Source organism: Diprion similis, chromosome 4 (assembly GCF_021155765.1).
Source record: "Diprion similis isolate iyDipSimi1 chromosome 4, iyDipSimi1.1, whole genome shotgun sequence".
NCBI classification, from domain to species: Eukaryota; Metazoa; Arthropoda; class Insecta; order Hymenoptera; family Diprionidae; genus Diprion; species Diprion similis.
The window spans coordinates 4,542,998-4,687,176 of NC_060108.1; positions in this window are offsets into that span (position 1 = coordinate 4,542,998).

Genomic DNA, 144,179 nt, shown 5'->3' on the forward strand with positions numbered 1-144,179 from the left:
CGTCTTTGTTTTGATATTGCTCGAAACACGAAGTCAAATTTCGTTCGGTTGTTTTGTGGATATCGGTGAGTAACTTTTTTTCTATACATGCTAGCGACCTAAAACTTGTTTTATCGCATTCAGCGCGTCAAATTACGCCGGAAACGGCCGTCTTTGTTTTGATATTGCTCGATAGACGGAGTCGAAGTCCGTTTGTTTGTTTTTGAGATATCGGTTGGTAACTTTTTTTCTATACATGCTAGCGACCTAAAACTTGTTTTATCGCATTCAGCGCGTCAAATTACGCCGGAAACGGTCGTCTTTGTTTTGATATTGCTCAAAACACGAAGTCGAAGTCCGTTTGTTTGTTTTTCAGATATCGGTTGGTAACTTTCTTTCTTTACATGCTAGCAACCTAAAACTTGTTTTATCGCATTCAGCGCGTCAAATTACGCCGGAAACGGCCGTCTTTGTTTTGATATTGCTCGATAGACGGAGTCGAAGTCCGTTTGTTTGTTTTTAAGATATCGGTTGGTAACTCTTTTTCTATACATGCTAGCGATCTAAAACTTGTTTTATCGCATTCAGCGCGTCAAATTACGCCGGAAACGGCCGTCTTTGTTTTGATATTGCTCGATAGACGGAGTCGAAGTCCGTTTGTTTGTTTTTCAGATATCGGTTGGTAACTTTTTTTCTATACATGCTAGCGACCTAAAACTTGTTTTATCGCATTCAGCGCGTCAAATTACGCCGGAAACGGTCGTCTTTGTTTTGATATTGCTCAAAACACGAAGTCGAAGTCCGTTTGTTTGTTTTTCAGATATCGGTTGGTAACTTTCTTTCTTTACATGCTAGCAACCTAAAACTTGTTTTATCGCATTCAGCGCGTCAAATTACGCCGGAAACGGTCGTCTTTGTTTTGATATTGCTCAAAACACGAAGTCGAAGTCCGTTTGTTTGTTTTTCAGATATCGGTTGGTAACTTTCTTACTTTACATGCGAGCGACCTAAAACTTGTTTTATCGCATTCAGCGCGTCGAATTACGCCGGAAACGGCCGTCTTTGTTTTGATATTGCTCGATAGACGGAGTCGAAGTCCGTTTGTTTGTTTTTAAGATATCGGTTGGTAACTTTTTTTCTATACATGCTAGCGACCTAAAACTTGTTTTATCGCATTCAGCGCGTCAAATTACGCCGGAAACGGTCGTCTTTGTTTTGATATTGCTCAAAACACGAAGTCGAAGTCCGTTTGTTTGTTTTTCAGATATCGGTTGGTAACTTTCTTACTTTACATGCGAGCGACCTAAAACTTGTTTTATCGCATTCAGCGCGTCGAATTACGCCGGAAACGGCCGTCTTTGTTTTGATATTGCTCGATAGACGGAGTCGAAGTCCGTTTGTTTGTTTTTAAGATATCGGTTGGTAACTTTTTTTCTATACATGCTAGCGACCTAAAACTTGTTTTATCGCATTCAGCGCGTCAAATTACGCCGGAAACGGTCGTCTTTGTTTTGATATTGCTCAAAACACGAAGTCGAAGTCCGTTTGTTTGTTTTTCAGATATCGGTTGGTAACTTTCTTTCTTTACATGCTAGCAACCTAAAACTTGTTTTATCGCATTCAGCGCGTCAAATTACGCCGGAAACGGCCGTCTTTGTTTTGATATTGCTCGATAGACGGAGTCGAAGTCCGTTTGTTTGTTTTTAAGATATCGGTTGGTAACTTTTTTTCTATACATGCTAGCGACCTGAAACTTGTTTTATCGCATTCAGCGCGTCAAATTACGCCGGAAACGGTCGTCTTTGTTTTGATATTGCTCGAAACACGAAGTCAAATTTCGTTCGTTTGTTTTGTGGATATCGGTGAGTAACTTTTTTTCTATACATGCTAGCGACCTAAAACTTGTTTTATCGCATTCAGCGCGTCAAATTACGCCGGAAACGGTCGTCTTTGTTTTGATATTGCTCGAAACACGAAGTCAAATTTCGTTCGGTTGTTTTGTGGATATCGGTGAGTAACTTTTTTTCTATACATGCTAGCGACCTAAAACTTGTTTTATCGCATTCAGCGCGTCAAATTACGCCGGAAACGGCCGTCTTTGTTTTGATATTGCTCGATAGACGGAGTCGAAGTCCGTTTGTTTGTTTTTGAGATATCGGTTGGTAACTTTTTTTCTATACATGCTAGCGACCTAAAACTTGTTTTATCGCATTCAGCGCGTCAAATTACGCCGGAAACGGTCGTCTTTGTTTTGATATTGCTCAAAACACGAAGTCGAAGTCCGTTTGTTTGTTTTTCAGATATCGGTTGGTAACTTTCTTTCTTTACATGCTAGCAACCTAAAACTTGTTTTATCGCATTCAGCGCGTCAAATTACGCCGGAAACGGCCGTCTTTGTTTTGATATTGCTCGATAGACGGAGTCGAAGTCCGTTTGTTTGTTTTTAAGATATCGGTTGGTAACTTTTTTTCTATACATGCTAGCGACCTAAAACTTGTTTTATCGCATTCAGCGCGTCAAATTACGCCGGAAACGGTCGTCTTTGTTTTGATATTGCTCGAAACACGAAGTCAAATTTCGTTCGTTTGTTTTGTGGATATCGGTGAGTAACTTTTTTTCTATACATGCTAGCGACCTAAAACTTGTTTTATCGCATTCAGCGCGTCAAATTACGCCGGAAACGGTCGTCTTTGTTTTGATATTGCTCGAAACACGAAGTCAAATTTCGTTCGGTTGTTTTGTGGATATCGGTGAGTAACTTTTTTTCTATACATGCTAGCGACCTAAAACTTGTTTTATCGCATTCAGCGCGTCAAATTACGCCGGAAACGGCCGTCTTTGTTTTGATATTGCTCGATAGACGGAGTCGAAGTCCGTTTGTTTGTTTTTGAGATATCGGTTGGTAACTTTTTTTCTATACATGCTAGCGACCTAAAACTTGTTTTATCGCATTCAGCGCGTCAAATTACGCCGGAAACGGTCGTCTTTGTTTTGATATTGCTCAAAACACGGAGTCGAACTCCGTTTGTTTGTTTTTCAGATATCGGTTGGTAACTTTTTTTCTATACATGCTAGCGACCTAAAACTTGTTTTATCGCATTCAGCGCGTCAAATTACGCCGGAAACGGTCGTCTTTGTTTTGATATTGCTCAAAACACGAAGTCGAAGTCCGTTTGTTTGTTTTTCAGATATCGGTTGGTAACTTTCTTTCTATACATGCTAGCGACCTAAAACTTGTTTTATCGCATTCAGCGCGTCAAATTACGCCGGAAACGGTCGTCTTTGTTTTGATATTGCTCAAAACACGAAGTCGAAGTCCGTTTGTTTGTTTTTCAGATATCGGTTGGTAACTTTCTTACTTTACATGCTAGCGACCTAAAACTTGTTTTATCGCATTCAGCGCGTCAAATTACGCCGGAAACGGCCGTCTTTGTTTTGATATTGCATGATAGACGGAGTCGAAGTCCGTTTGTTTGTTTTTAAGATATCGGTTGGTAACTTTTTTTCTATACATGCTAGCGACCTAAAACTTGTTTTATCGCATTCAGCGCGTCAAATTACGCCGGAAACGGCCGTCTTTGTTTTGATATTGCTCGATAGACGGAGTCGAAGTCCGTTTGTTTGTTTTTAAGATATCGGTTGGTAACTTTTTTTCTATACATGCTAGCGACCTGAAACTTGTTTTATCGCATTCAGCGCGTCAAATTACGCCGGAAACGGTCGTCTTTGTTTTGATATTGCTCGAAACACGAAGTCAAATTTCGTTCGTTTGTTTTGTGGATATCGGTGAGTAACTTTTTTTCTATACATGCTAGCGACCTAAAACTTGTTTTATCGCATTCAGCGCGTCAAATTACGCCGGAAACGGTCGTCTTTGTTTTGATATTGCTCGAAACACGAAGTCAAATTTCGTTCGGTTGTTTTGTGGATATCGGTGAGTAACTTTTTTTCTATACATGCTAGCGACCTAAAACTTGTTTTATCGCATTCAGCGCGTCAAATTACGCCGGAAACGGCCGTCTTTGTTTTGATATTGCTCGATAGACGGAGTCGAAGTCCGTTTGTTTGTTTTTGAGATATCGGTTGGTAACTTTTTTTCTATACATGCTAGCGACCCAAAACTTGTTTTATCGCATTCAGCGCGTCAAATTACGCCGGAAACGGTCGTCTTTGTTTTGATATTGCTCAAAACACGGAGTCGAACTCCGTTTGTTTGTTTTTCAGATATCGGTTGGTAACTTTTTTTCTATACATGCTAGCGACCTACAACTTGTTCTATCGCATTCAGCGCGTCAAATTACGCCGGAAACGGTCGTCTTTGTTTTGATATTGCTCAAAACACGAAGTCGAAGTCCGTTTGTTTGTTTTTCAGATATCGGTTGGTAACTTTCTTTCTATACATGCTAGCGACCTAAAACTTGTTTTATCGCATTCAGCGCGTCAAATTACGCCGGAAACGGTCGTCTTTGTTTTGATATTGCTCAAAACACGAAGTCGAAGTCCGTTTGTTTGTTTTTCAGATATCGGTTGGTAACTTTCTTACTTTACATGCTAGCGACCTAAAACTTGTTTTATCGCATTCAGCGCGTCAAATTACGCCGGAAACGGCCGTCTTTGTTTTGATATTGCTCGATAGACGGAGTCGAAGTCCGTTTGTTTGTTTTTGAGATATCGGTTGGTAACTTTTTTTCTATACATGCTAGCGACCCAAAACTTGTTTTATCGCATTCAGCGCGTCAAATTACGCCGGAAACGGTCGTCTTTGTTTTGATATTGCTCAAAACACGGAGTCGAACTCCGTTTGTTTGTTTTTCAGATATCGGTTGGTAACTTTTTTTCTATACATGCTAGCGACCTACAACTTGTTTTATCGCATTCAGCGCGTCAAATTACGCCGGAAACGGTCGTCTTTGTTTTGATATTGCTCAAAACACGAAGTCGAAGTCCGTTTGTTTGTTTTTCAGATATCGGTTGGTAACTTTCTTTCTATACATGCTAGCGACCTAAAACTTGTTTTATCGCATTCAGCGCGTCAAATTACGCCGGAAACGGTCGTCTTTGTTTTGATATTGCTCAAAACACGAAGTCGAAGTCCGTTTGTTTGTTTTTCAGATATCGGTTGGTAACTTTCTTACTTTACATGCTAGCGACCTAAAACTTGTTTTATCGCATTCAGCGCGTCAAATTACGCCGAAAACGGTCGTCTTTGTTTTGATATTGCTCGAAACACGAAGTCAAATTTCGTTCGGTTGTTTTGTGGATATCGGTGTGTAACTTTTTTTCTATACATGCTAGCGACCTAAAACTTGTTTTATCGCATTCAGCGCGTCAAATTACGCCGGAAACGGCCGTCTTTGTTTTGATATTGCTCAAAACACGGAGTCGAACTCCGTTTGTTTGTTTTTCAGATATCGGTTGGTAACTTTTTTTCTATACATGCTAGCGACCTGAAACTTGTTTTATCGCATTCAGCGCGTCAAATTACGCCGGAAACGGTCGTCTTTGTTTTGATATTGCTCGAAACACGAAGTCGAATTTCGTTCGTTTGTTTTGTGGATATCGGTGAGTAACTTTTTTTCTATACATGCTAGCGACCTAAAACTTGTTTTATCGCATTCAGCGCGTCAAATTACGCCGGAAACGGCCGTCTTTGTTTTGATATTGCTCGATAGACGGAGTCGGAGTCCGTTTGTTTGTTTTTAAGATATCGGTTGGTAACTTTTTTTCTATACATGCTAGCGACCTAAAACTTGTTTTATCGCATTCAGCGCGTCAAATTACGCCGGAAACGGTCGTCTTTGTTTTGATATTGCTCAAAACACGAAGTCGAAGTCCGTTTGTTTGTTTTTCAGATATCGGTTGGTAACTTTCTTTCTTTACATGCTAGCAACCTAAAACTTGTTTTATCGCATTCAGCGCGTCAAATTACGCCGGAAACGGCCGTCTTTGTTTTAATATTGCTCGATAGACGGAGTCGAAGTCCGTTTGTTTGTTTTTAAGATATCGGTTGGTAACTTTTTTTCTATACATGCTAGCGACCTAAAACTTGTTTTATCGCATTCAGCGCGTCAAATTACGCCGGAAACGGTCGTCTTTGTTTTGATATTGCTCGAAACACGAAGTCAAATTTCGTTCGTTTGTTTTGTGGATATCGGTGAGTAACTTTTTTTCTATACATGCTAGCGACCTAAAACTTGTTTTATCGCATTCAGCGCGTCAAATTACGCCGGAAACGGTCGTCTTTGTTTTGATATTGCTCGAAACACGAAGTCAAATTTCGTTCGGTTGTTTTGTGGATATCGGTGAGTAACTTTTTTTCTATACATGCTAGCGACCTAAAACTTGTTTTATCGCATTCAGCGCGTCAAATTACGCCGGAAACGGCCGTCTTTGTTTTGATATTGCTCGAAACACGAAGTCGAATTTCGTTCGTTTGTTTTGTGGATATCGGTGAGTAACTTTTTTTCTATACATGCTAGCGACCTAAAACTTGTTTTATCGCATTCAGCGCGTCAAATTACGCCGGAAACGGTCGTCTTTGTTTTGATATTGCTCAAAACACGAAGTCGAAGTCCGTTTGTTTGTTTTTCAGATATCGGTTGGTAACTTTCTTTCTTTACATGCTAGCGACCTAAAACTTGTTTTATCGCATTCAGCGCGTCAAATTACGCCGGAAACGGCCGTCTTTGTTTTGATATTGCTCGATAGACGGAGTCGAAGTCCGTTTGTTTGTTTTTGAGATATCGGTTGGTAACTTTTTTTCTATACATGCTAGCGACCTAAAACTTGTTTTATCGCATTCAGCGCGTCAAATTACGCCGGAAACGGTCGTCTTTGTTTTGATATTGCTCAAAACACGAAGTCGAAGTCCGTTTGTTTGTTTTTCAGATATCGGTTGGTAACTTTCTTTCTTTACATGCTAGCGACCTAAAACTTGTTTTATCGCATTCAGCGCGTCAAATTACGCCGGAAACGGCCGTCTTTGTTTTGATATTGCTCGATAGACGGAGTCGAAGTCCGTTTGTTTGTTTTTGAGATATCGGTTAGTAACTTTTTTTCTATACATGCTAGCGACCTAAAACTTGTTTTATCGCATTCAGCGCGTCAAATTACGCCGGAAACGGTCGTCTTTGTTTTGATATTGCTCAAAACACGAAGTCGAAGTCCGTTTGTTTGTTTTTCAGATATCGGTTGGTAACTTTCTTTCTTTACATGCTAGCGACCTAAAACTTGTTTTATCGCATTCAGCGCGTCAAATTACGCCGGAAACGGCCGTCTTTGTTTTGATATTGCTCGATAGACGGAGTCGAAGTCCGTTTGTTTGTTTTTGAGATATCGGTTGGTAACTTTTTTTCTATACATGCTAGCGACCTAAAACTTGTTTTATCGCATTCAGCGCGTCAAATTACGCCGGAAACGGTCGTCTTTGTTTTGATATTGCTCGAAACACGAAGTCAAATTTCGTTCGGTTGTTTTGTGGATATCGGTGAGTAACTTTTTTTCTATACATGCTAGCGACCTAAAACTTGTTTTATCGCATTCAGCGCGTCAAATTACGCCGGAAACGGCCGTCTTTGTTTTGATATTGCTCGAAACACGAAGTCGAATTTCGTTCGTTTGTTTTGTGGATATCGGTGAGTAACTTTTTTTCTATACATGCTAGCGACCTAAAACTTGTTTTATCGCATTCAGCGCGTCAAATTACGCCGGAAACGGTCGTCTTTGTTTTGATATTGCTCAAAACACGAAGTCGAAGTCCGTTTGTTTGTTTTTCAGATATCGGTTGGTAACTTTCTTTCTTTACATGCTAGCGACCTAAAACTTGTTTTATCGCATTCAGCGCGTCAAATTACGCCGGAAACGGCCGTCTTTGTTTTGATATTGCTCGATAGACGGAGTCGAAGTCCGTTTGTTTGTTTTTGAGATATCGGTTGGTAACTTTTTTTCTATACATGCTAGCGACCTAAAACTTGTTTTATCGCATTCAGCGCGTCAAATTACGCCGGAAACGGTCGTCTTTGTTTTGATATTGCTCAAAACACGAAGTCGAAGTCCGTTTGTTTGTTTTTCAGATATCGGTTGGTAACTTTCTTTCTTTACATGCTAGCGACCTAAAACTTGTTTTATCGCATTCAGCGCGTCAAATTACGCCGGAAACGGCCGTCTTTGTTTTGATATTGCTCGATAGACGGAGTCGAAGTCCGTTTGTTTGTTTTTGAGATATCGGTTAGTAACTTTTTTTCTATACATGCTAGCGACCTAAAACTTGTTTTATCGCATTCAGCGCGTCAAATTACGCCGGAAACGGTCGTCTTTGTTTTGATATTGCTCAAAACACGAAGTCGAAGTCCGTTTGTTTGTTTTTCAGATATCGGTTGGTAACTTTCTTTCTTTACATGCTAGCGACCTAAAACTTGTTTTATCGCATTCAGCGCGTCAAATTACGCCGGAAACGGCCGTCTTTGTTTTGATATTGCTCGATAGACGGAGTCGAAGTCCGTTTGTTTGTTTTTGAGATATCGGTTGGTAACTTTTTTTCTATACATGCTAGCGACCTAAAACTTGTTTTATCGCATTCAGCGCGTCAAATTACGCCGGAAACGGTCGTCTTTGTTTTGATATTGCTCAAAACACGGAGTCGAACTCCGTTTGTTTGTTTTTCAGATATCGGTTGGTAACTTTTTTTCTATACATGCTAGCGACCTAAAACTTGTTTTATCGCATTCAATGCGTCAAATTACGCCGGAAACGGTCGTCTTTGTTTTGATATTGCTCAAAACACGAAGTCGAAGTCCGTTTGTTTGTTTTTCAGTTATCGGTTGGTAACTTTCTTTCTATACATGCTAGCGACCTAAAACTTGTTTTATCGCATTCAGCGCGTCAAATTACGCCGGAAACGGTCGTCTTCGTTTTGATATTGCTCGAAACACGAAGTCAAATTTCGTTCGGTTGTTTTGTGGATATCGGTGAGTAACTTTCTTACTTTACATGCTAGCGACCTAAAACTTGTTTTATCGCATTCAGCGCGTCAAATTACGCCGGAAACGGCCGTCTTTGTTTTGATATTGCTCGATAGACGGAGTCGAAGTCCGTTTGTTTGTTTTTAAGATATCGGTTGGTAACTTTTTTTCTATACATGCTAGCGACCTAAAACTTGTTTTATCGCATTCAGCGCGTCAAATTACGCCGGAAACGGCCGTCTTTGTTTTGATATTGCTCAAAACACGGAGTCGAACTCCGTTTGTTTGTTTTTCAGATATCGGTTGGTAACTTTTTTTCTATACATGCTAGCGACCTGAAACTTGTTTTATCGCGTTCAGCGCGTCAAATTACGCCGGAAACGGTCGTCTTTGTTTTGATATTGCTCGAAACACGAAGTCGAATTTCGTTCGTTTGTTTTGTGGATATCGGTGAGTAACTTTTTTTCTATACATGCTAGCGACCTAAAACTTGTTTTATCGCATTCAGCGCGTCAAATTACGCCGGAAACGGCCGTCTTTGTTTTGATATTGCTCGATAGACGGAGTCGGAGTCCGTTTGTTTGTTTTTAAGATATCGGTTGGTAACTTTTTTTCTATACATGCTAGCGACCTAAAACTTGTTTTATCGCATTCAGCGCGTCAAATTACGCCGGAAACGGTCGTCTTTGTTTTGATATTGCTCAAAACACGAAGTCGAAGTCCGTTTGTTTGTTTTTCAGATATCGGTTGGTAACTTTCTTTCTTTACATGCTAGCAACCTAAAACTTGTTTTATCGCATTCAGCGCGTCAAATTACGCCGGAAACGGCCGTCTTTGTTTTGATATTGCTCGATAGACGGAGTCGAAGTCCGTTTGTTTGTTTTTAAGATATCGGTTGGTAACTTTTTTTCTATACATGCTAGCGACCTGAAACTTGTTTTATCGCATTCAGCGCGTCAAATTACGCCGGAAACGGTCGTCTTTGTTTTGATATTGCTCGAAACACGAAGTCAAATTTCGTTCGTTTGTTTTGTGGATATCGGTGAGTAACTTTTTTTCTATACATGCTAGCGACCTAAAACTTGTTTTATCGCATTCAGCGCGTCAAATTACGCCGGAAACGGTCGTCTTTGTTTTGATATTGCTCGAAACACGAAGTCAAATTTCGTTCGGTTGTTTTGTGGATATCGGTGAGTAACTTTTTTTCTATACATGCTAGCGACCTAAAACTTGTTTTATCGCATTCAGCGCGTCAAATTACGCCGGAAACGGCCGTCTTTGTTTTGATATTGCTCGAAACACGAAGTCGAATTTCGTTCGTTTGTTTTGTGGATATCGGTGAGTAACTTTTTTTCTATACATGCTAGCGACCTAAAACTTGTTTTATCGCATTCAGCGCGTCAAATTACGCCGGAAACGGTCGTCTTTGTTTTGATATTGCTCAAAACACGAAGTCGAAGTCCGTTTGTTTGTTTTTCAGATATCGGTTGGTAACTTTCTTTCTTTACATGCTAGCGACCTAAAACTTGTTTTATCGCATTCAGCGCGTCAAATTACGCCGGAAACGGCCGTCTTTGTTTTGATATTGCTCGATAGACGGAGTCGAAGTCCGTTTGTTTGTTTTTGAGATATCGGTTGGTAACTTTTTTTCTATACATGCTAGCGACCTAAAACTTGTTTTATCGCATTCAGCGCGTCAAATTACGCCGGAAACGGTCGTCTTTGTTTTGATATTGCTCAAAACACGAAGTCGAAGTCCGTTTGTTTGTTTTTCAGATATCGGTTGGTAACTTTCTTTCTTTACATGCTAGCGACCTAAAACTTGTTTTATCGCATTCAGCGCGTCAAATTACGCCGGAAACGGCCGTCTTTGTTTTGATATTGCTCGATAGACGGAGTCGAAGTCCGTTTGTTTGTTTTTGAGATATCGGTTGGTAACTTTTTTTCTATACATGCTAGCGACCTAAAACTTGTTTTATCGCATTCAGCGCGTCAAATTACGCCGGAAACGGTCGTCTTTGTTTTGATATTGCTCAAAACACGAAGTCGAAGTCCGTTTGTTTGTTTTTCAGATATCGGTTGGTAACTTTCTTTCTTTACATGCTAGCGACCTAAAACTTGTTTTATCGCATTCAGCGCGTCAAATTACGCCGGAAACGGCCGTCTTTGTTTTGATATTGCTCGATAGACGGAGTCGAAGTCCGTTTGTTTGTTTTTGAGATATCGGTTGGTAACTTTTTTTCTATACATGCTAGCGACCTAAAACTTGTTTTATCGCATTCAGCGCGTCAAATTACGCCGGAAACGGTCGTCTTTGTTTTGATATTGCTCAAAACACGGAGTCGAACTCCGTTTGTTTGTTTTTCAGATATCGGTTGGTAACTTTTTTTCTATACATGCTAGCGACCTAAAACTTGTTTTATCGCATTCAATGCGTCAAATTACGCCGGAAACGGTCGTCTTTGTTTTGATATTGCTCAAAACACGAAGTCGAAGTCCGTTTGTTTGTTTTTCAGTTATCGGTTGGTAACTTTCTTTCTATACATGCTAGCGACCTAAAACTTGTTTTATCGCATTCAGCGCGTCAAATTACGCCGGAAACGGTCGTCTTCGTTTTGATATTGCTCGAAACACGAAGTCAAATTTCGTTCGGTTGTTTTGTGGATATCGGTGAGTAACTTTCTTACTTTACATGCTAGCAACCTAAAACTTGTTTTATCGCATTCAGCGCGTCAAATTACGCCGGAAACGGCCGTCTTTGTTTTGATATTGCTCGATAGACGGAGTCGAAGTCCGTTTGTTTGTTTTTAAGATATCGGTTGGTAACTTTTTTTCTATACATGCTAGCGACCTAAAACTTGTTTTATCGCATTCAGCGCGTCAAATTACGCCGGAAACGGCCGTCTTTGTTTTGATATTGCTCGATAGACGGAGTCGAAGTCCGTTTGTTTGTTTTTAAGATATCGGTTGGTAACTTTTTTTCTATACATGCTAGCGACCTAAAACTTGTTTTATCGCATTCGGCGCGTCAAATTACGCCGGAAACGGCCGTCTTTGTTTTGATATTGCTCGATAGACGGAGTCGAAGTCCGTTTGTTTGTTTTTAAGATATCGGTTGGTAACTTTTTTTCTATACATGCTAGCGACCTAAAACTTGTTTTATCGCATTCAGCGCGTCAAATTACGCCGGAAACGGTCGTCTTTGTTTTGATATTGCTCGAAACACGAAGTCAAATTTCGTTCGTTTGTTTTGTGGATATCGGTGAGTAACTTTTTTTCTATACATGCTAGCGACCTAAAACTTGTTTTATCGCATTCAGCGCGTCAAATTACGCCGGAAACGGTCGTCTTTGTTTTGATATTGCTCGAAACACGAAGTCGAATTTCGTTCGTTTGTTTTGTGGATATCGGTGAGTAACTTTTTTTCTATACATGCTAGCGACCTGAAACTTGTTTTATCGCATTCAGCGCGTCAAATTACGCCGGAAACGGTCGTCTTTGTTTTGATATTGCTCAAAACACGAAGTCGAAGTCCGTTTGTTTGTTTTTCAGATATCGGTTGGTAACTTTCTTTCTTTACATGCTAGCGACCTAAATCTTGTTTTATCGCATTCAGCGCGTCAAATTACGCCGGAAACGGCCGTCTTTGTTTTGATATTGCTCGATAGACGGAGTCGAAGTCCGTTTGTTTGTTTTTAAGATATCGGTTGGTAACTTTTTTTCTATACATGCTAGCGACCTAAAACTTGTTTTATCGCATCCAGCGCGTCAAATTACGCCGGAAACGGTCGTCTTTGTTTTGATATTGCTCGAAACACGAAGTCAAATTTCGTCCGTTTGTTTTGTGGATATCGGTGAGTAACTTTTTTTCTATACATGCTAGCGACCTAAAACTTGTTTTATCGCATTCAGCGCGTCAAATTACGCCGGAAACGGCCGTCTTTGTTTTGATATTGCTCGATAGACGGAGTCGAAGTCCGTTTGTTTGTTTTTAAGATATCGGTTGGTAACTTTTTTTCTATACATGCTAGCGACCTAAAACTTGTTTTATCGCATTCAGCGCGTCAAATTACGCCGGAAACGGCCGTCTTTGTTTTGATATTGCTCAAAACACGGAGTCGAACTCCGTTTGTTTGTTTTTCAGATATCGGTTGGTAACTTTTTTTCTATACATGCTAGCGACCTGAAACTTGTTTTATCGCATTCAGCGCGTCAAATTACGCCGGAAACGGTCGTCTTTGTTTTGATATTGCTCGAAACACGAAGTCGAATTTCGTTCGTTTGTTTTGTGGATATCGGTGAGTAACTTTTTTTCTATACATGCTAGCGACCTAAAACTTGTTTTATCGCATTCAGCGCGTCAAATTACGCCGGAAACGGCCGTCTTTGTTTTGATATTGCTCGATAGACGGAGTCGGAGTCCGTTTGTTTGTTTTTAAGATATCGGTTGGTAACTTTTTTTCTATACATGCTAGCGACCTAAAACTTGTTTTATCGCATTCAGCGCGTCAAATTACGCCGGAAACGGTCGTCTTTGTTTTGATATTGCTCAAAACACGAAGTCGAAGTCCGTTTGTTTGTTTTTCAGATATCGGTTGGTAACTTTCTTTCTTTACATGCTAGCAACCTAAAACTTGTTTTATCGCATTCAGCGCGTCAAATTACGCCGGAAACGGCCGTCTTTGTTTTGATATTGCTCGATAGACGGAGTCGAAGTCCGTTTGTTTGTTTTTAAGATATCGGTTGGTAACTTTTTTTCTATACATGCCAGCGACCTAAAACTTGTTTTATCGCATTCAGCGCGTCAAATTACGCCGGAAACGGTCGTCTTTGTTTTGATATTGCTCGAAACACGAAGTCAAATTTCGTTCGTTTGTTTTGTGGATATCGGTGAGTAACTTTTTTTCTATACATGCTAGCGACCTAAAACTTGTTTTATCGCATTCAGCGCGTCAAATTACGCCGGAAACGGTCGTCTTTGTTTTGATATTGCTCGAAACACGAAGTCAAATTTCGTTCGGTTGTTTTGTGGATATCGGTGAGTAACTTTTTTTCTATACATGCTAGCGACCTAAAACTTGTTTTATCGCATTCAGCGCGTCAAATTACGCCGGAAACGGCCGTCTTTGTTTTGATATTGCTCGAAACACGAAGTCGAATTTCGTTCGTTTGTTTTGTGGATATCGGTGAGTAACTTTTTTTCTATACATGCTAGCGACCTAAAACTTGTTTTATCGCATTCAGCGCGTCAAATTACGCCGGAAACGGTCGTCTTTGTTTTGATATTGCTCAAAACACGAAGTCGAAGTCCGTTTGTTTGTTTTTCAGATATCGGTTGGTAACTTTCTTTCTTTACATGCTAGCGACCTAAAACTTGTTTTATCGCATTCAGCGCGTCAAATTACGCCGGAAACGGCCGTCTTTGTTTTGATATTGCTCGATAGACGGAGTCGAAGTCCGTTTGTTTGTTTTTGAGATATCGGTTGGTAACTTTTTTTCTATACATGCTAGCGACCTAAAACTTGTTTTATCGCATTCAGCGCGTCAAATTACGCCGGAAACGGTCGTCTTTGTTTTGATATTGCTCAAAACACGAAGTCGAAGTCCGTTTGTTTGTTTTTCAGATATCGGTTGGTAACTTTCTTTCTTTACATGCTAGCGACCTAAAACTTGTTTTATCGCATTCAGCGCGTCAAATTACGCCGGAAACGGCCGTCTTTGTTTTGATATTGCTCGATAGACGGAGTCGAAGTCCGTTTGTTTGTTTTTGAGATATCGGTTGGTAACTTTTTTTCTATACATGCTAGCGACCTAAAACTTGTTTTATCGCATTCAGCGCGTCAAATTACGCCGGAAACGGTCGTCTTTGTTTTGATATTGCTCAAAACACGAAGTCGAAGTCCGTTTGTTTGTTTTTCAGATATCGGTTGGTAACTTTCTTTCTTTACATGCTAGCGACCTAAAACTTGTTTTATCGCATTCAGCGCGTCAAATTACGCCGGAAACGGCCGTCTTTGTTTTGATATTGCTCGATAGACGGAGTCGAAGTCCGTTTGTTTGTTTTTGAGATATCGGTTGGTAACTTTTTTTCTATACATGCTAGCGACCTAAAACTTGTTTTATCGCATTCAGCGCGTCAAATTACGCCGGAAACGGTCGTCTTTGTTTTGATATTGCTCAAAACACGGAGTCGAACTTCGTTTGTTTGTTTTTCAGATATCGGTTGGTAACTTTTTTTCTATACATGCTAGCGAACTAAAACTTGTTTTATCGCATTCAATGCGTCAAATTACGCCGGAAACGGTCGTCTTTGTTTTGATATTGCTCAAAACACGAAGTCGAAGTCCGTTTGTTTGTTTTTCAGTTATCGGTTGGTAACTTTCTTTCTATACATGCTAGCGACCTAAAACTTGTTTTATCGCATTCAGCGCGTCAAATTACGCCGGAAACGGTCGTCTTCGTTTTGATATTGCTCGAAACACGAAGTCAAATTTCGTTCGGTTGTTTTGTGGATATCGGTGAGTAACTTTCTTACTTTACATGCTAGCAACCTAAAACTTGTTTTATCGCATTCAGCGCGTCAAATTACGCCGGAAACGGCCGTCTTTGTTTTGATATTGCTCGATAGACGGAGTCGAAGTCCGTTTGTTTGTTTTTAAGATATCGGTTGGTAACTTTTTTTCTATACATGCTAGCGACCTAAAACTTGTTTTATCGCATTCAGCGCGTCAAATTACGCCGGAAACGGCCGTCTTTGTTTTGATATTGCTCGATAGACGGAGTCGAAGTCCGTTTGTTTGTTTTTAAGATATCGGTTGGTAACTTTTTTTCTATACATGCTAGCGACCTAAAACTTGTTTTATCGCATTCAGCGCGTCAAATTACGCCGGAAACGGCCGTCTTTGTTTTGATATTGCTCGATAGACGGAGTCGAAGTCCGTTTGTTTGTTTTTAAGATATCGGTTGGTAACTTTTTTTCTATACATGCTAGCGACCTAAAACTTGTTTTATCGCATTCAGCGCGTCAAATTACGCCGGAAACGGTCGTCTTTGTTTTGATATTGCTCGAAACACGAAGTCAAATTTCGTTCGTTTGTTTTGTGGATATCGGTGAGTAACTTTTTTTCTATACATGCTAGCGACCTAAAACTTGTTTTATCGCATTCAGCGCGTCAAATTACGCCGGAAACGGTCGTCTTTGTTTTGATATTGCTCGAAACACGAAGTCGAATTTCGTTCGTTTGTTTTGTGGATATCGGTGAGTAACTTTTTTTCTATACATGCTAGCGACCTGAAACTTGTTTTATCGCATTCAGCGCGTCAAATTACGCCGGAAACGGTCGTCTTTGTTTTGATATTGCTCAAAACACGAAGTCGAAGTCCGTTTGTTTGTTTTTCAGATATCGGTTGGTAACTTTCTTTCTTTACATGCTAGCGACCTAAATCTTGTTTTATCGCATTCAGCGCGTCAAATTACGCCGGAAACGGCCGTCTTTGTTTTGATATTGCTCGATAGACGGAGTCGAAGTCCGTTTGTTTGTTTTTAAGATATCGGTTGGTAACTTTTTTTCTATACATGCTAGCGACCTAAAACTTGTTTTATCGCATTCAGCGCGTCAAATTACGCCGGAAACGGTCGTCTTTGTTTTGATATTGCTCGAAACACGAAGTCAAATTTCGTTCGTTTGTTTTGTGGATATCGGTGAGTAACTTTTTTTCTATACATGCTAGCGACCTAAAACTTGTTTTATCGCATTCAGCGCGTCAAATTACGCCGGAAACGGTCGTCTTTGTTTTGATATTGCTCGAAACACGAAGTCGAATTTCGTTCGTTTGTTTTGTGGATATCGGTGAGTAACTTTTTTTCTATACATGCTAGCGACCTGAAACTTGTTTTATCGCATTCAGCGCGTCAAATTACGCCGGAAACGGTCGTCTTTGTTTTGATATTGCTCAAAACACGAAGTCGAAGTCCGTTTGTTTGTTTTTCAGATATCGGTTGGTAACTTTCTTTCTTTACATGCTAGCGACCTAAATCTTGTTTTATCGCATTCAGCGCGTCAAATTACGCCGGAAACGGCCGTCTTTGTTTTGATATTGCTCGATAGACGGAGTCGAAGTCCGTTTGTTTGTTTTTAAGATATCGGTTGGTAACTTTTTTTCTATACATGCTAGCGACCTAAAACTTGTTTTATCGCATCCAGCGCGTCAAATTACGCCGGAAACGGTCGTCTTTGTTTTGATATTGCTCGAAACACGAAGTCAAATTTCGTCCGTTTGTTTTGTGGATATCGGTGAGTAACTTTTTTTCTATACATGCTAGCGACCTAAAACTTGTTTTATCGCATTCAGCGCGTCAAATTACGCCGGAAACGGTCGTCTTTGTTTTGATATTGCTCGAAACACGAAGTCAAATTTCGTTCGGTTGTTTTGTGGATATCGGTGAGTAACTTTTTTTCTATACATGCTAGCGACCTAAAACTTGTTTTATCGCATTCAGCGCGTCAAATTACGCCGGAAACGGCCGTCTTTGTTTTGATATTGCTCGATAGACGGAGTCGAAGTCCGTTTGTTTGTTTTTGAGATATCGGTTGGTAACTTTTTTTCTATACATGCTAGCGACCTAAAACTTGTTTTATCGCATTCAGCGCGTCAAATTACGCCGGAAACGGTCGTCTTTGTTTTGATATTGCTCAAAACACGAAGTCGAAGTCCGTTTGTTTGTTTTTCAGATATCGGTTGGTAACTTTCTTTCTTTACATGCTAGCGACCTAAAACTTGTTTTATCGCATTCAGCGCGTCAAATTACGCCGGAAACGGCCGTCTTTGTTTTGATATTGCTCGATAGACGGAGTCGAAGTCCGTTTGTTTGTTTTTGAGATATCGGTTGGTAACTTTTTTTCTATACATGCTAGCGACCTAAAACTTGTTTTATCGCATTCAGCGCGTCAAATTACGCCGGAAACGGTCGTCTTTGTTTTGATATTGCTCAAAACACGAAGTCGAAGTCCGTTTGTTTGTTTTTCAGATATCGGTTGGTAACTTTCTTTCTTTACATGCTAGCGACCTAAAACTTGTTTTATCGCATTCAGCGCGTCAAATTACGCCGGAAACGGCCGTCTTTGTTTTGATATTGCTCGATAGACGGAGTCGAAGTCCGTTTGTTTGTTTTTGAGATATCGGTTGGTAACTTTTTTTCTATACATGCTAGCGACCTAAAACTTGTTTTATCGCATTCAGCGCGTCAAATTACGCCGGAAACGGTCGTCTTTGTTTTGATATTGCTCAAAACACGGAGTCGAACTCCGTTTGTTTGTTTTTCAGATATCGGTTGGTAACTTTTTTTCTATACATGCTAGCGAACTAAAACTTGTTTTATCGCATTCAATGCGTCAAATTACGCCGGAAACGGTCGTCTTTGTTTTGATATTGCTCAAAACACGAAGTCGAAGTCCGTTTGTTTGTTTTTCAGTTATCGGTTGGTAACTTTCTTTCTATACATGCTAGCGACCTAAAACTTGTTTTATCGCATTCAGCGCGTCAAATTACGCCGGAAACGGTCGTCTTCGTTTTGATATTGCTCGAAACACGAAGTCAAATTTCGTTCGGTTGTTTTGTGGATATCGGTGAGTAACTTTCTTACTTTACATGCTAGCAACCTAAAACTTGTTTTATCGCATTCAGCGCGTCAAATTACGCCGGAAACGGCCGTCTTTGTTTTGATATTGCTCGATAGACGGAGTCGAAGTCCGTTTGTTTGTTTTTAAGATATCGGTTGGTAACTTTTTTTCTATACATGCTAGCGACCTAAAACTTGTTTTATCGCATTCAGCGCGTCAAATTACGCCGGAAACGGCCGTCTTTGTTTTGATATTGCTCGATAGACGGAGTCGAAGTCCGTTTGTTTGTTTTTAAGATATCGGTTGGTAACTTTTTTTCTATACATGCTAGCGACCTAAAACTTGTTTTATCGCATTCAGCGCGTCAAATTACGCCGGAAACGGCCGTCTTTGTTTTGATATTGCTCGATAGACGGAGTCGAAGTCCGTTTGTTTGTTTTTAAGATATCGGTTGGTAACTTTTTTTCTATACATGCTAGCGACCTAAAACTTGTTTTATCGCATTCAGCGCGTCAAATTACGCCGGAAACGGTCGTCTTTGTTTTGATATTGCTCGAAACACGAAGTCAAATTTCGTTCGTTTGTTTTGTGGATATCGGTGAGTAACTTTTTTTCTATACATGCTAGCGACCTAAAACTTGTTTTATCGCATTCAGCGCGTCAAATTACGCCGGAAACGGTCGTCTTTGTTTTGATATTGCTCGAAACACGAAGTCGAATTTCGTTCGTTTGTTTTGTGGATATCGGTGAGTAACTTTTTTTCTATACATGCTAGCGACCTGAAACTTGTTTTATCGCATTCAGCGCGTCAAATTACGCCGGAAACGGTCGTCTTTGTTTTGATATTGCTCAAAACACGAAGTCGAAGTCCGTTTGTTTGTTTTTCAGATATCGGTTGGTAACTTTCTTTCTTTACATGCTAGCGACCTAAATCTTGTTTTATCGCATTCAGCGCGTCAAATTACGCCGGAAACGGCCGTCTTTGTTTTGATATTGCTCGATAGACGGAGTCGAAGTCCGTTTGTTTGTTTTTAAGATATCGGTTGGTAACTTTTTTTCTATACATGCTAGCGACCTCAAACTTGTTTTATCGCATTCAGCGCGTCAAATTACGCCGGAAACGGTCGTCTTTGTTTTGATATTGCTCGAAACACGAAGTCAAATTTCGTTCGTTTGTTTTGTGGATATCGGTGAGTAACTTTTTTTCTATACATGCTAGCGACCTAAAACTTGTTTTATCGCATTCAGCGCGTCAAATTACGCCGGAAACGGTCGTCTTTGTTTTGATATTGCTCGAAACACGAAGTCGAATTTCGTTCGTTTGTTTTGTGGATATCGGTGAGTAACTTTTTTTCTATACATGCTAGCGACCTGAAACTTGTTTTATCGCATTCAGCGCGTCAAATTACGCCGGAAACGGTCGTCTTTGTTTTGATATTGCTCAAAACACGAAGTCGAAGTCCGTTTGTTTGTTTTTCAGATATCGGTTGGTAACTTTCTTTCTTTACATGCTAGCGACCTAAATCTTGTTTTATCGCATTCAGCGCGTCAAATTACGCCGGAAACGGCCGTCTTTGTTTTGATATTGCTCGATAGACGGAGTCGAAGTCCGTTTGTTTGTTTTTAAGATATCGGTTGGTAACTTTTTTTCTATACATGCTAGCGACCTAAAACTTGTTTTATCGCATCCAGCGCGTCAAATTACGCCGGAAACGGTCGTCTTTGTTTTGATATTGCTCGAAACACGAAGTCAAATTTCGTCCGTTTGTTTTGTGGATATCGGTGAGTAACTTTTTTTCTATACATGCTAGCGACCTAAAACTTGTTTTATCGCATTCAGCGCGTCAAATTACGCCGGAAACGGTCGTCTTTGTTTTGATATTGCTCGAAACACGAAGTCAAATTTCGTTCGGTTGTTTTGTGGATATCGGTGAGTAACTTTTTTTCTATACATGCTAGCGACCTAAAACTTGTTTTATCGCATTCAGCGCGTCAAATTACGCCGGAAACGGCCGTCTTTGTTTTGATATTGCTCAAAACACGGAGTCGAACTCCGTTTGTTTGTTTTTCAGATATCGGTTGGTAACTTCTTTTCTATACATGCTAGCGACCTAAAACTTGTTTTATCGCATTCAGCGCGTCAAATTACGCCAGAAACGGTCGTCTTTGTTTTGATATTGCTCGAAACACGAAGTCGAATTTCGTTCGTTTGTTTTGTGGATATCGGTGAGTAACTTTTTTTCTATACATGCTAGCGACCTAAAACGTGTTTTATCGCATTCAGCGCGTCAAATTACGCCGGAAACGGTCGTCTTTGTTTTGATATTGCTCAAAACACGAAGTCGAAGTCCGTTTGTTCGTTTTTCAGATATCGGTTGGTAACTTTCTTTCTATACATGCTAGCGTCCTAAAACTTGTTTTATCGCATTCAGCGCGTCAAATTACGCCGGAAACGGTCGTCTTTGTTTTGATATTGCTCGAAACACGAAGTCGAATTTCGTTCGTTTGTTTTGTGGATATCGGTGAGTAACTTTTTTTCTATACATGCTAGCGACCTAAAACTTGTTTTATCGCATTCAGCGCGTCAAATTACGCCGGAAACGGTCGTCTTTGTTTTGATATTGCTCAAAACACGAAGTCGAAGTCCGTTTGTTTGTTTTTCAGATATCGGTTGGTAACTTTCTTTCTATACATGCTAGCGACCTAAAACTTGTTTCTTCGCATTTAGCGCGTCAAATTACGCCGGAAACGGCCGTCTTTGTTTTGATATTGCTCAAAACACGAAGTCGAACTCCGTTTGTTTGTTTTTCAGATATCGGTTGGTAACTTTTTTTCTTTACATGCTAGCGACCTAAAACTTGTTTTATCGCATTCAGCGCGTCAAATTACGCCGTAAACGGTCGTCTTTGTTTTGATATTGCTCAAAACACGAAGTCGAAGTCCGTTTGTTTGTTTTTCAGATATCGGTTGGTAACTTTCTTTCTATACATGCTAGCGACCTGAAACTTGTTTTATCGCATTCAGCGCGTCAAATTACGCCGGAAACGGCCGTCTTTATTTTGATATTGCTCGATAGACGAAGTCGGAGTCCGTTTGTTTGTTTTTCAGATATCGGTTCGTAACTTTTCTTCTATACATGCTAGCGACCTAAAACTTGTTTTATCGCATTCAGCGCGTCAAATTACGCCGGAAACGGTCGTCTTTGTTTTGATATTGCTCGAAACACGAAGTCGAATTTCGTTCGTTTGTTTTGTGGATATCGGTGAGTAACTTTTTTTCTATACATGCTAGCGACCTAAAACTTGTTTCATCGCATTCAGCGCGTCAAATTACGCCGGAAACGGTCGTCTTTGTTTTGATATTGCTCAAAACACGAAGTCGAAGTCCGTTTGTTTGTTTTTCAGATATCGGTTGGTAACTTTCTTTCTATACATGCTAGCGACCTAAAACTTGTTTTATCGCATTTAGCGCGTCAAATTACGCCGGAAACGGCCGTCTTTGTTTTGATATTGCTCAAAACACGAAGTCGAACTCCGTTTGTTTGTTTTTCAGATATCGGTTAGTAACTTTTTTTCTTTACATGCTAGCGACCTAAAACTTGTTTTATCGCATTCAGCGCGTCAAATTACGCCGAAAACGGTCGTCTTTGTTTTGATATTGCTCAAAACACGAAGTTGAAGTCCGTTTGTTTGTTTTTCAGATATCGGTTGGTAACTTCCTTTCTATACATGCTAGCGACCTAAAACTTGTTTTATCGCATTCAGCGCGTCAAATTACGCCGGAAACGGCCGTCTTTGTTTTGATATTGCTCGATAGACGGAGTCGAAGTCCGTTTGTTTGTTTTTCAGATATCGGTTGGTAACTTTTTTTCTATACATGCTAGCGACCTAAAACTTGTTTTATCGCATTCAGCGCGTCAAATTACGCCGGAAACGGCCGTCTTTGTATTGATATTGCTTGAAACACAAAGTCGAATTCCGTATGTTTGTTTTGTGGATTTCGGTGGGTAACTTTTTTTCTATACATGCTAGCGACCTGAAACTCATTTTATCGAATTCAGCGCGTCAAATTACGTCGGAAACGGCTGTCTCCGTTTTGATATTGCTCGAAACACGAAGTCGAAGTCCGTTTGTTTTCTTTCCAGATATCGGATGTTAACTTTTTTTCTATACATGCTAGCGACCTAAAACTTGTTTCATCGCGTTCAGCGCGTTGTAATACGCCGCAAACGGCCGTCTTTGTTTTGATATTGCTCGAAACCCGAAGTCGAAGTCCGTTTGTTCGTTTTTCAGATATCAAATGGTAACTTTTTTTCTATACATGCTAGCGACCTAAAACTTGTTTCATCGCATTCAGCGCGTAAAATCACGCCGAAAACGGCCGTCTTTGTTTTGATATTGCTCGATAGACGAAGTCGAAGTCCGTTTGTTCGTTTTTCAGATATCGGTTGGTAACTTTCTTTCTATACATGCTAGCGTCCTAAAACTTGTTTTATCGCATTCAGCGCGTCAAATTACGCCGGAAACGGCCGTCTTTGTTTTGATATTGCTCGAAACACGAAGTCGATTTCCGTTTGTTTGTTTCGTGGATATCGGTGAGTAACTTTTTTTCTATACATGCTAGCGACCTAAAACTTGTTTCATCGCATTCAGCGCGTGAAATCACGCCGAAAACGGCCGTCTTTGTTTTGATATTGCTCGATAGACGAAGTCGGAGTCCGTTTGTTTGTTCTTCAGATATCTGTTAGTAACTTTTTTTCTATACATGCTAGCGACCTGAAACTTGTTTTATCGCGTTCAGCGCGTTGTAATACGCCGCAAACGGCCGTCTTTGTTTTGATATTGCTCGAAACCCGAAGTCGAAGTCCGTTTGTTCGTTTTTCAGATATCGAATGGTAACTTTTTTTCTATACATGCTAGCGACCTAAGACTTGTTTCATCGCATTCAGCGCGTCAAATTACGCCGGAAACGGCCGTCTTTGTTTTGATATTGCTCGATAGACGAATTTGGAGTCCGTTTGTTTGTTTTTCAGATATCGGTTAGTAACTTTTTTTTTATACATGCTAGCGACCTAAAACTTGTTTTATCGCATTCAGCGCGTCAAATTACGCCGGAAACGGTCGTCTTTGTTTTGATATTGCTCGAAACACGAAGTCGAATTTCGTTCGTTTGTTTTGTGGATATCGGTGAGTAACTTTTTTTCTATACATGCTAGCGACCTAAAACTTGTTTTATCGCATTCAGCGCGTCAAATTACGCCGGAAACGGTCGTCTTTGTTTTGATATTGCTCAAAACACGAAGTCGAAGTCCGTTTGTTTGTTTTTCAGATATCGGTTGGTAACTTTCTTTCTATACATGCTAGCGACCTAAAACTTGTTTCTTCGCATTTAGCGCGTCAAATTACGCCGGAAACGGCCGTCTTTGTTTTGATATTGCTCAAAACACGAAGTCGAACTCCGTTTGTTTGTTTTTCAGATATCGGTTGGTAACTTTTTTTCTTTACATGCTAGCGACCTAAAACTTGTTTTATCGCATTCAGCGCGTCAAATTACGCCGTAAACGGTCGTCTTTGTTTTGATATTGCTCAAAACACGAAGTCGAAGTCCGTTTGTTTGTTTTTCAGATATCGGTTGGTAACTTTCTTTCTATACATGCTAGCGACCTGAAACTTGTTTTATCGCATTCAGCGCGTCAAATTACGCCGGAAACGGCCGTCTTTATTTTGATATTGCTCGATAGACGAAGTCGGAGTCCGTTTGTTTGTTTTTCAGATATCGGTTCGTAACTTTTCTTCTATACATGCTAGCGACCTAAAACTTGTTTTATCGCATTCAGCGCGTCAAATTACGCCGGAAACGGTCGTCTTTGTTTTGATATTGCTCGAAACACGGAGTCGAATTTCGTTCGTTTGTTTTGTGGATATCGGTGAGTAACTTTCTTTCTATACATGCTAGCGACCTAAGACTTGTTTTATCGCATTCAGCGCGTCAAATTACGCCGGAAACGGCCGTCTTTGTTTTGATATTGCTCGATAGACGGAGTCGAAGTCCGTTTGTTTTTTTTTCAGATATCGGTTGGTAACTTTTTTTCTATACATGCTAGCGACCTGAAACTTGTTTTATCGCATTCAGCGCGTCAAATTACGCCGGAAACGGCCGTCTCTGTTTTGATATTGCTCTAAACACGAAGTCGAATTCCGTTTGTTTGTTTCTTGGATATCGGTAAGTCACTTTTTTTCTATACATGCTAGCGACCTGAAACTCATTTATTCGAATTCAGCGCGTCAAATTACGTCGGAAACGGCTGTCTCCGTTTTGATATTGCTCGAAACACGAAGTCGAAGTCCGTTTGTTTTCTTTCCAGATATCGGATGTTAACTTTTTTTCTATACATGCTAGCGACCTAAAACTTGTTTCATCGCGTTCAGCGCGTTGTAATACGCCGCAAACGGCCGTCTTTGTTTTGATATTGCTCGAAACCCGAAGTCGAAGTCCGTTTGTTCGTTTTTCAGATATCGAATGGTAACTTTCTTTCTATACATGCTAGCGACCTAAAACTTGTTTCATCGCATTCAGCGCGTAAAATCACGCCGAAAACGGCCGTCTTTGTTTTGATATTGCTCGATAGACGAAGTCGAAGTCCGTTTGTTCGTTTTTCAGATATCGGTTGGTAACTTTCTTTCTATACATGCTAGCGTCCTAAAACTTGTTTTATCGCATTCAGCGCGTCAAATTACGCCGGAAACGGCCGTCTTTGTTTTGATATTGCTCGAAACACGAAGTCGATTTCCGTTTGTTTGTTTCGTGGATATCGTGAGTAACTTTTTTTCTATACATGCTAGCGACCTAAAACTTGTTTCATCGCATTCAGCGCGTGAAATCACGCCGAAAACGGCCGTCTTTGTTTTGATATTGCTCGATAGACGAAGTCGGAGTCCGTTTGTTTGTTCTTCAGATATCTGTTAGTAACTTTTTTTCTATACATGCTAGCGACCTGAAACTTGTTTTATCGCGTTCAGCGCGTTGTAATACGCCGCAAACGGCCGTCTTTGTTTTGATATTGCTCGAAACCCGAAGTCGAAGTCCGTTTGTTCGTTTTTCAGATATCGAATGGTAACTTTTTTTCTATACATTCTAGCAACCTAAGACTTGTTTCATCGCATTCAGCGCGTCAAATTACGCCGGAAACGGCCGTCTTTGTTTTGATATTGCTCGATAGACGAATTTGGAGTCCGTTTGTTTGTTTTTCAGATATCGGTTAGTAACTTTTTTTTTATACATGCTAGCGACCTAAAACTTGTTTTATCGCATTCAGCGCGTCAAATTACGCCGGAAACGGTCGTCTTTGTTTTGATATTGCTCGAAACACGAAGTCGAATTTCGTTCGTTTGTTTTGTGGATATCGGTGAGTAACTTTTTTTCTATACATGCTAGCGACCTAAAACTTGTTTTATCGCATTCAGCGCGTCAAATTACGCCGGAAACGGTCGTCTTTGTTTTGATATTGCTCAAAACACGAAGTCGAAGTCCGTTTGTTTGTTTTTCAGATATCGGTTGGTAACTTTCTTTCTATACATGCTAGCGACCTAAAACTTGTTTCTTCGCATTTAGCGCGTCAAATTACGCCGGAAACGGCCGTCTTTGTTTTGATATTGCTCAAAACACGAAGTCGAACTCCGTTTGTTTGTTTTTCAGATATCGGTTGGTAACTTTTTTTCTTTACATGCTAGCGACCTAAAACTTGTTTTATCGCATTCAGCGCGTCAAATTACGCCGTAAACGGTCGTCTTTGTTTTGATATTGCTCAAAACACGAAGTCGAAGTCCGTTTGTTTGTTTTTCAGATATCGGTTGGTAACTTTCTTTCTATACATGCTAGCGACCTAAGACTTGTTTCATCGCATTCAGCGCGTCAAATTACGCCGGAAACGGCCGTCTTTGTTTTGATATTGCTCGATAGACGAATTTGGAGTCCGTTTGTTTGTTTTTCAGATATCGGTTAGTAACTTTTTTTTTATACATGCTAGCGACCTAAAACTTGTTTTATCGCATTCAGCGCGTCAAATTACGCCGGAAACGGTCGTCTTTGTTTTGATATTGCTCGAAACACGAAGTCGAATTTCGTTCGTTTGTTTTGTGGATATCGGTGAGTAACTTTTTTTCTATACATGCTAGCGACCTAAAACTTGTTTTATCGCATTCAGCGCGTCAAATTACGCCGGAAACGGTCGTCTTTGTTTTGATATTGCTCAAAACACGAAGTCGAAGTCCGTTTGTTTGTTTTTCAGATATCGGTTGGTAACTTTCTTTCTATACATGCTAGCGACCTAAAACTTGTTTCTTCGCATTTAGCGCGTCAAATTACGCCGGAAACGGCCGTCTTTGTTTTGATATTGCTCAAAACACGAAGTCGAACTCCGTTTGTTTGTTTTTCAGATATCGGTTGATAACTTTTTTTCTTTACATGCTAGCGACCTAAAACTTGTTTTATCGCATTCAGCGCGTCAAATTACGCCGTAAACGGTCGTCTTTGTTTTGATATTGCTCAAAACACGAAGTCGAAGTCCGTTTGTTTGTTTTTCAGATATCGGTTGGTAACTTTCTTTCTATACATGCTAGCGACCTGAAACTCGTTTTATCGCATTCAGCGCGTCAAATTACGCCGGAAACGGCCGTCTTTATTTTGATATTGCTCGATAGACGAAGTCGGAGTCCGTTTGTTTGTTTTTCAGATATCGGTTCGTAACTTTTCTTCTATACATGCTAGCGACCTAAAACTTGTTTTATCGCATTCAGCGCGTCAAATTACGCCGGAAACGGTCGTCTTTGTTTTGATATTGCTCGAAACACGGAGTCGAATTTCGTTCGTTTGTTTTGTGGATATCGGTGAGTAACTTTCTTTCTATACATGCTAGCGACCTAAGACTTGTTTTATCGCATTCAGCGCGTCAAATTACGCCGGAAACGGCCGTCTTTGTTTTGATATTGCTCAAAACACGAAGTCGAACTCCGTTTGTTTGTTTTTCAGATATCGGTTGGTAACTTTTTTTCTATACATGCTAGCGACCTCAAACTTGTTTTATCGCATTCAGCGCGTCAAATTACGCCGGAAACGGCCGTCTTTGTATTGATATTGCTTGAAACACAAAGTCGAATTCCGTTTGTTTGTTTCGTGGATATCGGTGGGTAACTTTTTTTCTATACATGCTAGCGTCCTAAAACTTGTTTTATCGCATTCAGCGCGTCAAATTACGCCGGAAACGGTCGTCTTTGTTTTGATATTGCTCGAAACACGAAGTCGAATTTCGTTCGTTTGTTTTGTGGATATCGGTGAGTAACTTTTTTTCTATACATGCTAGCGACCTAAAACTTGTTTTATCGCATTCAGCGCGTCAAATTACGCCGGAAACGGTCGTCTTTGTTTTGATATTGCTCAAAACACGAAGTCGAAGTCCGTTTGTTTGTTTTTCAGATATCGGTTGGTAACTTTCTTTCTATACATGCTAGCGACCTGAAACTTGTTTTATCGCATTCAGCGCGTCAAATTACGCCGGAAACGGTCGTCTTTGTTTCGATATTGCTCGAAACACGAAGTCGAATTTCGTTCGTTTGTTTTGTGGATATCGGTGAGTAACTTTTTTTCTATACATGCTAGCGACCTAAAACTTGTTTTATCGCATTCAGCGCGTCAAATTACGCCGGAAACGGCCGTCTTTGTTTTGATATTGCTCAAAACACGAAGTCGAACTCCGTTTGTTTGTTTTTCAGATATCGGTTGGTAACTTTTTTTCTATACATGCTAGCGACCTAAAACTTGTTTTATCGCATTCAGCGCGTCAAATTACGCCGGAAACGGTCGTCTTTGTTTTGATATTGCTCAAAACACGAAGTCGAAGTCCGTTTGTTTGTTTTTCAGATATCGGTTGGTAACTTTCTTTCTATACATGCTAGCGACCTGAAACTTGTTTTATCGCATTCAGCGCGTCAAATTACGCCGGAAACGGCCGTCTTTGTTTTGAAATTGCTCGATAGACGGAGTCGAAGTCCGTTTGTTTGTTTTTCAGATATCGGTTGGTAACTTTTTTCCTATACATGCTAGCGACCTAAAACTTGTTTTATCGCATTCAGCGCGTCAAATTACGCCGGAAACGGCCGTCTTTGTTTTGATATTGCTCAAAACACGAAGTCGAACTCCGTTTGTTCGTTTTTCAGATATCGGTTGGTAACTTTTTTTCTATACATGCTAGCGACCTAAAACTTGTTTTATCGCATTCAGCGCGTCAAATTACGCCGGAAACGGCCGTCTTTGTTTTGATATTGCTCAAAACACGAAGTCGAAGTCCGTTTGTTTGTTTTTCAGATATCGGTTGGTAACTTTCTTTCTATACATGCTAGCGACCTGAAACTTGTTTTATCGCATTCAGCGCGTCAAATTACGCCGGAAACGGCCGTCTTTGTTTTGATATTGCTCGATAGACGGAGTCGAAGTCCGTTTGTTTGTTTTTCAGATATCGGTTGGTAACTTTTTTTCTATACATGCTAGCGACCTAAAACTTGTTTTTTCGCATTCAGCGCGTCAAATTACGCCGGAAACGGCCGTCTTTGTTTTGATATTGCTCAAAACACGAAGTCGAACTCCGTTTGTTTGTTTTTCAGATATCGGTTGGTAACTCTTTTTCTATACATGCTAGCGACCTAAAACTTGTTTGATCGCATTCAGCGCGTCAAAGTACGCCGGAAACGGTCGTCTTTGTTTTGATATTGCTCGAAACACGAAGTCAAATTTCGTTCGTTTGTTTTGTGGATATCGGTGAGTAACTTTTTTTCTATACATGCTAGCGACCTAAAACTTGTTTTATCGCATTCAGCGCGTCAAATTACGCCGGAAACGGCCGTCTTTGTTTTGATATTGCTCGATAGACGGAGTCGAAGTCCGTTTGTTTGTTTTTCAGATATCGGTTGGTAACTTTTTTTCTATACATGCTAGCGACCTAAAACTTGTTTTATCGCATTCAGCGCGTCAAATTACGCCGGAAACGGCCGTCTTTGTTTTGATATTGCTCAAAACACAAAGTCGAACTCCGTTTGTTTGTTTTTCAGATATCGGTTGGTAACTTTTTTTCTATACATGCTAGCGACCTAAAACTTGTTTTATCGCATTCAGCGCGTCAAATTACGCCGGAAACGGCCGTCTTTGTTTTGATATTGCTCAAAACACGAAGTCGAAGTCCGTTTGTTTGTTTTTCAGATATCGGTTGGTAACTTTCTTTCTATACATGCTAGCGACCTGAAACTTGTTTTATCGCATTCAGCGCGTCAAATTACGCCGGAAACGGCCGTCTTTGTTTTGAAATTGCTCGATAGACGGAGTCGAAGTCCGTTTGTTTGTTTTTCAGATATCGGTTGGTAACTTTTTTCCTATACATGCTAGCGACCTAAAACTTGTTTTATCGCATTCAGCGCGTCAAATTACGCCGGAAACGGCCGTCTTTGTTTTGATATTGCTCAAAACACGAAGTCGAACTCCGTTTGTTCGTTTTTCAGATATCGGTTGGTAACTTTTTTTCTATACATGCTAGCGACCTAAAACTTGTTTTATCGCATTCAGCGCGTCAAATTACGCCGGAAACGGCCGTCTTTGTTTTGATATTGCTCAAAACACGAAGTCGAAGTCCGTTTGTTTGTTTTTCAGATATCGGTTGGTAACTTTCTTTCTATACATGCTAGCGACCTGAAACTTGTTTTATCGCATTCAGCGCGTCAAATTACGCCGGAAACGGCCGTCTTTGTTTTGATATTGCTCGATAGACGGAGTCGAAGTCCGTTTGTTTGTTTTTCAGATATCGGTTGGTAACTTTTTTTCTATACATGCTAGCGACCTAAAACTTGTTTTTTCGCATTCAGCGCGTCAAATTACGCCGGAAACGGCCGTCTTTGTTTTGATATTGCTCAAAACACGAAGTCGAACTCCGTTTGTTTGTTTTTCAGATATCGGTTGGTAACTCTTTTTCTATACATGCTAGCGACCTAAAACTTGTTTGATCGCATTCAGCGCGTCAAAGTACGCCGGAAACGGTCGTCTTTGTTTTGATATTGCTCGAAACACGAAGTCAAATTTCGTTCGTTTGTTTTGTGGATATCGGTGAGTAACTTTTTTTCTATACATGCTAGCGACCTAAAACTTGTTTTATCGCATTCAGCGCGTCAAATTACGCCGGAAACGGCCGTCTTTGTTTTGATATTGCTCGATAGACGGAGTCGAAGTCCGTTTGTTTGTTTTTCAGATATCGGTTGGTAACTTTTTTTCTATACATGCTAGCGACCTAAAACTTGTTTTATCGCATTCAGCGCGTCAAATTACGCCGGAAACGGCCGTCTTTGTTTTGATATTGCTCAAAACACAAAGTCGAACTCCGTTTGTTTGTTTTTCAGATATCGGTTGGTAACTTTTTTTCTATACATGCTAGCGACCTAAAACTTGTTTTATCGCATTCAGCGCGTCAAATTACGCCGGAAACGGTCGTCTTTGTTTTGATATTGCTCAAAACACGAAGTCGAAGTCCGTTTGTTTGTTTTTCAGATATCGGTTGGTAACTTTCTTTTTATACATGCTAGCGACCTAAAACTTGTTTTATCGCATTCAGCGCGTCAAATTACGCCGGAAACGGCCGTCTTTGTTTTGATATTGCTCGATAGACGGAGTCGAAGTCCGTTTGTTTGTTTTTAAGATATCGGTTGGTAACTCTTTTTCTATACATGCTAGCGATCTAAAACTTGTTTTATCGCATTCAGCGCGTCAAATTACGCCGGAAACGGCCGTCTTTGTTTTGATATTGCTCGATAGACGGCGTCGAAGTCCGTTTGTTTGTTTTTCAGATATCGGTTGGTAACTTTTTTTCTATACATGCTAGCGACCTAAAACTTGTTTTATCGCATTCAGCGCGTCAAATTACGCCGGAAACGGCCGTCTTTGTTTTGATATTGCTCAAAACACGAAGTCGAACTCCGTTTGTTTGTTTTTCAGATATCGGTTGGTAACTTTTTTTCTATACATGCTAGCGACCTAAAACTTGTTTTATCGCATTCAGCGCGTCAAATTACGCCGGAAACGGTCGTCTTTGTTTTGATATTGCTCAAAACACGAAGTCGAAGTCCGTTTGTTTGTTTTTCAGATATCGGTTGGTAACTTTCTTTCTATACATGCTAGCGACCTAAAACTTGTTTTATCGCATTCAGCGCGTCAAATTACGCCGGAAACGGTCGTCTTTGTTTTGATATTGCTCAAAACACGAAGTCGAAGTCCGTTTGTTTGTTTTTCAGATATCGGTTGGTAACTTTCTTTCTATACATGCTAGCGACCTAAAACTTGTTTTATCGCATTCAGCGCGTCAAATTACGCCGGAAACGGCCGTCTTTGTTTTGATATTGCTCGATAGACGGAGTCGAAGTCCGTTTGTTTGTTTTTAAGATATCGGTTGGTAACTCTTTTTCTATACATGCTAGCGACCTAAAACTTGTTTGATCGCATTCAGCGCGTCGAATTACGCCGGAAACGGTCGTCTTTGTTTTGATATTGCTCGAAACACGAAGTCAAATTTCGTTCGTTTGTTTTGTGGATATCGGTGAGTAACTTTTTTTCTATACATGCTAGCGACCTAAAACTTGTTTTATCGCATTCAGCGCGTCAAATTACGCCGGAAACGGCCGTCTTTGTTTTGATATTGCTCGATAGACGGAGTCGAAGTCCGTTTGTTTGTTTTTCAGATATCGGTTGGTCACTTTTTTTCTATACATGCTAGCGACCTAAAACTTGTTTTATCGCATTCAGCGCGTCAAATTACGCCGGAAACGGCCGTCTTTGTTTTGATATTGCTCAAAACACGAAGTCGAACTCCGTTTGTTTGTTTTTCAGATATCGGTTGGTAACTTTTTTTCTATACATGCTAGCGACCTAAAACTTGTTTTATCGCATTCGGCGCGTCATATTACGCCGGAAACGGTCGTCTTTGTTTTGATATTGCTCAAAACACGAAGTCGAAGTCCGTTTGTTTGTTTTTCAGATATCGGTTGGTAACTTTCTTTTTATACATGCTAGCGACCTAAAACTTGTTTTATCGCATTCAGCGCGTCAAATTACGCCGGAAACGGTCGTCTTTGTTTTGATATTGCTCAAAACACGAAGTCGAAGTCCGTTTGTTTGTTTTTCAGATATCGGTTGGTAACTTTCTTTCTATACATGCTAGCGACCTAAAACTTGTTTTATCGCATTCAGCGCGTCAAATTACGCCGGAAACGGCCGTCTTTGTTTTGATATTGCTCGATAGACGGAGTCGAAGTCCGTTTGTTTGTTTTTAAGATATCGGTTGGTAACTCTTTTTCTATACATGCTAGCGACCTAAAACTTGTTTTATCGCATTCAGCGCGTCAAACTACGCCGGAAACGGTCGTCTTTGTTTTGATATTGCTCGAAACACGAAGTCAAATTTCGTTCGTTTGTTTTGTGGATATCGGTGAGTAACTTTTTTTCTATACATGCTAGCGACCTAAAACTTGTTTTATCGCATTCAGCGCGTCAAATTACGCCGGAAACGGCCGTCTTTGTTTTGATATTGCTCAAAACACGGAGTCGAACTCCGTTTGTTTGTTTTTCAGATATCGGTTGGTAACTTTTTTTCTATACATGCTAGCGACCTAAAACTTGTTTTATCGCATTCAGCGCGTCAAATTACGCCGGAAACGGTCGTCTTTGTTTTGATATTGCTCGAAACACGAAGTCGAATTTCGTTCGTTTGTTTTGTGGATATCGGTGAGTAACTTTTTTTCTATACATGCTAGCGACCTAAAACTTGTTTTATCGCATTCAGCGCGTCAAATTACGCCGGAAACGGTCGTCTTTGTTTTGATATTGCTCAAAACACGAAGTCGAAGTCCGTTTGTTCGTTTTTCAGATATCGGTTGGTAACTTTCTTTCTATACATGCTAGCGTCCTAATACTTGTTTTATCGCATTCAGCGCGTCAAATTACGCCGGAAACGGCCGTCTTTGTTTTGATATTGCTCGAAACACGAAGTCGATTTCCGTTTGTTTGTTTCGTGGATATCGGTGAGTAACTTTTTTTCTATACATGCTAGCGACCTTAAACTTGTTTCATCGCATTCAGCGCGTCAAATTACGCCGGAAACGGCCGTCTTTGTTTTGATATTGCTCAAAACACGAAGTCGAACTCCGTTTGTTTGTTTTTCAGATATCGGTTGGTAACTTTTTTTCTATACATGCTAGCGACCTAAAACTTGTTTTATCGCATTCAGCGCGTCAAATTACGCCGGAAACGGTCGTCTTTGTTTTGATATTGCTCAAAACACGAAGTCGAAGTCCGTTTGTTTGTTTTTCAGATATCGGTTGGTAACTTTCTTTTTATACATGCTAGCGACCTAAAACTCGTTTCATCGCATTCAGCGCGACAAATTACGCCGGAAACGGCCGTCTTTGTTCCGATATTGCTGGAAACACGAAGTCGAAGTCCGTTTGTTTGTTTCTTGGATATCGGTGAGTAACTTTTTTTCTATACATGCTAGCGACCTAAGACTTGTTTTATCGCATTCAGCGCGTCAAATTACGCCGGAGGCGGCCGTCTTTGTTTCGATATTGCTCGAAACACGAAGTCGAAGTCCGTTTGATCGTTTTTCAGATATCGGTTGGTAACTTTTTTTCTATACATGCTAGCGACCTGAAACTTGTTTTATCGCATTCAGCGCGTCAAATTACGCCGGGAACGGCCGTCTCTGTTTTGATATTGCTCGATAGACGAAGTCGGAGTCCGTTTGTTTGTTTTTCAGATATCGGTCAGTAACTTTTTTTCTATACATGCTAGCGACCTAAAACTTGTTTTATCGCATTCAGCGCGTCAAATTACGCCGGAAACGGTCGTCTTTGTTTTGATATTGCTCAAAACACGAAGTCGAAGTCCGTTTGTTCGTTTTTCAGATATCGGTTGGTAACTTTCTTTCTATACATGCTAGCGTCCTAAAACTTGTTTTATCGCATTCAGCGCGTCAAATTACGCCGGTAACGGCCGTCTTTGTTTTGATATTGCTCGAAACACGAAGTCGATTTCCGTTTGTTTGTTTCGTGGATATCGGTGAGTAACTTTTTTTCTATACATGCTAGCGACCTAAAACTTGTTTTATCGCATTCAGCGCGTGAAATCACGCCGAAAACGGCCGTCTTTGTTTTGATATTGCTCGATAGACGAAGTCGGAGTCCGTTTGTTTGTTCTTCAGATATCTGTTAGTAACTTTTTTTCTATACATGCTAGCGACCTGAATCTTGTTTTATCGCGTTCAGCGCGTTGTAATACGCCGCAAACGGCCGTCTTTGTTTTGATATTGCTCGAAACCCGAAGTCGAAGTCCGTTTGTTCGTTTTTCAGATATCGAATGGTAACTTTTTTTCTATACATGCTAGCGTCCTAAAACTTGTTTTATCGCATTCAGCGCGTCAAATTACGCCGGTAACGGCCGTCTTTGTTTTGATATTGCTCGAAACACGAAGTCGATTTCCGTTTGTTTGTTTCGTGGATATCGGTGAGTAACTTTTTTTCTATACATGCTAGCGACCTAAAACTTGTTTTATCGCATTCAGCGCGTGAAATCACGCCGAAAACGGCCGTCTTTGTTTTGATATTGCTCGATAGACGAAGTCGGAGTCCGTTTGTTTGTTCTTCAGATATCTGTTAGTAACTTTTTTTCTATACATGCTAGCGACCTGAAACTTGTTTTATCGCGTTCAGCGCGTTGTAATACGCCGCAAACGGCCGTCTTTGTTTTGATATTGCTCGAAACCCGAAGTCGAAGTCCGTTTGTTCGTTTTTCAGATATCGAATGGTAACTTTTTTTCTATACATGCTAGCGACCTAAGACTTGTTTCATCGCATTCAGCGCGTCAAATTACGCCGGAAACGGCCGTCTTTGTTTTGATATTGCTCGATAGACGAATTTGGAGTCCGTTTGTTTGTTTTTCAGATATCGGTTTGTAACTTTTTTTTTATACATGCTAGCGACCTAAAACTTGTTTTATCGCATTCAGCGCGTCAAATTACGCCGGAAACGGCCGTCTTCGTTCCGATATTGCTGGAAACACGAAGTCGAAGTCCGTTTGTTTGTTTCTTGGATATCGGTGAGTAACTTTTTTTCTATACATGCTAGCGACCTAAGACTTGTTTTATCGCATTCAGCGCTTCAAATTACGCCGGAGGCGGCCGTCTTTGTTTCGATATTGCTCGAAACACGAAGTCGAAGTCCGTTTGATCGTTTTTCAGATATCGGTTGGTAACTTTTTTTCTATACATGCTAGCGACCTGAAACTTGTTTTATCGCATTCAGCGCGTCAAATTACGCCGGGAACGGCCGTCTCTGTTTTGATATTGCTCGATAGACGAAGTCGGAGTCCGTTTGTTTGTTTTTCAGATATCGGTTAGTAACTTTTTTTCTATACATGCTAGCGACCTAAAACTTGTTTTATCGCATTCAGCGCGTCAAATTACGCCGGAAACGGTCGTCTTTGTTTTGATATTGCTCGAAACACGAAGTCGAATTTCGTTCGTTTGTTTTGTGGATATCGGTGTGTAACTTTTGTTCTATACATGCTAGCGACCTAAAACTTGTTTTATCGCATTCAGCGCGTCAAATTACGCCGGAAACGGCCGTCTTGGTTTCGATATTGCCCGAAACACGAAGTCGAAGTCCGTTTGTTTGTTTCTTGGATATCGGTTAGTAACTTTTTTTCTATACATGCTAGCGACCTGAAACTTGTTTTATCGCATTCAGCGCGTCAAATTACGCCGGAAGCGGCCGTCTCTGTTTTGATATTGCTCTAAACACGGAGTCGGAGTCCGTTTGTTTGTTTCTTGGATATCGGTAAGTAACTTTCTTTCTTTACATGCTAGCGACCTGAAACTTGTTTTATCGCATTCAGCGCGTCAAATCACGCCGGAAACGGCCGTCTCTGTTTTGATATTGCTCTAAACACGAAGTCGAAGTCCGTTTGTTTGTTTCTTGGATATCGGTTAGTAACTTTTTTTCTATACATGCTAGCGACCTAAAACTTGTTTTATCGCATTCAGCGCGTCAAATTACGCCGGAAACGGTCGTCTTTGTTTTGATATTGCTCAAAACACGAAGTCGAAGTCCGTTTGTTTGTTTTTCAGATATCGGTTGGTAACTTTCTTTCTATACATGCTAGCGACCTAAAACTTGTTTTATCGCATTCAGCGCGTCAAATCACGCCGGAAACGGCCGTCTCTGTTTTGATATTGCTCTAAACACGAAGTCGAATTCCGTTTGTTTGTTTCTTGGATATCGGTGAGTAACTTTTTTTCTATACATGCTAGCGACCTGAAACTTATTTTATCGAATTCAGCGCGTCAAATTACGTCGGAAACGGCCGTCTTTGTTCCGATATTGCTGGAAACACGAAGTCGAAGTCCGTTTGTTTGTTTCTTGGATATCGGTGAGTAACTTTTTTTCTATACATGCTAGCGACCTAAGACTTGTTTTATCGCATTCAGCGCGTCAAATGACGCCGGAAACGGCCGTCTTTGTTTCGATATTGCTCGAAACACGAAGTCGAAGTCCGTTTGTTTGTTTCTTGGATATCGGTTAGTAACTTTTTTTCTATACATGCTAGCGACCCAAAACTTGTTTTATTGCATTCAGCGCGTTAAATTACGCTAAAAACGGTCTTCTTCGTTTTGATATTGCTCGAAACACGAAGTCAAAGTCCGTCTGTTTGTTCCTTGGATATCGGTTAGTAACTTATTTTCTATACATGCTAGCGACCTAAAACTCGTTTCATCGCATTCAGCGCGACAAATTACGCCGGAAACGGCCGTCTTTGTTCCGATATTGCTGGAAACACGAAGTCGAAGTCCGTTTGTTTGTTTCTTGGATATCGGTGAGTAACTTTTTTTCTATACATGCTAGCGACCTAAGACTTGTTTTATCGCATTCAGCGCGTCAAATTACGCCGGAAACGGCCGTCTTTGTTTTGATATTGCTCGAAACACGAAGTCGAAGTCCGTTTGTTTGTTTCTTGGATATCGGTTAGTAACTTTTTTTCTATACATGCTAGCGACCTGAAACTTGTTTTATCGCATTCAGCGCGTCAAATTACGCCGGGAGCGGCCGTCTTTGTTTCGATATTGCTTGAAACACGAAGTCGAAGTCCGTTTGTTTGTTTCTTGGATATCGGTCAGTCACTTTTTTCTATACATGCTAGCGACCTAAAACTTGTTTTATCGCATTCAGCGCGTTAAATTACGCTGGAAACGGTCTTCTTTGTTTCGATATTGCTCGAAACACGAAGTCAAAGTCCGTTTGTTTGTTCCTTGGATATCGGTTAGTAACTTATTTTCTATACATGCTAGCGACCTAAAACTTGTTTCATCGCATTCAGCGCGACAAATTACGCCGGAAACGGCCGTCTTTGTTCCGATATTGCTGGAAACACGAAGTCGAAGTCCGTTTGTTTGTTTCTTGGATATCGGTGAGTAACTTTTTTTCTATACATGCTAGCGACCTAAGACTTGTTTAATCGCATTCAGCGCGTCAAATTACGCCGGAAGCGGCCGTCTTTGTTTCGATATTGCTCGAAACACGAAGTCGAAGTCCGTTTGATCGTTTTTCAGATATCGGTTGGTAACTTTTTTTCTATACATGCTAGCGACCTGAAACTTGTTTTATCGCATTCAGCGCGTCAAATTACGCCGGAAACGGCCGTCTCTGTTTTGATATTGCTCGATAGACGAAGTCGGAGTCCGTTTGTTCGTTTTTCAGATATCGGTTAGTAACTTTTTTTCTATACATGCTAGCGACCTAAAACTTGTTTTATCGCATTCAGCGCGTCAAATTACGCCGGAAACGGTCGTCTTTGTTTTGATATTGCTCGAAACACGAAGTCGAATTTCGTTCGTTTGTTTTGTGGATATCGGTGAGTAACTTTTGTTCTATACATGCTAGCGACCTAAAACTTGTTTCATCGCATTCAGCGCGTCAAATTACGCCGGAAACGGCCGTCATTGTTTTGATATTGCTCGATAGACGAAGTCGGAGTCCGTTTGTTTGTTTTTCAGATATCGGTTAGTCACTTTTTTTCTATACATGCTAGCGACCTAAAACTTGTTGTATCGCATTCAGCGCGTCAAATTACGCCGGAAACGGTCGTCTTTGTTTTGATATTGCTCAAAATACGAAGTCGAATTTCGTTCGTTTGTTTCGTGGATATCGGTAAGTAACTTTTGTTCCATACATGCTAGCGACCTAAAACTTGTTTCATCGCATTCAGCGCGACAAATTACGCCGGAAACGGCCGTCTTTGTTCCGATATTGCTGGAAACACGAAGTCGAAGTCCGTTTGTTTGTTTCTTGGATATCGGTGAGTAACTTTTTTTCTATACATGCTAGCGACCTAAGACTTGTTTAATCGCATTCAGCGCGTCAAATTACGCCGGAAGCGGCCGTCTTTGTTTCGATATTGCTCGAAACACGAAGTCGAAGTCCGTTTGATCGTTTTTCAGATATCGGTTGGTAACTTTTTTTCTATACATGCTAGCGACCTGAAACTTGTTTTATCGCATTCAGCGCGTCAAATTACGCCGGAAACGGCCGTCTCTGTTTTGATATTGCTCGATAGACGAAGTCGGAGTCCGTTTGTTCGTTTTTCAGATATCGGTTAGTAACTTTTTTTCTATACATGCTAGCGACCTAAAACTTGTTTTATCGCATTCAGCGCGTCAAATTACGCCGGAAACGGTCGTCTTTGTTTTGATATTGCTCGAAACACGAAGTCGAATTTCGTTCGTTTGTTTTGTGGATATCGGTGAGTAACTTTTGTTCTATACATGCTAGCGACCTAAAACTTGTTTCATCGCATTCAGCGCGTCAAATTACGCCGGAAACGGCCGTCATTGTTTTGATATTGCTCGATAGACGAAGTCGGAGTCCGTTTGTTTGTTTTTCAGATATCGGTTAGTCACTTTTTTTCTATACATGCTAGCGACCTAAAACTTGTTGTATCGCATTCAGCGCGTCAAATTACGCCGGAAACGGTCGTCTTTGTTTTGATATTGCTCAAAATACGAAGTCGAATTTCGTTCGTTTGTTTCGTGGATATCGGTAAGTAACTTTTTTTCCATACATGCTAGCGACCTAAAACTTGTTTCATCGCATTCAGCGCGTCAAATTACGCCGGAAACGGCCGTCTTTGTTTTGATATTGCTCGATAGACGAAGTCGGAGTCCGTTTGTTTTTTTTTTCAGATATCCGTTAGTTACATTTTTTCTATACATGCTAGCGACCTGAAACTTGTTTCATCGCATTCAGCGGGTCAAATTACGCCGGAAACGGTCGTCTTTGTTCTGATATTGCTCAAAACACGAAGTCGAATTTCGTTCGTTTGTTTCGTGGATATCGGTGAGTAACTTTTTTTCTATACATGCTAGCGACCTAAAACTTGTTTTATCGCATTCAGCGCGTCAAATTACGCCGGAAACGGTCGTCTTTGTTTTGATATTGCTCGAAACACGAAGTCGAATTTCGTTCGTTTGTTTTGTGGATATCGGTGAGTAACTTTTGTTCTATACATGCTAGCGACCTAAAACTTGTTTCATCGCATTCAGCGCGTCAAATTACGCCGGAAACGGCCGTCATTGTTTTGATATTGCTCGATAGACGAAGTCGGAGTCCGTTTGTTTGTTTTTCAGATATCGGTTAGTCACTTTTTTTCTATACATGCTAGCGACCTAAAACTTGTTGTATCGCATTCAGCGCGTCAAATTACGCCGGAAACGGTCGTCTTTGTTTTGATATTGCTCAAAATACGAAGTCGAATTTCGTTCGTTTGTTTCGTGGATATCGGTAAGTAACTTTTTTTCCATACATGCTAGCGACCTAAAACTTGTTTCATCGCATTCAGCGCGTCAAATTACGCCGGAAACGGCCGTCTTTGTTTTGATATTGCTCGATAGACGAAGTCGGAGTCCGTTTGTTTTTTTTTTCAGATATCCGTTAGTTACATTTTTTCTATACATGCTAGCGACCTGAAACTTGTTTCATCGCATTCAGCGGGTCAAATTACGCCGGAAACGGTCGTCTTTGTTCTGATATTGCTCAAAACACGAAGTCGAATTTCGTTCGTTTGTTTCGTGGATATCGGTGAGTAACTTTTTTTCTATACATGCTAGCGACCTAAAACTTGTTTTATCGCATTCAGCGCGTCAAATTACGCCGGAAACGGTCGTCTTTGTTTTGATATTGCTCAAAATACGAGGTCGAATTTCGTTCGTTTGTTTCGTGGATATCGGTAAGTAACTTTTTTTCTATACATGCTAGCGACCTGAAACTTGTTTTATCGCATTCAGCGCGTCAAATTACGCCGGAAACGGCCGTCTCTGTTCTGATATTGCTCGATAGACGAAGTCGGAGTCCGTTTGTTTGTTTTTCAGATATCGGTTAGTAACTTTTTTTCTATACATGCTAGCGACCTAAAACTTGTTTTATCGCATTCAGCGCGTTAAATTACGCTGAAAACGGTCTTCTTCGTTTTGATATTGCTCGAAACACGAAGTCAAAGTCCGTCTGTTTGTTCCTTGGATATCGGTTAGTAACTTATTTTCTATACATGCTAGCGACCTAAAACTCGTTTCATCGCATTCAGCGCGACAAATTACGCCGGAAACGGCCGTCTTTGTTCCGATATTGCTGGAAACACGAAGTCGAAGTCCGTTTGTTTGTTTCTTGGATATCGGTGAGTAACTTTTTTTCTATACATGCTAGCGACCTAAGACTTGTTTTATCGCATTCAGCGCGTCAAATTACGCCGGAAACGGCCGTCTTTGTTTTGATATTGCTCGAAACACGAAGTCGAAGTCCGTTTGTTTGTTTCTTGGATATCGGTTAGTAACTTTTTTTCTATACATGCTAGCGACCTGAAACTTGTTTTATCGCATTCAGCGCGTCAAATTACGCCGGAAGCGGCCGTCTTTGTTTCGATATTGCTTGAAACACGAAGTCGAAGTCCGTTTGTTTGTTTCTTGGATATCGGTCAGTCACTTTTTTCTATACATGCTAGCGACCTAAAACTTGTTTTATCGCATTCAGCGCGTTAAATTACGCTGGAAACGGTCTTCTTTGTTTCGATATTGCTCGAAACACGAAGTCAAAGTCCGTTTGTTTGTTCCTTGGATATCGGTTAGTAACTTATTTTCTATACATGCTAGCGACCTAAAACTTGTTTCATCGCATTCAGCGCGACAAATTACGCCGGAAACGGCCGTCTTTGTTCCGATATTGCTGGAAACACGAAGTCGAAGTCCGTTTGTTTGTTTCTTGGATATCGGTGAGTAACTTTTTTTCTATACATGCTAGCGACCTAAGACTTGTTTAATCGCATTCAGCGCGTCAAATTACGCCGGAAGCGGCCGTCTTTGTTTCGATATTGCTCGAAACACGAAGTCGAAGTCCGTTTGATCGTTTTTCAGATATCGGTTGGTAACTTTTTTTCTATACATGCTAGCGACCTGAAACTTGTTTTATCGCATTCAGCGCGTCAAATTACGCCGGAAACGGCCGTCTCTGTTTTGATATTGCTCGATAGACGAAGTCGGAGTCCGTTTGTTCGTTTTTCAGATATCGGTTAGTAACTTTTTTTCTATACATGCTAGCGACCTAAAACTTGTTTTATCGCATTCAGCGCGTCAAATTACGCCGGAAACGGTCGTCTTTGTTTTGATATTGCTCGAAACACGAAGTCGAATTTCGTTCGTTTGTTTTGTGGATATCGGTGAGTAACTTTTGTTCTATACATGCTAGCGACCTAAAACTTGTTTCATCGCATTCAGCGCGTCAAATTACGCCGGAAACGGCCGTCATTGTTTTGATATTGCTCGATAGACGAAGTCGGAGTCCGTTTGTTTGTTTTTCAGATATCGGTTAGTCACTTTTTTTCTATACATGCTAGCGACCTAAAACTTGTTGTATCGCATTCAGCGCGTCAAATTACGCCGGAAACGGTCGTCTTTGTTTTGATATTGCTCAAAATACGAAGTCGAATTTCGTTCGTTTGTTTCGTGGATATCGGTAAGTAACTTTTTTTCCATACATGCTAGCGACCTAAAACTTGTTTCATCGCATTCAGCGCGACAGATTACGCCGGAAACGGCCGTCTTTGTTCCGATATTGCTGGAAACACGAAGTCGAAGTCCGTTTGTTTGTTTCTTGGATATCGGTGAGTAACTTTTTTTCTATACATGCTAGCGACCTAAGACTTGTTTAATCGCATTCAGCGCGTCAAATTACGCCGGAAGCGGCCGTCTTTGTTTCGATATTGCTCGAAACACGAAGTCGAAGTCCGTTTGATCGTTTTTCAGATATCGGTTGGTAACTTTTTTTCTATACATGCTAGCGACCTGAAACTTGTTTTATCGCATTCAGCGCGTCAAATTACGCCGGAAACGGCCGTCTCTGTTTTGATATTGCTCGATAGACGAAGTCGGAGTCCGTTTGTTCGTTTTTCAGATATCGGTTAGTAACTTTTTTTCTATACATGCTAGCGACCTAAAACTTGTTTTATCGCATTCAGCGCGTCAAATTACGCCGGAAACGGTCGTCTCTGTTTTGATATTGCTCGAAACACGAAGTCGAATTTCGTTCGTTTGTTTTGTGGATATCGGTGAGTAACTTTTGTTCTATACATGCTAGCGACCTAAAACTTGTTTCATCGCATTCAGCGCGTCAAATTACGCCGGAAACGGCCGTCATTGTTTTGATATTGCTCGATAGACGAAGTCGGAGTCCGTTTGTTTGTTTTTCAGATATCGGTTAGTCACTTTTTTTCTATACATGCTAGCGACCTAAAACTTGTTGTATCGCATTCAGCGCGTCAAATTACGCCGGAAACGGTCGTCTTTGTTTTGATATTGCTCAAAATACGAAGTCGAATTTCGTTCGTTTGTTTCGTGGATATCGGTAAGTAACTTTTTTTCCATACATGCTAGCGACCTAAAACTTGTTTCATCGCATTCAGCGCGTCAAATTACGCCGGAAACGGCCGTCTTTGTTTTGATATTGCTCGATAGACGAAGTCGGAGTCCGTTTGTTTTTTTTTTCAGATATCCGTTAGTTACATTTTTTCTATACATGCTAGCGACCTGAAACTTGTTTCATCGCATTCAGCGGGTCAAATTACGCCGGAAACGGTCGTCTTTGTTCTGATATTGCTCAAAACACGAAGTCGAATTTCGTTCGTTTGTTTCGTGGATATCGGTGAGTAACTTTTTTTCTATACATGCTAGCGACCTAAAACTTGTTTTATCGCATTCAGCGCGTCAAATTACGCCGGAAACGGTCGTCTTTGTTTTGATATTGCTCGAAACACGAAGTCGAATTTCGTTCGTTTGTTTTGTGGATATCGGTGAGTAACTTTTGTTCTATACATGCTAGCGACCTAAAACTTGTTTCATCGCATTCAGCGCGTCAAATTACGCCGGAAACGGCCGTCATTGTTTTGATATTGCTCGATAGACGAAGTCGGAGTCCGTTTGTTTGTTTTTCAGATATCGGTTAGTCACTTTTTTTCTATACATGCTAGCGACCTGAAACTTGTTTCATCGCATTCAGCGGGTCAAATTACGCCGGAAACGGTCGTCTTTGTTCTGATATTGCTCAAAACACGAAGTCGAATTTCGTTCGTTTGTTTCGTGGATATCGGTGAGTAACTTTTTTTCTATACATGCTAGCGACCTAAAACTTGTTTTATCGCATTCAGCGCGTCAAATTACGCCGGAAACGGTCGTCTTTGTTTTGATATTGCTCAAAATACGAGGTCGAATTTCGTTCGTTTGTTTCGTGGATATCGGTAAGTAACTTTTTTTCTATACATGCTAGCGACCTGAAACTTGTTTTATCGCATTCAGCGCGTCAAATTACGCCGGAAACGGCCGTCTCTGTTTTGATATTGCTCGATAGACGAAGTCGGAGTCCGTTTGTTTGTTTTTCAGATATCGGTTAGTAACTTTTTTTCTATACATGCTAGCGACCTAAAACTTGTTTTATCGCATTCAGCGCGTCAAATTACGCCGGAAACGGTCGTCTTTGTTTTGATATTGCTCGAAACACGAAGTCGAATTTCGTTCGTTTGTTTTGTGGATATCGGTGAGTAACTTTTGTTCTATACATGCTAGCGACCTAAAACTTGTTTCATCGCATTCAGCGCGTCAAACTACGCCGGAAACGGCCGTCATTGTTTTGATATTGCTCGATAGACGAAGTCGAATTCCGTTTGTTTGTTTCGTGGATATCGGTGAGTAACTTTTTTTCTATACATGCTAGCGACCTAAAACTTGTTTCATCGCATTCAGCGCGTCAAATTACGCCGGAAGCGTCCGTCTTTGTTTTGATATTGCTCAAAACACGAAGTCGAATTTCGTTCGTTTGTTTTGTGGATATCGGTGAGTAACTTTTTTTCTATACATGCTAGCGACCTGAAACTTGTTTTATCGCATTCAGCGCGTCAAATTCCGCCGGAAACGGTCGTCTTTGTTTTGATATTGCTCAAAACACGAAGTCGAAGTCCGTTTGTTTGTTTTTCAGATATCGGTTGGTAACTTTCTTTCTATACATGCTAGCGACCTAAAACTTGTTTTATCGCATTTAGCGCGTCAAACTACGCCGGAAACGGCCGTCTTTGTTTTGATATTGCTCAAAACACGAAGTCGAACTCCGTTTGTTTGTTTTTCAGATATCGGTTGGTAACTTTTTTTCTTCACATGCTAGCGACCTAAAACTTGTTTTATCGCATTCAGCGCGTCAAATTACGCCGGAAACGGTCGTCTTTGTTTTGATATTGCTCAAAACACGAAGTCGAAGTCCGTTTGTTTGTTTTTCAGATATCGGTTGGTAACTTTCTTTCTATACATGCTAGCGACCTAAAACTTGTTTTATCGCATTCAGCGCGTCAAATTACGCCGGAAACGGCCGTCTTTGTTTTGATATTGCTCGATAGACGAATTTGGAGTCCGTTTGTTTGTTTTTCAGATATCGGTTAGTAACTTTTTTTTTATACATGCTAGCGACCTAAAACTTGTTTTATCGCATTCAGCGCGTCAAATTACGCCGGAAACGGCCGTCTTTGTTTCGATATTGCTCGAAACACGAAGTCGAAGTCCGTTTGTTTGTTTCTTGGATATCGGTTAGTAACTTTTTTTCTATACATGCTAGCGACCCAAAACTTGTTTTATTGCATTCAGCGCGTTAAATTACGCTGAAAACGGTCTTCTTCGTTTTGATATTGCTCGAAACACGAAGTCGAAGTCCGTTTGTTTGTTTTTTGGATATCGGTAAGTAACTTTTTTTCTATACATGCTAGCGACCTGAAACTTATTTTATCGAATTCAGCGCGTCAAATTACGTCGGAAACGGCTGTCTCCGTTTTGATATTGCTCGAAACACGAAGTCGAAGTCCGTTTGTTTGTTTCTTGGATATCGGTTAGTAACTTTTTTTCTATACATGCTAGCGACCTAAAACTTGTTTTATCGCATTCAGCGCGTCAAATCACGCCGGAAACGGCCGTCTCTGTTTTGATATTGCTCTAAACACGAAGTCGAATTCCGTTTGTTTGTTTCTTGGATATCGGTGAGTAACTTTTTTTCTATACATGCTAGCGACCTGAAACTTATTTTATCGAATTCAGCGCGTCAAATTACGTCGGAAACGGCCGTCTTTGTTCCGATATTGCTGGAAACACGAAGTCGAAGTCCGTTTGTTTGTTTCTTGGATATCGGTGAGTAACTTTTTTTCTATACATGCTAGCGACCTAAGACTTGTTTTATCGCATTCAGCGCGTCAAATGACGCCGGAAACGGCCGTCTTTGTTTCGATATTGCTCGAAACACGAAGTCGAAGTCCGTTTGTTTGTTTCTTGGATATCGGTTAGTAACTTTTTTTCTATACATGCTAGCGACCCAAAACTTGTTTTATTGCATTCAGCGCGTTAAATTACGCTGAAAACGGTCTTCTTCGTTTTGATATTGCTCGAAACACGAAGTCAAAGTCCGTCTGTTTGTTCCTTGGATATCGGTTAGTAACTTATTTTCTATACATGCTAGCGACCTAAAACTCGTTTCATCGCATTCAGCGCGACAAATTACGCCGGAAACGGCCGTCTTTGTTCCGATATTGCTGGAAACACGAAGTCGAAGTCCGTTTGTTTGTTTCTTGGATATCGGTGAGTAACTTTTTTTCTATACATGCTAGCGACCTAAGACTTGTTTTATCGCATTCAGCGCGTCAAATTACGCCGGAAACGGCCGTCTTTGTTTTGATATTGCTCGAAACACGAAGTCGAAGTCCGTTTGTTTGTTTCTTGGATATCGGTTAGTAACTTTTTTTCTATACATGCTAGCGACCTGAAACTTGTTTTATCGCATTCAGCGCGTCAAATTACGCCGGGAGCGGCCGTCTTTGTTTCGATATTGCTTGAAACACGAAGTCGAAGTCCGTTTGTTTGTTTCTTGGATATCGGTCAGTCACTTTTTTCTATACATGCTAGCGACCTAAAACTTGTTTTATCGCATTCAGCGCGTTAAATTACGCTGGAAACGGTCTTCTTTGTTTCGATATTGCTCGAAACACGAAGTCAAAGTCCGTTTGTTTGTTCCTTGGATATCGGTTAGTAACTTATTTTCTATACATGCTAGCGACCTAAAACTTGTTTCATCGCATTCAGCGCGACAAATTACGCCGGAAACGGCCGTCTTTGTTCCGATATTGCTGGAAACACGAAGTCGAAGTCCGTTTGTTTGTTTCTTGGATATCGGTGAGTAACTTTTTTTCTATACATGCTAGCGACCTAAGACTTGTTTAATCGCATTCAGCGCGTCAAATTACGCCGGAAGCGGCCGTCTTTGTTTCGATATTGCTCGAAACACGAAGTCGAAGTCCGTTTGATCGTTTTTGGATTTCGGTTGGTAACTTTTTTTCTATACATGCTAGCGACCTGAAACTTGTTTTATCGCATTCAGCGCGTCAAATTACGCCGGAAACGGCCGTCTCTGTTTTGATATTGCTCGATAGACGAAGTCGGAGTCCGTTTGTTTGTTTTTCAGATATCGGTTAGTAACTTTTTTTCTATACATGCTAGCGACCTAAAACTTGTTTTATCGCATTCAGCGCGTCAAATTACGCCGGAAACGGTCGTCTTTGTTTTGATATTGCTCGAAACACGAAGTCGAATTTCGTTCGTTTGTTTTGTGGATATCGGTGAGTAACTTTTGTTCTATACATGCTAGCGACCTAAAACTTGTTTTATCGCATTCAGCGCGTCAAATTACGCCGGAAACGGCCGTCATTGTTTTGATATTGCTCGATAGACGAAGTCGGAGTCCGTTTGTTTGTTTTTCAGATATCGGTCAGTAACTTTTTTCCTATACATGCTAGCGACCTAAAACTTGTTGTATCGCATTCAGCGCGTCAAATTACGCCGGAAACGGTCGTCTTTGTTTTGATATTGCTCAAAATACGAAGTCGAATTTCGTTCGTTTGTTTCGTGGATATCGGTAAGTAACTTTTTTTCCATACATGCTAGCGACCTAAAACTTGTTTCATCGCATTCAGCGCGTCAAATTACGCCGGAAACGGCCGTCTTTGTTTTGATATTGCTCGATAGACGAAGTCGGAGTCCGTTTGTTTTTTTTTCAGATATCCGTTAGTTACATTTTTTCTATACATGCTAGCGACCTGAAACTTGTTTCATCGCATTCAGCGGGTCAAATTACGTCGGAAACGGCCGTCTTTGTTCCGATATTGCTGGAAACACGAAGTCGAAGTCCGTTTGTTTGTTTCTTGGATATCGGTGAGTAAGTTTTTTTCTATACATGCTAGCGACCTAAGACTTGTTTTATCGCATTCAGCGCGTCAAATGACGCCGGAAACGGCCGTCTTTGTTTCGATATTGCTCGAAACACGAAGTCGAAGTCCGTTTGTTTGTTTCTTGGATATCGGTTAGTAACTTTTTTTCTATACATGCTAGCGACCCAAAACTTGTTTTATTGCATTCAGCGCGTTAAATTACGCTGAAAACGGTCTTCTTCGTTTTGATATTGCTCGAAACACGAAGTCAAAGTCCGTCTGTTTGTTCCTTGGATATCGGTTAGTAACTTATTTTCTATACATGCTAGCGACCTAAAACTCGTTTCATCGCATTCAGCGCGACAAATTACGCCGGAAACGGCCGTCTTTGTTCCGATATTGCTGGAAACACGAAGTCGAAGTCCGTTTGTTTGTTTCTTGGATATCGGTGAGTAACTTTTTTTCTATACATGCTAGCGACCTAAGACTTGTTTTATCGCATTCAGCGCGTCAAATTACGCCGGAAACGGCCGTCTTTGTTTTGATATTGCTCGAAACACGAAGTCGAAGTCCGTTTGTTTGTTTCTTGGATATCGGTTAGTAACTTTTTTTCTATACATGCTAGCGACCTGAAACTTGTTTTATCGCATTCAGCGCGTCAAATTACGCCGGAAGCGGCCGTCTTTGTTTCGATATTGCTTGAAACACGAAGTCGAAGTCCGTTTGTTTGTTTCTTGGATATCGGTCAGTCACTTTTTTCTATACATGCTAGCGACCTAAAACTTGTTTTATCGCATTCAGCGCGTTAAATTACGCTGGAAACGGTCTTCTTTGTTTCGATATTGCTCGAAACACGAAGTCAAAGTCCGTTTGTTTGTTCCTTGGATATCGGTTAGTAACTTATTTTCTATACATGCTAGCGACCTAAAACTTGTTTCATCGCATTCAGCGCGACAAATTACGCCGGAAACGGCCGTCTTTGTTCCGATATTGCTGGAAACACGAAGTCGAAGTCCGTTTGTTTGTTTCTTGGATATCGGTGAGTAACTTTTTTTCTATACATGCTAGCGACCTAAGACTTGTTTAATCGCATTCAGCGCGTCAAATTACGCCGGAAGCGGCCGTCTTTGTTTCGATATTGCTCGAAACACGAAGTCGAAGTCCGTTTGATCGTTTTTCAGATATCGGTTGGTAACTTTTTTTCTATACATGCTAGCGACCTGAAACTTGTTTTATCGCATTCAGCGCGTCAAATTACGCCGGAAACGGCCGTCTCTGTTTTGATATTGCTCGATAGACGAAGTCGGAGTCCGTTTGTTCGTTTTTCAGATATCGGTTAGTAACTTTTTTTCTATACATGCTAGCGACCTAAAACTTGTTTTATCGCATTCAGCGCGTCAAATTACGCCGGAAACGGTCGTCTTTGTTTTGATATTGCTCGAAACACGAAGTCGAATTTCGTTCGTTTGTTTTGTGGATATCGGTGAGTAACTTTTGTTTTATACATGCTAGCGACCTAAAACTTGTTTCATCGCATTCAGCGCGTCAAATTACGCCGAAAACGGCCGTCATTGTTTTGATATTGCTCGATAGACGAAGTCGGAGTCCGTTTGTTTGTTTTTCAGATATCGGTTAGTCACTTTTTTTCTATACATGCTAGCGACCTAAAACTTGTTGTATCGCATTCAGCGCGTCAAATTACGCCGGAAACGGTCGTCTTTGTTTTGATATTGCTCGATAGACGAAGTCGGAGTCCGTTTGTTCGTTTTTCAGATATCGGTTAGTAACTTTTCTTCTATACATGCTAGCGACCTAAAACTTGTTTTATCGCATTCAGCGCGTCAAATTACGCCGGAAACGGTCGTCTTTGTTTTGATATTGCTCGAAACACGAAGTCGAATTTCGTTCGTTTGTTTTGTGGATATCGGTGAGTAACTTTTGTTTTATACATGCTAGCGACCTAAAACTTGTTTCATCGCATTCAGCGCGTCAAATTACGCCGGAAACGGCCGTCATTGTTTTGATATTGCTCGATAGACGAAGTCGGAGTCCGTTTGTTTGTTTTTCAGATATCGGTTAGTCACTTTTTTTCTATACATGCTAGCGACCTAAAACTTGTTGTATCGCATTCAGCGCGTCAAATTACGCCGGAAACGGTCGTCTTTGTTTTGATATTGCTCAAAATACGAAGTCGAATTTCGTTCGTTTGTTTCGTGGATATCGGTAAGTAACTTTTTTTCCATACATGCTAGCGACCTAAAACTTGTTTCATCGCATTCAGCTCGTCAAATTACGCCGGAAACGGCCGTCTTTGTTTTGATATTGCTCGATAGACGAAGTCGGAGTCCGTTTGTTTTTTTTTTCAGATATCCGTTAGTTACATTTTTTCTATACATGCTAGCGACCTGAAACTTGTTTCATCGCATTCAGCGGGTCAAATTACGCCGGAAACGGTCGTCTTTGTTCTGATATTGCTCAAAACACGAAGTCGAATTTCGTTCGTTTGTTTCGTGGATATCGGTGAGTAACTTTTTTTCTATACATGCTAGCGACCTAAAACTTGTTTTATCGCATTCAGCGCGTCAAATTACGCCGGAAACGGTCGTCTTTGTTTTGATATTGCTCAAAATACGAGGTCGAATTTCGTTCGTTTGTTTCGTGGATATCGGTAAGTAACTTTTCTTCTATACATGCTAGCGACCTGAAACTTGTTTTATCGCATTCAGCGCGTCAAATTACGCCGGAAACGGCCGTCTCTGTTTTGATATTGCTCGATAGACGAAGTCGGAGTCCGTTTGTTTGTTTTTCAGATATCGGTTAGTAACTTTTTTTCTATACATGCTTGCGACCTAAAACTTGTTTTATCGCATTCAGCGCGTCAAATTACGCCGGAAACGGTCGTCTTTGTTTTGATATTGCTCGAAACACGAAGTCGAATTTCGTTCGTTTGTTTTGTGGATATCGGTGAGTAACTTTTGTTCTATACATGCTAGCGACCTAAAACTTGTTTCATCGCATTCAGCGCGTCAAATTACGCCGGAAACGGCCGTCATTGTTTTGATATTGCTCGATAGACGAAGTCGAATTCCGTTTGTTTGTTTCGTGGATATCGGTGAGTAACTTTTTTTCTATACATGCTAGCGACCTAAAACTTGTTTCATCGCATTCAGCGCGTCAAATTACGCCGGAAGCGTCCGTCTTTGTTTTGATATTGCTCAAAACACGAAGTCGAATTTCGTTCGTTTGTTTCGTGGATATCGGTGAGTAACTTTTTTTCTATACATGCTAGCGACCTAAAACTTGTTTCATCGCATTCAGCGCGTAAAATCACGCCGAAAACGGCCGTCTTTGTTTTGATATTGCTCGATAGACGAAGTCGGAGTCCGTTTGTTTGTTCTTCAGATATCTGTTGGTAACTTTTTTTCTATACATGCTAGCGACCTCAAACTTGTTTCATCGCATTCAGCGCGTCAAATTACGCCGGAAGCGTCCGTCTTTGTTTTGATATTGCTCGAAACACGAAGTCGAATTTCGTTCGTTTGTTTCGTGGATATCGGTGAGTAACTTTTTTTCTATACATGCTAGCGACCTGAAACTTGTTTCATCGCATTCAGCGCGACAAATTACGCCGGAAACGGCCGTCTTTGTTCCGATATTGCTGGAAACACGAAGTCGAAGTCCGTTTGTTTGTTTCTTGGATATCGGTGAGCAACTTTTTTTCTATACATGCTAGCGACCTAAGACTTGTTTAATCGCATTCAGCGCGTCAAATTACGCCGGAAGCGGCCGTCTTTGTTCCGATATTGCTCGAAACACGAAGTCGAAGTCCGTTTGATCGTTTTTCAGATATCGGTTGGTAACTTTTTTTCTATACATGCTAGCGACCTGAAACTTGTTTTATCGCATTCAGCGCGTCAAATTACGCCGGAAACGGCCGTCTCTGTTTTGATATTGCTCGATAGACGAAGTCGGAGTCCGTTCGTTTGTTTTTCAGATATCGGTTAGTAACTTTTTTTCTATACATGCTAGCGACCTAAAACTTGTTTTATCGCATTCAGCGCGTCAAATTACGCCGGAAACGGTCGTCTTTGTTTTGATATTGCTCGAAACACGAAGTCGAATTTCGTTCGTTTGTTTTGTGGATATCGGTGAGTAACTTTTGTTCTATACATGCTAGCGACCTAAAACTTGTTTCATCGCATTCAGCGCGTCAAATTACGCCGGAAACGGCCTTCATTGTTTTGATATTGCTCGATAGACGAAGTCGGAGTCCGTTTGTTTGTTTTTCAGATATCGGTTAGTAACTTTTTTTCTATACATGCTAGCGACCTAAAACTTGTTGTATCGCATTCAGCGCGTCAAATTACGCCGGAAACGGTCGTCTTTGTTTTGATATTGCTCAAAATACGAAGTCGAATTTCGTTCGTTTGTTTCGTGGATATCGGTAAGTAACTTTTTTTCCATACATGCTAGCGACCTAAAACTTGTTTCATCGCATTCAGCGCGTCAAATTACGCCGGAAACGGCCGTCTTTGTTTTGATATTGCTCGATAGACGAAGTCGGAGTCCGTTTGTTTTTTTTTCAGATATCCGTTAGTTACATTTTTTCTATACATGCTAGCGACCTGAAACTTGTTTCATCGCATTCAGCGGGTCAAATTACGCCGGAAACGGTCGTCTTTGTTCTGATATTGCTCAAAACACGAAGTCGAATTTCGTTCGTTTGTTTCGTGGATATCGGTGAGTAACTTTTTTTCTATACATGCTAGCGACCTAAAACTTGTTTTATCGCATTCAGCGCGTCAAATTACGCCGGAAACGGTCGTCTTTGTTTTGATATTGCTCAAAATACGAGGTCGAATTTCGTTCGTTTGTTTCGTGGATATCGGTAAGTAACTTTTTTTCTATACATGCTAGCGACCTGAAACTTGTTTTATCGCATTCAGCGCGTCAAATTACGCCGGAAATGGCCGTCTCTGTTTTGATATTGCTCGATAGACGAAGTCGGAGTCCGTTTGTTTGTTTTTCAGATATCGGTTAGTAACTTTTTTTCTATACATGCTAGCGACCTAAAACTTGTTTTATCGCATTCAGCGCGTCAAATTACGCCGGAAACGGTCGTCTTTGTTTTGATATTGCTCGAAACACGAAGTCGAATTTCGTTCGTTTGTTTTGTGGATATCGGTGAGTAACTTTTGTTCTATACATGCTAGCGACCTAAAACTTGTTTCATCGCATTCAGCGCGTCAAATTACGCCGGAAACGGCCGTCATTGTTTTGATATTGCTCGATAGACGAAGTCGAATTCCGTTTGTTCGTTTCGTGGATATCGGTGAGTAACTTTTTTTCTATACATGCTAGCGACCTAAAACTTGTTTCATCGCATTCAGCGCGTCAAATTACGCCGGAAGCGTCCGTCTTTGTTTTGATATTGCTCAAAACACGAAGTCGAATTTCGTTCGTTTGTTTTGTGGATATCGGTGAGTAACTTTTTTTCTATACATGCTAGCGACCTGAAACTTGTTTTATCGCATTCAGCGCGTCAAATTACGCCGGAAACGGTCGTCTTTGTTTTGATATTGCTCAAAACACGAAGTCGAAGTCCGTTTGTTTGTTTTTCAGATATCGGTTGGTAACTTTCTTTCTATACATGCTAGCGACCTAAAACTTGTTTTATCGCATTTAGCGCGTCAAACTACGCCGGAAACGGCCGTCTTTGTTTTGATATTGCTCAAAACACGAAGTCGAACTCCGTTTGTTTGTTTTTCAGATATCGGTTGGTAACTTTTTTTCTTCACATGCTAGCGACCTAAAACTTGTTTTATCGCATTCAGCGCGTCAAATTACGCCGGAAACGGTCGTCTTTGTTTTGATATTGCTCAAAACACGAAGTCGAAGTCCGTTTGTTTGTTTTTCAGATATCGGTTGGTAACTTTCTTTCTATACATGCTAGCGACCTAAAACTTGTTTTATCGCATTCAGCGCGTCAAATTACGCCGGAAACGGCCGTCTTTGTTTTGATATTGCTCGATAGACGAATTTGGAGTCCGTTTGTTTGTTTTTCAGATATCGGTTAGTAACTTTTTTTTTATACATGCTAGCGACCTAAAACTTGTTTTATCGCATTCAGCGCGTCAAATTACGCCGGAAACGGCCGTCTTTGTTTCGATATTGCTCGAAACACGAAGTCGAAGTCCGTTTGTTTGTTTCTTGGATATCGGTTAGTAACTTTTTTTCTATACATGCTAGCGACCCAAAACTTGTTTTATTGCATTCAGCGCGTTAAATTACGCTGAAAACGGTCTTCTTCGTTTTGATATTGCTCGAAACACGAAGTCAAAGTCCGTCTGTTTGTTCCTTGGATATCGGTTAGTAACTTATTTTCTATACATGCTAGCGACCTAAAACTCGTTTCATCGCATTCAGCGCGACAAATTACGCCGGAAACGGCCGTCTTTGTTCCGATATTGCTGGAAACACGAAGTCGAAGTCCGTTTGTTTGTTTCTTGTATATCGGTGAGTAACTTTTTTTCTATACATGCTAGCGACCTAAGACTTGTTTTATCGCATTCAGCGCGTCAAATTACGCCGGAAACGGCCGTCTTTGTTTTGATATTGCTCGAAACACAAAGTCGAAGTCCGTTTGTTTGTTTCTTGGATATCGGTTAGTAACTTTTTTTCTATACATGCTAGCGACCTGAAACTTGTTTTATCGCATTCAGCGCGTCAAATTACGCCGGAAGCGGCCGTCTTTGTTTTGATATTGCTTGAAACACGAAGTCGAAGTCCGTTTGTTTGTTTCTTGGATATCGGTCAGTCACTTTTTTCTATACATGCTAGCGACCTAAAACTTGTTTTATCGCATTCAGCGCGTTAAATTACGCTGGAAACGGTCTTCTTTGTTTCGATATTGCTCGAAACACGAAGTCAAAGTCCGTTTGTTTGTTCCTTGGATATCGGTTAGTAACTTATTTTCTATACATGCTAGCGACCTAAAACTCGTTTCATCGCATTCAGCGCGACAAATTACGCCGGAAACGGCCGTCTTTGTTCCGATATTGCTGGAAACACGAAGTCGAAGTCCGTTTGTTTGTTTCTTGGATATCGGTGAGTAACTTTTTTTCTATACATGCTAGCGACCTAAGACTTGTTTTATCGCATTCAGCGCGTCAAATTACGCCGGAGGCGGCCGTCTTTGTTTCGATATTGCTCGAAACACGAAGTCGAAGTCCGTTTGATCGTTTTTCAGATATCGGTTGGTAACTTTTTTTCTATACATGCTAGCGACCTGAAACTTGTTTTATCGCATTCAGCGCGTCAAATTACGCCGGGAACGGCCGTCTCTGTTTTGATATTGCTCGATAGACGAAGTCGGAGTCCGTTTGTTTGTTTTTCAGATATCGGTTAGTAACTTTTTTTCTATACATGCTAGCGACCTAAAACTTGTTTTATCGCATTCAGCGCGTCAAATTACGCCGGAAACGGTCGTCTTTGTTTTGATATTGCTCAAAACACGAAGTCGAAGTCCGTTTGTTTGTTTTTCAGATATCGGTTGGTAACTTTCTTTCTATACATGCTAGCGACCTAAAACTTGTTTTATCGCATTTAGCGCGTCAAACTACGCCGGAAACGGCCGTCTTTGTTTTGATATTGCTCAAAACACGAAGTCGAACTCCGTTTGTTTGTTTTTCAGATATCGGTTGGTAACTTTTTTTCTTCACATGCTAGCGACCTAAAACTTGTTTTATCGCATTCAGCGCGTCAAATTACGCCGGAAACGGTCGTCTTTGTTTTGATATTGCTCAAAACACGAAGTCGAAGTCCGTTTGTTTGTTTTTCAGATATCGGTTGGTAACTTTCTTTCTATACATGCTAGCGACCTAAAACTTGTTTTATCGCATTCAGCGCGTCAAATTACGCCGGAAACGGCCGTCTTTGTTTTGATATTGCTCGATAGACGGAGTCGAAGTCCGTTTGTTTGTTTTTCAGATATCGGTTGGTAACTTTTTTTCTATACATGCTAGCGACCTAAGACTTGTTTTATCGCATTCAGCGCGTCAAATTACGCCGGAAACGGCCGTCTTTGTTTCGATATTGCTCGAAACACGAAGTCGAAGTCCGTTTGTTTGTTTCTTGGATATCGGTTAGTAACTTTTTTTCTATACATGCTAGCGACCCAAAACTTGTTTTATTGCATTCAGCGCGTTAAATTACGCTGAAAACGGTCTTCTTCGTTTTGATATTGCTCGAAACACGAAGTCAAAGTCCGTCTGTTTGTTCCTTGGATATCGGTTAGTAACTTATTTTCTATACATGCTAGCGACCTAAAACTCGTTTCATCGCATTCAGCGCGACAAATTACGCCGGAAACGGCCGTCTTTGTTCCGATATTGCTGGAAACACGAAGTCGAAGTCCGTTTGTTTGTTTCTTGTATATCGGTGAGTAACTTTTTTTCTATACATGCTAGCGACCTAAGACTTGTTTTATCGCATTCAGCGCGTCAAATTACGCCGGAAACGGCCGTCTTTGTTTTGATATTGCTCGAAACACGAAGTCGAAGTCCGTTTGTTTGTTTCTTGGATATCGGTTAGTAACTTTTTTTCTATACATGCTAGCGACCTGAAACTTGTTTTATCGCATTCAGCGCGTCAAATTACGCCGGAAGCGGCCGTCTTTGTTTCGATATTGCTTGAAACACGAAGTCGAAGTCCGTTTGTTTGTTTCTTGGATATCGGTCAGTCACTTTTTTCTATACATGCTAGCGACCTAAAACTTGTTTTATCGCATTCAGCGCGTTAAATTACGCTGGAAACGGTCTTCTTTGTTTCGATATTGCTCGAAACACGAAGTCAAAGTCCGTTTGTTTGTTCCTTGGATATCGGTTAGTAACTTATTTTCTATACATGCTAGCGACCTAAAACCCGTTTCATCGCATTCAGCGCGTCAAATTACGCCGGAAACGGCCGTCTTGGTTTCGATATTGCTCGAAACACGAAGTCGAAGTCCGTTTGTTTGTTTCTTGGATATCGGTTAGTAACTTTTTTTCTATACATGCTAGCGACCTAAAACTTGTTTTATCGCATTCAGCGCGTCAAATTACGCCGGAAACGGCCGTCTTGGTTTCGATATTGCTCGAAACACGAAGTCAAAGTCCGTTTGTTTGTTTCTTGGATATCGGTTAGTAACTTTTTTTCTATACATGCTAGCGACCTAAAACTTGTTTTATCGCATTCAGCGCGTCAAATTACGCCGGAAGCGGCCGTCTCTGTTTTGATATTGCTCTAAACACGGAGTCGGAGTCCGTTTGTTCGTTTCTTGGATATCGGTAAGTAACTTTCTTTCTTTACATGCTAGCGACCTGAAACTTGTTTTATCGCATTCAGCGCGTCAAATCACGCCGGAAACGGCCGTCTCTGTTTTGAGATTGCTCTAAACACGAAGTCGAATTCCGTTTGTTTGTTTTTTGGATATCGGTAAGTAACTTTTTTTCTATACATGCTAGCGACCTGAAACTTATTTTATCGAATTCAGCGCGTCAAATTACGTCGGAAACGGCTGTCTCCGTTTCGATATTGCTCGAAACACGAAGTCGAAGTCCGTTTGTTTGTTTCTTGGATATCGGTTAGTAACTTTTTTTCTATACATGCTAGCGACCCAAAACTTGTTTTATTGCATTCAGCGCGTTAAATTACGCTGAAAACGGTCTTCTTCGTTTTGATATTGCTCGAAACACGAAGTCAAAGTCCGTCTGTTTGTTCCTTGGATATCGGTTAGTAACTTATTTTCTATACATGCTAGCGACCTAAAACTCGTTTCATCGCATTCAGCGCGACAAATTACGCCGGAAACGGCCGTCTTTGTTCCGATATTGCTGGAAACACGAAGTCGAAGTCCGTTTGTTTGTTTCTTGGATATCGGTGAGTAACTTTTTTTCTATACATGCTAGCGACCTAAGACTTGTTTTATCGCATTCAGCGCGTCAAATTACGCCGGAAACGGCCGTCTTTGTTTTGATATTGCTCGAAACACGAAGTCGAAGTCCGTTTGTTTGTTTCTTGGATATCGGTTAGTAACTTTTTTTCTATACATGCTAGCGACCTGAAACTTGTTTTATCGCATTCAGCGCGTCAAATTACGCCGGAAGCGGCCGTCTTTGTTTCGATATTGCTTGAAACACGAAGTCGAAGTCCGTTTGTTTGTTTCTTGGATATCGGTCAGTCACTTTTTTCTATACATGCTAGCGACCTAAAACTTGTTTTATCGCATTCAGCGCGTTAAATTACGCTGGAAACGGTCTTCTTTGTTTCGATATTGCTCGAAACACGAAGTCAAAGTCCGTTTGTTTGTTCCTTGGATATCGGTTAGTAACTTATTTTCTATACATGCTAGCGACCTAAAACTTGTTTCATCGCATTCAGCGCGACAAATTACGCCGGAAACGGCCGTCTTTGTTCCGATATTGCTCGAAACACGAAGTCGAAGTCCGTTTGTTTGTTTCTTGGATATCGGTTAGTAACTTTTTTTCTATACATGCTAGCGACCCAAAACTTGTTTTATTGCATTCAGCGCGTTAAATTACGCTGAAAACGGTCTTCTTCGTTTTGATATTGCTCGAAACACGAAGTCAAAGTCCGTCTGTTTGTTCCTTGGATATCGGTTAGTAACTTATTTTCTATACATGCTAGCGACCTAAAACTCGTTTCATCGCATTCAGCGCGACAAATTACGCCGGAAACGGCCGTCTTTGTTCCGATATTGCTGGAAACACGAAGTCGAAGTCCGTTTGTTTGTTTCTTGTATATCGGTGAGTAACTTTTTTTCTATACATGCTAGCGACCTAAGACTTGTTTTATCGCATTCAGCGCGTCAAATTACGCCGGAAACGGCCGTCTTTGTTTTGATATTGCTCGAAACACGAAGTCGAAGTCCGTTTGTTTGTTTCTTGGATATCGGTTAGTAACTTTTTTTCTATACATGCTAGCGACCTGAAACTTGTTTTATCGCATTCAGCGCGTCAAATTACGCCGGAAGCGGCCGTCTTTGTTTCGATATTGCTTGAAACACGAAGTCGAAGTCCGTTTGTTTGTTTCTTGGATATCGGTCAGTCACTTTTTTCTATACATGCTAGCGACCTAAAACTTGTTTTATCGCATTCAGCGCGTTAAATTACGCTGGAAACGGTCTTCTTTGTTTCGATATTGCTCGAAACACGAAGTCAAAGTCCGTTTGTTTGTTCCTTGGATATCGGTTAGTAACTTATTTTCTATACATGCTAGCGACCTAAAACCCGTTTCATCGCATTCAGCGCGTCAAATTACGCCGGAAACGGCCGTCTTGGTTTCGATATTGCTCGAAACACGAAGTCGAAGTCCGTTTGTTTGTTTCTTGGATATCGGTTAGTAACTTTTTTTCTATACATGCTAGCGACCTAAAACTTGTTTTATCGCATTCAGCGCGTCAAATTACGCCGGAAACGGCCGTCTTGGTTTCGATATTGCTCGAAACACGAAGTCAAAGTCCGTTTGTTTGTTTCTTGGATATCGGTTAGTAACTTTTTTTCTATACATGCTAGCGACCTAAAACTTGTTTTATCGCATTCAGCGCGTCAAATTACGCCGGAAGCGGCCGTCTCTGTTTTGATATTGCTCTAAACACGGAGTCGGAGTCCGTTTGTTCGTTTCTTGGATATCGGTAAGTAACTTTCTTTCTTTACATGCTAGCGACCTGAAACTTGTTTTATCGCATTCAGCGCGTCAAATCACGCCGGAAACGGCCGTCTCTGTTTTGAGATTGCTCTAAACACGAAGTCGAATTCCGTTTGTTTGTTTTTTGGATATCGGTAAGTAACTTTTTTTCTATACATGCTAGCGACCTGAAACTTATTTTATCGAATTCAGCGCGTCAAATTACGTCGGAAACGGCTGTCTCCGTTTCGATATTGCTCGAAACACGAAGTCGAAGTCCGTTTGTTTGTTTCTTGGATATCGGTTAGTAACTTTTTTTCTATACATGCTAGCGACCCAAAACTTGTTTTATTGCATTCAGCGCGTTAAATTACGCTGAAAACGGTCTTCTTCGTTTTGATATTGCTCGAAACACGAAGTCAAAGTCCGTCTGTTTGTTCCTTGGATATCGGTTAGTAACTTATTTTCTATACATGCTAGCGACCTAAAACTCGTTTCATCGCATTCAGCGCGACAAATTACGCCGGAAACGGCCGTCTTTGTTCCGATATTGCTGGAAACACGAAGTCGAAGTCCGTTTGTTTGTTTCTTGGATATCGGTGAGTAACTTTTTTTCTATACATGCTAGCGACCTAAGACTTGTTTTATCGCATTCAGCGCGTCAAATTACGCCGGAAACGGCCGTCTTTGTTTTGATATTGCTCGAAACACGAAGTCGAAGTCCGTTTGTTTGTTTCTTGGATATCGGTTAGTAACTTTTTTTCTATACATGCTAGCGACCTGAAACTTGTTTTATCGCATTCAGCGCGTCAAATTACGCCGGAAGCGGCCGTCTTTGTTTCGATATTGCTTGAAACACGAAGTCGAAGTCCGTTTGTTTGTTTCTTGGATATCGGTCAGTCACTTTTTTCTATACATGCTAGCGACCTAAAACTTGTTTTATCGCATTCAGCGCGTTAAATTACGCTGGAAACGGTCTTCTTTGTTTCGATATTGCTCGAAACACGAAGTCAAAGTCCGTTTGTTTGTTCCTTGGATATCGGTTAGTAACTTATTTTCTATACATGCTAGCGACCTAAAACTTGTTTCATCGCATTCAGCGCGACAAATTACGCCGGAAACGGCCGTCTTTGTTCCGATATTGCTGGAAACACGAAGTCGAAGTCCGTTTGTTTGTTTCTTGGATATCGGTGAGTAACTTTTTTTCTATACATGCTAGCGACCTAAGACTTGTTTTATCGCATTCAGCGCGTCAAATTACGCCGGAGGCGGCCGTCTTTGTTTCGATATTGCTCGAAACACGAAGTCGAAGTCCGTTTGATCGTTTTTCAGATATCGGTTGGTAACTTTTTTTCTATACATGCTAGCGACCTGAAACTTGTTTTATCGCATTCAGCGCGTCAAATTACGCCGGAAACGGCCGTCTCTGTTTTGATATTGCTCGATAGACGAAGTCGGAGTCCGTTTGTTTGTTTTTCAGATATCGGTTAGTAACTTTTTTTCTATACATGCTAGCGACCTAAAACTTGTTTTATCGCATTCAGCGCGTCAAATTACGCCGGAAACGGTCGTCTTTGTTTTGATATTGCTCGAAACACGAAGTCGAATTTCGTTCGTTTGTTTTGTGGATATCGGTGAGTAACTTTTGTTCTATACATGCTAGCGACCTAAAACTTGTTTCATCGCATTCAGCGCGTCAAATTACGCCGGAAACGGCCGTCATTGTTTTGATATTGCTCGATAGACGAAGTCGGAGTCCGTTTGTTTGTTTTTCAGATATCGGTTAGTAACTTTTTTTCTATACATGCTAGCGACCTAAAACTTGTTGTATCGCATTCAGCGCGTCAAATTACGCCGGAAACGGTCGTCTTTGTTTTGATATTGCTCAAAATACGAAGTCGAATTTCGTTCGTTTGTTTCGTGGATATCGGTAAGTAACTTTTTTTCCATACATGCTAGCGACCTAAAACTTGTTTCATCGCATTCAGCGCGTCAAATTACGCCGGAAACGGCCGTCTTTGTTTTGATATTGCTCGATAGACGAAGTCGGAGTCCGTTTGTTTTTTTTTCAGATATCCGTTAGTTACATTTTTTCTATACATGCTAGCGACCTGAAACTTGTTTAATCGCATTCAGCGGGTCAAATTACGCCGGAAACGGTCGTCTTTGTTCTGATATTGCTCAAAACACGAAGTCGAATTTCGTTCGTTTGTTTCGTGGATATCGGTGAGTAACTTTTTTTCTATACATGCTAGCGACCTAAAACTTGTTTTATCGCATTCAGCGCGTCAAATTACGCCGGAAACGGTCGTCTTTGTTTTGATATTGCTCAGAATACGAGGTCGAATTTCGTTCGTTTGTTTCGTGGATATCGGTAAGTAACTTTTTTTCTATACATGCTAGCGACCTGAAACTTGTTTTATCGCATTCAGCGCGTCAAATTACGCCGGAAACGGCCGTCTCTGTTTTGATATTGCTCGATAGACAAAGTCGGAGTCCGTTTGTTTGTTTTTCAGATATCGGTTAGTAACTTTTTTTCTATACATGCTAGCGACCTAAAACTTGTTTTATCGCATTCAGCGCGTCAAATTACGCCGGAAACGGTCGTCTTTGTTTTGATATTGCTCGAAACACGAAGTCGAATTTCGTTCGTTTGTTTTGTGGATATCGGTGAGTAACTTTTGTTCTATACATGCTAGCGACCTAAAACTTGTTTCATCGCATTCAGCGCGTCAAATTACGCCGGAAACGGCCGTCATTGTTTTGATATTGCTCGATAGACGAAGTCGAATTCCGTTTGTTTGTTTCGTGGATATCGGTGAGTAACTTTTTTTCTATACATGCTAGCGACCTAAAACTTGTTTCATCGCATTCAGCGCGTCAAATTACGCCGGAAGCGTCCGTCTTTGTTTTGATATTGCTCAAAACACGAAGTCGAATTTCGTTCGTTTGTTTCGTGGATATCGGTGAGTAACTTTTTTTCTATACATGCTAGCGACCTAAAACTTGTTTCATCGCATTCAGCGCGTAAAATCACGCCGAAAACGGCCGTCTTTGTTTTGATATTGCTCGATAGACGAAGTCGGAGTCCGTTTGTTTGTTCTTCAGATATCTGTTGGTAACTTTTTTTCTATACATGCTAGCGACCTCAAACTTGTTTCATCGCATTTAGCGCGTCAAATTACGCCGGAAGCGTCCGTCTTTGTTTTGTTATTGCTCGAAACACGAAGTCGAATTTCGTTCGTTTGTTTCGTGGATATCGGTGAGTAACTTTTTTTCTATACATGCTAGCGACCTGAAACTTGTTTTATCGCATTCAGCGCGTCAAATTACGCCGGAAACGGTCGTCTTTGTTTTGATATTGCTTAAAATACGAGGTCGAATTTCGTTCGTTTGTTTCGTGGATATCGGTAAGTAACTTTTTTTCTATACATGCTAGCGACCTAAAACTTGTTTTATCGCGTTCAGCGCGTCGTAATACGCCGCAAACGGCCGTCTTTGTTTTGATATTGCTCGAAACCCGAAGTCGAAGTCCGTTTGTTCGTTTTTCAGATATCGAATGGTAACTTTTTTTCTATACATGCTAGCGACCTAAAACTTGTTTTATCGCATTCAGCGCGTCAAATTACGCCGGAAACGGCCGTCTTGGTTTCGATATTGCTCGAAACACGAAGTCGAAGTCCGTTTGTTTGTTTCTTGGATATCGGTTAGTAACTTTTTTTTTATACATGCTAGCGACCTGAAACTTGTTTTATCGCATTCAGCGCGTCAAATTACGCCGGAAACGGCCGTCTTGGTTTCGATATTGCTCGAAACACGAAGTCGAAGTCCGTTTGTTTGTTTCTTGGATTTCGGTTAGTAACTTTTTTTCTATACATGCTAGCGACCTAAAACTTGTTTTATCGCATTCAGCGCGTCAAATTACGCCGGAAACGGCCGTCTCCGTTTTGATATTGCTCTAAACACGAAGTCGAATTTCGTTTGTTTGTTTCTTGGATATCGGTAAGTCACTTTTTTTCTATACATGCTAGCGACCTGAAACTTATTTTATCGAATTCAGCGCGTCAAATTACGTCGGAAACGGCTGTCTCCGTTTTGATATTGCTCGAAACACGAAGTCGAAGTCCGTTTGTTTTCTTTCCAGATATCGGATGGTAACTTTTTTTCTATACATGCTAGCGACCTAAAACTTGTTTTATCGCGTTCAGCGCGTTGTAATACGCCGCAAACGGCCGTCTTTGTTCTGATATTGCTCGAAACCCGAAGTCGAAGTCCGTTTGTTCGTTTTTCAGATATCGAATGGTAACTTTTTTTCTATACATGCTAGCGACCTGAAACTTGTTTTATCGCGTTTAGCGCGTTGGAGTACGCCGGAAATGGCCGTCGTTGATTTAATATTGCTCGAAACACGAAGTCGAAGTCCGTTTGTTTGTTTCTTGGATATCGGTGAGTAACTTTTTTTCTATACATGCTAGCGACCTAAGACTTGTTTTATCGCATTCAGCGCGTCAAATTACGCCGGAAACGGCCGTCTTTGTTTCGATATTGCTCGAAACACGAAGTCGAAGTCCGTTTGTTTGTTTCTTGGATATCGGTTAGTAACTTTTTTTCTACACATGCTAGCGACCTAAAACTTGTTTTATCGCATTCGGCGCGTCAAATTACGTCGGAAACGGCCGTCCTTGTTTTGATATTGCTCGAAACACGAAGTCGGAGTCCGTTTGTTTGTTTCTTGGATATCGGTTAGTAACTTTTCTTCTATACATGCTAGCGACCTAAAACTCGTTTCATCGCATTCAGCGCGACAAATTACGCCGGAAACGGCCGTCTTTGTTCCGATATTGCTGGAAACACGAAGTCGAAGTCCGTTTGTTTGTTTCTTGTATATCGGTGAGTAACTTTTTTTCTATACATGCTAGCGACCTAAGACTTGTTTTATCGCATTCAGCGCGTCAAATTACGCCGGAAACGGTCTTCTTTGTTTCGATATTGCTCGAAACACGAAGTCAAAGTCCGTTTGTTTGTTCCTTGGATATCGGTTAGTAACTTATTTTCTATACATGCTAGCGACCTAAAACTCGTTTCATCGCATTCAGCGCGACAAATTACGCCGGAAACGGCCGTCTTTGTTCCGATATTGCTGGAAACACGAAGTCGAAGTCCGTTTGTTTGTTTCTTGGATATCGGTGAGTAACTTTTTTTCTATACATGCTAGCGACCTAAGACTTGTTTTATCGCATTCAGCGCGTCAAATTACGCCGGAGGCGGCCGTCTTTGTTTCGATATTGCTCGAAACACGAAGTCGAAGTCCGTTTGATCGTTTTTCAGATATCGGTTGGTAACTTTTTTTCTATACATGCTAGCGACCTGAAACTTGTTTTATCGCATTCAGCGCGTCAAATTACGCCGGGAACGGCCGTCTCTGTTTTGATATTGCTCGATAGACGAAGTCGGAGTCCGTTTGTTTGTTTTTCAGATATCGGTTAGTAACTTTTTTTCTATACATGCTAGCGACCTAAAACTTGTTTTATCGCATTCAGCGCGTCAAATTACGCCGGAAACGGTCGTCTTTGTTTTGATATTGCTCAAAACACGAAGTCGAAGTCCGTTTGTTTGTTTTTCAGATATCGGTTGGTAACTTTCTTTCTATACATGCTAGCGACCTAAAACTTGTTTTATCGCATTTAGCGCGTCAAACTACGCCGGAAACGGCCGTCTTTGTTTTGATATTGCTCAAAACACGAAGTCGAACTCCGTTTGTTTGTTTTTCAGATATCGGTTGGTAACTTTTTTTCTTCACATGCTAGCGACCTAAAACTTGTTTTATCGCATTCAGCGCGTCAAATTACGCCGGAAACGGTCGTCTTTGTTTTGATATTGCTCAAAACACGAAGTCGAAGTCCGTTTGTTTGTTTTTCAGATATCGGTTGGTAACTTTCTTTCTATACATGCTAGCGACCTAAAACTTGTTTTATCGCATTCAGCGCGTCAAATTACGCCGGAAACGGCCGTCTTTGTTTTGATATTGCTCGATAGACGGAGTCGAAGTCCGTTTGTTTGTTTTTCAGATATCGGTTGGTAACTTTTTTTCTATACATGCTAGCGACCTAAGACTTGTTTTATCGCATTCAGCGCGTCAAATTACGCCGGAAACGGCCGTCTTTGTTTCGATATTGCTCGAAACACGAAGTCGAAGTCCGTTTGTTTGTTTCTTGGATATCGGTTAGTAACTTTTTTTCTATACATGCTAGCGACCCAAAACTTGTTTTATTGCATTCAGCGCGTTAAATTACGCTGAAAACGGTCTTCTTCGTTTTGATATTGCTCGAAACACGAAGTCAAAGTCCGTCTGTTTGTTCCTTGGATATCGGTTAGTAACTTATTTTCTATACATGCTAGCGACCTAAAACTCGTTTCATCGCATTCAGCGCGACAAATTACGCCGGAAACGGCCGTCTTTGTTCCGATATTGCTGGAAACACGAAGTCGAAGTCCGTTTGTTTGTTTCTTGTATATCGGTGAGTAACTTTTTTTCTATACATGCTAGCGACCTAAGACTTGTTTTATCGCATTCAGCGCGTCAAATTACGCCGGAAACGGCCGTCTTTGTTTTGATATTGCTCGAAACACGAAGTCGAAGTCCGTTTGTTTGTTTCTTGGATATCGGTTAGTAACTTTTTTTCTATACATGCTAGCGACCTAAAACTTGTTTTATCGCATTCAGCGCGTCAAATTACGCCGGAAACGGCCGTCTTGGTTTCGATATTGCTCGAAACACGAAGTCAAAGTCCGTTTGTTTGTTTCTTGGATATCGGTTAGTAACTTTTTTTCTATACATGCTAGCGACCTAAAACTTGTTTTATCGCATTCAGCGCGTCAAATTACGCCGGAAGCGGCCGTCTCTGTTTTGATATTGCTCTAAACACGGAGTCGGAGTCCGTTTGTTCGTTTCTTGGATATCGGTAAGTAACTTTCTTTCTTTACATGCTAGCGACCTGAAACTTGTTTTATCGCATTCAGCGCGTCAAATCACGCCGGAAACGGCCGTCTCTGTTTTGAGATTGCTCTAAACACGAAGTCGAATTCCGTTTGTTTGTTTTTTGGATATCGGTAAGTAACTTTTTTTCTATACATGCTAGCGACCTGAAACTTATTTTATCGAATTCAGCGCGTCAAATTACGTCGGAAACGGCTGTCTCCGTTTCGATATTGCTCGAAACACGAAGTCGAAGTCCGTTTGTTTGTTTCTTGGATATCGGTTAGTAACTTTTTTTCTATACATGCTAGCGACCCAAAACTTGTTTTATTGCATTCAGCGCGTTAAATTACGCTGAAAACGGTCTTCTTCGTTTTGATATTGCTCGAAACACGAAGTCAAAGTCCGTCTGTTTGTTCCTTGGATATCGGTTAGTAACTTATTTTCTATACATGCTAGCGACCTAAAACTCGTTTCATCGCATTCAGCGCGACAAATTACGCCGGAAACGGCCGTCTTTGTTCCGATATTGCTGGAAACACGAAGTCGAAGTCCGTTTGTTTGTTTCTTGGATATCGGTGAGTAACTTTTTTTCTATACATGCTAGCGACCTAAGACTTGTTTTATCGCATTCAGCGCGTCAAATTACGCCGGAAACGGCCGTCTTTGTTTTGATATTGCTCGAAACACGAAGTCGAAGTCCGTTTGTTTGTTTCTTGGATATCGGTTAGTAACTTTTTTTCTATACATGCTAGCGACCTGAAACTTGTTTTATCGCATTCAGCGCGTCAAATTACGCCGGAAGCGGCCGTCTTTGTTTCGATATTGCTTGAAACACGAAGTCGAAGTCCGTTTGTTTGTTTCTTGGATATCGGTCAGTCACTTTTTTCTATACATGCTAGCGACCTAAAACTTGTTTTATCGCATTCAGCGCGTTAAATTACGCTGGAAACGGTCTTCTTTGTTTCGATATTGCTCGAAACACGAAGTCAAAGTCCGTTTGTTTGTTCCTTGGATATCGGTTAGTAACTTATTTTCTATACATGCTAGCGACCTAAAACTTGTTTCATCGCATTCAGCGCGACAAATTACGCCGGAAACGGCCGTCTTTGTTCCGATATTGCTGGAAACACGAAGTCGAAGTCCGTTTGTTTGTTTCTTGGATATCGGTGAGTAACTTTTTTTCTATACATGCTAGCGACCTAAGACTTGTTTTATCGCATTCAGCGCGTCAAATTACGCCGGAGGCGGCCGTCTTTGTTTCGATATTGCTCGAAACACGAAGTCGAAGTCCGTTTGATCGTTTTTCAGATATCGGTTGGTAACTTTTTTTCTATACATGCTAGCGACCTGAAACTTGTTTTATCGCATTCAGCGCGTCAAATTACGCCGGAAACGGCCGTCTCTGTTTTGATATTGCTCGATAGACGAAGTCGGAGTCCGTTTGTTTGTTTTTCAGATATCGGTTAGTAACTTTTTTTCTATACATGCTAGCGACCTAAAACTTGTTTTATCGCATTCAGCGCGTCAAATTACGCCGGAAACGGTCGTCTTTGTTTTGATATTGCTCGAAACACGAAGTCGAATTTCGTTCGTTTGTTTTGTGGATATCGGTGAGTAACTTTTGTTCTATACATGCTAGCGACCTAAAACTTGTTTCATCGCATTCAGCGCGTCAAATTACGCCGGAAACGGCCGTCATTGTTTTGATATTGCTCGATAGACGAAGTCGGAGTCCGTTTGTTTGTTTTTCAGATATCGGTTAGTAACTTTTTTTCTATACATGCTAGCGACCTAAAACTTGTTGTATCGCATTCAGCGCGTCAAATTACGCCGGAAACGGTCGTCTTTGTTTTGATATTGCTCAAAATACGAAGTCGAATTTCGTTCGTTTGTTTCGTGGATATCGGTAAGTAACTTTTTTTCCATACATGCTAGCGACCTAAAACTTGTTTCATCGCATTCAGCGCGTCAAATTACGCCGGAAACGGCCGTCTTTGTTTTGATATTGCTCGATAGACGAAGTCGGAGTCCGTTTGTTTTTTTTTAAGATATCCGTTAGTTACATTTTTTCTATACATGCTAGCGACCTGAAACTTGTTTCATCGCATTCAGCGGGTCAAATTACGCCGGAAACGGTCGTCTTTGTTCTGATATTGCTCAAAACACGAAGTCGAATTTCGTTCGTTTGTTTCGTGGATATCGGTGAGTAACTTTTTTTCTATACATGCTAGCGACCTAAAACTTGTTTTATCGCATTCAGCGCGTCAAATTACGCCGGAAACGGTCGTCTTTGTTTTGATATTGCTCAGAATACGAGGTCGAATTTCGTTCGTTTGTTTCGTGGATATCGGTAAGTAACTTTTTTTCTATACATGCTAGCGACCTGAAACTTGTTTTATCGCATTCAGCGCGTCAAATTACGCCGGAAACGGCCGTCTCTGTTTTGATATTGCTCGATAGACAAAGTCGGAGTCCGTTTGTTTGTTTTTCAGATATCGGTTAGTAACTTTTTTTCTATACATGCTAGCGACCTAAAACTTGTTTTATCGCATTCAGCGCGTCAAATTACGCCGGAAACGGTCGTCTTTGTTTTGATATTGCTCGAAACACGAAGTCGAATTTCGTTCGTTTGTTTTGTGGATATCGGTGAGTAACTTTTGTTCTATACATGCTAGCGACCTAAAACTTGTTTCATCGCATTCAGCGCGTCAAATTACGCCGGAAACGGCCGTCATTGTTTTGATATTGCTCGATAGACGAAGTCGAATTCCGTTTGTTTGTTTCGTGGATATCGGTGAGTAACTTTTTTTCTATACATGCTAGCGACCTAAAACTTGTTTCATCGCATTCAGCGCGTCAAATTACGCCGGAAGCGTCCGTCTTTGTTTTGATATTGCTCAAAACACGAAGTCGAATTTCGTTCGTTTGTTTCGTGGATATCGGTGAGTAACTTTTTTTCTATACATGCTAGCGACCTAAAACTTGTTTCATCGCATTCAGCGCGTAAAATCACGCCGAAAACGGCCGTCTTTGTTTTGATATTGCTCGATAGACGAAGTCGGAGTCCGTTTGTTTGTTCTTCAGATATCTGTTGGTAACTTTTTTTCTATACATGCTAGCGACCTCAAACTTGTTTCATCGCATTTAGCGCGTCAAATTACGCCGGAAGCGTCCGTCTTTGTTTTGTTATTGCTCGAAACACGAAGTCGAATTTCGTTCGTTTGTTTCGTGGATATCGGTGAGTAACTTTTTTTCTATACATGCTAGCGACCTGAAACTTGTTTTATCGCATTCAGCGCGTCAAATTACGCCGGAAACGGTCGTCTTTGTTTTGATATTGCTTAAAATACGAGGTCGGATTTCGTTCGTTTGTTTCGTGGATATCGGTAAGTAACTTTTTTTCTATACATGCTAGCGACCTAAAACTTGTTTTATCGCATTCAGCGCGTCAAATTACGCCGGAAACGGTCGTCTTTGTTTTGATATTGCTCAAAATACGAGGTCGAATTTCGTTCGTTTGTTTCGTGGATATCGGTAAGTAACTTTTTTTCCATACATGCTAGCGACCTGAAACTTGTTTCATCGCATTCAGCGCGTCAAATTACGCCGGAAACGGCCGTCTTTGTTCTGATATTGCTCGATAGACGAAGTCGGAGTCCGTTTGTTTTTTTTTCAGATATCCGTTAGTAACATTTTTTCTATACATGCTAGCGACCTGAAACTTGTTTCATCGCATTCAGCGGGTCAAATTACGCCGGAAACGGTCGTCTTTGTTCTGATATTGCTCAAAACACGGAGTCGAATTCCGTTTGTTTGTTTCGTGGATATCGGTGAGTAACTTTTTTTCTATACATGCTAGCGACCTAAAACTTGTTTCATCGCATTCAGCGCGTCAAATTACGCCGGAAGCGTCCGTCTTTGTTTTGATATTGCTCGATAGACGAAGTCGGAGTCCGTTTGATTGTTCTTCAGATATCTGTTAGTAACTTTTTTTCTATACATGCTAGCGACCTAAAACTTGTTTTATCGCGTTCAGCGCGTCGTAATACGCCGCAAACGGCCGTCTTTGTTTTGATATTGCTCGAAACCCGAAGTCGAAGTCCGTTTGTTCGTTTTTCAGATATCGAATGGTAACTTTTTTTCTATACATGCTAGCGACCTAAAACTTGTTTTATCGCATTCAGCGCGTCAAATTACGCCGGAAACGGCCGTCTTGGTTTCGATATTGCTCGAAACACGAAGTCGAAGTCCGTTTGTTTGTTTCTTGGATATCGGTTAGTAACTTTTTTTTTATACATGCTAGCGACCTGAAACTTGTTTTATCGCATTCAGCGCGTCAAATTACGCCGGAAACGGCCGTCTTGGTTTCGATATTGCTCGAAACACGAAGTCGAAGTCCGTTTGTTTGTTTCTTGGATTTCGGTTAGTAACTTTTTTTCTATACATGCTAGCGACCTAAAACTTGTTTTATCGCATTCAGCGCGTCAAATTACGCCGGAAACGGCCGTCTCCGTTTTGATATTGCTCTAAACACGAAGTCGAATTTCGTTTGTTTGTTTCTTGGATATCGGTAAGTCACTTTTTTTCTATACATGCTAGCGACCTGAAACTTATTTTATCGAATTCAGCGCGTCAAATTACGTCGGAAACGGCTGTCTCCGTTTTGATATTGCTCGAAACACGAAGTCGAAGTCCGTTTGTTTTCTTTCCAGATATCGGATGGTAACTTTTTTTCTATACATGCTAGCGACCTAAAACTTGTTTTATCGCGTTCAGCGCGTTGTAATACGCCGCAAACGGCCGTCTTTGTTCTGATATTGCTCGAAACCCGAAGTCGAAGTCCGTTTGTTCGTTTTTCAGATATCGAATGGTAACTTTTTTTCTATACATGCTAGCGACCTGAAACTTGTTTTATCGCGTTTAGCGCGTTGGAGTACGCCGGAAATGGCCGTCGTTGATTTAATATTGCTCGAAACACGAAGTCGAAGTCCGTTTGTTTGTTTCTTGGATATCGGTGAGTAACTTTTTTTCTATACATGCTAGCGACCTAAGACTTGTTTTATCGCATTCAGCGCGTCAAATTACGCCGGAAACGGCCGTCTTTGTTTCGATATTGCTCGAAACACGAAGTCGAAGTCCGTTTGTTTGTTTCTTGGATATCGGTTAGTAACTTTTTTTCTACACATGCTAGCGACCTAAAACTTGTTTTATCGCATTCGGCGCGTCAAATTACGTCGGAAACGGCCGTCCTTGTTTTGATATTGCTCGAAACACGAAGTCGGAGTCCGTTTGTTTGTTTCTTGGATATCGGTTAGTAACTTTTCTTCTATACATGCTAGCGACCTGAAACTTGTTTTATCGCATTCAGCGCGTCAAATTACGCCGAAAGCGGCCGTCTTTGTTTCGATATTGCTTGAAACACGAAGTCGAAGTCCGTTTGTTTGTTTCTTGGATATCGGTCAGTTACTTTTTTCTATACATGCTAGCGACCCAAAACTTGTTTTATTGCATTCAGCGCGTTAAATTACGCTGAAAACGGTCTTCTTCGTTTTGATATTGCTCGAAACACGAAGTCAAAGTCCGTTTGTTTGTTCCTTGGATATCGGTTAGTAACTTATTTTCTATACATGCTAGCGACCTAAAACTCGTTTCATCGCATTCAGCGCGACAAATTACGCCGGAAACGGCCGTCTTTGTTCCGATATTGCTGGAAACACGAAGTCGAAGTCCGTTTGTTTGTTTCTTGGATATCGGTGAGTAACTTTTTTTCTAGACATGCTAGCGACCTAAGACTTGTTTCATCGCATTCAGCGCGTCAAATTACGCCGGAAACGGCCGTCTTTGTTTCGATATTGCTCGAAACACGAAGTCGAAGTTCGTTCGTTTGTTTCTTGGATATCGGTTAGTTACTTTTCTTCTATACATGCTAGCGACCTGAAACTTGTTTTATCGCGTTCAGCGCGTTGGAATACGCCGCAAACGGCCGTCTTTGTTCTGATATTGCTCGAAACCCGAAGTCGAAGTCCGTTTGTTCGTTTTTCAGATATCGGTTGGTAACTTTTTTTCTATACATGCTAGCGACCTAAAACGTGTTTGATCGCGTTCAGCGCGTTGGAATACGCCGAAAATGACCGTCGTTAATTCAATATTGCTCGAAACACGGAGTCAAAGTCCGTTTGTTTGTTTCTTGGATATCGGTGAGTAACTTTTTTTCTATACATGCTAGCGACCTAAAACTTGTTTTCTCGCGCTCAGCGCGTCAAATTACGCCGGAAGCGGCCGTCTTTGTTTTGATATTGCTCGGAACAGGAAGTCGAAGTCCGTTTGTTTGTTTTTCAGATATCGGTGAGTAACTTTTTTTCTATACATGCTAGCGACCTAAAACTTGTTTTCTCGCGCTCAGCGCGTCAAATTACGCCGGAAGCGGCCGTCTTTGTTCTGATATTGCTCGAAACACGAAGTCGAAGTCCGTTTGTTTGTTTTTCAGATATCGGTTGGTAACTTTTTTTCTATACATGCTAGCGACCTAAAACTTGTTTTATCGCATTCAGCGCGTCAAATTACGCCGGAAGCGGCCGTCTTTGTTTTGATATTGCTCGAAACACGAAGTCGAAGTCCGTTTGTTCGTTTTTCAGATATCGGTTGGTAACTTTTTTTCTATACATGCTAGCGACCTGAAACTTGTTTTATCGCGTTCAGCGCGTTGGAATACGCCGAAAATGACCGTCGTTAATTCAATATTGCTCGAAACACGGAGTCAAAGTCCGTTTGTTTGTTTCTTGGATATCGGTGAGTAACTTTTTTTCTATACATGCTAGCGACCTAAAACTTGTTTTCTCGCGCTCAGCGCGTCAAATTACGCCGGAAGCGGCCGTCTTTGTCTTGATATTGCTCGGAACACGAAGTCGAAGTCCGTTTGTTTGTTTTTCAGATATCGAGTGGTAACTTTTTTTCTATACATGCTAGCGACCTAAAACTTGTTTTATCGCATTCAGCGCGTCAAATTACGCCGGAAGCGGCCGTCTTTGTTTTGATATTGCACGAAACACGAAGTCGAAGTCCGTTTGTTCGTTTTTCAGATATCGGTTGGTAACTTTTTTTCTATACATGCTAGCGACCTGAAACTTGTTTTATCGCGTTCAGCGCGTTGGAATACGCCGGAAATGGCCGTCGTTGATTTGATATTGCTCGAAACACGAAGTCGAAGTCCGTTTGTTTGTTCCTTGGATATCGTCGAGTAACTTTTATTCTATACATGCTAGCGACCTAAGACTTGTTTTATCGCATTCAGCGCGTCAAATTACGCCGGAAACGGCCGTCTTTGTTTCGATATTGCTCGAAACACGAAGTCAAAGTCCGTTTGTTTGTTTCTTGGATATCGGTGAGTAACTTTTTCTCTATACATGCTAGCGACCTAAAACTTGTTTTATCGCATTCAGCGCGTCAAATTACGCCGGAAACGGCCGTCTTTGTTTCGATATTGCTCGAAACACGAAGTCGAAGTCCGTTTGATCGTTTCTCAGATATCGGTTGGTAACTTTTTTTCTATACATGCTAGCGACCTAAAACTTGTTTTATCGCGTTCAGCGCGTTGGAATACGCCGCAAACGGCCGTCTTTGTTTTGATATTGCTCAAAACCCGAAGTCGAAGTCCGTTTGTTCGTTTTTCAGATATCGGTTGGTAACTTTTTTTCTATACATGCTAGCGACCTAAAACTTGTTTTATCGCGTTCAGCGCGTTGGAATACGCCGAAAATGACCGTCGTTAATTCAATATTGCTCGAAACACGGAGTCAAAGTCCGTTTGTTTGTTTCTTGGATATCGGTGAGTAACTTTTTTTCTATACATGCTAGCGACCTAAAACTTGTTTTATCGCATTCAGCGCGTCAAATTACGCCGGAAACGGTCGTCTTTGTTTTGATATTGCTCAAAATACGAGGTCGAATTTCGTTCGTTTGTTTCGTGGATATCGGTAAGTAACTTTTTTTCTATACATGCTAGCGACCTGAAACTTGTTTTATCGCATTCAGCGCGTCAAATTACGCCGGAAACGGCCGTCTCTGTTTTGATATTGCTCGATAGACGAAGTCGGAGTCCGTTTGTTTGTTTTTCAGATATCGGTTAGTAACTTTTTTTCTATACATGCTAGCGACCTAAAACTTGTTTTATCGCATTCAGCGCGTCAAATTACGCCGGAAACGGTCGTCTTTGTTTTGATATTGCTCGAAACACGAAGTCGAATTTCGTTCGTTTGTTTTGTGGATATCGGTGAGTAACTTTTGTTCTATACATGCTAGCGACCTAAAACTTGTTTCATCGCATTCAGCGCGTCAAATTACGCCGGAAACGGCCGTCATTGTTTTGATATTGCTCGATAGACGAAGTCGAATTCCGTTTGTTTGTTTCGTGGATATCGGTGGGTAACTTTTTTCCTATACATGCTAGCGACCTAAAACTTGTTTCATCGCATTCAGCGCGTCAAATTACGCCGGAAGCGTCCGTCTTTGTTTTGATATTGCTCAAAACACGAAGTCGAATTTCGTTCGTTTGTTTCGTGGATATCGGTGAGTAACTTTTTTTCTATACATGCTAGCGACCTAAAACTTGTTTCATCGCATTCAGCGCGTAAAATCACGCCGAAAACGGCCGTCTTTGTTTTGATATTGCTCGATAGACGAAGTCGGAGTCCGTTTGTTTGTTCTTCAGATGTCTGTTGGTAACTTTTTTTCTATACATGCTAGCGACCTCAAACTTGTTTCATCGCATTCAGCGCGTCAAATTACGCCGGAAGCGTCCGTCTTTGTTTCGATATTGCTCGAAACACGAAGTCGAATTTCGTTCGTTTGTTTCGTGGATATCGGTGAGTAACTTTTTTTCTATACATGCTAGCGACCTAAAACTTGTTTTATCGCATTCAGCGCGTCAAATTACGCCGGAAACGGTCGTCTTTGTCCTGATATTGCTCAAAACACGGAGTCGAATTCCGTTTGTTTGTTTCATGGATATCGGTGAGTAACTTTTTTTCTATACATGCTAGCGACCTAAAACTTGTTTTATCGCATTCAGCGCGTCAAATTACGCCGGAAACGGCCGTCTTTGTTTTGATATTGCTCGAAACACGAAGTCGAAGTCCGTTTGTTTGTTTTTCAGATATTGGTTGGTAACTTTTTTTCTATACATGCTAGCGACCTTAAACTTGTTTTATCGCATTCAGCGCGTCAAATTACGCCGGAAACGGTCGTCTTTGTTTTGATATTGCTCGAAACACGAAGTCGAAGTCCGTTTGTTTGTTTTTCAGATATCGGTTGGTAAATTTTTTTCTATACATGCTTGCGACCTAAAACTTGTTTTATCGCATTCAGCGCGTCAAATTACGCCGGAAACGGTCGTCTTTGTCCTGATATTGCTCAAAACACGGAGTCGAATTCCGTTTGTTTGTTTCGTGGATATCGGTGAGTAACTTTTTTTCTATACATGCTAGCGACCTAAAACTTGTTTTATCGCATTCAGCGCGTCAAATTACGCCGGAAACGGCCGTCTTTGTTTTGATATTGCTCGAAACACGAAGTCGAAGTCCGTTTGTTTGTTTTTCAGATATCGGTTGGTAACTTTTTTTCTATACATGCTAGCGACCTTAAACTTGTTTTATCGCATTCAGCGCGTCAAATTACGCCGGAAACGGTCGTCTTTGTCCTGATATTGCTCAAAACACGGAGTCGAATTCCGTTTGTTTGTTTCGTGGATATCGGTGAGTAACTTTTTTTCTATACATGCTAGCGACCTCAAACTTGTTTTATCGCATTCAGCGCGTCAAATTACGCCGGAAACGGCCGTCTTTGTTTTGATATTGCTCGAAACACGAAGTCGAAGTCCGTTTGTTTGTTTTTCAGATATCGGTTGGTAACTTTTTTTCTATACATGCTAGCGACCTTAAACTTGTTTCATCGCATTCAGCGCGTCAAATTACGCCGGAAACGGCCGTCATTGTTTTGATATTGCTCGATAGACGAAGTCGAATTCCGTTTGTTTGTTTCGTGGATATCGGTGGGTAACTTTTTTCCTATACATGCTAGCGACCTAAAACTTGTTTCATCGCATTCAGCGCGTCAAATTACGCCGGAAGCGTCCGTCTTTGTTTTGATATTGCTCAAAACACGAAGTCGAATTTCGTTCGTTTGTTTCGTGGATATCGGTGAGTAACTTTTTTTCTATACATGCTAGCGACCTAAAACTTGTTTCATCGCATTCAGCGCGTAAAATCACGCCGAAAACGGCCGTCTTTGTTTTGATATTGCTCGATAGACGAAGTCGGAGTCCGTTTGTTTGTTCTTCAGATGTCTGTTGGTAACTTTTTTTCTATACATGCTAGCGACCTCAAACTTGTTTCATCGCATTCAGCGCGTCAAATTACGCCGGAAGCGTCCGTCTTTGTTTCGATATTGCTCGAAACACGAAGTCGAATTTCGTTCGTTTGTTTCGTGGATATCGGTGAGTAACTTTTTTTCTATACATGCTAGCGACCTAAAACTTGTTTTATCGCATTCAGCGCGTCAAATTACGCCGGAAACGGTCGTCTTTGTCCTGATATTGCTCAAAACACGGAGTCGAATTCCGTTTGTTTGTTTCATGGATATCGGTGAGTAACTTTTTTTCTATACATGCTAGCGACCTAAAACTTGTTTTATCGCATTCAGCGCGTCAAATTACGCCGGAAACGGCCGTCTTTGTTTTGATATTGCTCGAAACACGAAGTCGAAGTCCGTTTGTTTGTTTTTCAGATATTGGTTGGTAACTTTTTTTCTATACATGCTAGCGACCTTAAACTTGTTTTATCGCATTCAGCGCGTCAAATTACGCCGGAAACGGTCGTCTTTGTTTTGATATTGCTCGAAACACGAAGTCGAAGTCCGTTTGTTTGTTTTTCAGATATCGGTTGGTAAATTTTTTTCTATACATGCTTGCGACCTAAAACTTGTTTTATCGCATTCAGCGCGTCAAATTACGCCGGAAACGGTCGTCTTTGTCCTGATATTGCTCAAAACACGGAGTCGAATTCCGTTTGTTTGTTTCGTGGATATCGGTGAGTAACTTTTTTTCTATACATGCTAGCGACCTAAAACTTGTTTTATCGCATTCAGCGCGTCAAATTACGCCGGAAACGGCCGTCTTTGTTTTGATATTGCTCGAAACACGAAGTCGAAGTCCGTTTGTTTGTTTTTCAGATATCGGTTGGTAACTTTTTTTCTATACATGCTAGCGACCTTAAACTTGTTTTATCGCATTCAGCGCGTCAAATTACGCCGGAAACGGTCGTCTTTGTCCTGATATTGCTCAAAACACGGAGTCGAATTCCGTTTGTTTGTTTCGTGGATATCGGTGAGTAACTTTTTTTCTATACATGCTAGCGACCTCAAACTTGTTTTATCGCATTCAGCGCGTCAAATTACGCCGGAAACGGCCGTCTTTGTTTTGATATTGCTCGAAACACGAAGTCGAAGTCCGTTTGTTTGTTTTTCAGATATCGGTTGGTAACTTTTTTTCTATACATGCTAGCGACCTTAAACTTGTTTTATCGCATTCAGCGCGTCAAATCACGCCGGAAACGGTCGTCTTTGTCCTGATATTGCTCAAAACACGGAGTCGAATTCCGTTTGTTTGTTTCGTGGATATCGGTGAGTAACTTTTTTTCTATACATGCTAGCGACCTCAAACTTGTTTTATCGCATTCAGCGCGTCAAATTACGCCGGAAACGGTCGTCTTTGTTTTGATATTGCTCGAAACACGAAGTCGAAGTCCGTTTGTTTGTTTTTCAGATATCGGTTGGTAACTTTTTTTCTATACATGCTAGCGACCTTAAACTTGTTTTATCGCATTCAGCGCGTCAAATCACGCCGGAAACGGTCGTCTTTGTCCTGATATTGCTCAAAACACGGAGTCGAATTTCGTTTGTTTGTTTCGTGGATATCGGTGAGTAACTTTTTTTCTATACATGCTAGCGACCTCAAACTTGTTTTATCGCATTCAGCGCGTCAAATTACGCCGGAAACGGCCGTCTTTGTTTTGATATTGCTCGAAACACGAAGTCGAAGTCCGTTTGTTTGTTTTTCAGATATTGGTTGGTAACTTTTTTTCTATACATGCTAGCGACCTTAAACTTGTTTTATCGCATTCAGCGCGTCAAATTACGCCGGAAACGGTCGTCTTTGTTTTGATATTGCTCGAAACACGAAGTCGAAGTCCGTTTGTTTGTTTTTCAGATATCGGTTGGTAAATTTTTTTCTATACATGCTTGCGACCTAAAACTTGTTTTATCGCATTCAGCGCGTCAAATTACGCCGGAAACGGTCGTCTTTGTCCTGATATTGCTCAAAACACGGAGTCGAATTCCGTTTGTTTGTTTCGTGGATATCGGTGAGTAACTTTTTTTCTATACATGCTAGCGACCTAAAACTTGTTTTATCGCATTCAGCGCGTCAAATTACGCCGGAAACGGCCGTCTTTGTTTTGATATTGCTCGAAACACGAAGTCGAAGTCCGTTTGTTTGTTTTTCAGATATCGGTTGGTAACTTTTTTTCTATACATGCTAGCGACCTTAAACTTGTTATATCGCATTCAGCGCGTCAAATTACGCCGGAAACGGTCGTCTTTGTCCTGATATTGCTCAAAACACGGAGTCGAATTCCGTTTGTTTGTTTCGTGGATATCGGTGAGTAACTTTTTTTCTATACATGCTAGCGACCTAAAACTTGTTTTATTGCATTCAGCGCGTCAAATTACGCCGGAAACGGTCGTCTTTGTCCTGATATTGCTCAAAACACGGAGTCGAATTCCGTTTGTTTGTTTCGTGGATATCGGTGAGTAACTTTTTTTCTATACATGCTAGCGACCTCAAACTTGTTTTATCGCATTCAGCGCGTCAAATTACGCCGGAAACGGTCGTCTTTGTTTTGATATTGCTCGAAACACGGAGTCGAAGTCCGTTTGTTTGTTTTTCAGATATCAGTTGGTAAATTTTTTTCTATACATGCTAGCGACCTAAAACTTGTTTTATCGCATTCAGCGCGTCAAATTACGCCGGAAACGGTCGTCTTTGTCCTGATATTGCTCAAAACACGGAGTCGAATTCCGTTTGTTTGTTTCGTGGATATCGGTGAGTAACTTTTTTTCTATACATGCTAGCGACCTCAAACTTGTTTTATCGCATTCAGCGCGTCAAATTACGCCGGAAACGGCCGTCTTTGTTTTGATATTGCTCGAAACACGAAGTCGAAGTCCGTTTGTTTGTTTTTCAGATATCGGTTGGTAACTTTTTTTCTATACATGCTAGCGACCTTAAACTTGTTTTATCGCATTCAGCGCGTCAAATCACGCCGGAAACGGTCGTCTTTGTCCTGATATTGCTCAAAACACGGAGTCGAATTCCGTTTGTTTGTTTCGTGGATATCGGTGAGTAACTTTTTTTCTATACATGCTAGCGACCTCAAACTTGTTTTATCGCATTCAGCGCGTCAAATTACGCCGGAAACGGTCGTCTTTGTTTTGATATTGCTCGAAACACGAAGTCGAAGTCCGTTTGTTTGTTTTTCAGATATCGGTTGGTAACTTTTTTTCTATACATGCTAGCGACCTTAAACTTGTTTTATCGCATTCAGCGCGTCAAATCACGCCGGAAACGGTCGTCTTTGTCCTGATATTGCTCAAAACACGGAGTCGAATTTCGTTTGTTTGTTTCGTGGATATCGGTGAGTAACTTTTTTTCTATACATGCTAGCGACCTTAAACTTGTTTTATCGCATTCAGCGCGTCAAATTACGCCGGAAACGGTCGTCTTTGTTTTGATATTGCTCGAAACACGAAGTCGAAGTCCGTTTGTTTGTTTTTCAGATATCGGTTGGTAAATTTTTTTCTATACATGCTTGCGACCTAAAACTTGTTTTATCGCATTCAGCGCGTCAAATTACGCCGGAAACGGTCGTCTTTGTCCTGATATTGCTCAAAACACGGAGTCGAATTCCGTTTGTTTGTTTCGTGGATATCGGTGAGTAACTTTTTTTCTATACATGCTAGCGACCTAAAACTTGTTTTATCGCATTCAGCGCGTCAAATTACGCCGGAAACGGCCGTCTTTGTTTTGATATTGCTCGAAACACGAAGTCGAAGTCCGTTTGTTTGTTTTTCAGATATCGGTTGGTAACTTTTTTTCTATACATGCTAGCGACCTTAAACTTGTTTTATCGCATTCAGCGCGTCAAATTACGCCGGAAACGGTCGTCTTTGTCCTGATATTGCTCAAAACACGGAGTCGAATTCCGTTTGTTTGTTTCGTGGATATCGGTGAGTAACTTTTTTTCTATACATGCTAGCGACCTAAAACTTGTTTTATCGCATTCAGCGCGTCAAATTACGCCGGAAACGGTCGTCTTTGTCCTGATATTGCTCAAAACACGGAGTCGAATTCCGTTTGTTTGTTTCGTGGATATCGGTGAGTAACTTTTTTTCTATACATGCTAGCGACCTCAAACTTGTTTTATCGCATTCAGCGCGTCAAATTACGCCGGAAACGGTCGTCTTTGTTTTGATATTGCTCGAAACACGGAGTCGAAGTCCGTTTGTTTGTTTTTCAGATATCAGTTGGTAAATTTTTTTCTATACATGCTAGCGACCTAAAACTTGTTTTATCGCATTCAGCGCGTCAAATTACGCCGGAAACGGTCGTCTTTGTCCTGATATTGCTCAAAACACGGAGTCGAATTCCGTTTGTTTGTTTCGTGGATATCGGTGAGTAACTTTTTTTCTATACATGCTAGCGACCTCAAACTTGTTTTATCGCATTCAGCGCGTCAAATTACGCCGGAAACGGCCGTCTTTGTTTTGATATTGCTCGAAACACGAAGTCGAAGTCCGTTTGTTTGTTTTTCAGATATCGGTTGGTAACTTTTTTTCTATACATGCTAGCGACCTTAAACTTGTTTTATCGCATTCAGCGCGTCAAATCACGCCGGAAACGGTCGTCTTTGTCCTGATATTGCTCAAAACACGGAGTCGAATTCCGTTTGTTTGTTTCGTGGATATCGGTGAGTAACTTTTTTTCTATACATGCTAGCGACCTCAAACTTGTTTTATCGCATTCAGCGCGTCAAATTACGCCGGAAACGGTCGTCTTTGTTTTGATATTGCTCGAAACACGAAGTCGAAGTCCGTTTGTTTGTTTTTCAGATATCGGTTGGTAACTTTTTTTCTATACATGCTAGCGACCTTAAACTTGTTTTATCGCATTCAGCGCGTCAAATCACGCCGGAAACGGTCGTCTTTGTCCTGATATTGCTCAAAACACGGAGTCGAATTTCGTTTGTTTGTTTCGTGGATATCGGTGAGTAACTTTTTTTCTATACATGCTAGCGACCTCAAACTTGTTTTATCGCATTCAGCGCGTCAAATTACGCCGGAAACGGTCGTCTTCGTTTTGATATTGCTCGAAACACGAAGTCGAAGTCCGTTTGTTTGTTTTTCAGATATCGGTTGGTAAATTTTTTTCTACACATGCTAGCGACCTAAAACTTGTTTTATCGCATTCAGCGCGTCAAATTACGCCGGAAACGGTCGTCTTTGTCCTGATATTGCTCAAAACACGGAGTCGAATTCCGTTTGTTTGTTTCGCGGATATCGGTGGGTAACTTTTTTTCTATACATGCTAGCGACCTAAAACTTGTTTTATCGCATTCAGCGCGTCAAATTACGCCGGAAACGGCTGTCTTTGTTTTGATATTGCTCGAAACACGGAGTCGAAGTCCGTTTGTTTGTTTTTCAGATATCGGTTGGTAACTTTTTTTCTATACATGCTAGCGACCTTAAACTTGTTTTATCGCATTCAGCGCGTCAAATTACGCCGGAAACGGTCGTCTTTGTCCTGATATTGCTCAAAACACGGAGTCGAATTCCGTTTGTTTGTTTCGTGGATATCGGTGAGTAACTTTTTTTCTATACATGCTAGCGACCTAAAACTTGTTTTATCGCATTCAGCGCGTCAAATTACGCCGGAAACGGCCGTCTTTGTTTTGATATTGCTCGAAACACGAAGTCGAAGTCCGTTTGTTTGTTTTTCAGATATCGGTTGGTAACTTTTTTTCTATACATGCTAGCGACCTAAAACTTGTTTTATCGCATTCAGCGCGTCAAATTACGCCGGAAACGGTCGTCTTTGTCCTGATATTGCTCAAAACACGGAGTCGAATTCCGTTTGTAAGTTTCGTGGATATCGGTGAGTAACTTTTTTTCTATACATGCTAGCGACCTCAAACTTGTTTTATCGCATTCAGCGCGTCAAATTACGCCGGAAACGGCCGTCTTTGTTTTGATATTGCTCGAAACACGAAGTCGAAGTCCGTTTGTTTGTTTTTCAGATATCGGTTGGTAACTTTTTTTCTATACATGCTAGCGACCTTAAACTTGTTTTATCGCATTCAGCGCGTCAAATTACGCCGGAAACGGTCGTCTTTGTTCTGATATTGCTCGAAACACGAAGTCGAAGTCCGTTTGTTTGTTTTTCAGATATCGGTTGGTAAATTTTTTTCTATACATGCTAGCGACCTAAAACTTGTTTTATCGCATTCAGCGCGTCAAATTACGCCGGAAACGGTCGTCTTTGTCCTGATATTGCTCAAAACACGGAGTCGAATTCCGTTTGTTTGTTTCGTGGATATCGGTGGGTAACTTTTTTTCTATACATGCTAGCGACCTAAAACTTGTTTTATCGCATTCAGCGCGTCAAATTACGCCGGAAACGGTCGTCTTTGTTTTGATATTGCTCGAAACACGAAGTCGAAGTCCGTTTGTTTGTTTTTCAGATATCGGTTGGTAAATTTTTTTCTATACATGCTAGCGACCTAAAACTTGTTTTATCGCATTCAGCGCGTCAAATTACGCCGGAAACGGTCGTCTTTGTCCTGATATTGCTCAAAACACGAAGTCGAATTTCGTTTGTTTGTTTCGTGGATATCGGTGGGTAACTTTTTTTCTATACATGCTAGCGACCTAAAACTTGTTTTATCGCATTCAGCGCGTCAAATTACGCCGGAAACGGCCGTCTTTGTTTTGATATTGCTCGAAACACGAAGTCGAAGTCCGTTTGTTTGTTTTTCAGATATCGGTTGGTAAATTTTTTTCTATACATGCTAGCGACCTAAAACTTGTTTTATCGCATTCAGCGCGTCAAATTACGCCGGAAACGGTCGTCTTTGTCCTGATATTGCTCAAAACACGGAGTCGAATTCCGTTTGTTTGTTTCGTGGATATCGGTGAGTAACTTTTTTTCTATACATGCTAGCGACCTAAAACTTGTTTTATCGCATTCAGCGCGTCAAATTACGCCGGAAACGGCCGTCTTTGTTTTGATATTGCTCGAAACACGAAGTCGAAGTCCGTTTGTTTGTTTTTCAGATATCGGTTGGTAACTTTTTTTCTATACATGCTAGCGACCTTAAACTTGTTTTATCGCATTCAGCGCGTCAAATTACGCCGGAAACGGTCGTCTTTGTCCTGATATTGCTCAAAACACGGAGTCGAATTCCGTTTGTTTGTTTCGTGGATATCGGTGAGTAACTTTTTTTCTATACATGCTAGCGACCTAAAACTTGTTTTATCGCATTCAGCGCGTCAAATTACGCCGGAAACGGCCGTCTTTGTTTTGATATTGCTCGAAACACGAAGTCGAAGTCCGTTTGTTTGTTTTTCAGATATCGGTTGGTAACTTTTTTTCTATACATGCTAGCGACCTGAAACTTGTTTTATCGCATTCAGCGCGTCAAATTACGCCGGAAACGGTCGTCTTTGTCCTGATATTGCTCAAAACACGGAGTCGAATTCCGTTTGTTTGTTTCGTGGATATCGGTGGGTAACTTTTTTTCTATACATGCTAGCGACCTAAAACTTGATTTATCGCATTCAGCGCGTCAAATGACGCCGGAAACGGCTGTCTTTGTTTTGATATTGCTCGAAACACGAAGTCGAAGTCCGTTTGTTTGTTTTTCAGATATCGGTTGGTAACTTTTTTTCTATACATGCTAGCGACCTTAAACTTGTTTTATCGCATTCAGCGCGTCAAATTACGCCGGAAACGGTCGTCTTTGTCCTGATATTGCTCAAAACACGGAGTCGAATTCCGTTTGTTTGTTTCGTGGATATCGGTGAGTAACTTTTTTTCTATACATGCTAGCGACCTAAAACTTGTTTTATCGCATTCAGCGCTTTAAATTACGCCGGAAACGGCCGTCTTTGTTTTGATATTGCTCGAAACACGAAGTCGAAGTCCGTTTGTTTGTTTTTCAGATATCGGTTGGTAACTTTTTTTCTATACATGCTAGCGACCTTAAACTTGTTTCATCGCATTCAGCGCGTCAAATCACGCCGGAAACGGTCGTCTTTGTCCTGATATTGCTCAAAACACGGAGTCGAATTCCGTTTGTTTGTTTCGTGGATATCGGTGAGTAACTTTTTTTCTATACATGCTAGCGACCTCAAACTTGTTTTATCGCATTCAGCGCGTCAAATTACGCCGGAAACGGTCGTCTTTGTTTTGATATTGCTCGAAACACGGAGTCGAAGTCCGTTTGTTTGTTTTTCAGATATCGGTTGGTAAATTTTTTTCTATACATGCTAGCGACCTAAAACTTGTTTTATCGCATTCAGCGCGTCAAATTACGCCGGAAACGGTCGTCTTTGTCCTGATATTGCTCAAAACACGGAGTCGAATTCCGTTTGTTTGTTTCGTGGATATCGGTGAGTAACTTTTTTTCTATACATGCTAGCGACCTCAAACTTGTTTTATCGCATTCAGCGCGTCAAATTACGCCGGAAACGGCTGTCTTTGTTTTGATATTGCTCGAAACACGGAGTCGAAGTCCGTTTGTTTGTTTTTCAGATATCGGTTGGTAACTTTTTTTCTATACATGCTAGCGACCTTAAACTTGTTTTATCGCATTCAGCGCGTCAAATTACGCCGGAAACGGTCGTCTTTGTCCTGATATTGCTCAAAACACGGAGTCGAATTCCGTTTGTTTGTTTCGTGGATATCGGTGAGTAACTTTTTTTCTATACATGCTAGCGACCTAAAACTTGTTTTATCGCATTCAGCGCGTCAAATTACGCCGGAAACGGCCGTCTTTGTTTTGATATTGCTCGAAACACGAAGTCGAAGTCCGTTTGTTTGTTTTTCAGATATCGGTTGGTAACTTTTTTTCTATACATGCTAGCGACCTAAAACTTGTTTTATCGCATTCAGCGCGTCAAATTACGCCGGAAACGGTCGTCTTTGTCCTGATATTGCTCAAAACACGGAGTCGAATTCCGTTTGTTTGTTTCGTGGATATCGGTGGGTAACTTTTTTTCTATACATGCTAGCGACCTAAAACTTGTTTTATCGCATTCAGCGCGTCAAATTACGCCGGAAACGGTCGTCTTTGTTTTGATATTGCTCGAAACACGAAGTCGAAGTCCGTTTGTTTGTTTTTCAGATATCGGTTGGTAAATTTTTTTCTATACATGCTAGCGACCCAAAACTTGTTTTATCGCATTCAGCGCGTCAAATTACGCCGGAAACGGTCGTCTTTGTCCTGATATTGCTCAAAACACGGAGTCGAATTCCGTTTGTAAGTTTCGTGGATATCGGTGAGTAACTTTTTTTCTATACATGCTAGCGACCTCAAACTTGTTTTATCGCATTCAGCGCGTCAAATTACGCCGGAAGCGGCCGTCTTTGTTTTGATATTGCTCGAAACACGAAGTCGAAGTCCGTTTGTTTGTTTTTCAGATATCGGTTGGTAAATTTTTTTCTATACATGCTAGCGACCTAAAACTTGTTTTATCGCATTCAGCGCGTCAAATTACGCCGGAAACGGTCGTCTTTGTCCTGATATTGCTCAAAACACGGAGTCGAATTCCGTTTGTTTGTTTCGTGGATATCGGTGGGTAACTTTTTTTCTATACATGCTAGCGACCTAAAACTTGTTTTATCGCATTCAGCGCGTCAAATTACGCCGGAAACGGTCGTCTTTGTTTTGATATTGCTCGAAACACGAAGTCGAAGTCCGTTTGTTTGTTTTTCAGATATCGGTTGGTAAATTTTTTTCTATACATGCTAGCGACCTAAAACTTGTTTTATCGCATTCAGCGCGTCAAATTACGCCGGAAACGGTCGTCTTTGTCCTGATATTGCTCAAAACACGGAGTCGAATTCCGTTTGTAAGTTTCGTGGATATCGGTGAGTAACTTTTTTTCTATACATGCTAGCGACCTCAAACTTGTTTTATCGCATTCAGCGCGTCAAATTACGCCGGAAACGGCCGTCTTTGTTTTGATATTGCTCGAAACACGAAGTCGAAGTCCGTTTGTTTGTTTTTCAGATATCGGTTGGTAACTTTTTTTCTATACATGCTAGCGACCTTAAACTTGTTTTATCGCATTCAGCGCGTCAAATTACGCCGGAAACGGTCGTCTTTGTTCTGATATTGCTCGAAACACGAAGTCGAAGTCCGTTTGTTTGTTTTTCAGATATCGGTTGGTAAATTTTTTTCTATACATGCTAGCGACCTAAAACTTGTTTTATCGCATTCAGCGCGTCAAATTACGCCGGAAACGGTCGTCTTTGTCCTGATATTGCTCAAAACACGGAGTCGAATTCCGTTTGTTTGTTTCGTGGATATCGGTGGGTAACTTTTTTTCTATACATGCTAGCGACCTAAAACTTGTTTTATCGCATTCAGCGCGTCAAATTACGCCGGAAACGGTCGTCTTTGTTTTGATATTGCTCGAAACACGAAGTCGAAGTCCGTTTGTTTGTTTTTCAGATATCGGTTGGTAAATTTTTTTCTATACATGCTAGCGACCTAAAACTTGTTTTATCGCATTCAGCGCGTCAAATTACGCCGGAAACGGTCGTCTTTGTCCTGATATTGCTCAAAACACGAAGTCGAATTTCGTTTGTTTGTTTCGTGGATATCGGTGGGTAACTTTTTTTCTATACATGCTAGCGACCTAAAACTTGTTTTATCGCATTCAGCGCGTCAAATTACGCCGGAAACGGCCGTCTTTGTTTTGATATTGCTCGAAACACGAAGTCGAAGTCCGTTTGTTTGTTTTTCAGATATCGGTTGGTAAATTTTTTTCTATACATGCTAGCGACCTAAAACTTGTTTTATCGCATTCAGCGCGTCAAATTACGCCGGAAACGGTCGTCTTTGTCCTGATATTGCTCAAAACACGGAGTCGAATTCCGTTTGTTTGTTTCGTGGATATCGGTGAGTAACTTTTTTTCTATACATGCTAGCGACCTAAAACTTGTTTTATCGCATTCAGCGCGTCAAATTACGCCGGAAACGGCCGTCTTTGTTTTGATATTGCTCGAAACACGAAGTCGAAGTCCGTTTGTTTGTTTTTCAGATATCGGTTGGTAACTTTTTTTCTATACATGCTAGCGACCTTAAACTTGTTTTATCGCATTCAGCGCGTCAAATTACGCCGGAAACGGTCGTCTTTGTCCTGATATTGCTCAAAACACGGAGTCGAATTTCGTTTGTTTGTTTCGTGGATATCGGTGAGTAACTTTTTTTCTATACATGCTAGCGACCTAAAACTTGTTTTATCGCATTCAGCGCGTCAAATTACGCCGGAAACGGCCGTCTTTGTTTTGATATTGCTCGAAACACGAAGTCGAAGTCCGTTTGTTTGTTTTTCAGATATCGGTTGGTAACTTTTTTTCTATACATGCTAGCGACCTGAAACTTGTTTTATCGCATTCAGCGCGTCAAATTACGCCGGAAACGGTCGTCTTTGTCCTGATATTGCTCAAAACACGGAGTCGAATTCCGTTTGTTTGTTTCGTGGATATCGGTGGGTAACTTTTTTTCTATACATGCTAGCGACCTAAAACTTGATTTATCGCATTCAGCGCGTCAAATTACGCCGGAAACGGCTGTCTTTGTTTTGATATTGCTCGAAACACGAAGTCGAAGTCCGTTTGTTTGTTTTTCAGATATCGGTTGGTAACTTTTTTTCTATACATGCTAGCGACCTTAAACTTGTTTTATCGCATTCAGCGCGTCAAATTACGCCGGAAACGGTCGTCTTTGTCCTGATATTGCTCAAAACACGGAGTCGAATTCCGTTTGTTTGTTTCGTGGATATCGGTGAGTAACTTTTTTTCTATACATGCTAGCGACCTAAAACTTGTTTTATCGCATTCAGCGCTTTAAATTACGCCGGAAACGGCCGTCTTTGTTTTGATATTGCTCGAAACACGAAGTCGAAGTCCGTTTGTTTGTTTTTCAGATATCGGTTGGTAACTTTTTTTCTATACATGCTAGCGACCTGAAACTTGTTTTATCGCATTCAGCGCGTCAAATTACGCCGGAAACGGTCGTCTTTGTTTTGATATTGCTTAATACACGAAGTCGAATTCCGTTCGTTTGTTTCGTGGATATCGGTGAGTAACTTTTTTTCTATACCTGCTAGCGACCTAAAACTTGTTTTATCGCATTCAGCGCGTCAAATTACGCCGGAAACGGCCGTCTTTGTTTTGATATTGCTCGAAACACGAAGTCGAAGTCCGTTTGTTTGTTTTTCAGATATCGGTTGGTAACTTTTTTTCTATACATGCTAGCGACCTTAAACTTGTTTTATCGCATTCAGCGCGTCAAATTACGCCGGAAACGGTCGTCTTTGTTCTGATATTGCTCAAAACACGGAGTCGAATTCCGTTTGTTTGTTTCGTGGATATCGGTGAGTAACTTTTTTTCTATACACGCTAGCGACCTAAAACTTGTTTTATCACATTCAGCGCGTCAAATTACGCCGGAAACGGTCGTCTTTGTCCTGATATTGCTCAAAACACGGAGTCGAATTCCGTTTGTTTGTTTCGTGGATATCGGTGGGTAACTTTTTTTCTATACATGCTAGCGACCTAAAACTTGTTTTATCGCATTCAGCGCGTCAAATTACGCCGGAAACGGTCGTCTTTGTCCTGATATTGCTCAAAACACGGAGTCGAATTCCGTTTGTTTGTTTCGTGGATATCGGTGGGTAACTTTTTTTCTATACCTGCTAGCGACCTAAAACTTGTTTTATCGCATTCAGCGCGTCAAATTACGCCGGAAACGGCCGTCTTTGTTTTGATATTGCTCGAAACACGAAGTCGAAGTCCGTTTGTTTGTTTTTCAGATATCGGTTGGTAACTTTTTTTCTATACATGCTAGCGACCTCAAACTTGTTTTATCGCATTCAGCGCGTCAAATTACGCCGGAAACGGTCGTCTTTGTCCTGATATTGCTCAAAACACGGAGTCGGATTCCGTTTGTTTGTTTCGTGGATATCGGTGAGTAACTTTTTTTCTATACATGCTAGCGACCTAAAACTTGTTTTATCGCATTCAGCGCGTCAAATTACGCCGGAAACGGCCGTCTTTGTTTTGATATTGCTCGAAACACGAAGTCGAAGTCCGTTTGTTTGTTTTTCAGATATCGGTTGGTAACTTTTTTTCTATACATGCTAGCGACCTGAAACTTGTTTTATCGCATTCAGCGCGTCAAATTACGCCGGAAACGGTCGTCTTTGTCCTGATATTGCTCAAAACACGGAGTCGAATTCCGTTTGTTTGTTTCGTGGATATCGGTGGGTAACTTTTTTTCTATACATGCTAGCGACCTAAAACTTGATTTATCGCATTCAGCGCGTCAAATTACGCCGGAAACGGCTGTCTTTGTTTTGATATTGCTCGAAACACGAAGTCGAAGTCCGTTTGTTTGTTTTTCAGATATCGGTTGGTAACTTTTTTTCTATACATGCTAGCGACCTTAAACTTGTTTTATCGCATTCAGCGCGTCAAATTACGCCGGAAACGGTCGTCTTTGTCCTGATATTGCTCAAAACACGGAGTCGAATTCCGTTTGTTTGTTTCGTGGATATCGGTGAGTAACTTTTTTTCTATACATGCTAGCGACCTAAAACTTGTTTTATCGCATTCAGCGCTTTAAATTACGCCGGAAACGGCCGTCTTTGTTTTGATATTGCTCGAAACACGAAGTCGAAGTCCGTTTGTTTGTTTTTCAGATATCGGTTGGTAACTTTTTTTCTATACATGCTAGCGACCTGAAACTTGTTTTATCGCATTCAGCGCGTCAAATTACGCCGGAAACGGTCGTCTTTGTTTTGATATTGCTTAATACACGAAGTCGAATTCCGTTCGTTTGTTTCGTGGATATCGGTGAGTAACTTTTTTTCTATACCTGCTAGCGACCTAAAACTTGTTTTATCGCATTCAGCGCGTCAAATTACGCCGGAAACGGCCGTCTTTGTTTTGATATTGCTCGAAACACGAAGTCGAAGTCCGTTTGTTTGTTTTTCAGATATCGGTTGGTAACTTTTTTTCTATACATGCTAGCGACCTTAAACTTGTTTTATCGCATTCAGCGCGTCAAATTACGCCGGAAACGGTCGTCTTTGTTCTGATATTGCTCAAAACACGGAGTCGAATTCCGTTTGTTTGTTTCGTGGATATCGGTGAGTAACTTTTTTTCTATACACGCTAGCGACCTAAAACTTGTTTTATCACATTCAGCGCGTCAAATTACGCCGGAAACGGTCGTCTTTGTCCTGATATTGCTCAAAACACGGAGTCGAATTCCGTTTGTTTGTTTCGTGGATATCGGTGGGTAACTTTTTTTCTATACATGCTAGCGACCTAAAACTTGTTTTATCGCATTCAGCGCGTCAAATTACGCCGGAAACGGTCGTCTTTGTCCTGATATTGCTCAAAACACGGAGTCGAATTCCGTTTGTTTGTTTCGTGGATATCGGTGGGTAACTTTTTTTCTATACATGCTAGCGACCTAAAACTTGTTTTATCGCATTCAGCGCGTCAAATTACGCCGGAAACGGTCGTCTTTGTTTTGATATTGCTTGAAACACGAAGTCGAATTCCGTTCGTTTGTTTCGTGGATATCGGTGAGTAACTTTTTTTCTATACCTGCTAGCGACCTAAAACTTGTTTTATCGCATTCAGCGCGTCAAATTACGCCGGAAACGGCCGTCTTTGTTTTGATATTGCTCGAAACACGAAGTCGAAGTCCGTTTGTTTGTTTTTCAGATATCGGTTGGTAACTTTTTTTCTATACATGCTAGCGACCTCAAACTTGTTTTATCGCATTCAGCGCGTCAAATTACGCCGGAAACGGTCGTCTTTGTTCTGATATTGCTCAAAACACGGAGTCGAATTCCGTTTGTTTGTTTCGTGGATATCGGTGAGTAACTTTTTTTCTATACACGCTAGCGACCTAAAACTTGTTTTATCACATTCAGCGCGTCAAATTACGCCGGAAACGGTCGTCTTTGTCCTGATATTGCTCAAAACACGGAGTCGAATTCCGTTTGTTTGTTTCGTGGATATCGGTGGGTAACTTTTTTTCTATACATGCTAGCGACCTAAAACTTGTTTTATCGCATTCAGCGCGTCAAATTACGCCGGAAACGGTCGTCTTTGTCCTGATATTGCTCAAAACACGGAGTCGAATTCCGTTTGTTTGTTTCGTGGATATCGGTGGGTAACTTTTTTTCTATACATGCTAGCGACCTAAAACTTGTTTTATCGCATTCAGCGCGTCAAATTACGCCGGAAACGGTCGTCTTTGTTTTGATATTGCTTGAAACACGAAGTCGAATTCCGTTCGTTTGTTTCGTGGATATCGGTGAGTAACTTTTTTTCTATACCTGCTAGCGACCTAAAACTTGTTTTATCGCATTCAGCGCGTCAAATTACGCCGGAAACGGCCGTCTTTGTTTTGATATTGCTCGAAACACGAAGTCGAAGTCCGTTTGTTTGTTTTTCAGATATCGGTTGGTAACTTTTTTTCTATACATGCTAGCGACCTCAAACTTGTTTTATCGCATTCAGCGCGTCAAATTACGCCGGAAACGGTCGTCTTTGTCATGATATTGCTCAAAACACGGAGTCGGATTCCGTTTGTTTGTTTCGTGGATATCGGTGAGTAACTTTTTTTCTATACATGCTAGCGACCTAAAACTGGTTTTATCGCATTCAGCGCGTCAAATTACGCCGGAAACGGCCGTCTTTGTTTTGATATTGCTCGAAACACGAAGTCGAAGTCCGTTTGTTTGTTTTTCAGATATCGGTTGGTAACTTTTTTTCTATACATGCTAGCGACCTTAAACTTGTTTTATCGCATTCAGCGCGTCAAATTACGCCGGAAACGGTCGTCTTTGTTTTGATATTGCTCGAAACACGAAGTCGAAGTCCGTTTGTTTGTTTTTCAGATATCGGTTGGTAACTTTTTTTCTATACATGCTAGCGACCTTAAACTTGTTTTATCGCATTCAGCGCGTCAAATTACGCCGGAAACGGTCGTCTTTGTCCTGATATTGCTCAAAACACGGATTCGAATTCCGTTTGTTTGTTTCGTGGATATCGGTGAGTAACTTTTTTTCTATACATGCTAGCGACCCAAAACTTGTTTTATCGCATTCAGCGCGTCAAATTACACCGGAAACGGCCGTCTTTGTTTTGATATTGCTCGAAACACGAAGTCGAAGTCCGTTTGTTTGTTTTCCAGATATCGGTTGGTAACTTTTTTTCTATACATGCTAGCGACCTGAAACTTGTTTTATCGCATTCAGCGCGTCAAATTACGCCGGAAACGGTCGTCTTTGTTTTGATATTGCTTAATACACGAAGTCGAATTCCGTTCGTTTGTTTCGTGGATATCGGTGAGTAACTTTTTTTCTATACCTGCTAGCGACCTAAAACTTGTTTTATCGCATTCAGCGCGTCAAATTACGCCGGAAACGGCCGTCTTTGTTTTGATATTGCTCGAAACACGAAGTCGAAGTCCGTTTGTTTGTTTTTCAGATATCGGTTGGTAACTTTTTTTCTATACATGCTAGCGACCTTAAACTTGTTTTATCGCATTCAGCGCGTCAAATTACGCCGGAAACGGTCGTCTTTGTTTTGATATTGCTCGAAACACGAAGTCGAAGTCCGTTTGTTTGTTTTTCAGATATCGGTCGGTAAATTTTTTTCTATACATGCTAGCGACCTGAAACTTGTTTTATCGCATTCAGCGCGTCAAATTACGCCGGAAACGGTCGTCTTTGTCCTGATATTGCTCAAAACACGGAGTCGAATTCCGTTTGTTTGTTTCGTGGATATCGGTGAGTAACTTTTTTTCTATACATGCTAGCGACCTAAAACTTGTTTCATCGCATTCAGCGCGTCAAATTACGCCGGAAACGGCCGTCTTTGTTTTGATATTGCTCGAAACACAAAGTCGAAGTACGTTTGTTTGTTTTTCAGATATCGGTTGGTAACTTTTTTTCTATACATGCTAGCGACCTTAAACTTGTTTTATCGCATTCAGCGCGTCAAATCACGCCGGAAACGGTCGTCTTTGTCCTGATATTGCTCAAAACACGGAGTCGAATTCCGTTTGTTTGTTTCGTGGATATCGGTGAGTAACTTTTTTTCTATACATGCTAGCGACCTAAAACTTGTTTTATCGCATTCAGCGCGTCAAATTACGCCGGAAACGGCCGTCTTTGTTTTGATATTGCTCGAAACACGAAGTCGAAGTCCGTTTGTTTGTTTTTCAGATATCGGTTGGTAACTTTTTTTCTATACATGCTAGCGACCTGAAACTTGTTTTATCGCATTCAGCGCGTCAAATTACGCCGGAAACGGTCGTCTTTGTCCTGATATTGCTCAAAACACGGAGTCGAATTCCGTTTGTTTGTTTCGTGGATATCGGTGGGTAACTTTTTTTCTATACATGCTAGCGACCTAAAACTTGATTTATCGCATTCAGCGCGTCAAATTACGCCGGAAACGGCTGTCTTTGTTTTGATATTGCTCGAAACACGAAGTCGAAGTCCGTTTGTTTGTTTTTCAGATATCGGTTGGTAACTTTTTTTCTATACATGCTAGCGACCTTAAACTTGTTTTATCGCATTCAGCGCGTCGAATTACGCCGGAAACGGTCGTCTTTGTCCTGATATTGCTCAAAACACGGAGTCGAATTCCGTTTGTTTGTTTCGTGGATATCGGTGAGTAACTTTTTTTCTATACATGCTAGCGACCTAAAACTTGTTTTATCGCATTCAGCGCTTTAAGTTACGCCGGAAACGGCCGTCTTTGTTTTGATATTGCTCGAAACACGAAGTCGAAGTCCGTTTGTTTGTTTTTCATATATCGGTTGGTAACTTTTTTTCTATACATGCTAGCGACCTGAAACTTGTTTTATCGCATTCAGCGCGTCAAATTACGCTGGAAACGGTCGTCTTTGTTTTGATATTGCTTAATACACGAAGTCGAATTCCGTTCGTTTGTTTCGTGGATATCGGTGAGTAACTTTTTTTCTATACCTGCTAGCGACCTAAAACTTGTTTTATCGCATTCAGCGCGTCAAATTACGCCGGAAACGGCCGTCTTTGTTTTGATATTGCTCGAAACACGAAGTCGAAGTCCGTTTGTTTGTTTTTCAGATATCGGTTGGTAACTTTTTTTTTATACATGCTAGCGACCTTAAACTTGTTTTATCGCATTCAGCGCGTCAAATTACGCCGGAAACGGTCGTCTTTGTTTTGATATTGCTCGAAACACGAAGTCGAAGTCCGTTTGTTTGTTTTTCAGATATCGGTTGGTAAATTTTTTTCTATACATGCTAGCGACCTAAAACTTGTTTTATCGCATACAGCGCGTCAAATTACGCCGGAAACGGTCGTCTTTGTCCTGATATTGCTCAAAACACGGAGTCGAATTCCGTTTGTTTGTTTCGTGGATATCGGTGGGTAACTTTTTTTCTATACATGCTAGCGACCTAAAACTTGTTTTATCGCATTCAGCGCGTCAAATTACGCCGGAAACGGCCGTCTTTGTTTTGATATTGCTCGAAACACGAAGTCGAAGTCCGTTTGTTTGTTTTTCAGATATCGGTTGGTAACTTTTTTTCTATACATGCTAGCGACCTTAAACTTGTTTTATCGCATTCAGCGCGTCAAATTACGCCGGAAACGGTCGTCTTTGTCCTGATATTGCTCAAAACACGGAGTCGAATTCCGTTTGTAAGTTTCGTGGATATCGGTGAGTAACTTTTTTTCTATACATGCTAGCGACCTCAAACTTGTTTTATCGCATTCAGCGCGTCAAATTACGCCGGAAACGGCCGTCTTTGTTTTGATATTGCTCGAAACACGAAGTCGAAGTCCGTTTGTTTGTTTTTCAGATATCGGTTGGTAACTTTTTTTCTATACATGCTAGCGACCTGAAACTTGTTTTATCGCATTCAGCGCGTCAAATTACGCCGGAAACGGTCGTCTTTGTTTTGATATTGCTTAAAACACGAAGTCGAATTCCGTTCGTTTGTTTCGTGGATATCGGTGAGTAACTTTTTTTCTATACCTGCTAGCGACCTAAAACTTGTTTTATCGCATTCAGCGCGTCAAATTACGCCGGAAACGGCCGTCTTTGTTTTGATATTGCTCGAAACACGAAGTCGAAGTCCGTTTGTTTGTTTTTCAGATATCGGTTGGTAACTTTTTTTCTATACATGCTAGCGACCTTAAACTTGTTTTATCGCATTCAGCGCGTCAAATTACGCCGGAAACGGTCGTCTTTGTTCTGATATTGCTCAAAACACGGAGTCGAATTCCGTTTGTTTGTTTCGTGGATATCGGTGAGTAACTTTTTTTCTATACACGCTAGCGACCTAAAACTTGTTTTATCGCATTCAGCGCGTCAAATTACGCCGGAAACGGTCGTCTTTGTCCTGATATTGCTCAAAACACGGAGTCGAATTCCGTTTGTTTGTTTCGTGGATATCGGTGGGTAACTTTTTTTCTATACATGCTAGCGACCTAAAACTTGTTTTATCGCATTCAGCGCGTCAAATTACGCCGGAAACGGCCGTCTTTGTTTTGATATTGCTCGAAACACGAAGTCGAAGTCCGTTTGTTTGTTTTTCAGATATCGGTTGGTAACTTTTTTTCTATACATGCTAGCGACCTTAAACTTGTTTTATCGCATTCAGCGCGTCAAATTACGCCGGAAACGGTCGTCTTTGTCCTGATATTGCTCAAAACACGGAGTCGAATTCCGTTTGTAAGTTTCGTGGATATCGGTGAGTAACTTTTTTTCTATACATGCTAGCGACCTCAAACTTGTTTTATCGCATTCAGCGCGTCAAATTACGCCGGAAACGGCCGTCTTTGTTTTGATATTGCTCGAAACACGAAGTCGAAGTCCGTTTGTTTGTTTTTCAGATATCGGTTGGTAACTTTTTTTCTATACATGCTAGCGACCTGAAACTTGTTTTATCGCATTCAGCGCGTCAAATTACGCCGGAAACGGTCGTCTTTGTTTTGATATTGCTTAAAACACGAAGTCGAATTCCGTTCGTTTGTTTCGTGGATATCGGTGAGTAACTTTTTTTCTATACCTGCTAGCGACCTAAAACTTGTTTTATCGCATTCAGCGCGTCAAATTACGCCGGAAACGGCCGTCTTTGTTTTGATATTGCTCGAAACACGAAGTCGAAGTCCGTTTGTTTGTTTTTCAGATATCGGTTGGTAACTTTTTTTCTATACATGCTAGCGACCTTAAACTTGTTTTATCGCATTCAGCGCGTCAAATTACGCCGGAAACGGTCGTCTTTGTTCTGATATTGCTCAAAACACGGAGTCGAATTCCGTTTGTTTGTTTCGTGGATATCGGTGAGTAACTTTTTTTCTATACACGCTAGCGACCTAAAACTTGTTTTATCGCATTCAGCGCGTCAAATTACGCCGGAAACGGTCGTCTTTGTCCTGATATTGCTCAAAACACGGAGTCGAATTCCGTTTGTTTGTTTCGTGGATATCGGTGGGTAACTTTTTTTCTATACATGCTAGCGACCTAAAACTTGTTTTATCGCATTCAGCGCGTCAAATTACGCCGGAAACGGTCGTCTTTGTTTTGATATTGCTTGAAACACGAAGTCGAATTCCGTTCGTTTGTTTCGTGGATATCGGTGAGTAACTTTTTTTCTATACCTGCTAGCGACCTAAAACTTGTTTTATCGCATTCAGCGCGTCAAATTACGCCGGAAACGGCCGTCTTTGTTTTGATATTGCTCGAAACACGAAGTCGAAGTCCGTTTGTTTGTTTTTCAGATATCGGTTGGTAACTTTTTTTCTATACATGCTAGCGACCTCAAACTTGTTTTATCGCATTCAGCGCGTCAAATTACGCCGGAAACGGTCGTCTTTGTCCTGATATTGCTCAAAACACGGAGTCGGATTCCGTTTGTTTGTTTCGTGGATATCGGTGAGTAACTTTTTTTCTATACATGCTAGCGACCTAAAACTGGTTTTATCGCATTCAGCGCGTCAAATTACGCCGGAAACGGCCGTCTTTGTTTTGATATTGCTCGAAACACGAAGTCGAAGTCCGTTTGTTTGTTTTTCAGATATCGGTTGGTAACTTTTTTTCTATACATGCTAGCGACCTTAAACTTGTTTTATCGCATTCAGCGCGTCAAATTACGCCGGAAACGGTCGTCTTTGTTTTGATATTGCTCGAAACACGAAGTCGAAGTCCGTTTGTTTGTTTTTCAGATATCGGTTGGTAACTTTTTTTCTATACATGCTAGCGACCTTAAACTTGTTTTATCGCATTCAGCGCGTCAAATTACGCCGGAAACGGTCGTCTTTGTCCTGATATTGCTCAAAACACGGAGTCGAATTCCGTTTGTTTGTTTCGTGGATATCGGTGAGTAACTTTTTTTCTATACATGCTAGCCACCTAAAACTTGTTTTATCGCATTCAGCGCGTCAAATTACGCCGGAAACGGCCGTCTTTGTTTTGATATTGCTCGAAACACGAAGTCGAAGTCCGTTTGTTTGTTTTTCAGATATCGGTTGGTAACTTTTTTTCTATACATGCTAGCGACCTGAAACTTGTTTTATCGCATTCAGCGCGTCAAATTACGCCGGAAACGGTCGTCTTTGTCCTGATATTGCTCAAAACACGGAGTCGAATTCCGTTTGTTTGTTTCGTGGATATCGGTGAGTAACTTTTTTTCTATACATGCTAGCGACCTAAAACTTGTTTTATCGCATTCAGCGCTTTAAGTTACGCCGGAAACGGCCGTCTTTGTTTTGATATTGCTCGAAACACGAAGTCGAAGTCCGTTTGTTTGTTTTTCAGATATCGGTTGGTAACTTTTTTTCTATACATGCTAGCGACCTGAAACTTGTTTTATCGCATTCAGCGCGTCAAATTACGCCGGAAACGGTCGTCTTTGTTTTGATATTGCTTAATACACGAAGTCGAATTCCGTTCGTTTGTTTCGTGGATATCGGTGAGTAACTTTTTTTCTATACATGCTAGCGACCTCAAACTTGTTTTATCGCATTCAGCGCGTCAAATTACGCCGGAAACGGCCGTCTTTGTTTTGATATTGCTCGAAACACGAAGTCGAAGTCCGTTTGTTTGTTTTTCAGATATCGGTTGGTAACTTTTTTTCTATACATGCTAGCGACCTGAAACTTGTTTTATCGCATTCAGCGCGTCAAATTACGCCGGAAACGGTCGTCTTTGTTTTGATATTGCTTAAAACACGAAGTCGAATTCCGTTCGTTTGTTTCGTGGATATCGGTGAGTAACTTTTTTTCTATACCTGCTAGCGACCTAAAACTTGTTTTATCGCATTCAGCGCGTCAAATTACGCCGGAAACGGCCGTCTTTGTTTTGATATTGCTCGAAACACGAAGTCGAAGTCCGTTTGTTTGTTTTTCAGATATCGGTTGGTAACTTTTTTTCTATACATGCTAGCGACCTTAAACTTGTTTTATCGCATTCAGCGCGTCAAATTACGCCGGAAACGGTCGTCTTTGTCCTGATATTGCTCAAAACACGGAGTCGAATTCCGTTTGTTTGTTTCGTGGATATCGGTGAGTAACTTTTTTTCTATACATGCTAGCCACCTAAAACTTGATTTATCGCATTCAGCGCGTCAAATTACGCCGAAAACGGCTGTCTTTGTTTTGATATTGCTCGAAACACGAAGTCGAAGTCCGTTTGTTTGTTTTTCAGATATCGGTTGGTAACTTTTTTTCTATACATGCTAGCGACCTTAAACTTGTTTTATCGCATTCAGCGCGTCAAATTACGCCGGAAACGGTCGTCTTTGTCCTGATATTGCTCAAAACACGGAGTCGAATTCCGTTTGTTTGTTTCGTGGATATCGGTGAGTAACTTTTTTTCTATACATGCTAGCGACCTAAAACTTGTTTTATCGCATTCAGCGCTTTAAGTTACGCCGGAAACGGCCGTCTTTGTTTTGATATTGCTCGAAACACGAAGTCGAAGTCCGTTTGTTTGTTTTTCAGATATCGGTTGGTAACTTTTTTTCTATACATGCTAGCGACCTGAAACTTGTTTTATCGCATTCAGCGCGTCAAATTACGCCGGAAACGGTCGTCTTTGTTTTGATATTGCTTAATACACGAAGTCGAATTCCGTTCGTTTGTTTCGTGGATATCGGTGAGTAACTTTTTTTCTATACCTGCTAGCGACCTAAAACTTGTTTTATCGCATTCAGCGCGTCAAATTACGCCGGAAACGGCCGTCTTTGTTTTGATATTGCTCGAAACACGAAGTCGAAGTCCGTTTGTTTGTTTTTCAGATATCGGTTGGTAACTTTTTTTTTATACATGCTGGCGACCTTAAACTTGTTTTATCGCATTCAGCGCGTCAAATTACGCCGGAAACGGTCGTCTTTGTTTTGATATTGCTCGAAACACGAAGTCGAAGTCCGTTTGTTTGTTTTTCAGATATCGGTTGGTAAATTTTTTTCTATACATGCTAGCGACCTAAAACTTGTTTTATCGCATTCAGCGCGTCAAATTACGCCGGAAACGGTCGTCTTTGTCCTGATATTGCTCAAAACACGGAGTCGAATTCCGTTTGTTTGTTTCGTGGATATCGGTGGGTAACTTTTTTTCTATACATGCTAGCGACCTAAAACTTGTTTTATCGCATTCAGCGCGTCAAATTACGCCGGAAACGGCCGTCTTTGTTTTGATATTGCTCGAAACACGAAGTCGAAGTCCGTTTGTTTGTTTTTCAGATATCGGTTGGTAACTTTTTTTCTATACATGCTAGCGACCTTAAACTTGTTTTATCGCATTCAGCGCGTCAAATTACGCCGGAAACGGTCGTCTTTGTCCTGATATTGCTCAAAACACGGAGTCGAATTCCGTTTGTAAGTTTCGTGGATATCGGTGAGTAACTTTTTTTCTATACATGCTAGCGACCTCAAACTTGTTTTATCGCATTCAGCGCGTCAAATTACGCCGGAAACGGCCGTCTTTGTTTTGATATTGCTCGAAACACGAAGTCGAAGTCCGTTTGTTTGTTTTTCAGATATCGGTTGGTAACTTTTTTTCTCTACATGCTAGCGACCTGAAACTTGTTTTATCGCATTCAGCGCGTCAAATTACGCCGGAAACGGTCGTCTTCGTTTTGATATTGCTTAAAACACGAAGTCAAATTCCGTTCGTTTGTTTCGTGGATATCGGTGAGTAACTTTTTTTCTATACCTGCTGGCGACCTAAAACTTGTTTTATCGCATTCAGCGCGTCAAATTACGCCGGAAACGGCCGTCTTTGTTTTGATATTGCTCGAAACACGAAGTCGAAGTCCGTTTGTTTGTTTTTCAGATATCGGTTGGTAACTTTTTTTCTATACATGCTAGCGACCTTAAACTTGTTTTATCGCATTCAGCGCGTCAAATTACGCCGGAAACGGTCGTCTTTGTTCTGATATTGCTCAAAACACGGAGTCGAATTCCGTTTGTTTGTTTCGTGGATATCGGTGAGGAACTTTTTTTCTATACACGCTAGCGACCTAAAACTTGTTTTATCGCATTCAGCGCGTCAAATTACGCCGGAAACGGTCGTCTTTGTCCTGATATTGCTCAAAACACGGAGTCGAATTCCGTTTGTTTGTTTCGTGGATATCGGTGGGTAACTTTTTTTCTATACATGCTAGCGACCTAAAACTTGTTTTATCGCATTCAGCGCGTCAAATTACGCCGGAAACGGTCGTCTTTGTTTTGATATTGCTTGAAACACGAAGTCGAATTCCGTTCGTTTGTTTCGTGGATATCGGTGAGTAACTTTTTTTCTATACCTGCTAGCGACCTAAAACTTGTTTTATCGCATTCAGCGCGTCAAATTACGCCGGAAACGGCCGTCTTTGTTTTGATATTGCTCGAAACACGAAGTCGAAGTCCGTTTGTTTGTTTTTCAGATATCGGTTGGTAACTTTTTTTCTATACATGCTAGCGACCTCAAACTTGTTTTATCGCATTCAGCGCGTCAAATTACGCCGGAAACGGTCGTCTTTGTCCTGATATTGCTCAAAACACGGAGTCGGATTCCGTTTGTTTGTTTCGTGGATATCGGTGAGTAACTTTTTTTCTATACATGCTAGCGACCTAAAACTGGTTTTATCGCATTCAGCGCGTCAAATTACGCCGGAAACGGCCGTCTTTGTTTTGATATTGCTCGAAACACGAAGTCGAAGTCCGTTTGTTTGTTTTTCAGATATCGGTTGGTAACTTTTTTTCTATACATGCTAGCGACCTTAAACTTGTTTTATCGCATTCAGCGCGTCAAATTACGCCGGAAACGGTCGTCTTTGTTTTGATATTGCTCGAAACACGAAGTCGAAGTCCGTTTGTTTGTTTTTCAGATATCGGTTGGTAACTTTTTTTCTATACATGCTAGCGACCTTAAACTTGTTTTATCGCATTCAGCGCGTCAAATTACGCCGGAAACGGTCGTCTTTGTCCTGATATTGCTCAAAACACGGAGTCGAATTCCGTTTGTTTGTTTCGTGGATATCGGTGAGTAACTTTTTTTCTATACATGCTTGCCACCTAAAACTTGTTTTATCGCATTCAGCGCGTCAAATTACGCCGGAAACGGCCGTCTTTGTTTTGATATTGCTCGAAACACGAAGTCGAAGTCCGTTTGTTTGTTTTTCAGATATCGGTTGGTAACTTTTTTTCTATACATGCTAGCGACCTGAAACTTGTTTTATCGCATTCAGCGCGTCAAATGACGCCGGAAACGGTCGTCTCTGTCCTGATATTGCTCAAAACACGGAGTCGAATTCCGTTTGTTTGTTTCGTGGATATCGGTGGGTAACTTTTTTTCTATACATGCTAGCGACCTAAAACTTGTTTTATCGCATTCAGCGCGTCAAATTACGCCGGAAACGGCTGTCTTTGTTTTGATATTGCTCGAAACACGAAGTCGAAGTCTGTTTGTTTGTTTTTCAGATATCGGTTGGTAACTTTTTTTCTATACATGCTAGCGACCTTAAACTTGTTTTATCGCATTCAGCGCGTCAAATTACGCCGGAAACGGCCGTCTTTGTTTTGATATTGCTCGAAACACGAAGTCGAAGTCCGTTTGTTTGTTTTTCAGATATCGGTTGGTAACTTTTTTTCTATACATGCTAGCGACCTCAAACTTGTTTTATCGCATTCAGCGCGTCAAATTACGCCGGAAACGGTCGTCTTTGTCCTGATATTGCTCAAAACACGGAGTCGGATTCCGTTTGTTTGTTTCGTGGATATCGGTGAGTAACTTTTTTTCTATACATGCTAGCGACCTAAAACTGGTTTTATCGCATTCAGCGCGTCAAATTACGCCGGAAACGGCCGTCTTTGTTTTGATATTGCTCGAAACACGAAGTCGAAGTCCGTTTGTTTGTTTTTCAGATATCGGTTGGTAACTTTTTTTCTATACATGCTAGCGACCTTAAACTTGTTTTATCGCATTCAGCGCGTCAAATTACGCCGGAAACGGTCGTCTTTGTTTTGATATTGCTCGAAACACGAAGTCGAAGTCCGTTTGTTTGTTTTTCAGATATCGGTTGGTAACTTTTTTTCTATACATGCTAGCGACCTTAAACTTGTTTTATCGCATTCAGCGCGTCAAATTACGCCGGAAACGGTCGTCTTTGTCCTAATATTGCTCAAAACACGGAGTCGAATTCCGTTTGTTTGTTTCGTGGATATCGGTGAGTAACTTTTTTTCTATACATGCTAGCGACCTAAAACTTGTTTTATCGCATTCAGCGCGTCAAATTACGCCGGAAACGGCCGTCTTTGTTTTGATATTGCTCGAAACACGAAGTCGAAGTCCGTTTGTTTGTTTTTCAGATATCGGTTGGTAACTTTTTTTCTATACATGCTAGCGACCTGAAACTTGTTTTATCGCATTCAGCGCGTCAAATGACGCCGGAAACGGTCGTCTTTGTCCTGATATTGCTCAAAGGACGGAGTCGAATTCCGTTTGTTTGTTTCGTGGATATCGGTGGGTAACTTTTTTTCTATGCATGCTAGCGACCTAAAACTTGTTTTATCGCATTCAGCGCGTCAAATTACGCCGGAAACGGCTGTCTTTGTTTTGATATTGCTCGAAACACGAAGTCGAAGTCCGTTTGTTTGTTTTCCAGATATCGGTTGGTAACTTTTTTTCTATACATGCTAGCGACCTTAAACTTGTTTTATCGCATTCAGCGCGTCAAATTACGCCGGAAACGGTCGTCTTTGTCCTGATATTGCTCAAAACACGGAGTCGAATTCCGTTTGTTTGTTTCGTGGATATCGGTGGGTAACTTTTTTTCTATACATGCTAGCGACCTAAAACTTGTTTTATCGCATTCAGCGCGTCAAATTACGCCGGAAACGGCCGTCTTTGTTTTGATATTGCTCGAAACACGAAGTCGAAGTCCGTTTGTTTGTTTTTCAGATATCGGTTGGTAACTTTTTTTCTATACATGCTAGCGACCTTAAACTTGTTTTATCGCATTCAGCGCGTCAAATTACGCCGGAAACGGTCGTCTTTGTTCTGATATTGCTCAAAACACGGAGTCGAATTCCGTTTGTTTGTTTCGTGGATATCGGTGAGTAACTTTTTTTCTATACACGCTAGCGACCTAAAACTTGTTTTATCGCATTCAGCGCGTCAAATTACGCCGGAAACGGTCGTCTTTGTCCTGATATTGCTCAAAACACGGAGTCGAATTCCGTTTGTTTGTTTCGTGGATATCGGTGGGTAACTTTTTTTCTATACATGCTAGCGACCTAAAACTTGTTTTATCGCATTCAGCGCGTCAAATTACGCCGGAAACGGTCGTCTTTGTTTTGATATTGCTTGAAACACGAAGTCGAATTCCGTTCGTTTGTTTCGTGGATATCGGTGAGTAACTTTTTTTCTATACCTGCTAGCGACCTAAAACTTGTTTTATCGCATTCAGCGCGTCAAATTACGCCGGAAACGGCCGTCTTTGTTTTGATATTGCTCGAAACACGAAGTCGAAGTCCGTTTGTTTGTTTTTCAGATATCGGTTGGTAACTTTTTTTCTATACATGCTAGCGACCTCAAACTTGTTTTATCGCATTCAGCGCGTCAAATTACGCCGGAAACGGTCGTCTTTGTCCTGATATTGCTCAAAACACGGAGTCGGATTCCGTTTGTTTGTTTCGTGGATATCGGTGAGTAAATTTTTTTCTATACATGCTAGCGACCTAAAACTTGTTTTATCGCATTTAGCGCGTCAAATTACGCCGGAAACGGCTGTCTTTGTTTTGATATTGCTCGAAACACGAAGTCGAAGTCCGTTTGTTTGTTTTTCAGATATCGGTTGGTAACTTTTTTTCTATACATGCTAGCGACCTTAAACTTGTTTTATCGCATTCAGCGCGTCAAATTACGCCGGAAACGGTCGTCTTTGTCCTGATATTGCTCAAAACACGGAGTCGAATTCCGTTTGTTTGTTTCGTGGATATCGGTGGGTAACTTTTTTTCTATACATGCTAGCGACCTAAAACTTGTTTTATCGCATTCAGCGCGTCAAATTACGCCGGAAACGGCCGTCTTTGTTTTGATATTGCTCGAAACACGAAGTCGAAGTCCGTTTGTTTGTTTTTCAGATATCGGTTGGTAACTTTTTTTCTATACATGCTAGCGACCTTAAACTTGTTTTATCGCATTCAGCGCGTCAAATTACGCCGGAAACGGTCGTCTTTGTTCTGATATTGCTCAAAACACGGAGTCGAATTCCGTTTGTTTGTTTCGTGGATATCGGTGAGTAACTTTTTTTCTATACACGCTAGCGACCTAAAACTTGTTTTATCGCATTCAGCGCGTCAAATTACGCCGGAAACGGTCGTCTTTGTCCTGATATTGCTCAAAACACGGAGTCGAATTCCGTTTGTTTGTTTCGTGGATATCGGTGGGTAACTTTTTTTCTATACATGCTAGCGACCTAAAACTTGTTTTATCGCATTCAGCGCGTCAAATTACGCCGGAAACGGTCGTCTTTGTTTTGATATTGCTTGAAACACGAAGTCGAATTCCGTTCGTTTGTTTCGTGGATATCGGTGAGTAACTTTTTTTCTATACCTGCTAGCGACCTAAAACTTGTTTTATCGCATTCAGCGCGTCAAATTACGCCGGAAACGGCCGTCTTTGTTTTGATATTGCTCGAAACACGAAGTCGAAGTCCGTTTGTTTGTTTTTCAGATATCGGTTGGTAACTTTTTTTCTATACATGCTAGCGACCTCAAACTTGTTTTATCGCATTCAGCGCGTCAAATTACGCCGGAAACGGTCGTCTTTGTCCTGATATTGCTCAAAACACGGAGTCGGATTCCGTTTGTTTGTTTCGTGGATATCGGTGAGTAACTTTTTTTCTATACATGCTAGCGACCTAAAACTGGTTTTATCGCATTCAGCGCGTCAAATTACGCCGGAAACGGCCGTCTTTGTTTTGATATTGCTCGAAACACGAAGTCGAAGTCCGTTTGTTTGTTTTTCAGATATCGGTTGGTAACTTTTTTTCTATACATGCTAGCGACCTTAAACTTGTTTTATCGCATTCAGCGCGTCAAATTACGCCGGAAACGGTCGTCTTTGTTTTGATATTGCTCGAAACACGAAGTCGAAGTCCGTTTGTTTGTTTTTCAGATATCGGTTGGTAACTTTTTTTCTATACATGCTAGCGACCTTAAACTTGTTTTATCGCATTCAGCGCGTCAAATTACGCCGGAAACGGTCGTCTTTGTCCTGATATTGCTCAAAACACGGAGTCGAATTCCGTTTGTTTGTTTCGTGGATATCGGTGAGTAACTTTTTTTCTATACATGCTAGCCACCTAAAACTTGTTTTATCGCATTCAGCGCGTCAAATTACGCCGGAAACGGCCGTCTTTGTTTTGATATTGCTCGAAACACGAAGTCGAAGTCCGTTTGTTTGTTTTTCAGATATCGGTTGGTAACTTTTTTTCTATACATGCTAGCGACCTGAAACTTGTTTTATCGCATTCAGCGCGTCAAATGACGCCGGAAACGGTCGTCTTTGTCCTGATATTGCTCAAAACACGGAGTCGAATTCCGTTTGTTTGTTTCGTGGATATCGGTGGGTAACTTTTTTTCTATACATGCTAGCGACCTAAAACTTGTTTTATCGCATTCAGCGCGTCAAATTACGCCGGAAACGGCCGTCTTTGTTTTGATATTGCTCGAAACACGAAGTCGAAGTCCGTTTGTTTGTTTTTCAGATATCGGTTGGTAACTTTTTTTCTATACATGCTAGCGACCTCAAACTTGTTTTATCGCATTCAGCGCGTCAAATTACGCCGGAAACGGTCGTCTTTGTCCTGATATTGCTCAAAACACGGAGTCGGATTCCGTTTGTTTGTTTCGTGGATATCGGTGAGTAACTTTTTTTCTATACATGCTAGCGACCTAAAACTGGTTTTATCGCATTCAGCGCGTCAAATTACGCCGGAAACGGCCGTCTTTGTTTTGATATTGCTCGAAACACGAAGTCGAAGTCCGTTTGTTTGTTTTTCAGATATCGGTTGGTAACTTTTTTTCTATACATGCTAGCGACCTTAAACTTGTTTTATCGCATTCAGCGCGTCAAATTACGCCGGAAACGGTCGTCTTTGTTTTGATATTGCTCGAAACACGAAGTCGAAGTCCGTTTGTTTGTTTTTCAGATATCGGTTGGTAACTTTTTTTCTATACATGCTAGCGACCTTAAACTTGTTTTATCGCATTCAGCGCGTCAAATTACGCCGGAAACGGTCGTCTTTGTCCTAATATTGCTCAAAACACGGAGTCGAATTCCGTTTGTTTGTTTCGTGGATATCGGTGAGTAACTTTTTTTCTATACATGCTAGCGACCTAAAACTTGTTTTATCGCATTCAGCGCGTCAAATTACGCCGGAAACGGCCGTCTTTGTTTTGATATTGCTCGAAACACGAAGTCGAAGTCCGTTTGTTTGTTTTTCAGATATCGGTTGGTAACTTTTTTTCTATACATGCTAGCGACCTGAAACTTGTTTTATCGCATTCAGCGCGTCAAATGACGCCGGAAACGGTCGTCTTTGTCCTGATATTGCTCAAAACACGGAGTCGAATTCCGTTTGTTTGTTTCGTGGATATCGGTGGGTAACTTTTTTTCTATGCATGCTAGCGACCTAAAACTTGTTTTATCGCATTCAGCGCGTCAAATTACGCCGGAAACGGCTGTCTTTGTTTTGATATTGCTCGAAACACGAAGTCGAAGTCCGTTTGTTTGTTTTTCAGATATCGGTTGGTAACTTTTTTTCTATACATGCTAGCGACCTTAAACTTGTTTTATCGCATTCAGCGCGTCGAATTACGCCGGTAACGGTCGTCTTTGTCCTGATATTGCTCAAAACACGGAGTCGAATTCCGTTTGTTTGTTTCGTGGATATCGGTGGGTAACTTTTTTTCTATACATGCTAGCGACCTAAAACTTGTTTTATCGCATTCAGCGCTTTAAATTACGCCGGAAACGGCCGTCTTTGTTTTGATATTGCTCGAAACACGAAGTCGAAGTCCGTTTGTTTGTTTTTCAGATATCGGTTGGTAACTTTTTTTCTATACATGCTAGCGACCTGAAACTTGTTTTATCGCATTCAGCGCGTCAAATTACGCCGGAAACGGTCGTCTTTGTTTTGATATTGCTTAATACACTAAGTCGAATTCCGTTCGTTTGTTTCGTGGATATCGGTGAGTAACTTTTTTTCTATACCTGCTAGCGACCTAAAACTTGTTTTATCGCATTCAGCGCGTCAAATTACGCCGGAAACGGCCGTCTTTGTTTTGATATTGCTCGAAACACGAAGTCGAAGTCCGTTTGTTTGTTTTTCAGATATCGGTTGGTAACTTTTTTTCTATACATGCTAGCGACCTTAAACTTGTTTTATCGCATTCAGCGCGTCAAATTACGCCGGAAACGGTCGTCTTTGTTTTGATATTGCTCGAAACACGAAGTGGAAGTCCGTTTGTTTGTTTTTCAGATATCGGTTGGTAAATTTTTTTCTATACATGCTAGCGACCTAAAACTTGTTTTATTGCATTCAGCGCGTCAAATTACGCCGGAAACGGTCGTCTTTGTCCTGATATTGCTCAAAACACGGAGTCGAATTCCGTTTGTTTGTTTCGTGGATATCGGTTGGTAACTTTTTTTCTATACATGCTAGCGACCTAAAACTTGTTTTATCGCATTCAGCGCGTCAAATTACGCCGGAAACGGTCGTCTTTGTTTTGATATTGCTCGAAACACGAAGTCGAAGTCCGTTTGTTTGTTTTTCAGATATCGGTTGGTAAATTTTTTTCTATACATGCTAGCGACCTAAAACTTGTTTTATCGCATTCAGCGCGTCAAATTACGCCGGAAACGGTCGTCTTTGTCCTGATATTGCTCAAAACACGGAGTCGAATTCCGTTTGTTTGTTTCGTGGATATCGGTGGGTAACTTTTTTTCTATACATGCTAGCGACCTAAAACTTGTTTTATCGCATTCAGCGCGTCAAATTACGCCGGAAACGGCCGTCTTTGTTTTGATATTGCTTGAAACACGAAGTCGAAGTCCGTTTGTTTGTTTTTCAGATATCGGTTGGTAACTTTTTTTCTATACATGCTAGCGACCTTAAACTTGTTTTATCGCATTCAGCGCGTCAAATTACGCCGGAAACGGTCGTCTTTGTTTTGATATTGCTCGAAACACGAAGTCGAAGTCCGGTTGTTTGTTTTTCAGATATCGGTTGGTAAATTTTTTTCTATACATGCTAGCGACCTAAAACTTGTTTTATCGCATTCAGCGCGTCAAATTACGCCGGAAACGGTCGTCTTTGTCCTGATATTGCTCAAAACACAGAGTCGAATTCCGTTTGTTTGTTTCGTGGATATCGGTGAGTAACTTTTTTTCTATACATGCTAGCGACCTAAAACTTGTTTTATCGCATTCAGCGCGTCAAATTACGCCGGAAACGGCCGTCTTTGTTTTGATATTGCTCGAAACACGAAGTCGAAGTCCGTTTGTTTGTTTTTCAGATATCGGTTGGTAACTTTTTTTCTATACATGCTAGCGACCTTAAACTTGTTTCATCGCATTCAGCGCGTCAAATTACGCCGGAAACGGTCGTCTTTGTCCTGATATTGCTCAAAACACGGAGTCGAATTCCGTTTGTTTGTTTCGTGGATATCGGTGAGTAACTTTTTTTCTATACATGCTAGCGACCTCAAACTTGTTTTATCGCATTCAGCGCGTCAAATTACGCCGGAAACGGCCGTCTTTGTTTTGATATTGCTCGAAACACGAAGTCGAAGTCCGTTTGTTTGTTTTTCAGATATCGGTTGGTAACTTTTTTCCTATACATGCTAGCGACCTGAAACTTGTTTTATCGCATTCAGCGCGTCAAATTACGCCGGAAACGGTCGTCTTTGTTTTGATATTGCTTAAAACACGAAGTCGAATTCCGTTCGTTTGTTTCGTGGATATCGGTGAGTAACTTTTTTTCTATACCTGCTAGCGACCTAAAACTTGTTTTATCGCATTCAGCGCGTCAAATTACGCCGGAAACGGCCGTCTTTGTTTTGATATTGCTCGAAACACGAAGTCGAAGTCCGTTTGTTTGTTTTTCAGATATCGGTTTGTAACTTTTTTTCTATACATGCTAGCGACCTAAAACTTGTTTTATCGCATTCAGCGCGTCAAATTACGCCGGAAACGGTCGTCTTTGTCCTGATATTGCTCAAAACACGGAGTCGAATTCCGTTTGTTTGTTTCGTGGATATCGGTGGGTAACTTTTTTTCTATACATGCTAGCGACCTAAAACTTGTTTTATCGCATTCAGCGCGTCAAATTACGCCGGAAACGGTCGTCTTTGTTTTGATATTGCTTAAAACACGAAGTCGAATTCCGTTCGTTTGTTTCGTGGATATCGGTGAGTAACTTTTTTTCTATACCTGCTAGCGACCTAAAACTTGTTTTATCGCATTCAGCGCGTCAAATTACGCCGGAAACGGCCGTCTTTGTTTTGATATTGCTCGAAACACGAAGTCGAAGTCCGTTTGTTTGTTTTTCAGATATCGGTTGGTAACTTTTTTTCTATACATGCTAGCGACCTCAAACTTGTTTTATCGCATTCAGCGCGTCAAATTACGCCGGAAACGGTCGTCTTTGTTTTGATATTGCTTAAAACACGAAGTCGAATTCCGTTCGTTTGTTTCGTGGATATCGGTGAGTAACTTTTTTTCTATACCTGCTAGCGACCTAAAACTTGTTTTATCGCATTCAGCGCGTCAAATTACGCCGGAAACGGCCGTCTTTGTTTTGATATTGCTCGAAACACGAAGTCGAAGTCCGTTTGTTTGTTTTTCAGATATCGGTTGGTAACTTTTTTTCTATACATGCTAGCGACCTAAAACTTGTTTTATCGCATTCAGCGCGTCAAATTACGCCGGAAACGGCTGTCTTTGTTTTGATATTGCTCGAAACACGAAGTCGAAGTCCGTTTGTTTGTTTTTCAGATATCGGTTGGTAACTTTTTTTCTATACATGCTAGCGACCTTAAACTTGTTTTATCGCATTCAGCGCGTCAAATTACGCCGGAAACGGTCGTCTTTGTCCTGATATTGCTCAAAACACGGAGTCGAATTCCGTTTGTTTGTTTCGTGGATATCGGTGAGTAACTTTTTTTCTATACATGCTAGCGACCTAAAACTTGTTTTATCGCATTCAGCGCGTCAAATTACGCCGGAAACGGCCGTCTTTGTTTTGATATTGCTCGAAACACGAAGTCGAAGTCCGTTTGTTTGTTTTTCAGATATCGGTTGGTAACTTTTTTTCTATACATGCTAGCGACCTGAAACTTGTTTTATCGCATTCAGCGCGTCAAATTACGCCGGAAACGGTCGTCTTTGTTTTGATATTGCTTAATACACGAAGTCGAATTCCGTTCGTTTGTTTCGTGGATATCGGTGAGTAACTTTTTTTCTATACCTGCTAGCGACCTAAAACTTGTTTTATCGCATTCAGCGCGTCAAATTACGCCGGAAACGGCCGTCTTTGTTTTGATATTGCTCGAAACACGAAGTCGAAGTCCGTTTGTTTGTTTTTCAGATATCGGTTGGTAACTTTTTTTCTATACATGCTAGCGACCTCAAACTTGTTTTATCGCATTCAGCGCGTCAAATTACGCCGGAAACGGTCGTCTTTGTTTTGATATTGCTCGAAACACGAAGTCGAAGTCCGTTTGTTTGTTTTCAGATATCGGTTGGTAAATTTTTTTCTATACATGCTAGCGACCTAAAACTTGTTTTATCGCATTCAGCGCGTCAAATTACGCCGGAAACGGTCGTCTTTGTCCTGATATTGCTCAAAACACGGAGTCGAATTCCGTTTGTTTGTTTCGTGGATATCGGTGAGTAACTTTTTTTCTATACATGCTAGCGACCTAAAACTTGTTTTATCGCATTCAGCGCGTCAAATTACGCCGGAAACGGCCGTCTTTGTTTTGATATTGCTCGAAACACGAAGTCGAAGTCCGTTTGTTTGTTTTTCAGATATCGGTTTGTAACTTTTTTTCTATACATGCTAGCGACCTTAAACTTGTTTTATCGCATTCAGCGCGTCAAATCACGCCGGAAACGGTCGTCTTTGTCCTGATATTGCTCAAAACACGGAGTCGAATTCCGTTTGTTTGTTTCGTGGATATCGGTGAGTAACTTTTTTTCTATACATGCTAGCGACCTCAAACTTGTTTTATCGCATTCAGCGCGTCAAATTACGCCGGAAACGGTCGTCTTTGTTTTGATATTGCTCGAAACACGAAGTCGAAGTCCGTTTGTTTGTTTTTCAGATATCGGTTGGTAACTTTTTTTCTATACATGCTAGCGACCTCAAACTTGTTTTATCGCATTCAGCGCGTCAAATTACGCCGGAAACGGTCGTCTTTGTTTTGATATTGCTCGAAACACGAAGTCGAAGTCCGTTTGTTTGTTTTTCAGATATCGGTTGGTAAATTTTTTTCTATACATGCTAGCGACCTAAAACTTGTTTTATCGCATTCAGCGCGTCAAATTACGCCGGAAACGGTCGTCTTTGTCCTGATATTGCTCAAAACACGGAGTCGAATTCCGTTTGTTTGTTTCGTGGATATCGGTGGGTAACTTTCTTTCTATACATGCTAGCGACCTAAAACTTGTTTTACCGCATTCAGCGCGTCAAATTACTCCGGAAACGGCTGTCTTTGTTTTGATATTGCTCGAAACACGAAGTCGAAGTCCGTTTGTTTGTTTTTCAGATATCGGTTGGTAACTTTTTTTCTATACATGCTGGCGACCTTAAACTTGTTTTATCGCATTCAGCGCGTCAAATTACGCCGGAAACGGTCGTCTTTGTCCTGATATTGCTCAAAACACGGAGTCGAATTCCGTTTGTTTGTTTCGTGGATATCGGTGAGTAACTTTTTTTCTATACATGCTAGCGACCTAAAACTTGTTTTATCGCATTCAGCGCGTCAAATTACGCCGGAAACGGCCGTCTTTGTTTTGATATTGCTCGAAACACGAAGTCGAAGTCCGTTTGTTTGTTTTTCAGATATCGGTTGGTAACTTTTTTTCTATACATGCTAGCGACCTGAAACTTGTTTTATCGCATTCAGCGCGTCAAATTACGCCGGAAACGGTCGTCTTTGTTTTGATATTGCTTAATACACGAAGTCGAATTCCGTTCGTTTGTTTCGTGGATATCGGTGAGTAACTTTTTTTCTATACCTGCTAGCGACCTAAAACTTGTATTATCGCATTCAGCGCGTCAAATTACGCCGGAAACGGTCGTCTTTGTTTTGATATTGCTCGAAACACGAAGTCGAAGTCCGTTTGTTTGTTTTTCAGATATCGGTTGGTAACTTTTTTTCTATACATGCTAGCGACCTAAAACTTGTTTTATCGCATTCAGCGCGTCAAATTACGCCGGAAACGGTCGTCTTTGTCCTGATATTGCTCAAAACACGGAGTCGAATTCCGTTTGTTTGTTTCGTGGATATCGGTGGGTAACTTTCTTTCTATACATGCTAGCGACCTAAAACTTGTTTTACCGCATTCAGCGCGTCAAATTACTCCGGAAACGGCTGTCTTTGTTTTGATATTGCTCGAAACACGAAGTCGAAGTCCGTTTGTTTGTTTTTCAGATATCGGTTGGTAACTTTTTTTCTATACATGCTAGCGACCTTAAACTTGTTTTATCGCATTCAGCGCGTCAAATTACGCCGGAAACGGTCGTCTTTGTCCTGATATTGCTCAAAACACGGAGTCGAATTCCGTTTGTTTGTTTCGTGGATATCGGTGAGTAACTTTTTTTCTATACATGCTAGCGACCTAAAACTTGTTTTATCGCATTCAGCGCGTCAAATTACGCCGGATACGGCCGTCTTTGTTTTGATATTGCTCGAAACACGAAGTCGAAGTCCGTTTGTTTGTTTTTCAGATACCGGTTGGTAACTTTTTTTCTATACATGCTAGCGACCTGAAACTTGTTTTATCGCATTCAGCGCGTCAAATTACGCCGGAAACGGTCGTCTTTGTTTTGATATTGCTTAATACACGAAGTCGAATTCCGTTCGTTTGTTTCGTGGATATCGGTGAGTAACTTTTTTTCTATACCTGCTAGCGACCTAAAACTTGTATTATCGCATTCAGCGCGTCAAATTACGCCGGAAACGGTCGTCTTTGTTCTGATATTGCTCAAAACACGGAGTCGAATTCCGTTTGTTTGTTTCGTGGATATCGGTGAGTAACTTGTTTTCCATACATGCTAGCGACCTGAAACTTGTTTTATCGCATTCAGCGCGTCAAATTACGCCGGAAACGGTCGTCTGTGTTTTGATATTGCTTAAAACACGAAGTCGAATTCCGTTCGTTTGTTTCGTGGATATCGGTTGGTAACTTTTTTTCTATACATGCTAGCGACCTTAAACTTGTTTTATCGCATTCAGCGCGTCAAATTCCGCCGGAAACGGTCGTCTTTGTTTTGATATTGCTTAAAACACGAAGTCGAATTCCGTTCGTTTGTTTCGTGGATATCGGTGAGTAACTTTTTTTGTATACATGCTAGCGACCTAAAACTTGTTTTATCGCATTCAGCGCGTCAAATAACGCCGGAAACGGTCGTCTTTGTTCTGATATTGCTCAAAACACGGAGTCGAATTCCGTTTGTTTGTTTCGTGGATATCGGTGAGTAACTTTTTTTCTATACATGCTAGCGACCTCAAACTTGTTTTATCGCATTCAGCGCGTCAAATTACGCCGGAAACGGTCGTCTTTGTTTTGATATTGCTTAAAACACGAATTCGAAGTCCGTTTGTTTGTTTTTCAGATATCGGTTGATAACTTTTTTTCTATACATGCCAGCGACCTAAAACTTGTTTTATCGCATTCAGCGCGTCAAATCACGCCGGAAACGGTCGTCTTTGTTCTGATATTGCTTAAAACACGGAGTCGAATTCCGTTTGTTTGTTTCGTGGATATCGGTAAGTAACTTTTTTTCTATACATGCTAGCGACCTCAAACTTGTTTTATCGCATTCAGCGCGTCAAATTACGCCGGAAACGGTCGTCTTTGTTTTGATATTGCTTAAAACACGAAGTCGAATTCCGTTCTATTGTTTCGTGGATATCGGTTGGTAACTTTTTTTCTATACATGCTAGCGACCTAAAACTTGTTTTATCGCATTCAGCGCGTCAAATTACGCCGGAAACGGTCGTCTTTGTTTTGATATTGCTCGAAACACGAAGTCGAAGTCCGTTTGTTTGTTTTTCAGATATCGGTTGGTAAATTTTTTTCTATACATGCTAGCGACCTAAAACTTGTTTTATCGCATTCAGCGCGTCAAATTACGCCGGAAACGGTCGTCTTTGTCCTGATATTGCTCAAAACACGGAGTCGAATTCCGTTTGTTTGTTTCGTGGATATCGGTGAGTAACTTTTTTTCTATACATGCTAGCGACCTAAGACTTGTTCTATCGCATTCAGCGCGTCAAATTACGCCGGAAACGGCCGTCTTTGTTTTGATATTGCTCGAAACACGAAGTCGAAGTCCGTTTGTTTGTTTTTCAGATATCGGTTGGTAACTTTTTTTCTATACATGCTAGCGACCTGAAACTTGTTTTATCGCATTCAGCGCGTCAAATTACGCCGGAAACGGTCGTCTTTGTTTTGATATTGCTTAAAACACGAAGTCGAATTCCGTTCGTTTGTTTCGTGGATATCGGTGAGTAACTTTTTTTCTATACCTGCTAGCGACCTAAAACTTGTTTTATCGCATTCAGCGCGTCAAATTACGCCGGAAACGGCCGTCTTTGTTTTGATATTGCTCGAAACACGAAGTCGAAGTCCGTTTGTTTGTTTTTCAGATATCGGTTGGTAACTTTTTTTCTATACATGCTAGCGACCTTAAACTTGTTTTATCGCATTCAGCGCGTCAAATTACGCCGGAAACGGTCGTCTTTGTTTTGATATTGCTCGAAACACGAAGTCGAAGTCCGTTTGTTTGTTTTTCAGATATCGGTTGGTAAATTTTTTTCTATACATGCTAGCGACCTGAAACTTGTTTTATCGCATTCAGCGCGTCAAATTACGCCGGAAACGGTCGTCTTTGTCCTGATATTGCTCAAAACACGGAGTCGAATTCCGTTTGTTTGTTTCGTGGATATCGGTGGGTAACTTTTTTTCTATACATGCTAGCGACCTAAAACTTGTTTTATCGCATTCAGCGCGTCAAATTACGCCGGAAACGGTCGTCTTTGTTTTGATATTGCTTAAAACACGAAGTCGAATTCCGTTCGTTTGTTTCGTGGATATCGGTGAGTAACTTTTTTTCTATACCTGCTAGCGACCTAAAACTTGTTTTATCGCATTTAGCGCGTCAAATTACGCCGGAAACGGCCGTCTTTGTTTTGATATTGCTCGAAACACGAAGTCGAAGTCCGTTCGTTTGTTTTTCAGATATCGGTTGGTAACTTTTTTTCTATACATGCTAGCGACCTCAAACTTGTTTTATCGCATCCAGCGCGTCAAATTACGCCGGAAACGGTCGTCTTTGTTTTGATATTGCTTAAAACACGAAGTCGAATTCCGTTCGTTTGTTTCGTGGATATCGGTGAGTAACTTTTTTTCTATACCTGCTAGCGACCTAAAACTTGTTTTATCGCATTCAGCGCGTCAAATTACGCCGGAAACGGTCGTCTTTGTCCTGATATTGCTCAAAACACGGAGTCGAATTCCGTTTGTTTGTTTCGTGGATATCGGTGGGTAACTTTTTTTCTATACATGCTAGCGACCTAAAACTTGTTTTATCGCATTCAGCGCGTCAAATTACGCCGGAAACGGTCGTCTTTGTTTTGATATTTTTTAAAACACGAAGTCGAATTCCGTTCGTTTGTTTCGTGGATATCGGTGAGTAACTTTTTTTCTATACCTGCTAGCGACCTAAAACTTGTTTTATCGCATTCAGCGCGTCAAATTACGCCGGAAACGGCCGTCTTTGTTTTGATATTGCTCGAAACACGAAGTCGAAGTCCGTTTGTTTGTTTTTCAGATATCGGTTGGTAACTTTTTTTCTATACATGCTAGCGACCTCAAACTTGTTTTATCGCATTCAGCGCGTCAAATTACGCCGGAAACGGCCGTCTTTGTTTTGATATTGCTCGAAACACGAAGTCGAAGTCCGTTTGTTTGTTTTTCAGATATCGGTTGGTAACTTTTTTTCTATACATGCTAGCGACCTTAAACTTGTTTTATCGCATTCAGCGCGTCAAATTACGCCGGAAACGGTCGTCTTTGTTTTGATATTGCTCGAAACACGAAGTCGAAGTCCGTTTGTTTGTTTTTCAGATATCGGTTGGTAAATTTTTTTCTATACATGCTAGCGACCTAAAACTTGTTTTATCGCATTCAGCGCGTCAAATTACGCCGGAAACGGTCGTCTTTGTCCTGATATTGCTCAAAACACGGAGTCAAATTCCGTTTGTTTGTTTCGTGGATATCGGTGGGTAACTTTTTTTCTATACATGCTAGCGACCTAAAACTTGTTTTATCGCATTCAGCGCGTCAAATTACGCCGGAAACGGCTGTCTTTGTTTTGATATTGCTCGAAACACGAAGTCGAAGTCCGTTTGTTTGTTTTTCAGATATCGGTTGGTAAATTTTTTTCTATACATGCTAGCGACCTAAAACTTGTTTTATCGCAATCAGCGCGTCAAATTACGCCGGAAACGGCTGTCTTTGTTTTGATATTGCTCGAAACACGAAGTCGAAGTCCGTTTGTTTGTTTTTCAGATATCGGTTGGTAACTTTTTTTCTATACATGCTAGCGACCTTAAACTTGTTTTATCACATTCAGCGCGTCAAATTACGCCGGAAACGGTCGTCTTTGTTTTGATATTGCTCGAAACACGAAGTCGAAGTCCGTTTGTTTGTTTTTCAGATATCGGTTGGTAAATTTTTTTCTATACATGCTAGCGACCTAAAACTTGTTTTATCGCATTCAGCGCGTCAAATTACGCCGGAAACGGTCGTCTTTGTCCTGATATTGCTCAAAACACGGAGTCGAATTCCGTTTGTTTGTTTCGTGGATATCGGTGGGTAACTTTTTTTCTATACATGCTAGCGACCTAAAACTTGTTTTATCGCATTCAGCGCGTCAAATTACGCCGGAAACGGTCGTCTTTGTCCTGATATTGCTCAAAACACGGAGTCGAATTCCGTTTGTTTGTTTCGTGGATATCGGTGGGTAACTTTTTTTCTATACATGCTAGCGACCTAAAACTTGTTTTATCGCATTCAGCGCGTCAAATTACGCCGGAAACGGCTGTCTTTGTTTTGATATTGCTCGAAACACGAAGTCGAAGCCCGTTTGTTTGTTTTTCAGATATCGGTTGGTAAATTTTTTTCTATACATGCTAGCGACCTAAAACTTGTTTTATCGCATTCAGCGCGTCAAATTACGCCGGAAACGGTCGTCTTTGTCCTGATATTGCTCAAAACACGGAGTCGAATTCCGTTTGTTTGTTTCGTGGATATCGGTGGGTAACTTTTTTTCTATACATGCTAGCGACCTAAAACTTGTTTTATCGCATTCAGCGCGTCAAATTACGCCGGAAACGGTCGTCTTTGTTTTGATATTGCTTAAAACACGAAGTCGAATTCCGTTCGTTTGTTTCGTGGATATCGGTGAGTAACTTTTTTTCTATACCTGCTAGCGACCTAAAACTTGTTTTATCGCATTTAGCGCGTCAAATTACGCCGGAAACGGCCGTCTTTGTTTTGATATTGCTCGAAACACGAAGTCGAAGTCCGTTTGTTTGTTTTTCAGATATCGGTTGGTAACTTTTTTTCTATACATGCTAGCGACCTCAAACTTGTTTTATCGCATTCAGCGCGTCAAATTACGCCGGAAACGGTCGTCTTTGTTTTGATATTGCTTAAAACACGAAGTCGAATTCCGTTCGTTTGTTTCGTGGATATCGGTGAGTAACTTTTTTTCTATACCTGCTAGCGACCTAAAACTTGTTTTATCGCATTCAGCGCGTCAAATTACGCCGGAAACGGTCGTCTTTGTCCTGATATTGCTCAAAACACGGAGTCGAATTCCGTTTGTTTGTTTCGTGGATATCGGTGGGTAACTTTTTTTCTATACATGCTAGCGACCTAAAACTTGTTTTATCGCATTCAGCGCGTCAAATTACGCCGGAAACGGTCGTCTTTGTTTTGATATTGCTTAAAACACGAAGTCGAATTCCGTTCGTTTGTTTCGTGGATATCGGTGAGTAACTTTTTTTCTATACCTGCTAGCGACCTAAAACTTGTTTTATCGCATTCAGCGCGTCAAATTACGCCGGAAACGGCCGTCTTTGTTTTGATATTGCTCGAAACACGAAGTCGAAGTCCGTTTGTTTGTTTTTCAGATATCGGTTGGTAACTTTTTTTCTATACATGCTAGCGACCTCAAACTTGTTTTATCGCATTCAGCGCGTCAAATTACGCCGGAAACGGCCGTCTTTGTTTTGATATTGCTCGAAACACGAAGTCGAAGTCCGTTTGTTTGTTTTTCAGATATCGGTTGGTAACTTTTTTTCTATACATGCTAGCGACCTTAAACTTGTTTTATCGCATTCAGCGCGTCAAATTACGCCGGAAACGGTCGTCTTTGTTTTGATATTGCTCGAAACACGAAGTCGAAGTCCGTTTGTTTGTTTTTCAGATATCGGTTGGTAAATTTTTTTCTATACATGCTAGCGACCTAAAACTTGTTTTATCGCATTCAGCGCGTCAAATTACGCCGGAAACGGTCGTCTTTGTCCTGATATTGCTCAAAACACGGAGTCAAATTCCGTTTGTTTGTTTCGTGGATATCGGTGGGTAACTTTTTTTCTATACATGCTAGCGACCTAAAACTTGTTTTATCGCATTCAGCGCGTCAAATTACGCCGGAAACGGCTGTCTTTGTTTTGATATTGCTCGAAACACGAAGTCGAAGTCCGTTTGTTTGTTTTTCAGATATCGGTTGGTAAATTTTTTTCTATACATGCTAGCGACCTAAAACTTGTTTTATCGCAATCAGCGCGTCAAATTACGCCGGAAACGGCTGTCTTTGTTTTGATATTGCTCGAAACACGAAGTCGAAGTCCGTTTGTTTGTTTTTCAGATATCGGTTGGTAACTTTTTTTCTATACATGCTAGCGACCTTAAACTTGTTTTATCGCATTCAGCGCGTCAAATTACGCCGGAAACGGTCGTCTTTGTTTTGATATTGCTCGAAACACGAAGTCGAAGTCCGTTTGTTTGTTTTTCAGATATCGGTTGGTAAATTTTTTTCTATACATGCTAGCGACCTAAAACTTGTTTTATCGCATTCAGCGCGTCAAATTACGCCGGAAACGGTCGTCTTTGTCCTGATATTGCTCAAAACACGGAGTCGAATTCCGTTTGTTTGTTTCGTGGATATCGGTGGGTAACTTTTTTTCTATACATGCTAGCGACCTAAAACTTGTTTTATCGCATTCAGCGCGTCAAATTACGCCGGAAACGGTCGTCTTTGTCCTGATATTGCTCAAAACACGGAGTCGAATTCCGTTTGTTTGTTTCGTGGATATCGGTGGGTAACTTTTTTTCTATACATGCTAGCGACCTAAAACTTGTTTTATCGCATTCAGCGCGTCAAATTACGCCGGAAACGGCTGTCTTTGTTTTGATATTGCTCGAAACACGAAGTCGAAGTCCGTTTGTTTGTTTTTCAGATATCGGTTGGTAAATTTTTTTCTATACATGCTAGCGACCTAAAACTTGTTTTATCGCATTCAGCGCGTCAAATTACGCCGGAAACGGCCGTCTTTGTTTTGATATTGCTCGAAACACGAAGTCGACGTCCGTTTGTTTGTTTTTCAGATATCGGTTGGTAACTTTTTTTCTATACATGCTAGCGACCTCAAACTTGTTTTATCGCATTCAGCGCGTCAAATTACGCCGGAAACGGCCGTCTTTGTTTTGATATTGCTCGAAACACGAAGTCGAAGTCCGTTTGTTTGTTTTTCAGATATCGGTTGGTAACTTTTTTTCTATACATGCTAGCGACCTTAAACTTGTTTTATCGCATTCAGCGCGTCAAATTACGCCGGAAACGGTCGTCTTTGTTTTGATATTGCTCGAAACACGAAGTCGAAGTCCGTTTGTTTGTTTTTCAGATATCGGTTGGTAAATTTTTTTCTATACATGCTAGCGACCTAAAACTTGTTTTATCGCATTCAGCGCGTCAAATTACGCCGGAAACGGTCGTCTTTGTCCTGATATTGCTCAAAACACGGAGTCGAATTCCGTTTGTTTGTTTCGTGGATATCGGTGGGTAACTTTTTTTCTATACATGCTAGCGACCTAAAACTTGTTTTATCGCATTCAGCGCGTCAAATTACGCCGGAAACGGTCGTCTTTGTCCTGATATTGCTCAAAACACGGAGTCGAATTCCGTTTGTTTGTTTCGTGGATATCGGTCGGTAACTTTTTTTCTATACATGCTAGCGACCTAAAACTTGTTTTATCGCATTCAGCGCGTCAAATTACGCCGGAAACGGCTGTCTTTGTTTTGATATTGCTCGAAACACGAAGTCGAAGTCCGTTTGTTTGTTTTTCAGATATCGGTTGGTAAATTTTTCTCTATACATGCTAGCGACCTAAAACTTGTTTTATCGCATTCAGCGCGTCAAATTACGCCGGAAACGGTCGTCTTTGTCCTGATATTGCTCAAAACACGGAGTCGAATTCCGTTTGTTTGTTTCGTGGATATCGGTGGGTAACTTTTTTTCTATACATGCTAGCGACCTAAAACTTGTTTTATCGCATTCAGCGCGTCAAATTACGCCGGAAACGGTCGTCTTTGTCCTGATATTGCTCAAAACACGGAGTCGAATTCCGTTTGTTTGTTTCGTGGATATCGGTGGGTGACTTTTTTTCTATACATGCTAGCGACCTAAAACTTGTTTTTTCGCATTCAGCGCGTCAAATTACGCCGGAAACGGCTGTCTTTGTTTTGATATTGCTCGAAACACGAAGTCGAAGTCCGTTTGTTTGTTTTTCAGATATCGGTTGGTAAATTTTTTTCTATACATGCTAGCGACCTAAAACTTGTTTTATCGCATTCAGCGCGTCAAATTACGCCGGAAACGGCCGTCTTTGTTTTGATATTGCTCGAAACACGAAGTCGAAGTCCGTTTGTTTGTTTTTCAGATATCGGTTGGTAACTTTTTTTCTATACATGCTAGCGACCTCAAACTTGTTTTATCGCATTCAGCGCGTCAAATTACGCCGGAAACGGTCGTCTTTGTTTTGATATTGCTCGAAACACGAAGTCGAAGTCCGTTTGTTTGTTTTTCAGATATCGGTTGGTAAATTTTTTTCTATACATGCTAGCGACCTAAAACTTGTTTTATCGCATTCAGCGCGTCAAATTACGCCGGAAACGGTCGTCTTTGTCCTGATATTGCTCAAAACACGGAGTCGAATTCCGTTTGTTTGTTTCGTGGATATCGGTGGGTAACTTTTTTTCTATACATGCTAGCGACCTAAAACTTGTTTTATCGCATTCAGCGCGTCAAATTACGCCGGAAACGGCTGTCTTTGTTTTGATATTGCTCGAAACACGAAGTCGAAGTCCGTTTGTTTGTTTTTCAGATATCGGTTGGTAACTTTTTTTCTATACATGCTAGCGACCTTAAACTTGTTTTATCGTATTCAGCGCGTCAAATTACGCCGGAAACGGTCGTCTTTGTCCTGATATTGCTCAAAACACGGAGTCGAATTCCGTTTGTTTGTTTCGTGGATATCGGTGGGTTACTTTTTTTCTATACATGCTAGCGACCTAAAACTTGTTTTATCGCATTCAGCGCGTCAAATTACGCCGGAAACGGCTGTCTTTGTTTTGATATTGCTCGAAACACGAAGTCGAAGTCCGTTTGTTTGTTTTTCAGATATCGGTTGGTAAATTTTTTTCTATACATGCTAGCGACCTAAAACTTGTTTTATCGCATTCAGCGCGTCAAATTACGCCGGAAACAGTCGTCTTTGTTTTGATATTGCTCGAAACACGAAGTCGAAGTCCGTTTGTTTGTTTTTCAGATATCGGTTGGTAACTTTTTTTCTATACATGCTAGCGACCTTAAACTTGTTTTATCGCATTCAGCGCGTCAAATTACGCCGGAAACGGTCGTCTTTGTTTTGATATTGCTCGAAACACGAAGTCGAAGTCCGTTTGTTTGTTTTTCAGATATCGGTTGGTAAATTTTTTTCTATACATGCTAGCGACCTAAAACTTGTTTTATCGCATTCAGCGCGTCAAATTACGCCGGAAACGGCTGTCTTTGTTTTGATATTGCTCGAAACACGAAGTCGAATTCCGTTTGTTTGTTTCGTGGATATCGGTGGGTAACTTTTTTTCTATACATGCTAGCGACCTAAAACTTGTTTTATCGCATTCAGCGCGTCAAATTACGCCGGAAACGGTCGTCTTTGTTTTGATATTGCTTAAAACACGAAGTCGAATTCCGTTCGTTTGTTTCGTGGATATCGGTGAGTAACTTTTTTTCTATACCTGCTAGCGACCTAAAACTTGTTTTATCGCATTCAGCGCGTCAAATTACGCCGGAAACGGCCGTCTTTGTTTTGATATTGCTCGAAACACGAAGTCGAAGTCCGTTTGTTTGTTTTTCAGATATCGGTTGGTAACTTTTTTTCTATACATGCTAGCGACCTCAAACTTGTTTTATCGCATTCAGCGCGTCAAATTACGCCGGAAACGGCCGTCTTTGTTTTGATATTGCTCGAAACACGAAGTCGAAGTCCGTTTGTTTGTTTTTCAGATATCGGTTGGTAAATTTTTTTCTATACATGCTAGCGACCTAAAACTTGTTTTATCGCATTCAGCGCGTCAAATTACGCCGGAAACGGTCGTCTTTGTCCTGATATTGCTCAAAACACGGAGTCAAATTCCGTTTGTTTGTTTCGTGGATATCGGTGGGTAACTTTTTTTCTATACATGCTAGCGACCTAAAACTTGTTTTATCGCATTCAGCGCGTCAAATTACGCCGGAAACGGCTGTCTTTGTTTTGATATTGCTCGAAACACGAAGTCGAAGTCCGTTTGTTTGTTTTTCAGATATCGGTTGGTAAATTTTTTTCTATACATGCTAGCGACCTAAAACTTGTTTTATCGCAATCAGCGCGTCAAATTACGCCGGAAACGGCTGTCTTTGTTTTGATATTGCTCGAAACACGAAGTCGAAGTCCGTTTGTTTGTTTTTCAGATATCGGTTGGTAACTTTTTTTCTATACATGCTAGCGACCTTAAACTTGTTTTATCGCATTCAGCGCGTCAAATTACGCCGGAAACGGTCGTCTTTGTTTTGATATTGCTCGAAACACGAAGTCGAAGTCCGTTTGTTTGTTTTTCAGATATCGGTTGGTAAATTTTTTTCTATACATGCTAGCGACCTAAAACTTGTTTTATCGCATTCAGCGCGTCAAATTACGCCGGAAACGGTCGTCTTTGTCCTGATATTGCTCAAAACACGGAGTCGAATTCCGTTTGTTTGTTTCGTGGATATCGGTGGGTAACTTTTTTTCTATACATGCTAGCGACCTAAAACTTGTTTTATCGCATTCAGCGCGTCAAATTACGCCGGAAACGGTCGTCTTTGTCCTGATATTGCTCAAAACACGGAGTCGAATTCCGTTTGTTTGTTTCGTGGATATCGGTGGGTAACTTTTTTTCTATACATGCTAGCGACCTAAAACTTGTTTTATCGCATTCAGCGCGTCAAATTACGCCGGAAACGGCTGTCTTTGTTTTGATATTGCTCGAAACACGAAGTCGAAGTCCGTTTGTTTGTTTTTCAGATATCGGTTGGTAAATTTTTTTCTATACATGCTAGCGACCTAAAACTTGTTTTATCGCATTCAGCGCGTCAAATTACGCCGGAAACGGCCGTCTTTGTTTTGATATTGCTCGAAACACGAAGTCGACGTCCGTTTGTTTGTTTTTCAGATATCGGTTGGTAACTTTTTTTCTATACATGCTAGCGACCTCAAACTTGTTTTATCGCATTCAGCGCGTCAAATTACGCCGGAAACGGCCGTCTTTGTCCTGATATTGCTCAAAACACGGAGTCGAATTCCGTTTGTTTGTTTCGTGGATATCGGTGAGTAACTTTTTTTCTATACATGCTAGCGACCTAAAACTTGTTTTATCGCATTCAGCGCGTCAAATTACGCCGGAAACGGCCGTCTTTGTTTTGATATTGCTCGAAACACGAAGTCGAAGTCCGTTTGTTTGTTTTTCAGATATCGGTTGGTAACTTTTTTTCTATACATGCTAGCGACCTGAAACTTGTTTTATCGCATTCAGCGCGTCAAATTACGCCGGAAACGGTCGTCTTTGTTTTGATATTGCTTAATACACGAAGTCGAATTCCGTTCGTTTGTTTCGTGGATATCGGTGAGTAACTTTTTTTCTATACCTGCTAGCGACCTAAAACTTGTATTATCGCATTCAGCGCGTCAAATTACGCCGGAAACGGTCGTCTTTGTTTTGATATTGCTCGAAACACGAAGTCGAAGTCCGTTTGTTTGTTTTTCAGATATCGGTTGGTAACTTTTTTTCTATACATGCTAGCGACCTAAAACTTGTTTTATCGCATTCAGCGCGTCAAATTACGCCGGAAACGGTCGTCTTTGTCCTGATATTGCTCAAAACACGGAGTCGAATTCCGTTTGTTTGTTTCGTGGATATCGGTGGGTAACTTTCTTTCTATACATGCTAGCGACCTAAAACTTGTTTTACCGCATTCAGCGCGTCAAATTACTCCGGAAACGGCTGTCTTTGTTTTGATATTGCTCGAAACACGAAGTCGAAGTCCGTTTGTTTGTTTTTCAGATATCGGTTGGTAACTTTTTTTCTATACATGCTGGCGACCTTAAACTTGTTTTATCGCATTCAGCGCGTCAAATTACGCCGGAAACGGTCGTCTTTGTCCTGATATTGCTCAAAACACGGAGTCGAATTCCGTTTGTTTGTTTCGTGGATATCGGTGAGTAACTTTTTTTCTATACATGCTAGCGACCTAAAACTTGTTTTATCGCATTCAGCGCGTCAAATTACGCCGGAAACGGCCGTCTTTGTTTTGATATTGCTCGAAACACGAAGTCGAAGTCCGTTTGTTTGTTTTTCAGATATCGGTTGGTAACTTTTTTTCTATACATGCTAGCGACCTGAAACTTGTTTTATCGCATTCAGCGCGTCAAATTACGCCGGAAACGGTCGTCTTTGTTTTGATATTGCTTAATACACGAAGTCGAATTCCGTTCGTTTGTTTCGTGGATATCGGTGAGTAACTTTTTTTCTATACCTGCTAGCGACCTAAAACTTGTATTATCGCATTCAGCGCGTCAAATTACGCCGGAAACGGTCGTCTTTGTTTTGATATTGCTCGAAACACGAAGTCGAAGTCCGTTTGTTTGTTTTTCAGATATCGGTTGGTAACTTTTTTTCTATACATGCTAGCGACCTTAAACTTGTTTTATCGCATTCAGCGCGTCAAATTACGCCGGAAACGGTCGTCTTTGTTTTGATATTGCTCGAAACACGAAGTCGAAGTCCGTTTGTTTGTTTTTCAGATATCGGTTGGTAAATTTTTTTCTATACATGCTAGCGACCTAAAACTTGTTTTATCGCATTCAGCGCGTCAAATTACGCCGGAAACGGTCGTCTTTGTCCTGATATTGCTCAAAACACGGAGTCGAATTCCGTTTGTTTGTTTCGTGGATATCGGTGGGTAACTTTTTTTCTATACATGCTAGCGACCTAAAACTTGTTTTATCGCATTCAGCGCGTCAAATTACGCCGGAAACGGCCGTCTTTGTTTTGATATTGCTCGAAACACGAAGTCGAAGTCCGTTTGTTTGTTTTTCAGATATCGGTTGGTAACTTTTTTTCTATACATGCTAGCGACCTTAAACTTGTTTTATCGCATTCAGCGCGTCAAATTACGCCGGAAACGGTCGTCTTTGTTTTGATATTGCTCGAAACACGAAGTCGAAGTCCGTTTGTTTGTTTTTCAGATATCGGTTGGTAACTTTTTTTCTATACATGCTAGCGACCTTAAACTTGTTTTATCGCATTCAGCGCGTCAAATCACGCCGGAAACGGTCGTCTTTGTCCTGATATTGCTCAAAACACGGAGTCGAATTCCGTTTGTTTGTTTCGTGGATATCGGTGAGTAACTTTTTTTCTATACATGCTAGCGACCTCAAACTTGTTTTATCGCATTCAGCGCGTCAAATTACGCCGGAAACGGTCGTCTTTGTTTTGATATTGCTCGAAACACGAAGTCGAAGTCCGTTTGTTTGTTTTTCAGATATCGGTTGGTAAATTTTTTTCTATACATGCTAGCGACCTAAAACTTGTTTTATCGCATTCAGCGCGTCAATTTACGCCGGAAACGGTCGTCTTTGTCCTGATATTGCTCAAAACACGGAGTCGAATTCCGTTTGTTTGTTTCGTGGATATCGGTGGGTAACTTTTTTTCTATACATGCTAGCGACCTAAAACTTGTTTTATCGCATTCAGCGCGTCAAATTACGCCGGAAACGGCTGTCTTTGTTTCGATATTGCTCGAAACACGAAGTCGAAGTCCGTTTGTTTGTTTTTCAGATATCGGTTGGTAACTTTTTTTCTATACATGCTAGCGACCTTAAACTTGTTTTATCGCATTCAGCGCGTCAAATTACGCCGGAAACGGTCGTCTTTGTCCTGATATTGCTCAAAACACGTAGTCGAATTTCGTTTGTTTGTTTCGTGGATATCGGTGAGTAACTTTTTTTCTATACATGCTAGCGACCTAAAACTTGTTTTATCGCATTCAGCGCGTCAAATTACGCCGAAAACGGTCGTCTTTGTTTTGATATTGCTTAAAACACGAAGTCGAATTCCGTTCGTTTGTTTCGTGGATATCGGTGAGTAACTTTTTTTCTATACATGCTAGCGACCTGAAACTTGTTTTATCGCATTCAGCGCGTCAAATTACGCCGGAAACGGTCGTCTTTGTTTTGATATTGCTTAATACACGAAGTCGAATTCCGTTCGTTTGTTTCGTGGATATCGGTGAGTAACTTTTTTTCTATACCTGCTAGCGACCTAAAACTTGTATTATCGCATTCAGCGCGTCAAATTACGCCGGAAACGGTCGTCTTTGTCCTGATATTGCTCAAAACACGGAGTCGAATTCCGTTTGTTTGTTTCGTGGATATCGGTGGGTAACTTTTTTTCTATACATGCTAGCGACCTAAAACTTGTTTTATCGCATTCAGCGCGTCAAATTACGCCGGAAACGGCTGTCTTTGTTTTGATATTGCTCGAAACACGAAGTCGAAGTCCGTTTGTTTGTTTTTCAGATATCGGTTGGTAACTTTTTTTCTATACATGCTAGCGACCTTAAACTTGTTTTATCGCATTCAGCGCGTCAAATTACGCCGGAAACGGTCGTCTTTGTCCTGATATTGCTCAAAACACGTAGTCGAATTTCGTTTGTTTGTTTCGTGGATATCGGTGAGTAACTTTTTTTCCATACATGCTAGCGACCTGAAACTTGTTTTATCTCATTCAGCGCGTCAAATTACGCCGGAAACGGTCGTCTGTGTTTCGATATTGCTTAAAACACGAAGTCGAATTCCGTTCGTTTGTTTCGTGGATATCGGTTGGTAACTTTTTTTCTATACATGCTAGCGACCTTAAACTTGTTTTATCGCATTCAGCGCGTCAAATTCCGCCGGAAACGGTCGTCTTTGTTTTGATATTGCTTAAAACACGAAGTCGAATTCCGTTCGTTTGTTTTTCAGATATCGGTTGGTAAATTTTTTTCTATACATGCTAGCGACCTAAAACTTGTTTTATCGCATTCAGCGCGTCAAATTACGCCGGAAACGGTCGTCTTTGTCCTGATATTGCTCAAAACACGGAGTCGAATTCCGTTTGTTTGTTTCGTGGATATCGGTGAGTAACTTTTTTTCTATACATGCTAGCGACCTAAGACTTGTTCTATCGCATTCAGCGCGTCAAATTACGCCGGAAACGGCCGTCTTTGTTTTGATATTGCTCGAAACACGAAGTCGAAGTCCGTTTGTTTGTTTTTCAGATATCGGTTGGTAACTTTTTTTCTATACATGCTAGCGACCTGAAACTTGTTTTATCGCATTCAGCGCGTCAAATTACGCCGGAAACGGTCGTCTTTGTTTTGATATTGCTTAAAACACGAAGTCGAATTCCGTTCGTTTGTTTCGTGGATATCGGTGAGTAACTTTTTTTCTATACCTGCTAGCGACCTAAAACTTGTTTTATCGCATTCAGCGCGTCAAATTACGCCGGAAACGGCCGTCTTTGTTTTGATATTGCTCGAAACACGAAGTCGAAGTCCGTTTGTTTGTTTTTCAGATATCGGTTGGTAACTTTTTTTCTATACATGCTAGCGACCTTAAACTTGTTTTATCGCATTCAGCGCGTCAAATTACGCCGGAAACGGTCGTCTTTGTTTTGATATTGCTCGAAACACGAAGTCGAAGTCCGTTTGTTTGTTTTTCAGATATCGGTTGGTAAATTTTTTTCTATACATGCTAGCGACCTGAAACTTGTTTTATCGCATTCAGCGCGTCAAATTACGCCGGAAACGGTCGTCTTTGTCCTGATATTGCTCAAAACACGGAGTCGAATTCCGTTTGTTTGTTTCGTGGATATCGGTGGGTAACTTTTTTTCTATACATGCTAGCGACCTAAAACTTGTTTTATCGCATTCAGCGCGTCAAATTACGCCGGAAACGGTCGTCTTTGTTTTGATATTGCTTAAAACACGAAGTCGAATTCCGTTCGTTTGTTTCGTGGATATCGGTGAGTAACTTTTTTTCTATACCTGCTAGCGACCTAAAACTTGTTTTATCGCATTTAGCGCGTCAAATTACGCCGGAAACGGCCGTCTTTGTTTTGATATTGCTCGAAACACGAAGTCGAAGTCCGTTCGTTTGTTTTTCAGATATCGGTTGGTAACTTTTTTTCTATACATGCTAGCGACCTCAAACTTGTTTTATCGCATTCAGCGCGTCAAATTACGCCGGAAACGGTCGTCTTTGTTTTGATATTGCTTAAAACACGAAGTCGAATTCCGTTCGTTTGTTTCGTGGATATCGGTGAGTAACTTTTTTTCTATACCTGCTAGCGACCTAAAACTTGTTTGATCGCATTCAGCGCGTCAAATTACGCCGGAAACGGTCGTCTTTGTCCTGATATTGCTCAAAACACGGAGTCGAATTCCGTTTGTTTGTTTCGTGGATATCGGTGGGTAACTTTTTTTCTATACATGCTAGCGACCTAAAACTTGTTTTATCGCATTCAGCGCGTCAAATTGCGCCGGAAACGGTCGTCTTTGTTTTGATATTGCTTAAAACACGAAGTCGAATTCCGTTCGTTTGTTTCGTGGATATCGGTGAGTAACTTTTTTTCTATACCTGCTAGCGACCTAAAACTTGTTTTATCGCATTCAGCGCGTCAAATTACGCCGGAAACGGCCGTCTTTGTTTTGATATTGCTCGAAACACGAAGTCGAAGTCCGTTTGTTTGTTTTTCAGATATCGGTTGGTAACTTTTTTTCTATACATGCTAGCGACCTCAAACTTGTTTTATCGCATTCAGCGCGTCAAATTACGCCGGAAACGGCCGTCTTTGTTTTGATATTGCTCGAAACACGAAGTCGAAGTCCGTTTGTTTGTTTTTCAGATATCGGTTGGTAACTTTTTTTCTATACATGCTAGCGACCTTAAACTTGTTTTATCGCATTCAGCGCGTCAAATTACGCCGGAAACGGTCGTCTTTGTTTTGATATTGCTCGAAACACGAAGTCGAAGTCCGTTTGTTTGTTTTTCAGATATCGGTTGGTAAATTTTTTTCTATACATGCTAGCGACCTAAAACTTGTTTTATCGCATTCAGCGCGTCAAATTACGCCGGAAACGGTCGTCTTTGTCCTGATATTGCTCAAAACACGGAGTCAAATTCCGTTTGTTTGTTTCGTGGATATCGGTGGGTAACTTTTTTTCTATACATGCTAGCGACCTAAAACTTGTTTTATCGCATTCAGCGCGTCAAATTACGCCGGAAACGGCTGTCTTTGTTTTGATATTGCTCGAAACACGAAGTCGAAGTCCGTTTGTTTGTTTTTCAGATATCGGTTGGTAAATTTTTTTCTATACATGCTAGCGACCTAAAACTTGTTTTATCGCAATCAGCGCGTCAAATTACGCCGGAAACGGCTGTCTTTGTTTTGATATTGCTCGAAACACGAAGTCGAAGTCCGTTTGTTTGTTTTTCAGATATCGGTTGGTAACTTTTTTTCTATACATGCTAGCGACCTTAAACTTGTTTTATCGCATTCAGCGCGTCAAATTACGCCGGAAACGGTCGTCTTTGTTTTGATATTGCTCGAAACACGAAGTCGAAGTCCGTTTGTTTGTTTTTCAGATATCGGTTGGTAAATTTTTTTCTATACATGCTAGCGACCTAAAACTTGTTTTATCGCATTCAGCGCGTCAAATTACGCCGGAAACGGTCGTCTTTGTCCTGATATTGCTCAAAACACGGAGTCGAATTCCGTTTGTTTGTTTCGTGGATATCGGTGGGTAACTTTTTTTCTATACATGCTAGCGACCTAAAACTTGTTTTATCGCATTCAGCGCGTCAAATTACGCCGGAAACGGTCGTCTTTGTCCTGATATTGCTCAAAACACGGAGTCGAATTCCGTTTGTTTGTTTCGTGGATATCGGTGGGTAACTTTTTTTCTATACATGCTAGCGACCTAAAACTTGTTTTATCGCATTCAGCGCGTCAAATTACGCCGGAAACGGCTGTCTTTGTTTTGATATTGCTCGAAACACGAAGTCGAAGCCCGTTTGTTTGTTTTTCAGATATCGGTTGGTAAATTTTTTTCTATACATGCTAGCGACCTAAAACTTGTTTTATCGCATTCAGCGCGTCAAATTACGCCGGAAACGGTCGTCTTTGTCCTGATATTGCTCAAAACACGGAGTCGAATTCCGTTTGTTTGTTTCGTGGATATCGGTGGGTAACTTTTTTTCTATACATGCTAGCGACCTAAAACTTGTTTTATCGCATTCAGCGCGTCAAATTACGCCGGAAACGGTCGTCTTTGTTTTGATATTGCTTAAAACACGAAGTCGAATTCCGTTCGTTTGTTTCGTGGATATCGGTGAGTAACTTTTTTTCTATACCTGCTAGCGACCTAAAACTTGTTTTATCGCATTTAGCGCGTCAAATTACGCCGGAAACGGCCGTCTTTGTTTTGATATTGCTCGAAACACGAAGTCGAAGTCCGTTTGTTTGTTTTTCAGATATCGGTTGGTAACTTTTTTTCTATACATGCTAGCGACCTCAAACTTGTTTTATCGCATTCAGCGCGTCAAATTACGCCGGAAACGGTCGTCTTTGTTTTGATATTGCTTAAAACACGAAGTCGAATTCCGTTCGTTTGTTTCGTGGATATCGGTGAGTAACTTTTTTTCTATACCTGCTAGCGACCTAAAACTTGTTTTATCGCATTCAGCGCGTCAAATTACGCCGGAAACGGTCGTCTTTGTCCTGATATTGCTCAAAACACGGAGTCGAATTCCGTTTGTTTGTTTCGTGGATATCGGTGGGTAACTTTTTTTCTATACATGCTAGCGACCTAAAACTTGTTTTATCGCATTCAGCGCGTCAAATTACGCCGGAAACGGTCGTCTTTGTTTTGATATTGCTTAAAACACGAAGTCGAATTCCGTTCGTTTGTTTCGTGGATATCGGTGAGTAACTTTTTTTCTATACCTGCTAGCGACCTAAAACTTGTTTTATCGCATTCAGCGCGTCAAATTACGCCGGAAACGGCCGTCTTTGTTTTGATATTGCTCGAAACACGAAGTCGAAGTCCGTTTGTTTGTTTTTCAGATATCGGTTGGTAACTTTTTTTCTATACATGCTAGCGACCTCAAACTTGTTTTATCGCATTCAGCGCGTCAAATTACGCCGGAAACGGCCGTCTTTGTTTTGATATTGCTCGAAACACGAAGTCGAAGTCCGTTTGTTTGTTTTTCAGATATCGGTTGGTAACTTTTTTTCTATACATGCTAGCGACCTTAAACTTGTTTTATCGCATTCAGCGCGTCAAATTACGCCGGAAACGGTCGTCTTTGTTTTGATATTGCTCGAAACACGAAGTCGAAGTCCGTTTGTTTGTTTTTCAGATATCGGTTGGTAAATTTTTTTCTATACATGCTAGCGACCTAAAACTTGTTTTATCGCATTCAGCGCGTCAAATTACGCCGGAAACGGTCGTCTTTGTCCTGATATTGCTCAAAACACGGAGTCAAATTCCGTTTGTTTGTTTCGTGGATATCGGTGGGTAACTTTTTTTCTATACATGCTAGCGACCTAAAACTTGTTTTATCGCATTCAGCGCGTCAAATTACGCCGGAAACGGCTGTCTTTGTTTTGATATTGCTCGAAACACGAAGTCGAAGTCCGTTTGTTTGTTTTTCAGATATCGGTTGGTAAATTTTTTTCTATACATGCTAGCGACCTAAAACTTGTTTTATCGCAATCAGCGCGTCAAATTACGCCGGAAACGGCTGTCTTTGTTTTGATATTGCTCGAAACACGAAGTCGAAGTCCGTTTGTTTGTTTTTCAGATATCGGTTGGTAACTTTTTTTCTATACATGCTAGCGACCTTAAACTTGTTTTATCGCATTCAGCGCGTCAAATTACGCCGGAAACGGTCGTCTTTGTTTTGATATTGCTCGAAACACGAAGTCGAAGTCCGTTTGTTTGTTTTTCAGATATCGGTTGGTAAATTTTTTTCTATACATGCTAGCGACCTAAAACTTGTTTTATCGCATTCAGCGCGTCAAATTACGCCGGAAACGGTCGTCTTTGTCCTGATATTGCTCAAAACACGGAGTCGAATTCCGTTTGTTTGTTTCGTGGATATCGGTGGGTAACTTTTTTTCTATACATGCTAGCGACCTAAAACTTGTTTTATCGCATTCAGCGCGTCAAATTACGCCGGAAACGGTCGTCTTTGTCCTGATATTGCTCAAAACACGGAGTCGAATTCCGTTTGTTTGTTTCGTGGATATCGGTGGGTAACTTTTTTTCTATACATGCTAGCGACCTAAAACTTGTTTTATCGCATTCAGCGCGTCAAATTACGCCGGAAACGGCTGTCTTTGTTTTGATATTGCTCGAAACACGAAGTCGAAGTCCGTTTGTTTGTTTTTCAGATATCGGTTGGTAAATTTTTTTCTATACATGCTAGCGACCTAAAACTTGTTTTATCGCATTCAGCGCGTCAAATTACGCCGGAAACGGCCGTCTTTGTTTTGATATTGCTCGAAACACGAAGTCGACGTCCGTTTGTTTGTTTTTCAGATATCGGTTGGTAACTTTTTTTCTATACATGCTAGCGACCTCAAACTTGTTTTATCGCATTCAGCGCGTCAAATTACGCCGGAAACGGCCGTCTTTGTTTTGATATTGCTCGAAACACGAAGTCGAAGTCCGTTTGTTTGTTTTTCAGATATCGGTTGGTAACTTTTTTTCTATACATGCTAGCGACCTTAAACTTGTTTTATCGCATTCAGCGCGTCAAATTACGCCGGAAACGGTCGTCTTTGTTTTGATATTGCTCGAAACACGAAGTCGAAGTCCGTTTGTTTGTTTTTCAGATATCGGTTGGTAAATTTTTTTCTATACATGCTAGCGACCTAAAACTTGTTTTATCGCATTCAGCGCGTCAAATTACGCCGGAAACGGTCGTCTTTGTCCTGATATTGCTCAAAACACGGAGTCGAATTCCGTTTGTTTGTTTCGTGGATATCGGTGGGTAACTTTTTTTCTATACATGCTAGCGACCTAAAACTTGTTTTATCGCATTCAGCGCGTCAAATTACGCCGGAAACGGTCGTCTTTGTTTTGATATTGCTTAAAACACGAAGTCGAATTCCGTTCGTTTGTTTCGTGGATATCGGTGAGTAACTTTTTTTCTATACCTGCTAGCGACCTAAAACTTGTTTTATCGCATTCAGCGCGTCAAATTACGCCGGAAACGGCCGTCTTTGTTTTGATATTGCTCGAAACACGAAGTCGAAGTCCGTTTGTTTGTTTTTCAGATATCGGTTGGTAACTTTTTTTCTATACATGCTAGCGACCTCAAACTTGTTTTATCGCATTCAGCGCGTCAAATTACGCCGGAAACGGCCGTCTTTGTTTTGATATTGCTCGAAACACGAAGTCGAAGTCCGTTTGTTTGTTTTTCAGATATCGGTTGGTAACTTTTTTTCTATACATGCTAGCGACCTTAAACTTGTTTTATCGCATTCAGCGCGTCAAATTACGCCGGAAACGGTCGTCTTTGTTTTGATATTGCTCGAAACACGAAGTCGAAGTCCGTTTGTTTGTTTTTCAGATATCGGTTGGTAAATTTTTTTCTATACATGCTAGCGACCTAAAACTTGTTTTATCGCATTCAGCGCGTCAAATTACGCCGGAAACGGTCGTCTTTGTCCTGATATTGCTCAAAACACGGAGTCAAATTCCGTTTGTTTGTTTCGTGGATATCGGTGGGTAACTTTTTTTCTATACATGCTAGCGACCTAAAACTTGTTTTATCGCATTCAGCGCGTCAAATTACGCCGGAAACGGCTGTCTTTGTTTTGATATTGCTCGAAACACGAAGTCGAAGTCCGTTTGTTTGTTTTTCAGATATCGGTTGGTAAATTTTTTTCTATACATGCTAGCGACCTAAAACTTGTTTTATCGCAATCAGCGCGTCAAATTACGCCGGAAACGGCTGTCTTTGTTTTGATATTGCTCGAAACACGAAGTCGAAGTCCGTTTGTTTGTTTTTCAGATATCGGTTGGTAACTTTTTTTCTATACATGCTAGCGACCTTAAACTTGTTTTATCGCATTCAGCGCGTCAAATTACGCCGGAAACGGTCGTCTTTGTTTTGATATTGCTCGAAACACGAAGTCGAAGTCCGTTTGTTTGTTTTTCAGATATCGGTTGGTAAATTTTTTTCTATACATGCTAGCGACCTAAAACTTGTTTTATCGCATTCAGCGCGTCAAATTACGCCGGAAACGGTCGTCTTTGTCCTGATATTGCTCAAAACACGGAGTCGAATTCCGTTTGTTTGTTTCGTGGATATCGGTGGGTAACTTTTTTTCTATACATGCTAGCGACCTAAAACTTGTTTTATCGCATTCAGCGCGTCAAATTACGCCGGAAACGGTCGTCTTTGTCCTGATATTGCTCAAAACACGGAGTCGAATTCCGTTTGTTTGTTTCGTGGATATCGGTGGGTAACTTTTTTTCTATACATGCTAGCGACCTAAAACTTGTTTTATCGCATTCAGCGCGTCAAATTACGCCGGAAACGGCTGTCTTTGTTTTGATATTGCTCGAAACACGAAGTCGAAGTCCGTTTGTTTGTTTTTCAGATATCGGTTGGTAAATTTTTTTCTATACATGCTAGCGACCTAAAACTTGTTTTATCGCATTCAGCGCGTCAAATTACGCCGGAAACGGCCGTCTTTGTTTTGATATTGCTCGAAACACGAAGTCGACGTCCGTTTGTTTGTTTTTCAGATATCGGTTGGTAACTTTTTTTCTATACATGCTAGCGACCTCAAACTTGTTTTATCGCATTCAGCGCGTCAAATTACGCCGGAAACGGCCGTCTTTGTTTTGATATTGCTCGAAACACGAAGTCGAAGTCCGTTTGTTTGTTTTTCAGATATCGGTTGGTAACTTTTTTTCTATACATGCTAGCGACCTTAAACTTGTTTTATCGCATTCAGCGCGTCAAATTACGCCGGAAACGGTCGTCTTTGTTTTGATATTGCTCGAAACACGAAGTCGAAGTCCGTTTGTTTGTTTTTCAGATATCGGTTGGTAAATTTTTTTCTATACATGCTAGCGACCTAAAACTTGTTTTATCGCATTCAGCGCGTCAAATTACGCCGGAAACGGTCGTCTTTGTCCTGATATTGCTCAAAACACGGAGTCGAATTCCGTTTGTTTGTTTCGTGGATATCGGTGGGTAACTTTTTTTCTATACATGCTAGCGACCTAAAACTTGTTTTATCGCATTCAGCGCGTCAAATTACGCCGGAAACGGTCGTCTTTGTCCTGATATTGCTCAAAACACGGAGTCGAATTCCGTTTGTTTGTTTCGTGGATATCGGTCGGTAACTTTTTTTCTATACATGCTAGCGACCTAAAACTTGTTTTATCGCATTCAGCGCGTCAAATTACGCCGGAAACGGCTGTCTTTGTTTTGATATTGCTCGAAACACGAAGTCGAAGTCCGTTTGTTTGTTTTTCAGATATCGGTTGGTAAATTTTTCTCTATACATGCTAGCGACCTAAAACTTGTTTTATCGCATTCAGCGCGTCAAATTACGCCGGAAACGGTCGTCTTTGTCCTGATATTGCTCAAAACACGGAGTCGAATTCCGTTTGTTTGTTTCGTGGATATCGGTGGGTAACTTTTTTTCTATACATGCTAGCGACCTAAAACTTGTTTTATCGCATTCAGCGCGTCAAATTACGCCGGAAACGGTCGTCTTTGTCCTGATATTGCTCAAAACACGGAGTCGAATTCCGTTTGTTTGTTTCGTGGATATCGGTGGGTGACTTTTTTTCTATACATGCTAGCGACCTAAAACTTGTTTTTTCGCATTCAGCGCGTCAAATTACGCCGGAAACGGCTGTCTTTGTTTTGATATTGCTCGAAACACGAAGTCGAAGTCCGTTTGTTTGTTTTTCAGATATCGGTTGGTAAATTTTTTTCTATACATGCTAGCGACCTAAAACTTGTTTTATCGCATTCAGCGCGTCAAATTACGCCGGAAACTGCCGTCTTTGTTTTGATATTGCTCGAAACACGAAGTCGAAGTCCGTTTGTTTGTTTTTCAGATATCGGTTGGTAACTTTTTTTCTATACATGCTAGCGACCTCAAACTTGTTTTATCGCATTCAGCGCGTCAAATTACGCCGGAAACGGTCGTCTTTGTTTTGATATTGCTCGAAACACGAAGTCGAAGTCCGTTTGTTTGTTTTTCAGATATCGGTTGGTAAATTTTTTTCTATACATGCTAGCGACCTAAAACTTGTTTTATCGCATTCAGCGCGTCAAATTACGCCGGAAACGGTCGTCTTTGTCCTGATATTGCTCAAAACACGGAGTCGAATTCCGTTTGTTTGTTTCGTGGATATCGGTGGGTAACTTTTTTTCTATACATGCTAGCGACCTAAAACTTGTTTTATCGCATTCAGCGCGTCAAATTACGCCGGAAACGGCTGTCTTTGTTTTGATATTGCTCGAAACACGAAGTCGAAGTCCGTTTGTTTGTTTTTCAGATATCGGTTGGTAACTTTTTTTCTATACATGCTAGCGACCTTAAACTTGTTTTATCGTATTCAGCGCGTCAAATTACGCCGGAAACGGTCGTCTTTGTCCTGATATTGCTCAAAACACGGAGTCGAATTCCGTTTGTTTGTTTCGTGGATATCGGTGGGTTACTTTTTTTCTATACATGCTAGCGACCTAAAACTTGTTTTATCGCATTCAGCGCGTCAAATTACGCCGGAAACGGCTGTCTTTGTTTTGATATTGCTCGAAACACGAAGTCGAAGTCCGTTTGTTTGTTTTTCAGATATCGGTTGGTAAATTTTTTTCTATACATGCTAGCGACCTAAAACTTGTTTTATCGCATTCAGCGCGTCAAATTACGCCGGAAACAGTCGTCTTTGTTTTGATATTGCTCGAAACACGAAGTCGAAGTCCGTTTGTTTGTTTTTCAGATATCGGTTGGTAACTTTTTTTCTATACATGCTAGCGACCTTAAACTTGTTTTATCGCATTCAGCGCGTCAAATTACGCCGGAAACGGTCGTCTTTGTTTTGATATTGCTCGAAACACGAAGTCGAAGTCCGTTTGTTTGTTTTTCAGATATCGGTTGGTAAATTTTTTTCTATACATGCTAGCGACCTAAAACTTGTTTTATCGCATTCAGCGCGTCAAATTACGCCGGAAACGGCTGTCTTTGTTTTGATATTGCTCGAAACACGAAGTCGAATTCCGTTTGTTTGTTTCGTGGATATCGGTGGGTAACTTTTTTTCTATACATGCTAGCGACCTAAAACTTGTTTTATCGCATTCAGCGCGTCAAATTACGCCGGAAACGGTCGTCTTTGTTTTGATATTGCTTAAAACACGAAGTCGAATTCCGTTCGTTTGTTTCGTGGATATCGGTGAGTAACTTTTTTTCTATACCTGCTAGCGACCTAAAACTTGTTTTATCGCATTCAGCGCGTCAAATTACGCCAGAAACGGCCGTCTTTGTTTTGATATTGCTCGAAACACGAAGTCGAAGTCCGTTTGTTTGTTTTTCAGATATCGGTTGGTAACTTTTTTTCTATACATGCTAGCGACCTCAAACTTGTTTTATCGCATTCAGCGCGTCAAATTACGCCGGAAACGGCCGTCTTTGTTTTGATATTGCTCGAAACACGAAGTCGAAGTCCGTTTGTTTGTTTTTCAGATATCGGTTGGTAAATTTTTTTCTATACATGCTAGCGACCTAAAACTTGTTTTATCGCATTCAGCGCGTCAAATTACGCCGGAAACGGTCGTCTTTGTCCTGATATTGCTCAAAACACGGAGTCAAATTCCGTTTGTTTGTTTCGTGGATATCGGTGGGTAACTTTTTTTCTATACATGCTAGCGACCTAAAACTTGTTTTATCGCATTCAGCGCGTCAAATTACGCCGGAAACGGCTGTCTTTGTTTTGATATTGCTCGAAACACGAAGTCGAAGTCCGTTTGTTTGTTTTTCAGATATCGGTTGGTAAATTTTTTTCTATACATGCTAGCGACCTAAAACTTGTTTTATCGCAATCAGCGCGTCAAATTACGCCGGAAACGGCTGTCTTTGTTTTGATATTGCTCGAAACACGAAGTCGAAGTCCGTTTGTTTGTTTTTCAGATATCGGTTGGTAACTTTTTTTCTATACATGCTAGCGACCTTAAACTTGTTTTATCGCATTCAGCGCGTCAAATTACGCCGGAAACGGTCGTCTTTGTTTTGATATTGCTCGAAACACGAAGTCGAAGTCCGTTTGTTTGTTTTTCAGATATCGGTTGGTAAATTTTTTTCTATACATGCTAGCGACCTAAAACTTGTTTTATCGCATTCAGCGCGTCAAATTACGCCGGAAACGGTCGTCTTTGTCCTGATATTGCTCAAAACACGGAGTCGAATTCCGTTTGTTTGTTTCGTGGATATCGGTGGGTAACTTTTTTTCTATACATGCTAGCGACCTAAAACTTGTTTTATCGCATTCAGCGCGTCAAATTACGCCGGAAACGGTCGTCTTTGTCCTGATATTGCTCAAAACACGGAGTCGAATTCCGTTTGTTTGTTTCGTGGATATCGGTGGGTAACTTTTTTTCTATACATGCTAGCGACCTAAAACTTGTTTTATCGCATTCAGCGCGTCAAATTACGCCGGAAACGGCTGTCTTTGTTTTGATATTGCTCGAAACACGAAGTCGAAGTCCGTTTGTTTGTTTTTCAGATATCGGTTGGTAAATTTTTTTCTATACATGCTAGCGACCTAAAACTTGTTTTATCGCATTCAGCGCGTCAAATTACGCCGGAAACGGCCGTCTTTGTTTTGATATTGCTCGAAACACGAAGTCGACGTCCGTTTGTTTGTTTTTCAGATATCGGTTGGTAACTTTTTTTCTATACATGCTAGCGACCTCAAACTTGTTTTATCGCATTCAGCGCGTCAAATTACGCCGGAAACGGCCGTCTTTGTTTTGATATTGCTCGAAACACGAAGTCGAAGTCCGTTTGTTTGTTTCGTGGATATCGGTGGGTAACTTTTTTTCTATACATGCTAGCGACCTAAAACTTGTTTTATCGCATTCAGCGCGTCAAATTACGCCGGAAACGGCTGTCTTTGTTTTGATATTGCTCGAAACACGAAGTCGAAGTCCGTTTGTTTGTTTTTCAGATATCGGTTGGTAAATTTTTTTCTATACATGCTAGCGACCTTAAACTTGTTTTATCGCATTCAGCGCGTCAAATTACGCCGGAAACGGTCGTCTTTGTTTTGATATTGCTCGAAACACGAAGTCGAAGTCCGTTTGTTTGTTTTTCAGATATCGGTTGGTAAATTTTTTTCTATACATGCTAGCGACCTAAAACTTGTTTTATCGCATTCAGCGCGTCAAATTACGCCGGAAACGGTCGTCTTTGTCCTGATATTGCTCAAAACACGGAGTCGAATTCCGTTTGTTTGTTTCGTGGATATCGGTGGGTAACTTTTTTTCTATACATGCTAGCGACCTAAAACTTGTTTTATCGCATTCAGCGCGTCAAATTACGCCGGAAACGGTCGTCTTTGTCCTGATATTGCTCAAAACACGGAGTCGAATTCCGTTTGTTTGTTTCGTGGATATCGGTGGGTAACTTTTTTTCTATACATGCTAGCGACCTAAAACTTGTTTTATCGCATTCAGCGCGTCAAATTACGCCGGAAACGGCTGTCTTTGTTTTGATATTGCTCGAAACACGAAGTCGAAGTCCGTTTGTTTGTTTTTCAGATATCGGTTGGTAAATTTTTCTCTATACATGCTAGCGACCTAAAACTTGTTTTATCGCATTCAGCGCGTCAAATTACGCCGGAAACGGTCGTCTTTGTCCTGATATTGCTCAAAACACGGAGTCGAATTCCGTTTGTTTGTTTCGTGGATATCGGTGGGTAACTTTTTTTCTATACATGCTAGCGACCTAAAACTTGTTTTATCGCATTCAGCGCGTCAAATTACGCCGGAAACGGTCGTCTTTGTCCTGATATTGCTCAAAACACGGAGTCGAATTCCGTTTGTTTGTTTCGTGGATATCGGTGGGTAACTTTTTTTCTATACATGCTAGCGACCTAAAACTTGTTTTTTCGCATTCAGCGCGTCAAATTACGCCGGAAACGGCTGTCTTTGTTTTGATATTGCTCGAAACACGAAGTCGAAGTCCGTTTGTTTGTTTTTCAGATATCGGTTGGTAAATTTTTTTCTATACATGCTAGCGACCTAAAACTTGTTTTATCGCATTCAGCGCGTCAAATTACGCCGGAAACGGCCGTCTTTGTTTTGATATTGCTCGAAACACGAAGTCGAAGTCCGTTTGTTTGTTTTTCAGATATCGGTTGGTAACTTTTTTTCTATACATGCTAGCGACCTCAAACTTGTTTTATCGCATTCAGCGCGTCAAATTACGCCGGAAACGGTCGTCTTTGTTTTGATATTGCTCGAAACACGAAGTCGAAGTCCGTTTGTTTGTTTTTCAGATATCGGTTGGTAAATTTTTTTCTATACATGCTAGCGACCTAAAACTTGTTTTATCGCATTCAGCGCGTCAAATTACGCCGGAAACGGTCGTCTTTGTCCTGATATTGCTCAAAACACGGAGTCGAATTCCGTTTGTTTGTTTCGTGGATATCGGTGGGTAACTTTTTTTCTATACATGCTAGCGACCTAAAACTTGTTTTATCGCATTCAGCGCGTCAAATTACGCCGGAAACGGCTGTCTTTGTTTTGATATTGCTCGAAACACGAAGTCGAAGTCCGTTTGTTTGTTTTTCAGATATCGGTTGGTAACTTTTTTTCTATACATGCTAGCGACCTTAAACTTGTTTTATCGTATTCAGCGCGTCAAATTACGCCGGAAACGGTCGTCTTTGTCCTGATATTGCTCAAAACACGGAGTCGAATTCCGTTTGTTTGTTTCGTGGATATCGGTGGGTAACTTTTTTTCTATACATGCTAGCGACCTAAAACTTGTTTTATCGCATTCAGCGCGTCAAATTACGCCGGAAACGGCTGTCTTTGTTTTGATATTGCTCGAAACACGAAGTCGA